General features: G+C 41.1%; 6 protein-coding genes across 10 annotated transcripts; 2 read left to right on the plus strand and 4 right to left on the minus strand.

Annotated features, from left to right (window-relative positions):
* Positions 1 to 2,605: 2,605 nt before the first annotated feature.
* RAB8A (RAB8A, member RAS oncogene family) lies at positions 2,606 to 11,249 on the minus strand. The gene is made up of 8 exons (XM_081331935.1): positions 11,099 to 11,249; positions 9,958 to 10,018; positions 8,549 to 8,609; positions 7,790 to 7,867; positions 6,370 to 6,459; positions 5,183 to 5,248; positions 4,041 to 4,091; positions 2,606 to 3,429 (listed from the first exon to the last, which is right to left on the minus strand). Exons 1-8 carry the CDS (start codon positions 11,220 to 11,222, stop codon positions 3,337 to 3,339), a joined length of 624 nt encoding a protein of 207 aa, XP_081188061.1. The 5' UTR covers positions 11,223 to 11,249; the 3' UTR covers positions 2,606 to 3,336.
* Positions 11,250 to 11,622: 373 nt separating this feature from the next.
* Positions 11,623 to 39,653, plus strand: AP1M1 (adaptor related protein complex 1 subunit mu 1). Of its 2 annotated transcripts, XM_081315183.1 has the most exons (15): positions 11,623 to 11,765; positions 12,485 to 12,641; positions 13,907 to 13,974; positions 14,237 to 14,367; positions 14,542 to 14,689; positions 16,086 to 16,212; positions 17,346 to 17,488; positions 17,902 to 17,973; positions 18,538 to 18,696; positions 19,026 to 19,151; positions 19,328 to 19,403; positions 20,625 to 23,005; positions 27,673 to 27,808; positions 31,175 to 31,389; positions 38,808 to 39,653. In XM_081315183.1, exons 1-12 carry the CDS (start codon positions 11,724 to 11,726, stop codon positions 20,645 to 20,647), a joined length of 1,272 nt encoding a protein of 423 aa, XP_081171309.1. In that variant the 5' UTR covers positions 11,623 to 11,723; the 3' UTR covers positions 20,648 to 23,005; positions 27,673 to 27,808; positions 31,175 to 31,389; positions 38,808 to 39,653. The 2 variants fall into 2 exon arrangements, with proteins under 2 accessions (XP_081171309.1, XP_081171310.1); XM_081315184.1 differs by lacking the exons at positions 27,673 to 27,808; positions 31,175 to 31,389; positions 38,808 to 39,653 and adding an exon at positions 12,080 to 12,127 and having other exon boundaries at positions 11,688 to 11,765; positions 20,625 to 22,883.
* Positions 39,654 to 40,530: 877 nt separating this feature from the next.
* On the minus strand, positions 40,531 to 49,229 carry DNAL4 (dynein axonemal light chain 4). 2 transcript variants are annotated; one of them, XM_081327652.1, is made up of 4 exons: positions 49,195 to 49,229; positions 46,375 to 46,552; positions 44,418 to 44,501; positions 40,531 to 41,456 (listed from the first exon to the last, which is right to left on the minus strand). In XM_081327652.1, the coding sequence occupies exons 2-4, from the start codon at positions 46,444 to 46,446 to the stop codon at positions 41,292 to 41,294; spliced, it is 321 nt and encodes a 106-aa protein (XP_081183778.1). In that variant the 5' UTR covers positions 46,447 to 46,552; positions 49,195 to 49,229; the 3' UTR covers positions 40,531 to 41,291. The 2 variants fall into 2 exon arrangements, with proteins under 2 accessions (XP_081183778.1, XP_081183779.1); XM_081327653.1 differs by lacking the exon at positions 49,195 to 49,229 and adding an exon at positions 48,814 to 48,933.
* A 2,342-nt stretch (positions 49,230 to 51,571) lies between these two features.
* Positions 51,572 to 77,233, minus strand: LOC308670683 (cytochrome P450 2H2-like). 2 transcript variants are annotated; one of them, XM_081332302.1, is made up of 10 exons: positions 76,526 to 77,233; positions 73,639 to 73,861; positions 71,511 to 71,673; positions 64,206 to 64,352; positions 60,384 to 60,544; positions 59,945 to 60,121; positions 56,592 to 56,733; positions 55,703 to 55,890; positions 54,554 to 54,695; positions 51,572 to 54,257 (listed from the first exon to the last, which is right to left on the minus strand). In XM_081332302.1, exons 2-10 carry the CDS (start codon positions 73,807 to 73,809, stop codon positions 54,076 to 54,078), a joined length of 1,473 nt encoding a protein of 490 aa, XP_081188428.1. In that variant the 5' UTR covers positions 73,810 to 73,861; positions 76,526 to 77,233; the 3' UTR covers positions 51,572 to 54,075. The 2 variants fall into 2 exon arrangements, with proteins under 2 accessions (XP_081188428.1, XP_081188427.1); XM_081332301.1 differs by having other exon boundaries at positions 73,639 to 73,986.
* An 85-nt stretch (positions 77,234 to 77,318) lies between these two features.
* On the minus strand, positions 77,319 to 95,434 carry CWF19L1 (CWF19 like cell cycle control factor 1). Of its 2 annotated transcripts, XM_081332279.1 has the most exons (14): positions 95,374 to 95,434; positions 94,686 to 94,770; positions 93,279 to 93,357; positions 92,093 to 92,194; positions 90,403 to 90,617; positions 89,034 to 89,152; positions 87,869 to 87,953; positions 86,885 to 87,025; positions 84,140 to 84,251; positions 82,966 to 83,045; positions 82,212 to 82,421; positions 81,586 to 81,705; positions 80,700 to 80,797; positions 77,319 to 79,923 (listed from the first exon to the last, which is right to left on the minus strand). In XM_081332279.1, exons 1-14 carry the CDS (start codon positions 95,397 to 95,399, stop codon positions 79,779 to 79,781), a joined length of 1,617 nt encoding a protein of 538 aa, XP_081188405.1. In that variant the 5' UTR covers positions 95,400 to 95,434; the 3' UTR covers positions 77,319 to 79,778. The 2 variants fall into 2 exon arrangements, with proteins under 2 accessions (XP_081188405.1, XP_081188406.1); XM_081332280.1 differs by lacking the exon at positions 92,093 to 92,194.
* A 52-nt stretch (positions 95,435 to 95,486) lies between these two features.
* On the plus strand, positions 95,487 to 107,775 carry LOC308669606 (erlin-1-like). The gene is made up of 11 exons (XM_081330399.1): positions 95,487 to 95,750; positions 97,228 to 97,309; positions 98,977 to 99,023; positions 99,452 to 99,513; positions 101,321 to 101,446; positions 102,666 to 102,739; positions 104,383 to 104,441; positions 104,731 to 104,822; positions 105,531 to 105,620; positions 106,138 to 106,217; positions 106,798 to 107,775. The coding sequence occupies exons 1-11, from the start codon at positions 95,602 to 95,604 to the stop codon at positions 107,002 to 107,004; spliced, it is 1,068 nt and encodes a 355-aa protein (XP_081186525.1). The 5' UTR covers positions 95,487 to 95,601; the 3' UTR covers positions 107,005 to 107,775.
* Positions 107,776 to 116,027: the final 8,252 nt, after the last annotated feature.

Raw genomic sequence — 116,027 nt, forward strand, 5'->3', positions numbered from 1 at the left:
TGGTGAGGAAAATTAGACTGATAGAGAGTGACAGGCTCAAAGTCACTTTAGTGAACTTTTTAGCTAAGTGCGGACCTGAATTTGGTCTCCAAATGAAACACTGGAACTGCAATCATGAATGTAAACTCCACCGTTGGTTGCTATTTTCTTTGAAAGAAATGCAAGGTCCAGTAAGAACCACCATTGCTGGGACCTGGTGTAGCTTGTACTTCTTGCTGACAGATATTTGGTCTTCGGTCTTGATCAAGCATTTGTGTTGAATGCTTCCGGAGACCTGAATCTCCTTGTGTTCGGGGAAACAAGACTAAATTAGCAAATGTGCTGCAGGATAGACAGACCTAGCAAATGGAAGGGGAAAGTATAATCTTGGTAACTGAACTGCCTGCTGGACTGAGAGAACTGAGAAAAAAAAGTATAAAGAGATAAAAGAAAAAGATATTATTTTGCATTAAGATTTTTGAGATGGTAACGTGATTTACAATTTGAGGTGTATGGATTTTTAGTTTCAGTTTCCCAAAAGCAGAGATTAAAAATTTACATTTCCAAGTCCTTTTGAGATAAATTTAAATCCAACTTTTGGTATCAACTTTGGTGGAGATGGGAAGGATCTCTAGGTGTGTACAGTATGTGCTTGCTCTGTCAAAGATTTTAGACAATAAGCTGAATCTTTGCTTGTAACCTTTGTCTTTGTTATTATAAGGCAATAGATGGAAATCCTTTCTTTCATCCTATTTTTTGTTTAGGTTGGGCAGCAGAGTGAAGGTTTCAAGTTGACTTGACTCCCCAGCCTGTAACATCTAGACGCTGGGTTCTTGAAGGGGCAGTATCAGCCAATGCAGGTATGATGAATATGTGAGGAGGCTAGTCATATTGTACGTGGTTGTGTCTATTTTGGCTGTATCCTATATTCACATTATATGGAATGTAGTGAACTGTTTCATTTGGCTGAGCTGCTTCAGTTTTGTGACTTAAGCTTGTTTGGCAATTCTAGCAGGGAAGTGCAGCTATCATATACCCTTGACTAAAGATTGGTACACTCCTTCTATCTGAGATGGTTATCCTCTTCCATTAAATGCAGTTTTGGGAAGGATGCAAAGGGAGTGATGAAGGAGGAAGGCAACACCCACCTAGTTAGCCAGATCAGCCAATCAACCCTGGCAAATCAGTGGGGTGACACATGTTGTAGCCAGATCACCCTCATGTCCATTTGTGACTCCCTTTAGTGGAAAGATTGTGGTGAGACAAGTACTTCATGACTTGGTTCTCAAACTACATATAACTAAGTCAGTTAAAAGCCTAATAGTATATTGGTGGCTAAGTATTGTGTGTGTGTATGTGTGTCTATAGGGACGTGGTGGCTCAGTGGGTTAGGACGCTGTGCTTTTGTTGATCAGAAGGTCGGCAGTTTGGCGGGTTGAATCCCGAGTGCTGCATAACAGAGTGAGCACCTGTTACTCGTCCCAGCTTCTGCCAACCTAGCAGTTCGAAAGCACATAAAAATTCAAGTAGAAAAATAGGGACCACTACAGTGGGAAGGTAACAGTGTTCCGTGCGCCTTTGGTGTCTAATCATGCCGGCCACATGACCATTGAGATGTCCTCGGACAAGCGCTGGCTCTTCGGCTTCAAAACGTAGATGAGCACTGGCCCCTAGAGTCGGAAACGACTAGCACGCATGTGCGGGGGAACCTTTACCGTATATATATAAAGGTAAAGGTTCCCCCACACATGTGTGCTATACACACACACACACATGTATATATATGCATGTATGTATATGTATGTGTATACACACACACACACACATTAAAATGGAGCACAGAATAATTTGATATGTTCTAAAACTGGTGTGAAAACTTCTCTTAATCAGAACACAACCAGAATATTATTTAGGACTGCAACTAGAAATACTCGTAGGTAATGGAAATATATCATTTTATTTGATATTTTTTAATCAGAAGTATTGGGAGATAATACTAATTCTTGAGTATAATTCATATCTTCTCCTTCGTAGAAGAAAATGGATTCACTCCTGGCTGTACCTCTCCAAAAAAAGACCTGATCTTTGGACCAGCTTTCCCCACATTTGGGCATTGTCAGAGATCAGGATGCTATTTTCTTAGATAACTTGCTATTCGTTTAAAGGATGGGTTCAAAAAGGTCTGGAAATCTATTCCAGTAATCTGGAAGGGAGTACAATTTCATTAAGTAACTTCAATATCCCCTGCTTTGGTACTGCCACATAGAGTTTCATGGAGAAAAAGCATAGGAAAGCAGCTCTGGCCAGATAAAATAGTTTTAGTCATGGAGCCAAAATAGCCTTTTAATAATCAAAGTCTTGTAAACAGGCTCCAACATATAAGTGAGTCTCCCAGAGATACAGAAGTTATACTGGAATCCTGAATACTCTGGAGAAAAGTTACAAGATCCGGTTTTTATTGTGGCAATATATGTGCAATATATGTGCACAGGGTCAATATTAAGTTTGAACTTGTGCCTGGGAATTTCAGAAAATCTCACAGAAAAAGCTTTCTCAAAGGAGAAAACAGCTACTGTATTTGTAAGTCAGACAAGTGTCTAATGCCAAGAAGAATTGCAAGATTAGCATAGACAGGCCAAGGTGCAGTAAGCAAAGTGAACTGGTGTTGTCTAACCTGCTGGGAACATTTATATGATCACAAGGACTTGAAGCTCACAGCTATCCACTCCAAACTAATCAGTCAAATAATACACACTCTGAATCAATCTCCTATACTGTGAAGGAAGCACAAGAGGAATTTGACTTGTATATGTAAGAATACATGCAGATTTCTCTAAAAAAATAATTTATTTTTATTTTGAGACATTGTGCAATTTCTAACATGGGAGTGTCTAGAATGAATGCCAAGAACAGACTAATTTATTTTTCCTGACTCCAAGAGGGAGGGTGAGTAATCCACTACAAATGTCAGTGCTTCATTCTGTCTTACAGGCTACACCCTATACTCCTTCATAGATTGGAAAGGCAGAGGAAAATCATTTAGAATTATGCTGATCATTACTTTTTCTACTAGCCATGATACAGTTAACAAACCACATCTCCCAAGAAAAAAAAGAAAAGCCTGTTTCAAAATGTCCGGTATCTGATTTCTTGATCTACATGCCCCACATTTGTCAGGTGGAGCAGTGATGGAGTTAACGCTTCTTTATCACAGAAGGGACGATTATGAAAAGGAGCCACTTTGTCCCATTGCATTAGACTAGTGTAGGATCAGATCCAGAGAGGAAAAAAGGCCGTGCAAATGGGCAAGTCCAGAAATATTGAAGAGCACCTCATGTTAAGGCCATACAGTACCCCTCACAGAAGGGCACATCGGAAAAAACTGCTTTTCTTTGGCTGGTCTGGGCTGATCTTCATTCCTGGGCTATTGCCCTGAGGGCTATTGCCTTCCTAGAAAGGTAAAGAATGGTGAGATTCAGTTACTAGGAAATTTAAAAGTCATTCTTAAACTTAAAACCCTCTAGCTGCAGAATAGAGTGGAAGCTCTATTATACTATTGTTATACCAGTTATGCCAGCAGAACTAGCCAAAACCGATGAAGTAATGCTGAAATACTGTTGGAACATGTAAGTAATATTAGGTTGCCAGCAATGCTATGCAACAGAATATCCAGAGCAGCAAAATTATGTATGGCATATAGGATAATTATATACAGTAATTATGAAATCAGTTGAATAAAGAAAAAAGTGAAAGACGCACTGTTTCTGTACCCACTTTGGAATTTTAGACACAGAACTCCAATTATGAGCTCTTGTTTTATATGATCACTATGTACTGTCTGATAATAAAGTTTTTCCCCAGAATTAGTAGTAATAATAAAATTGGAAGGAACCTTGAAGGTCATCTAGTGCCCTAATCTAAACAAAACGAACACTTAGAGTGATGTGTGAACCCAGTCAATGAGTCAAACAATCAGGGAATCTTCACACTCGTGAAAGAGAATATTTGTCACAGTTCGGAGACTTTCCCCAAGGGAATTCTATTATAGTGAAGGTGCTTACCAGTTTCTTGTCAATTTTTGCTTTGATGTCTCTGGCAAGTGTGAAAAATGCCTAAAATGAAAACAAGAAATAGAAAAGTGCAGGACTGAAAAAATGCTTCACTGCTACAAGCTGCATTCCAGGTTGCTTTTGAACTGTTTTCTTTATATAAAGAACACCAAAATTAAACACAAATTATTCAAAATGAGGAAGGACACAGAAAACATTTGGCCATTCATTCATACATCAACAGTTAGCAGAATATGGCCATAAACAATTGGGATGTGTGGCAGCTACAACTGCCAGAATTCCCAACTGGCATAATAAACGCCCATTATACAGTCTCCTACACGGACAGGATTAGCTATATTCTGTTTTTGTTATGAGGCCAAAGAATGTGCAGTAAGATTACTAGATGTTTGAGATTAAAATTATAGAATGCTTAAATGGGGTCAATCAATAGCCTTGGTGGAGCAGTGGGCTAATGCCTCCTTAAGTAACACCAGCTGCCTGCAATTAGTGCAGGTTCGCATCCCACCAGGCTCAAGGTTGACTCAGCCTTCCATCCTTCCGAGGTAGGTAAAATGAGGACCCAGATTGTTGGGGGCAATAAGCTGACTTTGTAATAATGCCGCTTGAGATGGGGCCGAAAGCCCTAATAAGCAGGCATATACATAGAATGAAGGCTATTGCTAAGCACATTGATTTGTGCTTTAAATTGTAAGCCGCTAGTCTTCGGAGAAGGGCGGGATATAAATGGGATTAAAATAAAAATAAAATAAAATAAAAAATAGACTTTGCAAAAGGCTAGTGTGGTGAACAAGAAGGAAAATCTAATGTTCAAAAAGTAAAACTGTTTCAGGTTATGCACTTGGCATTTGAGTGGTTGATGGTTATGCTCTAGAAACTTAGTATGGCCATGGTTAAAGAGGTGAGTTTTAAAAAATAATACCAAATTAAATATAATTGATGCAATTATTCCAAATGATTCCCCTCTTTCTATATTAATGTGATAGTTTGACACCAACCATTGGAAGCCTCTAAGACCCTTTTTAGCACTGGAATCCAAATCAGAGCCAGAATCACACTTGGGATATCACACTAGATCAACCGTTTGCTATTGGGACAACAGTGGTTTTACAAGATGAAGAGTCAATACTTACATTGTCTATATTAATGTTTGCCTTTGCACTGGTCTCCATGAATTTAATTCCAAAGCTAATAGCCAGCTGAAGAAAAAGAGGCCTCAGATTAATTGAAACAGAATTTTAGCATGAAAGCATTGTTACCCAAAAACAAAACATTCTAATATGATAGGAATACAAAGGCTATACAAACAATCTGATGTCGGCATATTAGCTGCCGTACAACAGATGGGTTTCTGGTTTTTTAATTATTTAAAACTGCCTTTCACAAGAGCTAGAAACTGCTTCCCTATTTGCAGCAATAAATACATTTCTAACAACATACAAAGACCAAAGGCCTTTCAGGGCTCAAAGGTTAAGAAAAACAGTCATCCAAGTTGGGCCAACTGCACTAACGTAATGCTCTTTTCTGCCTTACAACATGCCCTATTCGGTTAAATGCTCAAAAGTACTCCAATTAGCTCACCCTTAAGTCATGTTCAGTTCAATGTCCAGACTAAGAACAAAGGGTATCAGAGAGAGGAGCTTTCTCTTTTCACTTTGTGTCGCAGAACAAAGATAGATTAGGATTTTTAACTCAAGCAAATGATATGAAATTTCTTAAGTTTTTTGGAGCCTACTGTAGTCTTCACAAGGGCTGATGATTTATATATGATTAAAAATGAATTGTATTTGAGTTTTTACTGCCAGCATGGCTGTTCTAATATTTTGTTGTTTTCTGTTAGCCTAAAATAACTTCAGAGTAAATACCAAACCTCCTGAATGATATTGTCTATTCTTCCACCTTAACCATTTGTTTAGTGACCATGCAGTTACAAAGTGACTTATGACCATTTTTCACAATTAAGACCGTTGCAACATCCCCATGATCACATATTCAGATGCTTGGCAACTGGCATGTATTTATGATAATTGCAGTGTCCTGAGGCATGCAATCACCTTTTGTGACCTTCTGACAAGCAAAGTCAATGGGAAAGTCGGATTCACTTAACAACCATGTTACTAACTCAACAACTGCTGTGATTCATTTAACTGTAAAAACAGAGGTTGCAAAATGGGGCAAAATTCACTGAACAACTGTCTTGCAATGGAAATTTTGGGATCAACTGTGGTTGTAAGTTAAGGGTTACCTGTACAGAGCTGGGTAATTATCTATTGCTTTTTATGTGATCCTCTGAATTTCTAGATCCTAGGATCAACCTTACCTTTTCACCTTGCTCTCGGGAAACCTGCCGCTTGTGGGTAATGTCACACTTATTTCCAAGGATCATTTTTTCTACATCTGGAGATGCATGCTAAGAGAAAGAAAATACAACTAGTTTATGATATTATCACAACATAATTGGCATTTGTGTATTATTCCTCCCTTGATGCTTAAGGAAAAATTGCTAATGTAGAAAACTTGTCATCAAATTTTATATAATCCTAAAGTTATAACTGATTTTAAAGGCTAACTACTTCATGTACTCATTTTATCCATGCCACCAATTTACAAAAGAAATCTAGTTATAGGGAATGTTGTCACTATCAGACCTAGATTTCTCACAGAATGTGGTGCTGTGCTAAATAAGAATGGAATTTTATTTAGACTGCAAAATATTAATAATGTTCCACAGTGCAATTTTCTGCAGCAATCAAACAGACATCATTAGGTTGAACATTTAGGAAGAAATAGGAAGCTGCCCTATGGAAAGAAAGATTGTATGTCCATCTAGCTTTCAACAACCTTGCGATATTCAGATATCTTAGAATCACATCTCCAAAATTCCAAACCAACTACTGGTTCTAGGGGTTAAGTTTTAGACTTCGTAATCTCAAGACCTTTGAAAGTCATCAGGTCACCAAAATCTATTTAGGAGGATTGTCTACTCAGAGCAATGACTAGCTCTTGAGGGTCTTAGAAAGACACAGACTTTTCCCATTAGCTTTAATCAATCCTCTTATCTGTCAGTGAAAGAAGTAAAGCCTTGAACAATATGCTGTGAAGCATAAACTTTACTTCTTATGTGTTAGTATCTCCCAAATATCAGGAGACAAATACAGGGTTTTCCTCCTACTGTCAATGCTGCAAACATTGGACGTTTTTGCCTTGACAATATAAAAGGCAGCCTTTCCCTTTAAACTGTTTTGCTTTTGAAAAATGAAGCTGGGTGGGGGAGGGAGAATTGATGTCATGGTTCCGACTAATGAGACAGATCAAAGAATATTCAGGCATTTTATTCTAAAAAGTCTATAATAATGAGAACAAAGCATTGGCACTCATGGATGGATGCCAGAATCTGAATTCTCCCCTGAACACATGTATCAAATACAATTCCCTCCCTTAATTTAAATGTCATAAATCACATTCTCCGATTAGTTTAACATGCAAAGCTTCTCTTCCCTTCTATTTCATGCCATTCTTTATCTTATTAAAAAAAACATCCGGGTAGCATTCTCCTCCCCACCCAGCTTCATTTTTCAAAAGCAAAACACTTTAAAGGGAAAGGCTGCCTCTTATATTGTCAAGGCAAAAACGTCCAATGTTTGCAGCGTTGACACCTACACTTTGACCTGTGAGAAATAATCCAAATCTGACACTTAAAAAAACAACAGGTTTTATACATTTTAATAGAGAAAACATACCTCTTCAATATTTCTGACCCAGTTCTGAATATTTTCAAAAGATTTCTCATTGGTAATATCATACACTAGCATGATGCCCTAAAGAATGAGACAGAAAAGTAGCCTGTTGCTTCTTTAATTTTTTACGGACTTGACAATGTAAATGTAAACAAGATAACTGATATAACTTAGCTGATACCATTGAGAAAGGTTTTCCAAGGAACAGTTTGGTGGAAAAAAGCAGGAGACTGATCTGACTAGTGACGATGGGGGAGGGAGGGTAGGCAGATGAGAATTGTGTGGAAAGCATTCAAAACTCTGAGACTTAAATCTGATGTAAAAGAGAATAGGTAATCAGTGTTGAAACATAAAAAAGGAAAGAAATGACACTCTGGTAAGGAAAGAAAGTTAAACACTAAACATTTAGAAAAGATGGAAGAAAAGCATTAAGCAACAAAAAACAGCAAGCTTATATATAAAAGCTTGACTACAGCCAAATTCTTACTGAAGGAACATCTTAACACAGTGGTTCTCAACCTGTGATCTGCAGACACCTGGGGGGCCCGTGATGTCATCACAGGAAGTCCTCTAATCCTTGAAGAAATATTATCATTTAAATCTTGAGTTACATTTTAGGGGTCCATGGCCATGGTCTGTGGCCACAAAAGGTATTTGTGGTGAAGGAAAGGTTGAGAACCACTATCTTAACAGATTGGAAAAGCCTTTTAGGGACCCTATCTAATGTTAACGCTCACCAGTACTTTAGAGAATTGAATTTACCATTGCTCCTCTATAATAAGCAGTTGTAATTGTCCGGAACCGTTCTTGCCCAGCTGTGTCCCTAGAAGAATAAGACAAAATTTTGTTTCAAGGGACTTTATAAATAATACTACTTTTACATTACACCACTATTTAATAAATCTTTAATAGCAATAGCACTTAAACTTATATACCACGTCAGTGCTTTACAGCCCTCTCTAATCGGTTTACAGAGTCAGCATATTGCCCCCAACAATCTGGATCCTCATTTTACTGACCTGGGAAGGATGGAAGGCTGAGTCAACCTTAATGTCAGAAAGTAGAAGAGAGATTTCTGCTCTATCTTTATCAGAGCTTATCATTCAGCTCCAGTGTTCTTAAGATGAAGGGCAAGGTGGAAAAGGGATAGTGTTTGGTCCATTGGATTTTCTGCTTACTTATGATCCCTGTACTATGCAGACCTCTCCACCATAGAAGTGGTATAAGTACAAGGGAACCAGTAAATTAATGGGAAATAGGGCCTCCAGGAATACCACACAAGTAGACTTACATACAAATAATGTACAATGAACTTACATTTCTTTAGTGGCTGTTCAAAATTGTGACAATGCTAGAAAAGTTACTTATGATTGTTCTTTGCACTTATGACTATTGCAGTGTCCTGAAGTCATACGATCAAAATTTGGATGCTTGGCAACTGGCATGTATTTCCAACTGTTTCAGCATCAAAAGATCAGATGTTTGCCATTTGCAATCTTCCCAGCTAGCTTCTGACAACCAAAGTCAAGTGGGAGAAGCTGGATTCACTTATCAACCATGTAACAACCATGGTAATTTGTTTAACAACCATGGCATAAAGGTCATAAATTCAGGCATGACTCACTTAACACCTGGCTTGCTTAGCAATGCAAATTCTGCTCCCAATTGTGGTTGTTAAGTCAAGGACTACCTGTTATGTAAAACAGCTGATTGGCTCATCCAGGACTCCTTTTGACTGTTCAGTTTTGTCTAGATCCATGGTCTTAACAGAAAGTATACAGTAAAATGTTTGTAATATGAGTATTTGATGATAAAGATGAGACAACTATGAAACAATGTCTAGCCAAAAACAACAATCAGAAGGCAAATGGATCAGATTGCTTCAATTCTATGAGGTACCTACTATTTTAATTTGCCTTTCACTTTTTCTTGGCATGTTCAATTCAGTCTACTGCTATTTCTTTTTTTACTTTTTAATAATATATATTGAGCTTATATGAAATCAAAGATATTATATGTAAAATAATGGCTAAAATTTGGCATTTGGTTTGAAGCACTTTTCCCCAGTACTGGTGCTCTTCAACTGTGTTGTAGGCTCACATTTATAAGCTGAGGATGACTATATTAGATTTTGATACAACAAAATTGGTAGCCTCTGAGAGGTCCCCTACCATATTTGCAGCTTAATTTTCTTGCCATCGAGTTCAATTGTCCTGATTTTGAAATCAATACCTACAAAAGAAGATTTAAAAATATATTATGACATTTGTTACTTTTTAAGGAATCAAAGTATCCTATTGTTCTTTTTTTTACAGATGAGGATGATGGACAATGCAGTTTCTTTGGATTTTTAGTTATTCATATAGCTTTGTATATATTACCCTTTCTCAGAATGACTCATTCACCCACTTGTCCACAAAATAACCACAGAAAATTAAGAGAAAAATTGGTGTAGTAGATCACCATCTCATCTGCAAAAAATTAAAAACAGGAGCTCCAGTATTGCTGCTTAATCACTTAAGGGATGCTGCCAAGCCAACAAAAGTAGTACTACTTGACAGCCCTCACATAAATTTTCTTCAGTCATCTGATAAAGCCATAGCCTCATCTGACAGCAGCAAATTCCAGTTTAATTAACTATGTTGTCACCTATTCTGTGATAGGTTGGGATGAGAGATTGATTAGTGAATGAAGATTTGAAAGCAGGCTTTCTCTGATCTAATCCAGCATTATATCTATCACAATCCCACTGCTATTTTGGTTTTTTGTTTTGTTTCGTTTTTCACTGCTATTCTTTTCTCTTTTCTTTTCTCTCCTTCCTCTAAAACCAGCAAAGGTAGATTACAATTTTTCATTCATTTCCTGCCTGGAAAAATTGGCTTCAACTTTTATTAATAAGTCTTTTAAAAATAATTCACTATATTTTTGCTTCCTTCGCCAAATTACCAGGACGGGGGGGGCTTTCTCCCATCTCAGCCACCCTCACAATCACCCTGAAATAGCCGAACTCGAACAATTTGGGCCGTTGCTGTGGGGACTTGAACCCGGATCACCCTGCTAGTTCATTCCACACGACCCGTTCCCTCCTTCATCTCCGCAACGTCTCAGAGGGGACGCTGCTTCTCGCCGCTCCCACGGCCGAACAGCGGCCCGCTTCGCGCCCAGGCCCCATTCTGGAGCTACAGGAGAGGGGAGGGGGCGGTTTCCATAGTAACGCCAACCGGAAGGGGCTGAGGTCGCGAGGGACCAAGGAGTTGTCATAGCGACAGTGGCGGTAGGTGGGAATGCTCCCGTTGCCAGGCGGTGACGCACCGATTGTGGAGATGAAAGTGGCGTTGAAGGCGTCCTCGCTGAAGCGGAAGAGCGCGCACGTCTTGCCCACGCCGGAATCGCCGATCAGCAGCAGCTTGAAGAGGTAGTCGTAGGTCTTCGCCATGTTCTTCGACCCGGCGGCTCTATGGGGTTTGCTACCGGCCAGCAAAGCTGTCCATCTTCATAACGGTGGAATTTCATTGGTTACTGCGACTGAAATGTCATCAGGTGTCCTCCCTTCTTAGTTTATAGCCGGAAAAATTGGACTGAAAATCCCATTGGTCAGTTGACGGTCTTGACGACAGGGGGGTCTGTCATTGGCTAATATGTCCTCACGGGCCGGCGGGCACTAGCATTGGCTGGATGGATCTACGTTCGTTATCATAGAGTTATATCTTGTAAGGAATTTTAGCGGTATAAGCATTCTGAGTCAAATACAGCATTCTTGTAGGCTGGACGCCGCTCTAGGCATAACCCGTTCTCTATCTTCAGGCGTTGTAATTTTACAACGGAAGTGCAAGTGAAGCGGATGTGAGCTCGCGAGGCTTTTGGGCGTACCGAGAAGCGCTGGGTTCGGGGGCGCCGGGGCTTCTCGTGTGCGGGCTGGTGGAGGAGGACCGCCGTCATGTCGGCTAGCGCCGTCTATGTATTGGATCTCAAGGGCAAGGTGTGTAGAGAGGGATGGGCCTTCTGCGAAACTTCCAGCTGCAGGGGCAGTCTACCAGCTATAAAGTGTAAATAAATAAATGTTTTCAGAGAGGTAGCTACTTTATTTTGTTATATAAAAACAGTTAAGGGTATTATAAATAGGAATGGCTAGGTATGGTGTTAAGTTTTTGCTTTGTGAGAAACATGGAAAGATAATTCTGATTTTAAATAGTATATTCAGGGATGGGACTAAAACAGGGAGCGATGCCAGAAAGTCACCATATGTTCACATTTATTTCTTGTTCTATTCTCTCCCTCACTAAATCACTCCAGCATTGAACGTCAGGAATCATTGATTTACGATTGAGAGAAGGAAGAAAGGTGAAATAAGTCACAAGTTGATTCTGTTTAATGTTATTCCTGTTTATGTAATTGTATTTTGCTGTTGAGTAAAAGGGAGTTGCTTGGAGGGTACTGTATCTGTTTCTCCTTCCTTGGGATTAAGTTTAGATTCATATCACTAGTGGCCTAATTAAATAAGCTTCTAGCTCTTACACTTCCTACTTCGCCAGTAGCAAGGAGGCCAGTTAAAAGCTAGTATCAAGAATCAGTGAGGTTCTGGTACTGTAACTTATGACTGAAAAGTGTTTTCTTTTGTAGCACAAAGAAACTTGTTTGAAGCAATGTTCACAAATTTTACTGTTTCAAAAACTGCTAATAGTGTCCTTACTGTTTTAGGTTCTTATCTGTAGAAATTACCGTGGAGATGTGGATATGTCAGAGGTAGAGCATTTTATGCCTATTCTTATGGAGAAGGAAGAAGAAGGGACTCTCTCACCTATTCTGGCTCATGGAGGTGTTCGCTTCATGTGGATTAAACACAACAACTTATACTGTATCTTTTGCCAAAATAAGGGTTATTGAGCTGCAACCTTGATCTAGGACTCCAGATTCTGAAAAAAGCAATTTTTAAGGAATCTCTTTAGCCAAACTTTCCACTTCAAACTTAATTTTAAAAAAAGGCTCAAGTTAATAACTAAGTCAAAAGAAAGGCAACCAGTTTCCCTCTTTATTCACAAGCTAATCTGTACTTTGTTCTCATAAACGTTTTACTTGTTATTTATTATTTATCTCCAAGAAATGCTTTCAGGCTTTCAAAAGTGGCAGTCTAGATCAGGGGTGTCAAACCGCCGGCCCGCATGCCAGATGCATCATCCCAAAACCATGCCCACTCCATTGCTGGCAATGGAAAAAAAGCTCTGATACGTTGCGTGACGTTGTGAGTTTGACAGCAGCTGATCAGGTCTGAATTCACTAAATCTGGTCAGGAAAAAGAAAAATAATTACATCAACCTTTAAATTTTGGAATTGGAAGAAATTTCAAAAATAATCTACTCTAAATCCTACTCAGGCAGAAAAATACCTATTGCTGCATCTTTGATAAATTGCCATCCATTTACTTCTAGTGAAGCAAAGTTAACTGCCTTCTGTTGTTGAATATTTCATGCTGAGAAGAGAACATGAAAAGCAGTTCTAATGATCTGTCTTCAATAAGCTCTGACTTTTCAATGGCCAGTCAAATATAAATGAGAAGCATAGAAGCAGGAAATCCATATTAATGTCAAATTTTCTCTATAATTTGAATTCATTAGCATTGACCCTCTCCTTTAAAAATACATTTTCCTATGTGACAATCTTTTAGATAGTCAAAGACTGCTTTCACATCGTTTTAATTGTCTCCAGGCTAAACATATGCAGCTTCATATGTTTAGCCTGGTATCCATCTGGATCCAGCCTCTTAATATTTTTTTTCCTTTCTTTAGTCTCATTTCAATTTATTAATACCTTAAAATTCAGAGCCTGGAATTGGGCATAGTATTGGTCTGTCCAAAAGAATAGAGTATGCCTCTTTCCCATAATCTAGACACAACACTTTTTTTGATTTTGCTTAGAAAGACATCAGTGAAGTTTTGAATCACTGCATTTCTGATTTTCTAAAGTTAGGAAATGTATTATAATTTTTTTTGATACAAGTTACTTAATAGTTTACAGGAAATTAAGTAGGATGTTCATTGAAAAAGAAGCTAATAAAATCTAAAATATAAAGAGGAATAGCTTGGAAATACGAATATCTATAAGCTCCTGAATATGCTATCCCAGTGGTTGCCACTTCAAAGAAGAATGCCTGTGTTTCTCTTGTGTTCTCATTTCTATACAAGGTAGTTCAGGTGAGTGTGGCATTGATTCTGTTATTCAAATTCTGAGATTTCATTTGGGGTTTATTCTCTAATATTTGACTATTAAATTACTGGAGTAGAAAAATATACATTGAATGCATTCACTTTGCCCCCAACCCTTGTAGTAGTTGAGATTTGAAAATTGAGAAATAATTGTGATTGCATTAGCAACTTTTATTTTAAAAATGATAAGGAAATTGGAATATTACTGTATGGGCATATTGCATTGTTTTCTTTTACCTTTTTATTTCAGGTCTTTTCTGAATATTTCAAGGAACTGGAAGAAGAGAGCATTCGGGATAATTTTGTGATCATTTATGAATTGCTAGATGAGTTGATGGACTTTGGATATCCCCAAACCACAGACAGTAAAATTTTACAAGAGTAAATATGTGGCTTGGAGCTAAAAGACTTGCATTTTCTGTATATTTAATAATCCCAATTCAGGATGGCTAAAACTGTCTTTTATTTAATTGGTGTAATTCTAATTTAAATAAATCTCTAGGGTTAAAATATGCAGATACTTGCATTTTGAACATCTTGCCTGTGTTGCTACAGATACATAACACAAGAAGGCCACAAGCTGGAAACTGGAGCCCCACGCCCTCCTGCCACTGTTACAAATGCCGTGTCTTGGCGTTCTGAAGGGATCAAGTATCGAAAGAATGAAGTCTTCCTGGATGTCATAGAATCTGTTAATCTTTTGGTATGTCTATGATTATATATCATAAAATCATTTACTGAACAATGTATTTTAAGTGCTATTCTAAAGGCAAGACAAATGATGTGTATGTTCGTGTGAATGAGTGAGTGAGTGAGTGAGAGAGAGAAAGAGAACTATCTGAAATTGGGAGCATCTTTAGAAGAGCCACTCTAGATCTTATGGTCCAGACAGATTTATTATTCTACTGTTTTGGCCTGTCAGTAGCTTTTCATGACCTTTGGAATTTCTTTTCCCAGCCCAGAATCACTCAGTGTTTAAACAAGAGCTGATTTCTAATCACTGTCCTGGAATTCAAGTTTCAGAAAGGTCCAGCAAAATCCTTTGAGTCTGTTTAATTTTAATGATTAGGTTAGTGGGATGAAACACTGAAAACTTCTAAAGATTGACAGAGAGAATCTCATTTATATAGAGACTCAAAAATCTATTCAGATTCCTTTTTTTGCTTTTTAACAGATCTTAACAAATAAAAGGAACTTAAATCGGTTTTTGAGTATATAATTAAGGTAGCATTCAGGGCAAATAGTCCACTTGGCCTTGCTTAGATACCTCCAATAAAAATGATTCCATTCCATCCAGGCAATTTGTTCCTCTGTCTAAACCTCTACTGTTTAGGAGTTCAGTGACTCACGTGGTTAGGACCTTGGATTGGAGGTTAGCAAGCCAGTGTTTGACACCTGAGTGCTGGTGTGGGGTGGAGTGAGCTCCAGTCCTTCACTCCAGGTCCTGTGGGCTCATGAAAGGAGTTCCCAACTAGGCATCTCCTGGGGCAATGGTGATGGCACCAGCTAATCCTTTCAACCCAGAAGCATCGCAATGCTTCTTACACAAGTATGATGAGAATCTTTTTTCTATTCCTGCATGGGGATACAGAATACAAACCCATTCCATCTTTTGAGTAAGAGTGCTATAGATTCTGATCCCTTTAGCAGAAGGAGCTGTTTGAAGGAGCACTACAGCGTCTCCAGCAGTGCTGGACTTTTCCTTTGCTAGATGTCTTTAGTTTGAAAACTCACCAGTTATGATCAGCAAAAGCTTTAATTCTATCTCATATGTACTGTTGGAAAACCAGATGCCTTGTATTCTCTGCTTATGGTGCATTTGTTAAAGCAGCCCCCCCCCCCCCCGGTTTCAAACCAGGCCATATGTGCAGCTCCACTTGTGCAAACGGCATGTGTATGAGCGTGCACACCTGCCGCTTGCGCGGAACCGTTCCCCACCCACCACCCACCCCTGCCACGAGCAGTCTGCAAAGCCGGAAAGGTTGGGGTCTGTTGCTATAAAGTATCACTTTACATTGATCACCACCGAATTTCATCTTGTTAGTTTTGCCTTAGTGTTTTGAAATGAGGGCACGCCCCTCCCCACCCTTCAATTTCAGGTTAGTGCCAATGGGAATGTTCTGCGCAGTGAAATTGTTGGATCCATCAAGATGAGGGTTTTCTTATCTGGAATGCCAGAGCTTCGCCTTGGCTTGAATGACAAAGTCCTCTTTGATAATACTGGCCGTGAGTATGTTTGCTTCTTCTGCGTTACCTGCTTGCCTCTTTGCTTCCCTGTCCTTGCAGCCTAATTTTAAAGAATCGTACCTGTGGAAAGGTGGGGGGAGTAGTTTAAAAGACATAGTAAATGCTTGAGGATGTTGCAAGGCTTAAAATACCCATCTTGCCCTTTAAACTTTTTTTTTTTAAAAAAAAGTGCTGAACTGTGGCTGTTCTTGTGCCATGGATTGCTGGGAGAGCGATTGGAAGCTGAAAATTGGGTGCTACGGAGCTGCATGTGAACTGCTAACCCGTCGTATTGAATAGCAATGTCATTACTAGATTCATGTTACTAGAAAGGATCTTATGAAACCATCCCTTTGAACTCCTTGGCACTAATTGGAATGCTTCCAGAAACATTTTGTCTTAACCAATTTAATTCTGTCCTCCTGTCAATTTCTTTGAAATGTAGAGAGACATTCTCAAAATTTGCACTACCATGACCTCTTAAAATGATGAATTAATTTTTGAGTAAAATAAAATAAAACTGCTGTGGTTTTGGTTTTTGATCTACTAGTAAATTAGCCATCTCTCAAAACTAGCCTAGGGCCTTTTCTCTGCCTTGTGTAATCATCTGAGGACATTGCCAAAGACAACAGGAGTGAGTTTTGACACCACTCCTGCTTTGCTTGCTCAACAAAACTGCTGCCATCGTTTTAAGTCGGTCATGACTAAAGAGTGGCTTGATCAATCCCAGTATGAGAATCCCTGGCTTAGAGGGGCAGGCTTAGGAACAGCATGTATAAATTCTGTTTTTTTACTGTGATGTATCTATCTGTCTTCTGCATGGGGTTTGCACAGGAGTACTCCTATGACCTGGGATTCTCTGCACTTGATTTATGCCTGCCTTTATTTTCTCTTCTTATAGCTGAAATTGCTATTCTTTAGGACAGGGGGTCTCCAAACTTGGTTTGGTACCAAGTACAGCTGGCTGAGGAATTCTGGGAGTTGAAGTCCACAAGTCTTAAAAGTTGCCAGGTTTGGAAACCCCTGCTTTAGGAAATTGGCCTAAAGTGATCTCAGCACAGACCTACTTCTATAGCTTCCCTTTGTTGCTGTTACACTTTCCAAGCCGGGGCCTTCTCTTCTATCCCTGACAGGCGGCAAGAGCAAATCTGTGGAACTGGAAGATGTGAAATTCCACCAGTGTGTTCGTCTCTCTCGTTTTGAAAATGATAGGACTATTTCATTTATCCCACCCGATGGGGAATTTGAGCTCATGTCCTATCGCCTTAATACCCATGTACGTGTGTTTTAATCTTGGCTTACAAACAGAATCGTGTCCCCCCCCCTTTTGGGGGGGGGCTCTTTCTTTTTAAGCGTTTCTGGCTTTAGCTCTCCATTTAGACCAGGACTGATGATATCTGTGAAATACCTGGTGGGTGAAATGGGTGGAATCAATCAATTGCTGCATGTTGGATTGCTGCTATGTATGATACTAATGAAGGTGAAGTGATCCCAGATATAAAGTGCTGCAGCATTGGGTTGCTTGGAGACCAGTCAAGAGCCAAGTTGCACTGTGGGATCGGTAGTGATCGGTGTCTTGGATCCTCTCTATGGGGCCTTCCTTTTCTCTAGAAATAAAGGAGAAACTGATGAATCCTCTGGTGCTTGGGGAGCCGGTGATGCAATAACAGTTTATCTTGTCATCTGCAGGTAAAGCCTCTAATCTGGATTGAGTCAGTTATAGAGAAGCATTCCCATAGTCGCATAGAGTACATGATCAAGGTGAGTGGAATCCAGAAAACTCTTTTGGCCCTTTGCGGTCCATTGTGCAAAGCAATTCTGTTCTCAAAGGTTCTAGAGAAAAGGTAGCAGGCTGTTAAAAGCACCTTACTTGATGAAGCTACACAGGCAGTAAAATCTCAAACAACCTCAAAGGGCTCCAGTGTCCATTCCTTGCTGTGTTTTCCTACTGAGCATACCATAAATATTGAAAATACCTGGTTGCTAAGGAAAGATGAGGAAGCACGCGCTGCATGTGGCCTTGGAGCATACTTTGCATCATTAAATTATGATGGTGCATTTTTAAAAAAAAAAATCTAATAAAAATGATTGAAAGAACAGGCCTAACGTTTATAGCCTTGTTTTTTTTTTGTTGAAAGAGGCCAGGAAAAGATTTGATTCTTAAGCCAATAAAATAACAGCCATTTTATTCAAGCTAAGTACAACCTTTTGGAACAGCACTTGTGGAGAAAAAGACACTAGAAAGAAATTAAAAATTACACTTTGCAAATTACTCAAGTTTGTTTGGGATTGTATTTTCTATAGCAATTTTGAAATCTTTTTTAGGCCAAGAGTCAGTTCAAGCGCAGATCTACAGCCAATAACGTGGAGATTCACATTCCTGTTCCCAATGATGCCGATTCACCAAAGTTCAAAACCACAGTTGGGAATGTCAAGTGGGTTCCTGAGAACAGTGCCATTGTTTGGTCCATCAAGTCTTTTCCAGTAAGCTCATTGATTGTGAACATCTCTGGGAGAGAGGCCAACAAAACAAAACAAAAAAAAAAAGCTCTATCCATTTTATTTCCAAAGGAACTTTGTGTAGACAGGTCTTCCCTAACTGTTCAGAGCAAGTTTCATTAGCTCATTTCAAAAGAACCTTGCCCTGTCCAGCAAGGTTTAGTTCACCTCCATTGATCCCATGGAATTCTGTCTTATCACTCTGGATAGAATTGCACAGATTTTGTGGAACGGATGGTTTTCCTTCGTCTCTTTGGTGTGAGAAGCCCTGAGAGGTGGGATAAAATGAAACTCGACTCTCTGCTAACTTACAGGGAGGGAAGGAGTACTTGATGAGGGCCCATTTTGGGCTTCCGAGTGTGGAAGCTGAGGACAAAGAAGGGAAACCTCCCATCAGTGTGAAGTTTGAAATCCCATATTTCACCACATCTGGAATCCAGGTAAGCAGGCTATCATTGTGGGTGCCTTGCCAGCCTAGATGGGATTTCAGTGATCTTGTCCACTCTCCATGCTTCATGCTTCTTCTCCTCCTTTATCTGTCCCACCCCTGTGAATGTGGGAAGCAAATGGGACTTCTTCAGATGGAAGCTGAACGTTTACTTTTGTTCCTTTCTAGGTTCGTTATTTAAAAATAATTGAGAAGAGTGGTTACCAGGCATTGCCTTGGGTCCGCTACATTACCCAGAACGGAGGTATGTGAAAAGACACTTTTTATTATTATTATTATTTATTGAACTTATATACCGCCCTTCTCCCGTAGGACCCAGGGCGGTTCACAAGGCAATTAAAACAACATTACAATACAAAAAGTTAATAACAATTAAAATAGATTAAATTATCCTTGATAGAAAATCTAAAACCCCTATAACTCTGATTAAAAACCCAATTACAATAAGTTAAAAATTAAAAATTCTCAGTCCTGGCTGGAAAGCTCAAAGAGCCAGGTCTTCAGGTCCCAGCGGAATGAACGAAGGTCAGGGGCAGTCCTGAGCTCTACGGTTAACTGGTTCCAAAGGGCAGGCGCACCCACAGAGAAGGCCCTTCCCCTGGGTGTTGCCCGCCGGCAATCCTTTGCCGGCGGCACCCTGAGAAGGCCCTCCCTGCGGGAGTGCACAGGACGAAGGGAACTTGATGCCGGCAGCAGGTGTTCCCTCAGATATCCCGGACCCAAGCCACTTTGCTTATTAGATACCTTCAGGTGGCCTTGCAGCCACAAAATGGTGCTGGTACATCAAGTGCTTTACTTGGTGGGTGTCACAAGGTGTTATGGATGGTTTCCATCTGCTTGCAGTAAGAATTGAGGTCTAGGTGGGGCTGAATTTGGTTAAGTAACCAGAGCTCTTTACCATGTGTTTCTCCTGGGATAAGGAATGGGATTATTTATTTGTGCCAGAAGCATCACAATTAAAATAAGGCACACTATACAGCATAAAATTTAAAATATAAACTACAAGATTAAAATATACGCGTTAGGCAGATCTTACTCCCAAACTAGCAACATTAATTGTGCAATTACTTAATTAAGTGATGGGATGGCTACTATATAGCTGAGCATAGCTTTTAGCATTAGACGATCCTCTGTAAAAAAACAAACATGGGGAAAATGAGTAAGGTCAGGGGTGGAATGGTAATTAGAATCTTGGGAGTATCAATGGGGAGACTTATTTTAAATTTTTTATTTGGATCAAGGAATCCACTGGGGTAGTCCCTTTTTCCCAGTCTACCCTAATAGTTGCTGCTGTAAAGATAAAATGGGAGGCAATTTTTCGCACGCCTGTTTCATTTCCATAGAAAAAAGGTTGGGTGCAATGGTAAGAAACGAACAAGTTAAAAACAGTGGAGTGAAGGGGTTCTCCGTGTATAGCTTCGTAGCTTCCCATCACCGAGTTCATTCAATTTTCTTTTCATCCTAGATTATCAACTTCGAACACAATAACGTCAGCTCATTTCCTGCGGCCAAGAAAGTAATCAATACCCCTGGTCAGACATGTTTGGTGCTTGAAGGTGTGGGCCAAGGTTGTCTTGCCGGCTGGAAGTGGAATCAGGCTGTGTCCCATATCCAGCTGTACTTGGACCAGTGTTTAGTGCAGACGTCATGAATGTTTTTTTTTCTTGTTCGCCCCATTCAGTGTTGTTTTTGTTAGGAGTAGCTGTTGCCCTGAAACAAGGCCAAGAGCCAGTCTTGGGAAAACTTGGCTGGTCTTATTTCTTTGCTTCAGAATTTGGGGACTGTTAGTCCTGCTTTCTGAAGTTTTGTGAGTATTAGCTGAGCTCCTCCTGCCAACCGTTTGCCTGCTGATGCATCTAAATGCTAGTTAAACTCCGTTGGCATCTTGAAATCAATTTTGTGTGCATTGCTGGGTTGTTTTTGGAAGTTAATTATCTACAACGGATTCCCCAAATGCAGAGTTTACAAAATGCAAAGTCATTTGCTTGATGGTGCTCGGTTCGAGAAAAGAGAACGTGCAGTTGGGGTCACGAGGTGTTCTTATGTGATGGCACAGACCTCAAAATGGATGCCTGACCCCATCCACTTCTGAATCATCTAGCCAGGAAGGAACATCCTATCCATATATCTTTTGCAAGCAGCATCTGAGATGACCAACATGCAACTGAAGCCTCTTTGTGGAATTTGTAAGATGATCTGCTTCTCCCTAAACAAAAACCACCTGTATATAGAAAACTTACCTTGCCTCTGAGAAAAGTCCTAGGGTGGTTGTTGTTCTTTTTTCCGTTCCTTGGATGGTTTCTGTGCATAGAGGGTCTTGCTTAGGGATCATTCTGTCAGCCCTTGCTTAGCTTTCAAACGGCACAGTCATATCTAGGTGCTGCAGTGTCTGGTGATGGTGGTTCCTACAAGAACTCCCAAGATGGTAAAATAGATGGAGAGTGTCGTGTGAGTGCCATGACTCCTCTAGTCTAGCCCCTTCTGGGTGTGTTGGGACTGGAATTCCCAGCACTGCCACCTACCTGTCTTGCCCCTTGGGTTCCAACTCAGCCTTTCCCAATTGGTTCCAACACATATCAGGAAAGGCTGTTCTAGCAGAACAAGCAAGCGCCCCCCCCCCAAGGGCTTTAGGTCAAAGATTTTGCTGCCTCCTCACTGCTTCCTTTAGAGCAATCCATCTTTGAGGTCTGCTCAGTGGCACTTGGTCACTTCTGATAGAACACAAACCATTACATATGCTCCTTAGCAACATATCTCTGCTCACAATTTGGCTTTTTCCTTTTTTCTTCTTCTAAAGAGTTGTAGGGTTAAAGTTCATGATACCCTTGCACATTAAGTGCTTGCTTTTTACAAAGTGGATTGGGAGCAGCAATACACATGAAGTAACTTTGCAACAAGACCCATCAGTTCCTGGAAAAACAGCCCTAGTCTGTTACTTGTAACTCTGAAAAATCACTTTGTAGTTGAACAAATGCAACAGTAATGGATTGATGGTACACTGTAATAGGTATATTTTCACCCATAGTTGCACTTAAAAGGGCTATGTTTGCAGTGGGGACCTCCTAGAGTTTGCTAAAGTGCAATTTTCAGCAGTCTTAGCGGCAGTAATCATGAAGAATTGCAACGCTGTTGCTTGTTTTTGTCAGAATGATGAAAGCAGCATCTCAGTGCAGGATCAGGAGTGCCTCCCCTTTGGGACACGTATGTGATGTCATGAAGCTCATGGAAAAGGGGCAGGGATTGCATTGTGATGCCACAGCACTGCTGTCATCAGTCTGACCCCCTTGCAAATGCTACTGCCGAGACGGTTGGAAACTCTAGTTCAGGACTCTGGAAGGTCACAGAATCCCTAGGTCAGACTTGTCTCAGCTTGAACTTCTAAATACGAACGATCCTTAACTCCCATTTGATTGAGAAAGGAATATTTTGCTAGAAATCTAGTGAATTACTGTAGTCTAGTAAACTGTACCTTTCTCAACCAAATGGAGTTAAGAATTGTTCTTGGAGCTTCAGACTGAAACAGGTCTGACACCCTATCCCTGAGAAATATACAACATAATGATTAGTCAGGGACAGATGGGCTCACTTGCCAAAGTTAGATCTAAGACCACTCCTGTTATTCAACGGTTCCCTCCAGCTGCCAGAAATGTCAATATCATGCCTTTAACCAGGGCATTGTATTTGTTGTCTAAAATTCTGTTTAAAATAAATGAAATGACCAGAACTTTAGAGTCTTGGTTTTCTTTTGCACAGATCAAAGCTTGGTGTTTTCTGGTGGGGATGAGAAATTAAGATGAGAAGATGCGTATTAATTCTATCCTTGCTCCAAGGAACTCAGCAACATTGGTGATTTTTTTCACTTTAAACCATTTTGTGTGGTAATGCAAGCCAAGAAAAAGATAGTAGAAAACCACCTGTATTGTCCCTAGGAAAACAAAATAATGTGCTCATATCACCAGGAGTTGAGGTAGTGATCGCTCGTCACCGAGCTGTTTCATACCAGCATGTGGACTGGTTACTTGGTTTCAGCCCTACATTCTAGCCACTTTCAATAAAGTGTATAGGGAGATTCACAATCCCCCAGGCTATGGTTGTCCCAAAGGTGCTTTTTAAAAGGCAACTGGATTTCCCTGTGCTTTTTCCTTGAAAATGTTTCGCTTCTCATCCAAGAATCTCCTTCAGTTTTGAAGAACTGAAGAAGTTTCTTGGATGAGAAGCAAAACATTTTCAAGGAAAAAAATAATCAAAGTCCAGTTGCCTTTGGGCTCAATGCAAGTGATGTTATTTATTATTTGGATTTATATACCGCCCCTCTCCCGAAGGACTCGGGGCAGTGTACAGGGCAATTAAAACACTATATACAACACATAATATACAAAAATTAAAATAAATTAAACCAAGTAGGCCTAAACAATAAAACATGTTCTAAAATTTAAAATCTAAAATCCCAATCCCTCAGTCCAGGCCGGCAAGTTCAAATAGCCAAGTCTTCAGGTCGCGGCGAAAAGAGCGAAGGTCGGGAACCATCCGGAGCTCAACAGGCAGCTGATTTCCAGAGGGCAGGCGCGCCCACAGAGAATGCTCTCCCCCTGGGGGCCGCCAGTCGACATTCCCTGACCGACGGCACCCTGAGGAGGCCCTCTCTGTGGGAGCGCACCGGACGATGGGAGGTTAACGCCGGCAAAAGGTACTCCCGTAAATAATCCGGGCCCATGCCATTTAGGGCTTTATAGGTCATCACCAGCACCTTGAATCTCACCCGGAGGACAACTGGAATATAACAATGACTGATGAGTATCTGCTTAGAAAATGGTCTGGTTTTGGTTGAAGCATTTTTGATGCACACACTTCAAAAAAAATACTAAAAAAACAAAAAAGGGACAAATTAAAGGATATGATGGTTTATAATGAAAGAGTGATAAAACGGATGAAGGATATAAGGGTCATGAGCAGTTCTTAATGTGGGACAGAACATTGTTCAGTGGTGCCATGTGAAGGCCTTGGCAAAAAATAAATGGCTGTGGAAGAAGTGAAAGTGCAGAAATTGTTACAAAAAGGAGAGCAATATTATTTAATGTATTAAAAACAAAAATAAGGTAGCAAGGAATATTTGGAACAGGGAGAGAAAATGTAAAGCAGTTTTGATGGGAAGCGTGATCCTATTAGTGCTGATCTGAAAAATTATATCAATGTGGAAAATAGAATCAGCGATTGCAAATTACACATTAGTAAAAAAACAACGAGCAAACCTCATGCAACAGATTTCTGTTGTGATTTGGGACATATAGTTATCCAAATGGCACAGATGCCTTGTGTTCAGATGAATGCTACAATGTTAGAGAAGGTGCAGCTAATCAAATACAATGTTTCTTTTAAAAAGGAAAATAAAACTGCATATGGAGTTATACCACCAAATTATCCTAGCCTTTTTTTTTCTTTTGCAAAAATTAGTGTTCAGAAACGACAAAATATTTCATCCTTAGTCAGGCCTCTTTGGGATACAGTATTATTAATTAAGATCCCTAGTAAGGCTTTTTTACTTAAATTGTGAAGCATCTTGTGTGGAAGCCATGCAGTTTGGCAGCAGTTGTAACTGTAACTTACAAAAACTACACAACAGTTACAAAGCAATTTGTAAAATTCAAGATACATGTTGGAGTAAAAACTTGTCACTTCTAGTGTTAAATCCTCCTATGAACCACATCAAAGGTTTGTTGTTTCAAAGTTAAAGATCATAGTTGTAAAGGACCTCTGTTCCTTCCTTGAAGGAAAACAACGGAGTCGCAACTTCGTTCCACACAGAATATGTGCATCATGATCCTGGAGAGTTTTTCCCTTCCTTCCTGGAGCAAAACAGTTCAAAGATTATTTTTTTAAGTAAATTACACCCATCCCTCCTCAAAAGAAAAACTGGACCTGAAGAATATTTGCGCGCTTGCTTATATATATATATATATATATATATATATATATATATATATATATATATATATATATATATATATATATATATATATATATATATATATATATATATATATATATATATATATATATATATATATATATATATATATATATATATATATATATATATATATATATATATATATATATATATATATTGGCAAAAATTTCTGTTGTTAAGTGAGTTTGGCCCCATTTTACAATATTTCTTGCCACAGTTGTTAAGTGATAAGTTAGTAACCCAGTTGTTAAATGAACCTCGCTTCCCCATTGACTTTGCTTGTGAGGTCGCAAAAGGGGATCACATGCCCTTGGGGCTGAGCGATGATCATAAATGTGAACCAGTCGCTAAGCATCTGAATTTTGATCACATGTCCATGGGGAATGCAGCAAAGGTCGGAACTGTGAAAAACAGTCATGTCACATTTTTCAGTGCCACTGTAACTTCGAATGGTCACTAAATGTACTGTTGTAAGTTGAGGACTACATCTATCTATCTATCTATCTATCTATCTATCTATCTATCTATCTATCTATCTATCTATCTAAAAACTCAAATCCTTTGGCCACCTAATGAGAAGGAAGGACTCACTGGAGAAGAGCCTAATGCTGGGAAAGATTGAGGGCAAGAGAAGAAGGGGACGACAGAGAATGAGGTGGCTGGATGGAGTCACTGAAGCAGTAGGCGTGAGCTTAAACGAACTCCAGAAGATGATAGAGGACAGGAAGGCCTGGAGGAATGTTGTCCATGGGGTCGCGATGGGTCGGACACGACTTCGCAACTAACAACAATAACAACAAATCTATCTATCTATCTATCTATCTATCTATCATCTATCTATCTATCTATCTATCTATCTATCTATCTATCTATCTATCTATCATCTATCTATCTTAAAACTCAAATCCTTTGGCCACCTAATGAGGAGGAAGGACTCACTGGAGAAGAGCCTCATGCTGGGAAAGATTGAGGGCAAGAGAAGAAGGGGACGACAGAGAATGAGGTGGCTGGATGGAGTCACTGAAGCAGTAGGCGTGAGCTTAAATGGACTCCAGAAGATGGTAGAGGACAGGAAGGCCTGGAGGAATGTTGTCCATGGGGTCGCGATGGGTTGGACACGACTTCGCAACTAACAACAATAACAACAAATCTATCTATCTATCTATCTATCTATCTATCTATCTATCTATCTATCTATCTATCTATCTATCTATCTATCTATCTATCTATCTATCTTAAAACTCAAATCCTTTGACCACCTAATGAGAAGGAAGGACTCACTAGAGAAGAGCCTAATGCTGGGAAAGGTTGAGGGCAAGAGAAGAAGGGGACGACAGAGAATGAGGTGGCTGGATGGAGTCACTGAAGCAGTAGGCGTGAGCTTAAATGGACTCCAGAAGATGGTAGAAGACAGGAAGGCCTGGAGGAATGTTGTCCATGGGGTCGCGATGGGTCGGACACGACTTCGCAACTAACAACAATAACAACAAATCTATCTATCTATCTATCTATCTATCTATCTATCTATCTATCTATCTATCTATCTATCTATCTATCTATCTATCTATCTATCTATCTATCTATCTATCTATCTATCTATCTATCTATCTATCTATCTATCTATCTATCTATCTATCATCTATCGCAGCCATTTCCGCGGCAAATCCGAAATGGGTGTTTTCCACGTCCTTCCCCCCCCCATCCACTTTTTTTTGCTTATTTTATTTTATTTATTTATTTATTTGCTTTCCTCTCGCCCCGCCCTTGCGCCCCCTTCCCAGCCAGTCTCGCGGGATCGTCTTTCTTGGGCTATATATAAACCCGGCGGGCGCTTCCTGCGTTCTTTTTTCGGTCCGCCTGTGGTTGAGGCTCCTTCGTTGGATGCGTCAGTCCACAGCGGGAGACTGGAAGATGGCGGGCGAAGGGAATGAAAGCCCGGCCCTTCTGCCGAAAACACAGCAGCGAAGGGGGCGCGGGGGCCTTGCCCGTGAAGCGCATGATCACCGCGCAGGGTAGGGTAGGGTAGGGGGTTGAAACTCCCGCGTCTTTCCTTCGCCCCTTAAATTTCGCGCCTCCGAAGCGATCTGTGCTTCAGGATGGCCAACACAGGGGGGTAGATCGCTCTCTCACTGAAACCTGGGGCGGGGTTGGGTGTCCGCCTTCGGATCCTGTCGTGAGAAACACGTTTTGGCCTTGGCGGGATATGATAAGGTCAAATCCCGGACCTTGTTACTGGATTGGCAGCGGCAGGCGGGAAGGGTACCATTTTCCTTCGTTAGTCTCAACCTCTGTTGTATTTCTATGTAAAAAAAATTGCGATTTTATGTACTATTGATTAAGAGTTGTTAACTAAATTACCCAGGAAACGAGGTTAAGGTGACAAAATTTATTCTATCTCAACTTGCTCTTTGTTACCACCACGGATAACACACCAGAGGAAAACAAAAAGGTTCAAATAGGCCTGGTGAAGGTCTGTGACTATATTAATTGGCTGCTTTGAGCTCTTCACATCCACATTAATTGGTCTTTTGTCATTCTGTTCCAGGCACAGACCCAAGGAATAGCTTGTCTGCTTACACAAATGGCCTGTAATGAAATGGTTGGCCTTTTGCAGTTCTGCCGCTGGATGAGATGAATGTAATGGCTGAAGCAATAGCTGTTCCTTCTGTTAGAAAATAGTGGTAAGTTTTATTTCATTCTTTATCATGTGGATAGATTACCTCTTTTAATTTAGTTTATATAGGGACACAGTGGCTCAGTGGGTTAGGACGCTGAGCTTGTTGATCAGAAGGTTGGCAGTTTGGAGGGTCGAATCCCGAGTGCCGCGTAGCAGAGTGAGCGCCTGTTACTCGTCCCAGCTTCTGCCAACTTAGCAGTTTGAAAGCACGTAAAAATGCAAGTAGAAAAATAGGGACCATTACGGTGGGAAGGTAACAGCGTTCTGTGCGCCTTTGGCGTCTAGTTATGCCAGCCACATGACCAAAGAGACGTCCTCGGACAAGGCTTTGAAATGGAGATGAGCACCGGCCCCTAGAGACTAGCACGCATGTGCTGGGGAACCTTTACCTTTAATTTAGTTTATATACTTAATCAACCTCTTGGTCACATTCTGGCTATCAGCCACCCCAGAGACCTTTGCTTTTCTGTGATGCATCCAATTTCTCCACTGCCAAAGTAGCTATTTGGGTTAAACTCTGTTGATAAACCCATCCATTGGCTTGTCTTATTTTGGATTCACCAAAAGATTCTAGACTTTACTTAAATCCGTAGTAAGAAAATGGCTTCACTTTGCCTTCAGAAGTTGTGGGTGCTCCATCACTGGAGGCTTTTAAGAAGAGACTGGGCAACCACATGTCTGGAATGGCTCCTGCTTAAGCAGGGGATTAGACTAGAAGACCTCCCAAGGTCCCTTTCCAACTCTTCTATTTATTTCCTTGTAGATTTTCTGATTCTTTTGTTGACTTTCGATCTAGAAGGTGGTGAATGTGTTCTTTTCCTCCACTAGATCTCAAACTATATCTGGAAAGCATGCTTTTAAAAATCCCCACAATGTCAGATTTGAAAAAAAAAACTACCATTTATCCATTGCCACAACATTTCAGAAAAATTATCACTTGCAGAGTTACCAGTCATAATTAGAGATGGACTATGTGTGGAATTCATCTCCCTCTTTTAGCTTTGCCCACTTAAGGCTGTTTGTGCTTTAAGTGGCCAGTACAGAGAGGTAAAGTAAATTCTTTCTTAAACCCAGAGGTGAGAATGAAACTTTTCTCTGGATCCTGTCGGGAGAAACAAAGACGATCCTTACTAAGTATGTGTTATGCTAGAAGACAATATTATTCAAGAATGACCAGTGCTGTTATGAGGAACGACTGTAGCATTTTATTACACATCGTAAACTGAGTTTGGAATTTTAAAGTAGTTAGTTTCATAGGTGGTTTTTGTTTTTTGCAATGCCAATTAACCTTTTCCTGGCAGGTTATTTTTTTTTCTTCTTTTCAACCATTTACCTGGATATTTCATCAGTATCATTAGTAGAATTTTATCTGAAAAGTATATTTCCCTTATTTATATTCTGCTAGAGTCGAAAGATTCCTGAGTACTATGCACCTCTCTTAAGAGCCAGTGTGGTGTATTGGTTAAAATCACTAAGGTAGAAATTGGGAAGCTGAATTGGGTCAGCTAGGGCAGTCATTCTCTCTTAGCTGAACCCACCTCACAGACTGGGTGTTATAGGGAAAAAAGGAATCAGGAGCATTATTTCTGCAGTAATAAATTGTACAAAATAAAGATGGGGTGTGGTTCTAATAATAAAAATTACCTGTTCCCTTGACAAAATAAGTTTAAAGTATGCTAACTAGCTGGTATTACACATCTTAAACCTTGATTTGATTTATTTGTGAAATTTATACAACTGTCCATTTCATAAAAAGTGACTCTCACTAGCAAACAATTGTAAAACAATATAGAAAAAACATTAAAAATGTAGAAGTCATCAAAATATACAAACTACAATATAAAAAAAAGATGTTGGTCACCACAATGTAAAAAAATGTTGAGACTAGAAAAGAGGGTAGAGAAGAGCAATAAAGATAATTAGGGGGCTGGAGGCTAAAACATGAACTGCTGAAGGAATTGGTTATCTAGTTCAGGGGTAGGCAACCTCGGCTCTTTTATGACTCATGGACTTCCACTCCCAGAATTCCTGAGTCAGCTGACTCAGGAATTCTGGGAGTTGAAGTCCATGAGTCATAAATGAGCCGAGGTTGCCTACCCCTGGTCTAGTTTAATGAAAAGGACTGGGGTAACATGATAGCGTTTCAATACCAAAAGGATTGCTACAAAGAAGAGGTGGAGAGGGTCTGCTATTCACCAAAGCAACAGGACAAGAAACAACAAATGGAAACTAATTAAGGAGAGAAGCTACCTAGAACTAAGGAGAAATTTCCTCACAGAACAATTAATAAGTGGAATGACTTTCCTCCAGAAGTTGTGGATGTTCCAACACTGGAGGTTTTTAAGAAGAGACTGGACAACCATTTGTCTGAAATGGTATAGGGTTTCCTGCCTGAGCAGGGGGTTGGACTGGATAACCTCCAATGTCTCTTCCAACTCTGTTATTCTGTTACCACAGGCACAGGGAAAAATGAATATAAACCACAATGATGGAACCATTTTAGAGTGTTACTGGTTCCTCGCGATCCCCAGGCCTGAGGATATAAGCAGGTCTGGTGGCACTTCCAGAACATTAACAGGGATGGAGTTAACCTCACTTTGAAATGAAATGAACCTTTATTGTCAATATGTGTACATTGAGATTAGCTGAGCCTCCCTTTGTGCTCCCACCCCCCCAACACACAGTGACAACAAACCATCTTACTACACCATGTGAACCAACTACACACACACACACCGGCCTCCCAAGTCAATTCTGCATAAAATTCACAAAAAGCCTAACAGCCCATGGATAAAAGCTGTTCTTCAGCCTGTTGGTACGGCTGGCTATACTCCTATATCTCCTACCCGATGGTAGGAGAGTAAAGAGATACTGTCCCGGGTGTGAGTCGTCCCTGAGAAGTTTCCTCACTCTTCCAAGGCAACGCGAGCCCTGGCGATGTCATCCAGTGGTGTCAGGGGGGCTGGTGTGGCAAAAAGTTCCGTAAGGTGGGAATCACAGAAAAGGTCCACCTCTTGGGACAAACCAAGTGTAAATATCTAGCTGATGGGACCCATAGCATACATTCTCTGCCAGAACTAAGACAATGAATGGCTCTCGCCTGAAGACATCATTTTTAACTGTCAAAATTAGATCATGGATGGGAAGGACTTAGGACATGGAAAACTCAAGGAACAGAAATAATTGTTTATCGCTTCATGTTTGGTTTCTGGGTTTTGGATGGCTTTCCCTCTATTCTAAGCTTGGTTCTAGTGTGTAAGGTACCTACATTGGGCAACAACGAAGGGTTATAAGTCTTCCATGTTTACTTCAGATGTAGCATGTACTTGTTGGCACCATGAATAACCTATTTTTCCCCAATTTTTCACAGAAAGGAAAAACTATTGGTAAAGTGACTTGTGGCTGACTTCACCGAAGATTTTTCTTTGATGTCTGATTTAGCCTGGAGAGATCTGGCTTCAAACTGATATTTGACCATGAATTTTCCTGAGTATTGGCCTTGTGCCCTGGAGCTGTGAGAAAAAATACTGGATTTTCTTCATAGATAAAATTGACTTGGATCCATTGTTGGGGCAGATCATATGGGTAAATGGGCAATTTGCTTGTCCTGTTTTGTTTTTTCATCTTGTAGATTTCGGAAATATAGATGTTAAAATAGTTCATCTGTTTCCTTCACCCTTTCCCCTTTTGTCTGATAAAATTGGTCTGGGAGAAATTGCACCTATGAAAACTGTTTCTCTTCTTTGTTTAATAAGAAGTTGATTATAAGACTTTTGTTGAAAATATCCTGTTAACTTAAGATTTAAGTTAACTGTGGAACATCTTTCCCTTGGAAAATCTGGCTCTTTCCTGAGATGGTAGGGATAGAACCTTAGTGGACAGTAGTTATAGTGTATACCTTTTTTTAATGAAAATTATCAGCACTTTTGATCAGTGACGTCATCAAAGTAAATCCACGTGGTGTTGATTACGTCAGCAGATCATGGCCCTATGTGGAAGTAACCGCCCTATTTTCAGATAAGGCGAGCGGAAATAATAATAATAAATGCTTTTTATTTCTAATCATTCTAGCCTAATGATGCTTTTAATTTTGTGGAGTTTTAAAAATCAGCGCCTCAAAAGCAGGGAAAAAAGGAGGCCCTAAAAGGCGGCCAGGACTTGCATTTAACCCCCTTTTTTTCTAAAAGGTATTTATTTCTAGGAGGCCAGTGTGACAATTTGCATCTGATCACAGGGGTTGCTGAATAAAACCAAATATTTGGAATTCAGAGCTATTGTTCTCATTTTCTTACCTTGAAAAAACAGGTTTTGTAGTATGAGAATAATGCTCAGGTTTCTGTGATGAACGTACTGTGTAAAAGCCTTCTCTATTTGGTCGCTCTCACTGGCTGACGCCATGAGATCATCTATCACGGTTAGAGTAATTTGATTTGGCGGAAACAAATCATCTTCAAAAGAAGACAGAAGCCCCTCCATAAACTTAATATAAGGGAATTTATTAAGCAGTTCTTTGTACAGAGGTTGCCAACAGCTATAAAACCATACAGTATTTTGAGGCAATTGAGACAACGCGACATCGCCATGTTCTAACATTTGTTTGATAAAAAAAGATTTGCCAGAATTGGATGGACCGCTTATAATACAGGAGAAGGGGTGTACTTCACCATACAGTAATCTTCACTCTTTAATAATCTTTTATTATACACTACTTTTAGAGTTTTACGGAGGACTCTCGTTTCTAGGGTCCACTATTTCTTAACTAACAATCCCCAACTGTTCTACCCTGATCTTTTTTTCTTCTCTGCACCAGACAATAATCATCTACCAAATCTTTCAAGCTGTCAAAATTAACCTTATTGCTATTACCGCAGTTTAGTGTGATTCCCTTCACCTTTAGCACCGCTTCACCGTTGGACAAAGCATAAGCATATGTTTTGGGACCGGGCGCAACAAACTCTTTTATCATAGTGTTTGGCGGAATCTCACTTGTCAGTTGATCTAAATAATCACCCAAAGGAGGTGTCCACACCCCCTCTCTACTTATAAAAATGACTGAATCGGTGTCATGGTACAGGCATTTATTGCCCAGCCCATCTAGTAGCCTGTATAATTCCAGCCACGCATAAGCTGTTGTAAAGCTGGCAATGAATACATTAGTGCATGTGGTTTTGGTGGGGTGTTTCTTGGCTGTTTTCCACGTCACAACGGCTGTCTCCGTATCCACAAACCTGCATGAGGAAACGTAATGGGTTACAAAAAGATATTTGAATAGTTCCTCAGGATATGTTAACATGGATGTGGTCAGGTGATTGGTGCTCTGCCCAAACTTGCACAACAGCGAGTTTAAGATGAGTTTTCCCAATCTGCCTTTTAGCAGGATTTACTTCAATATGGTCACGTCGTAAGTGGACACCTTCCATCTTTTCATAATCCTGAATATATTGCTCTTTATCCTGTTCTGTTTTGCACCAGTCAGGGTAACCACTGGCTTCCTGTTTCTGTCTGAGGTGTGTGTTCATATAACCTGAAAATAGCCCATTTGATCTTTCAAAATGCCAGATCGCATAGATTTCAACAATTCTGTAATCTTTCTAAAGCTACATTCAATTCAACAGTACACCATGTCCCAGTCAGAGCTCTTTCCTCATCACTGTGTTTACAGGGGGTGGTTTGCAGTTTTTCTGTGCAGGTTGTGCACAAACTAAACATTAATTTGCCCCCTGATTTGTGGGGCAGGACAGGGAAATAGAGATTCCTTGGCAGGTACACTTTGACTTTGGCTAACCCAAAATATTGCTTTATGTTCCCAAAGTTTTGGTAGATGATTTGTGGATGGCCGATGTCTTATTCACAAAAGGGTACAAACTGGTGAAATCGTAGTATAAGATTTGTTCACCAGGTTTTGGTTTGTAGTACAGGCATGTGGCATTTGTTCTGCCACCAAAAAAAAGCATCTTGAGGATTCAAAGGAGTTTTGGGAGCTTATTCTCAACTAGGAACTGCTTCAAAGAGGTGTCAGCCTCCACCAAGACCCTCCGTTCGTGTTCCCAAATGCAGCACACAGCATAACCCCAGCTCCTGAGGTCCTCTTCTTTAATCCTAGTACGGTTGTGCAGGCTACCATATGTTGAATCAAGTAATTAGTTGAAGTCTTTTTCAGAGTAGCAGACAGGGCCCCCATGAAAAAAACAACCGTAAAATTCAAAAGCTGTGGGAGTTCCATTTATAACAGCAAAACCATCCAAAAAATATTTGCCTACTTGCTTTTCACCCCCCTTCAGAGCATGCTGAATACTGAGATTCTCAGTGCACTCTATATGCATCAACCACTGAATCGCTGGAGATGAATACCTTTTCTGTGTCTTGTGATAACTGTCCAAAGGTGCTAACGCAATGGTATCACTCTTCAAATACATGAACCGGTACTGTGCCATGCAGACAGATGCCAATGTGATATATTGGGAAGGGGTCAATGCTTCGAATATCTATCTCCTCAACAATATCCCCCCCACCCCTCTTGAGAAACTCAAGCTCAGTCATTTCCATCACCTGTTCCCTAAATCGAATACAGGCCTTAATATATCTACATCTTGTCTGCAATAGTAAGCCAGAGCCTTCTTTAGTTTAAACACAGTACCTGTATTAGCAGCGTGCCATTTCATGAATTCTTCTCTCTCCCCGGGCATCATGGTTTCAGGGCTATAATACTTGGCTTCAGGGAGTGGTCCCATGTAGTCTTGATTGGCCATTGTATTGAACAAGTGGGGGAAATACCCTTTGCTGCCTTGAAACCCCATAGCTTTGGGTAATTTGCTTAATTTAAGGGGTAAAAATGAAAGACTATCAATAAACCGAATCTTATAATCCGGAAGGGTAATACACAGCAGTTTCCCCCCCTGACTTATAAGTTCAACCTTAACCTTTTCACGGATCAGCTGCCTCAGTACTAGGTACCCGTCATAACCTTTGGAGTTGTGAGCGATAAAAGTACATCCTTTAAAATTAAGATTTATAAACTCCTTTACAAACTCTTCCAGGCATCTAACACCATAACAATCCCAACTCACAACATCTTTATCATACCACTCCTTCAACATATCCCTGGCGTAGACATAATTAGGTATATGGGTTCCTGTCTCTTGACAGCATTCAAAATCATAAATGATGTATCTTTCGCCAATTCACGGTCGGACCAACGGTTTTAGAAAGCATAAATGTCCATCCAAGCTTTCAACCTTCTCAGAGCACTGTCTGCACTTGATTTCCTTGCACTTTTTGTGGGGGGTAAAGACATAAATCCCACACGTTTCACAATATGCTTTATTCTTACAGTCAACCTTCCCCTCCCTAGCGAGTTGTGTGTGTCTTTCAAGACACACCTTAGACCGGCAAAACACTTTGCATCTACAGCAGTGCGTCTTCTCTGACTCCACCTCCTGACATTCTTGCTTGAGGCATGCTCTGCAGATATATTGACAGCCGTGACTAAATTTGTGGTGGTAGGGTGTGTGGCAGAATTTACAGAAATAGCGTTCACCTAGGAAGCCCTTGATATTTTTGATGCCATAGTAATGCTTTTCGTGTAACAATATAAACACTATTTTTTCTTGCTGTGGGCTACCTGTGACAAAAAACCTCCACCCACCCTGCATATAAAACAAGATCTTTATAGTGACCCTTAAATCATCTTCAAAGAGGTGTATCTGAGAAAAGTCAATCCTGTTTTCTGTGGAAACACCCAGCCTGCTATGAAGTTCCCTTGCCCTGGTAATAATTTCTTGATTTCTATCATCCACACCAATCAGATAGAGCAAACAGCTGGCAAAACACGGAAATTCACCTTCCACATTGAAATCTACTAGGTGTTGTCTTTTTTTCTTTAGCACTCTGCTGAGCAGTACAGTGTTTAACTTCCTAAGCCCACCCCCCTCCCTGTTCTTCACAATAGTAACCACTAATAGTAAATTACCCCCCCCCCCACACACACACACACAATATCTCTGCCTTGCTTTGAAGCAGATTTTCAACACTGGTCAGAAAATCATCAGCATTTAAATCATTCACATGCCTCCTAAGAGAAAAGAGAGGATGATTTAGCCCCTCTGCATCAAACCGAAGTTGAACGAAAGTTTGGACCTATGTCCCTGGCAACATTATTCAAAAAGAGTCTGTACCACATTATGGATAGCCTCTATAGCATCTACAAAAGACTGGATTCGGTCAAGATTAGCAAATCTATATCCATGATAGTGTTCCACAGCCCTGAAATTTCAGATAGGCTTCTCCCATGCTTGCACCATATCCAGATAAACATCGTTCATATTCTGAGAGTTTGCAGAGTTAGGGGCTTGTAGCGGGGGAATGGAATGACATATCTCCTCTTCTGGTTGAGATACAGGCATAGATTCACAACTATCGCTGCCTGCTGGGGATGCGGGAAGTTCACCTCCATGCATTTTTGCTTTTTTGCAGGCCGGCTCTGGTGAAACAAACAAAAGGCTACCACCAACATTCCTAATAACATAATACCACCCCTCCTCCCTTTAGTTTCTAAAAAATAATACTAATGGTTTTGTAGTTGGGTAAAATGCTAGTTATTATACCTCCTAACAGCATTCGTGCTGTGTAGCTTGTGGAAGGCTTTTGGCTATCACCTCGGACTCCTTGGCACTCTGTTGGAATTGTGAAATCCACAAATGGCTGGTCGTCCTCCCATTCTGAAGGAAAAGAAAAAAAACCCAACATTCAGAATTGCTGCAGAAATGTTTATAAGAATCTAAATGTATGAAAGTATGAAAGACAAATACCTTCATATACCCTCAAACATTCTGAGTCTGTCAATTCATTCTAGTGAAAGAAAACAAGCAAGCAGACAAGAATGTTACAAACTCCATTTTGCATCTAAGTGTTTCAAAAATTAGGCATAAACTACTTACATTAGTAGGATTCATTCTGAAAAGGTTCTTCTTAGCAGATCAAATGGCTCTGAAGGTATGGCTATGACATAAGCCAGCAGACATGACTGTCCCAGTAAGGGACAGGCTGTTGATGTCACAAATTAATCCCATCAGAGTTAGTGAGTTCTTCTCACCTTTTGCAAAACTGCCCCCCCACCCTCATCAGGAAAACCTGATTGGATAATATCACATGAGCTTTGATTAAATTGTATCTCTGTGTTTAACACCTAACAAGGTTAAACAGGGCCACCAAAAGAAAAAACAATACATCTTTCATGTGATTTGTAAAGCACATTTTATTATAAATTTCATAGCGTTACCAGTTTCTTGTAATCAATTTCTGTTACATTCTGACATATGAACCTCTTCAGAGACAATGGCAATTCGGCTTCAATCTTTGACATAAATGACAGTGGGTTTTTCATAAGCGCTATATGATGTATGAATTTCTTGAACTCACCAAGGGAATCCCTGGTGAAATATAAGTTATTCACTTTGTCAGAAATACTGATGATGACCCAGAGAACATGAGGCATAGAAAGTCTAAAGCATAAGCTGCTAATAAGCTCCGTTTCACTGGTACCATCCGCATGGTCTTCATCTGATTGTAGACACCCCATTAAACAATGGTGTAATATTTTAATGATACATGCTTTCAGAATCTGAGGCATGCTAACATTTTGAGATTCCACTGTTTCTAAAACGGGAAATAAGGTAGAATTAGTCTAGCTGTTTCAACTAATCAAAATACTGTTTTCTTAATTTTTATATTTACTTACCATTTGATGTTTTGCAGAATCTGCAACAACAAGGCTTTATAAGTTTGTTGTCTTCAATGAAGCCATATAGCTCAGGTCCTTTTCAAATTTACATCAAACAAATCTCCATCAGTGTTTGCCATCTTTAAAAGACTGATGGAATTAAATCGCTAGCTGTTCAGACCTGCCTGTACAATCTCCCCCACGCATGCTATGACACGTCCTTGAGTCTTGCGCCTGTCCAGAATCACGGGGTATGACATGCCCAGGCATGTCCCGAACAAGGCCTAACCCCCTTTTTTGCTATCAGGCACAAACACGCATGCCTGGATCCGCAGCCCTAACATGCCCGAACAAGTCTACTTCCCACCTGGCTGGTTGCTCCTTGTGAGCATTTTAATTCCTGTTAATAGTCCTTGTCTTTTTGCTGTAGGGGGTGCAGAATAAATTTTATTAAGGTCGTGCTTTGTACGGTTACATGTACATGTGAATTTGAGGGCTCAGTTGACAAAATATGTGACTTTAGATTTTTACAAAGGTAAAAACCAGCTGCGGGTTTTAAATGGTTTTTTCCTCCCACCCTGCATTCGAGAAAATGATTTTAAAACCACCTAGAAATAAATACCTTTTAGAAAAAAAGGGGGTTAAATGCAAGCCCTGGCCTCCTTTTAGGGCCTCCTTTTTTCCCTGCTTTTGAGGTGCTTATTTTTAAAACTCCACAAAAATTAAAAGCATCATTAGGCTAGAATGATTAGAAATAAAAAGCATTTTTATTATTATTATTATTTCACAGCTCCCCAAAATAGGGCTTGTTTCCCAAAAGCACAGGCCTCTGTTAATTATTTACTTTATTGAGCTTATTCTGTTTGTTTTGAATGTCGATAGAATTAGTCTAGGGTTAAGCTAATCATGTGCCCAGAGGGTCGACTGCCTTGACTTATTGATGGGGTTAGGTTCAAGACGTCTTATCTGAAAATAGGGTTGCTAGGGTTACTCTTGCTTATCCTGATGGGCTTAGGCCAACAGGTCACTTCCGCTGGCCTTATCTGAAAATAGGGCGGTTACTTTCGCATAGGGCCATGATCTGCTGACATAATCAACACCACGTGGGTTTGTTTACTTTGATGACGTCACTGATCAAAAGTGCTGATAATTTTCATTAAAAAAAGGTATACACTATAACTACTGTGGACTACCATAGATTTGTTATATGGAGCCTTTTGAGGAGCCTTTAGTTGCAATATGATTTTAACTGTATTCTTTCTGTATGATAAATGGGTACCTACAGCATTAATTACAAGATTCCTGTGCAACAACACAGGGGAGAGAAAAGAAGAAGGCACAAGACCAACTATATGGCACACCCTGCCATACATCAAAAACATTCCACAAGCAGTAGAAAGCAACTTCTGAGATCTGCAAGTGGGCATTGCACACTGCCCAGAGGCTACCATATGAGGATAGATTATGCATTGCAAAGATCATTTGGAGGTGGGTGATACTTCCTATGTAACCTACCAGATCCCCCATGTGGGTTGTCCCTCTCTGTAGGACAGACGGGGAGGAAGTTAGCCATTACATTGCAAGAACACAAGCAAGTGGTCAGATGAGATCCAAACTCACTGGCAGCCTCACATTGCAATGAACAAGGACATACATTGGATTTTGTGGGTGTTGGCTGAGCAGGTATAAAAATAGCCTGGGAAATGGATCCCTTGTCAGTCAACAGGGGTGCTGATTTACCACCAGCTTATCAAGTACTTGGGAGATGAGGACTTGGCAGCACAAGGAAACGAAATCAACAAGTTAATAACCAGCCATCAACATTCCAATCAACAGCTAAAATGCCACATACAACCAGGCAACACATAAATGCTATGCATAGAATAGCCTAAAGCACACATTCTGGTGAGAGGGAAGTTCCCTGAGGATGGGCTCCAGCAGGAGTTGGAAAGCTTGGAAGACTTATGGTCCTGGTGACCAACCCAGCTTGGATCATGTATTCTGTATAGCTTTACAACACTTTTTATTAAATGTTGCTTTTGCATATTTTTCCACTGCCCAGAGTTGTTTGTTTAAAATGGGCAGCTGTGTAATTTTCTAAAATGAATAATAAACCTCTCTAATTATTCTGCCTAGAGGAATGTTGTCCATGGGGTCGCAATGGGTTGGACACGACTTTGCAGCTAACAACAATTATTCTACTTTCATACATTATATATTTTTGGCGGGGGGGGGGAGGAGATGGTTTTATTTGAAAGATGTTGATTATCTGGGCTCATTTTAATCAGACCATGATACAATAATAAGGCTGCTTTGATAACTCTGATGGATGGGTTGTGTCAGAAATTGGATAAAGGGGGAAGGGAGAAATGCAGCTATTTGGGTTAGTTTGAACTACTTGATATGTTTTAATACCATTATTGTGGTATTCTGAACTGGTAGGATTTGGCCATAGGGACACCATTGCATAGTGGTCCCAATTCAGCTGTGTTCAAAACTTGGTGCTGGGACGTAGTTTTGTTACACTGTGGTATCTAGTTTGCTGGCCAGATACTACGGTAAGGGCAAGAGAAGGAAAAGTATGCATGTTTTTTTCTGAAGGGATAAATCATTTGTCCTGTTAATTTCAGTGGAATAATTCTGTAGCAGTTAACCACCATTTTATGGGATGATGCAACCTGACATTAAGGCTAACTAGAGATTGAAGTTCATGAGTGCACAGCACACCTTTGGGACATGCTAAGCAAGACATGTCTTGGGATTGCCCACCAAGTCTAGAGGGCGATTAAGAAATACGATCCTGCACATGGCTCAGTTCTAGCAAATTGTTGTCCCAAGAAGAAGGCTGGAGGTGAGCCAAGACAGGGTGGCCTAAGCATTAATCAAAGGACAACACTGAATTCAGTCATGTTGTCAGTAGGATCTTTAAATCCTACTGGAAAGCAGGTACATATCGGTCCCTCACCATTCATGGGCACACACAAAATTCTAGGAGAATCTATCAGGCGTGCATTTTAAAAAAGTTTTATTGTAAAAAGTAAATCCCCTTTCCATTCCAAATTCTAACAAGGGATATAGAAAATACAATTAGGATCAATCCGTTAATCAAACACCTCTGTGATGGCATCAGCATACAAAATGGAAGTACAATTGTACTTAGAAGTATAAGAAACTGGCAGGTCAGGTCCGTTCTTTCCATCACCAGTTTCTGAACCTATTGGTATGATACTCCCACCCCATCCCCATGCTAGGCAAAATATTCTCTATTTCTGCACCATATGCTCCACAAATTATATCAGTGCTCTTTAGGTGTAGTGAGGTGGCGAGGCAAATCATTTTAGCAACCATCCGCTGGCTTAGGTTTCTCCAACCATGCAGCTTTCATCCAGACAGAAAGAAAGCTGCTTTTCGGGTCTGCTCTCAGAAAGTGGGAAGGGTAGCAAGGAGAATTAGCAGCAAACTTGGGTTAAAATTCTCACCCACCTCCAATGTATGGCTTCATAAACCCAATCGCTCTTGCACAATCCCACCTCTAAGCAAGAAGACACATTGGTAAAATCAGAATCAAAACACTTATGAGCTGGATTAGGTAGCTCAAACAGATTTACAGATAACACACTAAATATATCTCATAAAACTTGCATATAAATAAGAAAAAGCCCAATATTTGTTATTAAAAATAAAGCTGCCCTTTAAATTGTACAAAAACCAATTAAAAGTCTGGAAAAAAGCATCCTGCTTGCAGTGAGCTTCAATAGTGAAAAATGTGTCAGGAGCACTTCCAAACACAAACTGCTAGACTGCCTCCAAAGAACATGTACAGCAAATTCTTCACTTCGTGGGTGATTTCGAAGCCAAACCCTTCCCCAATCACTACATGCCAGGAAGATCCAAATTTCTTGTCCATTGTCTCTTTGATCATCTTGGCAGCGCTCTGAAGGAAAGGTTTGACAGGGAAGGGAACAGAAACCAAAAGAAAAAAGTAACGTTACTAAATGGAATATACTTTTCATCTCACAAAAAAAACATTACTAGAACAAAAAGTGCAGACTTTTCCAGCATGTAGCAACATTTGGGCAATGCAATGTTAGGCTGCACAGCTAAGCAGGCTAGGGCCTGTTTAATATCTCCAGGAGGTACAGGACTGTAATTTAAATGAAGGAATCCCAAAAACATTCCAGAAAAAGGCAATAAGCCATATCTGTACTGTTGCCGTGAAAGCCACATATCCTTCTCTGATCAGAGAAGGATATGTGTGTGTGTGTGTGTGTGTGTGTGTGTGTGTATATGTAGGTCTTGGCGTACAAAAAACATATATATATATATATATATATATATATATATATATATATATATATATATATATATATATATATATATATATATATATATATATATAATATATGTGTGTGTGTGTGTGTAAATTACTAACAAAGAATTAAGGGAGACTGAAATGCATTTCTAACTTATTAGTTTTCATCAGTCAGCCATACCCTTCTGAGATTCGAACCTGGGCTGATTGCACATTAGGCAGTGTTTTTACCTCTTGAGCCACAGGATCTCTCTCGCTCTGTTAGCTTCTGCAAAGGGAGATATGTGTCAAATGTTAACTATTTAGATTATATATGTGTGTGTGTGTGTGTGTGTAGATCTTTGGTCATTCGGGTTTTTCCCCACGTAGAATTGAAGGTATAAGAGCAACGTTTCGACGAAAATATATATATATATTGAGGAATGCACAAAGATATGCTGTAGGTAAATGTGTCAACATCTGATCACTGATCACAAAATGGTTGATAGTAAATTAGCATACAGGTAGTCCTTGACTTACAACCATTCATTCAAAGTTAAAATGGCACTGAAAAAATGCCACCACTACTGCAGTGTCCCCATGATGGTCACATCATTAAAATTCATGTGCTTGTTAACTGCCATGTATTTATGATAACTGCAGCATCCTGGTGACGTGTGATCATCATTTGACACCTTCCCGGTCTGCTTCTGATAAGCAAAGTCAACGAGGGTGGGGGAAGCTGGATTCACTTAATGAACACAGGATTCACTTAACAGCTGCAGTGATTCAATTAACAACTGTGGCAAAAAAAGGTAAAACTGGGCATGACTGACTTAACATTCACCCTGCTTAGCAAGAGAAATCCTGGTCCCAATTGTGGCCGAGGGCTATCTGTACTTATTGCCAGAAACAAAGTAACAAAGGGTCTTTATCCTGCTAGCTCCATTAGTTGAAATATTAGGAACACAAACTCCCACTTTTTTCCTGACCTTGCTTATGTAGCGGAGTTGGGGTGAGAATGGGGCCAGCTGAAAGGCTTTGCAGGAGCCCTGCCGATTAGGCAGGAAGATGAGGCAGCTGCCATAGGTCTGGCGGCAGGACATGGGTTGGAGGAGGGAAGAAAAAGGAGGAGGAACCCGATAGAAGGGAGGAAGAGGGAAGGCTTGGTGGAGCTTGCCCTTCTGAGCCAGCTGATCAGAGAGAATAAGAAGCTGGGGTTTTCACATTTTCTTTTTTTGCTTTGTTGCAGGCAAGCCAGATGAAAGGGGGAGGGATAGAGAGAGTGAGAGTAGTTGCTGGAGCTGTTGGAGTGGCTGGTTGGAGTTGTTTGCTTGAAGCAGGCCAGGCAGAGGAGAGTGGCTGGTTGGAGCTTTTTGCTTGAAGCAGGGAGAGTTAGGCAGAGGGAGAGTTGGGGAAGAGTATGACATACGTCTTTTAGTGGGAGGTAAGGGTTTTTTTTCTTTATAGGATCAGCTGGGGGAGATAAAAAGGGATTACATGGAATGAGGTCAGAGAGGGGTGAGGAGAGCTGACAAAAGAGGCCTCTGCCAGCACCAGAGATTGGTTGCCATCGTTCTAGGCAAGTTGTTGCCATCAAAGATGGATTAACATTGTCCTGGGCAAGTTGCTGCCATTGTTTTAGGCAAGTTGCTGTCACCAGAGACTGATCACCATTGTTTTAGGCAAGTTGCTGCCACCAGAGACTGGGTACCATTGTTTTAGGCAAGTTGCTCTCACCAGAGGCTGATTAACATTGTTCTGGGCAAGTTGTTGTCATTAGAGATTGACTACCATCTTCCCTGTAAGTTCTTATTGCCTGAGATCAATCACCATCATCCCAAAGTGAGTCGCCGTCGAGAGAGAGACCATCACCGCCCCATGTGCGTGGCTGCCAATCGTGACTGAATACCACTGTGTTACGTGCCCTGTTAGGCAGAGGCACCAACATGAGAGACCTCTTTGGGCTGGTGGGCAGTTGGAGGGGAGGGCGGGAGAGCCCAGACTTAAAGAGGTCCCTACAGGGGTGGTGCTACACTTAAATGGCATCTCCTTGCACAAATGTCTGCAGGGGGAAAGCCTCACATGTACCACTTTGTCCTGGTTACTGAAGAAACTATCGCAGCTTCTTTCCTGCAGCCATTTGTGCTAGATCAGTGACCGCAGGAGTCAATGTCATCTGAGTGACATGGGTTAGGAACACAGCTTGTCTATCACTGAGGGAGATTAGAAATAGGAACTATAGATAAATAAAGGCCTAAGAGCACACAACACTGCTTGTTGAGCTCCAAAAAAAATTTACCATAGTTTACAGTAATCTTATCATGCAATGCTAGGTTTTAAGCATAAAGACATCAATCACGCTGGGGGAAAATGCTCTATTATCATTTAGGTATAGAAAGGGATTTAGCATCAAAGGCAGGAGTAAAGAGGGCATTTATACAAGCTATAATTACTGGTTTTTCATATTTATATTTATGACACCAGAATCTATAAGAATATAGATTTATTCTTCTATTACCTTTCCTTTTAGAAAGAGGTGGTTAAAAAATAATGGAAGCATATCTGGTGTCTCACCAAATAAAGAGGTTTTAGTGTCAGTACCTCATTGTTGGTGGCATATTTCTCACATGCAGTGACACATAATTCCATGGCCTCGACTCGCATTTCTTCCGGCATGTCTGAGTGCTGGGAAAAAATTACAAGCATAGAGGATCTCTGTCAGTTTTAAGCCAGGACTGGTTACTGCATAACATTAAATCATAATCCGATGCCAAGACATGAAGAATGGAAGGATTCAAATCTCTTCCATTTGTTTGTCTTTACTCATTACAGACAATTAACCACCGAGAATGCCAGGCTACAGACTTTCTCCCCAGTAATCCTTTTCTACGCAATATACTCACAAAGGGGAAAAGCTTCACACATGCCACTTTGTCATGGTTAATGAAGAAACTACCACAGCCTCTCTCCTGCAGCCATTTGTGCTAAGACAGGGCCTGCAGAAGTGAACATTCATTTTTGTCTTTAATGCAAAAAGTCTGTAAGAGGTTTCTAATCACCAAATAAATGTAGATATCGTCTTCACTCTAATCAAACAAGTCAATCTAGCCATTTCACCATGCTGCTCATTTTCACCAACCATTCCTCCATTATAGTTACTACCAAATTTTTCCATCTCTGTGCATACAAAATCTTAAGCCTGATTTTTGACCTTACCTAAGGCCCTGGACTACTACCACTACCCTGCCAACAAAAGTACGTATAGTCAAGGCTATGGTCTTCCCAGTTGCAATGTATGGCTGTGAAAGTTGGACCATAAGAAAAGCTGAGTGCCAAGAAATTGCGGCCTTTGAACTATGGTGCTGGAGAAGACTCCTGCAAGTCCCTTGGACTGCAAGGCGATCAAACCAGTCAGTCCTAGAGGAGATCAACCCTGACTGCTCTTTAGAAGGCCAGATCCTGAAGTTGAAACTCAAATACTTTGGCCAACTAATGAGAAGAAAGGACTCACTGGAGAAGAGCCTAATGCTGGGAAAGATTGAGGGCAATAGAAGGAGGGGATGACAGAGAATGAGGTGGCTGGATGAAGTCACTGAAGCAGTAGGCGTGAGCTTAAATGGACTCCAGAAGATGGTAGAGGACAGGAAGGCCTGGAGGAACGTTGTCCATGGGGACGCGATGGGTCGGACATGACTTCGCAACTAACAACAACAACAAAGGCCCTGGAATGAAGCTCTTAGGCTAGATTTAGAGTGATCCACATTTCATCATTTAAACTTGGGAGAGTAGAATCTCCTTGATTAGAAAACTTCACAAGCATTATGTAACACAAACAAAGCAGTATCAGCTTGCTTGGGCCCATAGCAAACATTTCTTCAACACAGATAGCAACAGCAACAGTATTTAGACTTAAACCACTTCATAGTGCTTCACAGCTCTCTCTAAGCCAGAGGTGTCAAAATGTCGGCCCGTGGGCTGGACACATCATTCGGAAGCCAGGCCCACCCCATTGCCGCCAATGGCAAAACTGTCCCGATATGTTGCGCGATGTCACGTGACGTCGCGAGTTTGACATGTCTGATCTAAGCAGTTTTACAGTCAGCCTATTGCCCCCCCAACAATCTGCATCCTCATTTTACTGACCTAAGAAGGATGGAATCAAACTGCCAAACTGCTGACAGTCAGCAGAATTAGCCTACACTACTGTATTTTAACCACAGCTCATATGCTATAAAAAACATGGTATGATAGATACATTATAAAAACATGGTATGATACCATACAAAACAGCCTTGAAAGAAGATGCTTACTAAGCTCTGAGGGACAGGAATGCACATTTTGATCAAGGGTGCTCTGTATACCTTGGGTAATCGGATTTATTATTATTATTTTCGCAGATAAACTAATAACGCTTCAGTCACTATGGCAACTAGTTCTCTCCATCCTTCCCCTCACTCTTCTGTTTAGATTTTGTGACAAATTTAAGATATAAAAATGGCATTAAATTTCAATATCTTCTGATTTGACATATATCATCTCTCTTCACTTGTATTCTTACCCTAATCAGTGGGAAGCTGTGAAGTCTCTTATAATCTGCTTCTTCTTTTTTCCCCTCCCCGGTATCTGCCATTATCTGTCCACTGTGACTTCAAGTGGGGGCAGAATATTTTGAAGGAAACCAGTCACGTGTAGGCTAGCAATGTGAATTCAGGTCAGTTTTGGAAAAATACCTTATGCTATATAGAAAAATAAAGGAAAAAATAATATAGCATAATAGTTAGGATATAATACAGTCAAATCCTTTTAAGAGAATAAAAATAAACAGTCATTTATATGACAGTGACATTTGTCTACAGATTTTTTTTATTCTTGCTAATATTATTAAAATAGACAGGCTTCAAATAGCAACAATAATAAAAAAAATTGAATTATGGTGACTGTGATGATCCCTGTTTATTTGACTCAAGTATTACAATTTGTTTAAATTCCATATTGGGAGCCAGAGTTTCAGAAGTAGCAAGTCTTGTATAGATTTTTTTTTACTCTTTCAGATAAGGAACTAGCTCTTTTTTTCTCCAGTGGAATTAACAGCTAATCAATTAGCTAATCTTGTGTATTCACATGTATTTTTAGGTCTGTGTATTATAAGGAGGAAAAAATATATCTTTCTGGAGACTATGAATCAGCTATCTTTAGAGTAAGAGGCACTGGTCTAGAGGAGACATAAATAAATATATTTCAGGTAAGCTAGTTTCAAATAATGAATTTCCAAATCAAGACATTATTCTGTAGCGTCATAAAAAAAATGGAAGATGTGGATAAATAAGAATTAATCAACCATCTGGGCACAATACAGGATGATATTAGAAGGATGTCAATGTGCTGCATTCCTTCTAAAAATACCACACACTATCATTTAGTATGCTGTTTACAGGTAACATACATACTCAGTACATTTGGCATACCATACATTTGAAAAATTTCTGATCTTTCATTGCAAATTGTAAGAAGCAACTACTAAACAATGAGCAGTAAAATGAAAATACAAAAATGCTTACAATAATTTTGCCTTCTTGGAAAATAAAATTTAAGAGACCTCAAAGACCGGAAGGAAATATTGTTTTGCTATCCAAATGCTGGAATCTTAGGCAAATAATCTTCATCACTAACAAAAATTATGCTAATGTTAAGATTTTTTATGTGTTTTATAGGAAAAGTGATTTTGGAGGTATTAGGGGCTTAGCTTGCTTATCTGTTAGTCTTTTTGAGGACATTTAAATAATGATCTTTTAAATATTGTAACTAAAACTTTGCTGCCATATTTTTGTATAAAAGATACTGCCTTGCATCATTGTATCATTCCTTTCTTACTACCTTGTTTTTGAATTATTCTGTAAACCAACTATTTCAATAATCTTGAGACATTAAAACTGCGTTGCCTCCAAGTAAATTATCCCACTGTGGTTTCACATAAAATTAGTGAAACGTGGTTTCACCAGGTACCAATTGTAGCAAAAACTATACTATGTGTTAATAACTTCCAACCATTCAGCTATTTTGAAACCCATAGCCAAAGGTTAGTTTTGGCTCATTTGTGTATTTAGATATTGTGCAAATACATCTCACAGTAATTTTTGATCTGACTATCACACAGAATCAGAATCAGTCAATTGTCTTATTGAGGCACAATCAAAAGATCCATTCGGGTCACTGATTTTGGATCACTTTTAATTTAGAATGATTTGTCAAGTATTAAGAAAAAAAAATAAGATTCTGTTGTCCACTTCATTGCTAAGGAGAATAGTTCCTTATCAGCTCAAGTAACAAAGCCTGCTGTTTTATTCATTTAAAAAGTACATTTCCAGACCCAGAAAGCTCTCTTATCTATTGCAAGGGCTAGCTCCAGCTGCTCATTTCGTCGGCAAACACACTCTGCACATGCTCCGAAGTTATCACGCTGCTTCCCCCGCGATTCAAGGCCGGCGGGAGAGTAAATTTTATTCATTTTTTAATTCCTTTTTCTATCCCGCCCTTCTCCGAAGACTCAGGGCGGCTTACAAGCTTAGCAGTAGCCTTCATTCTATGTATATGCCTGCTTATTAGGGCTTTCACACACACACACCCAAGCGGCATTATTACAAAGTCAGCTTAATTGCCCCCAACAATCTGGGTCCTCATTTTACCTACCTGGGAAGGATGGAAGGCTGAGTCAACCTTGAGCCTGGGGGGATGCGAACCTGCACTAATTGCAGGCAGCTGGTGTTACTTAAGGAGGCATTAGCCCAGTGTTTCCCAACCGTAGGAACTTGAAGATGCGTGGACTTCAACTCCCAGAATTCCCCAGCCAGCATAGCTGGCTGGGGAATTCTGGGAGTTGAAGTCCACGCATCTTCAAGTTCCTAAGGTTGGGAAACGCTGCATTAGCCCACTGCTCCACCAAGGCTCCTGGAGTACCAGCCCGCTTCAGATTCACACCTAACCGAAGGGACGTCTCTACCTTAAGTGAAAATCCGAATTTCCTCCCACGCACCTCCGAAAGGAGCGGCGAGGAAGAAGCGCAGCCGGCTGAAACAATGATTCGGCTGCCTTCCTTTAGCCCAGGCGAGCCGCTTCATCTTCCTGAGCCCCCCGCTCAGATGCTTCGCCTCGCCCGGATCATACACGGGTTGGAATGTGGGACAGTCCCACCCAGCCGGCTCGGGAGAAAGGAGTACGCTAAGACCCGGCTAAAGGCAGGGACGGACGGCACTATCTGGGGGACCAGACCCGCCAGAGGAAAGGCGTGGGGCCGGTGAGCGCCACCCGGTCCAAGGAGGAAGCGAGAAGCAGCTCCGTCCACGCCGGGAGCCCCGAACGAACACTCGGTGGTACATCTCACCTGCGTCACCTCGACCCCGAGCCCCCCAAAGCCAGCCTCTTGGCCGTTGTTAAGGAAAGAAACGTGCTTGTCTTAGCAACCGGCTCCGGATGTCCCGCCTTCTCGTTTGCCATTGGGCAGCTGTAAAAGGTGGAGAGCACGGATAGGGTCCGAAGTCATGCCTGTTATGCGAAAGGGGGTCCTAAGTCACCTCCACAGTTTAGTTGGGACACGGAGTGATAGGCGTCCATCATCTGCCTGATGAGATTGGCAGAATAAGTTTGAGAGGTGGAGAAGTTTCTCTTCCGTTTCCTAATTTATCCTGTGGAAAACTATAGGAGAGTTTCGTGCGGAAAGTATAATTATTGCATTACATAGATAGCAAACTGGAAGGAGGTATGTGCTTTTCTTCTCCCAAAGTGAGTTAATTGAGTGCTCTCCTTTTAGACCAGGGGTAGGCAACCTCGGCTCTTTTATGACTCATGGACTTCAACTCCCAGAATTCCTGAGCCAGCTAAGCTGGCTCAGGAATTCTGGGAGTTGAAGTCCATGAGTCATAAAAGAGCCGAGGTTGCCTACCCCTGTTTTAGACCCAACCCCAAACTACAGATGATTTTGTTCTGCCTTATTCTTGGAAAGGGAAAAAAATCTCATTAGGGCAGTAACAGAAAGCTAGTTAGCAATATCAGTGAGGTCTGGATCTTTTTAAATTAAATAGATTGATTGAAAATTTTAAAAAATCACCTTCAAGCAAAATAAAAAAAAAAAACTTAAAATTAAAAAGGAATAGAATGATGGGTTAATATGTCATGATCATATAGATGGAAAATGTAAATATACCGGTTTGCCATTTGTAAGATTCAGGAAAATGTGACCAAATATTCTTGCATGTATTTTCTTTGCTTTTATATTAGTGTAATATAATATCAGTGTAATATATATCAGTGGAAGGTTTTGGATAGTAGAATACGGATACTCTGTTAAATACTCCCCCAATACTTTTAAATTTGCACTTTTGGGACAATATAGTACCGTATTTTCCGGCGTATAAGACGACTCGGCGTATAAGACGGCGTATAAGACGACTCGGTATTTTATTCTGCCCTGTGAACCGCCCTGAGTCCTCAGGGAGAAGGGCGGTATATAAATGTTATTAAATTAAATTAAAATTAAATTAAATAAGACGACCCCCGACTTTTGAGAAGATTTTCAAGCTTTTTCGTCTTATACGCCAGAAAATACTTACATGCCAGTTGCCGAGTGTCCGACACAAGCCTGATTCAGCCCCGTCTGATGCAGATGGTGCAAAGCCTCCCTTTTGAAGCCCAAAGGGGCTTTTCCTTCCACCCACCCATTTGAGAGCACATTTGCAGACGGAGCAGCTGCGTGTCTGGAGCCAAGCCCCGCCCAGGAGGCAGTCAGCCAGGTGGGCTCGGAAGACACGCTGGAGAGCTGGGCTTGGGGCGGCCATGCCGAGGCCGGCTGGTGAGGGCCGCTGCATGGTCTGCGGGCGAGAGGGGCGCCAGGCCCGCCAGAAGTCCCTGGAACGGGCTGGCAGCGGGCGGGCACTCCCTTCCTGACCCGCCGGGGAGCGTCTCCCAAAGCGCAGCATCTGGCGGCCGGGAGCCCGTCGGCCTGGTCGCTGGCAAGCTGGCCCGCGGCTGGGGCCGGGGCTCAGGAACCAGTAGCCGGGTGGGGGGAAGGAAAGCCGGGCGCGGGCTTCTGCGGCTGGTTGTGAGGCCAGATGCGGGCGTCTGCCAGATTGCCAGTGAGTGGTCTCGAGGCCCCGCTGAATGTCGGGCCTGCCAGGCCCGACATGCCGCCCCCTCTACCCAGGCTCCTCCTGCAGGGGTAGAAGACAACTGCCGGGAGAGATAGCGGGTAGCAGGGCACGCTCTGCTTATGCTCAGATGCCGCTTGGGTGAGGGGCTTCCTGCCGCTCCCGGGGTCTGGCGTTTGCAAGGAGGAGGGGAAGGGGCTTAGAGGCTCTTGGGGGTGGGAAGGGAGAGTCACGTTGGAGGGGGGACTGGACTAAGGAGGCTTGAAGTTGCTTTGCACGAACGGGGACACTCGATTGATTTATGTACTATTTTCCGGCGTATAAGACGACTGGGCGTATAAGACGACCCCCCCAACTTTTGAGATGATTTTCATGGGTTAAAAAGTCATCTTATACGCTGGAAAATACGGTAGTTAAAATCATTTATACAAATCTTTGGAAAAGTATATGAATTTTGAAAGCTGGAAAACTTACAGGAAATTAAGACAAACGGAGCTGGCGATGCTGGAAATTATATTATAGCACATTGATATAACTATATGGTAAGCAGCAATAATTGTCTACAGAAATAATTCTATTATTGTATAAAAGTGAAGAAGACTGAAACCTGAGAAGCTGTTATTTTAAATGATGCTTTATTTCAATGGAGATCCAGTTCATAAAATAGGAAGATGAATTGAGATCAAAGTCTTAGAGCCAGAATTGGTGGTAGATACAAAAAGTGTGGCATGGTAGGCTTGTTGGTGGAAAGCTGGAAAGTCAGGTTAGAGACCCAAGCACGTGATGGGGTGAGCTCCCATCCCGCCCCAGCTCCTGCCAACCTAGCAGTTTGAAAGTATGCAAATGTGAGTAGGTACCACTTTGGTGGGAAAGTAACAGTGCTCTGTGTTGTCATGCTGGCCACATGGCTGCAGAAGTGTCTTTGGACAGCAGTGGCTCAATTGCCTTGGAAAAGAGATGAGCACCACCCACTATAGTCAGCAATGACTAATGGAGTACAATCCGCAGGGAACTCCTTTACCTTTTTATAATTTTGTCTAACAAAAAATATACTTTGTAGATGTAGCTGCTGCTGCTCCTATGCATTTGGTTGCATTTTCTCAGATAGTTGCACAAAAATAGGACACAACTGAATTTTACTGCAACGGATGGAAACTAGTCAAGGAGAGAAGCAACCTAGAACTAAGGAGAAACTTCCTGACAGTTAGAACAATTAACCAGTGGAACAACCTGCCTCCAGAGGTGGTGAATGCTCCAACACTGGAAGTTTTTAAGAAGAGACTGGACAGCCATTTGCCTGAAATGGTATAAGGTTTCCTGCCTGAGCAGGGGGTTAGACTAGATGACCTCCAAGGTCCCTTCCAACTTGATGATGATGATGATGATGATGATGTCATATATGAGCCTCCAATTGGTCAAGAATTGGAACGTACCATGTGGATTTCTACATGATCATTTTGAAAGGAACAGTTGTTCACCTGGATAAATTTATACACTTAGTGGGCTTCAAATGACAAAAGTCAGGATGCCTTTGATTTCTCTGTATTTTTGTTATGCAAGGCAATAGATTAATGGGGTTTTTTTCCAGTACACCCAAAAACTCTAGTTCATAAATTACCAAGTCTGTGGTGCCATTGGAAGATAGTATAAGTTGTCTTTCACTTATAACCATTTGTTTAGTGACCATTCAAAGTTACAATGGCACCGAAAAAGTGACTTATGACCGTTTTTCACATTTACAACTGTTGCAATATCCTCATGTTCATGTGATCAAAATTTGGATGCTCGGCAACTGGTTCATATTTCTGATGGTTGAAGAGTCCCAGGTTTATGTGATCACCTTTTGCAACCTTCTGACAAGCAAAGTCAGTGGAGAAGCCAGATTCACTTAACAATTGTGCTAATAACTTAACAACTGCAGCAATTCACTTAACAACTGTGGCAAGAAAGGTCATAAAATGGGGTAAAACTCACTTAACTCTTGCTTAGCAACAGAAATGTTGGGCTCAGTTGTAGTCATAACCTGAGGACTACCTATATTGTGGAACCATTTTGGAAGATAGAATATAGCTGATGAAGTCTTGTGATGACTATTTCAACAGGTATGAAGCATATTATCATATCATCTTCACCAGTTGCTGAAGTTGTTGAACAAATTTTGGAATACTTGAAGGCATGTTGATTAATTTTATACGAGGGTAACTGAGGACAGTGTTCCTACTGTCATCTGTGCCTTAGACATCTCTGAGACCCAGCCATTGCCTCAATCTTCTGAATCTAGCTAACAAGTTCTATTGCTTTCTCCATCAAGGCTAAGATTCCCTCTGACACATCCATTTTTTTTGGCAACCATATAAAATGATTTGTCATTTGTTCTTACAAAAAGAAGAGGCAGAAAAAAACCTTATTCTCTGTGCATATGCTTTATTTATTTATTATATGAATTTATATACCCACCCACTTGATATCTAAGAAACTAAGAATATAAGCTGCGCACTGCTTATGGAGCAGAACCCTGGTCTATCTAGTCAAGAAGTCTGAACTCACAATCAATTGTACATGGAAGCCCATAATATCCTGGCAGATAGCCTTCAGAGACAGTCACTCCCCATTATAGTATTACCCTTTTTATGAATTACTCTTCTAAGAAAAAGGAAGGGCTGGCTTCAAAAAAAGGATTATGGACTAGTTTATGGAAATCTTGGTGATGATGATGATGATAATGATGATGATGATGTTGGAAGGGACCTTGAAGGTCATCTAGCCCAACCCCCTGCTCAGGCAGGAAACCCTATACCATTTTGAACAAATGGCTGTCCAGTCTTTTCTTAAAAACTTCCAGTGTTGAAGCATTCACCACTTCTGGAGGCAGGTTGTTCCACTGGTTAATTGTTCTGTCAGGAAGTTTCTCCTTAGTTCTAGGTTGCTTCTCTCCTTGATTAGTTTCCATCCGTTGCTTCTTGTCCTGCCCTCCCTTCTTCATCTAACTTTAACTCTAAAAGTGATACACAAGTAGAAATATAAAATAGCTGTTTCTTCATCTTTTGTCAAAGCAAGAACATCCGATGTTAGCAGCGTTGACAGCAGTATTTGGAGCCATATGGTTGGTTGAGTGATTCTGTTTAACGAGGGGTAACACTGAGCTGGTAGGATTTGGGGGCAACTGTCAGAAATCCAGCTGTTGGTGATGTATCAAGGTCATCAGGACCCCCCAATGGCTTCAGAGTAAAATGCTGCAAAATAGTTGTCAGGACAACAAATATTACGATGTCTGCCAATTTCTTGCCTAGACAAACTCGTTTGCCTGCAAGCAAGAATAAAGAAACAATAATTTATTTGTGACAGCTTGCTTAAAAGAGTAAACTGTCCAACAATGGGGTATCAAATGGAACAAAATTAATATGGGGAAGCCCCAGACATTTACTAGCTATTTTTGACATTTAAGATAATTCTTTCTGCATTCGTTTGGAAATATGTTTGACTGATTTTCTATTTCTGCTTTCCAAAAATGTGACTAAAATATACATTTGATCTTGAAAACCATAAGCATTAACATGATTTCCTCCCTTGATTTCAGCTCTAATATTAGGATATTTTTACCTGTGGAAAAAGGAATGAAGAATTCACTCTTTCTCAGAGTTCCCTTTTTGTCCAAGAAGTGCCCAACATCAAATTGTTGTGGGTTAGGGAATTCTCTACTGTCATACAAACAGGACTTCAGAGCCGGAAATATAGTAGTTCCCTAGTTAGACAATGACAAGTTCAATGTTGAAGAGATTCTTTTTCAAGAAAGAGAGAGAAAAACATTTTGGCAAAATTGCATATACACCAAGATAAGTCCATCTCTGCACTAGAATAGTTGATTTGAGGATTGATACCCCTCTAAAACCAATAATATATGTCACTGATGGTTTGATTTGCATTCTAGAATGATTCTGACTATAACCAGCAGAATTCTTAACCAGCAGAACCAACAGAGAATTGTGGGAGTTTCAGCTCAACCAGCACGGTGTATACCAAGTTGGAATGTTATTATTCTGAGATAATTAAAATTGGCCTGGGTAGAATTGCTCTGATACCTAAGAATGAGTAGGATAATTCCCGGTATGTAATATGAAAGGCATGAGATTCATGTCTCAGGTATCCCATAGAAACAGCTCACTTGCTAGTAGCTACTACCAGCCCTTGTGAAATTACAGCCCTCAAAACTTATTCTGAATCCTTTAACAAGGACTGTGTGGATTTAAACATAGGGGAGCCACAGCCATTCCTAGTGATGGAATGCAGCCGTAGTGATGTATTACACTGATGTGAATAGTTCATGTACCAATATTGTTAAATATTTCTATTACAAGTGCATGGAATGCTTACTGAGAATCAGCCTTCCTTCATCTAAAATCACACATAATTGCTGGGACTGCAACTCCCAGAATTCCTTTGGGCGTGCAGCTACCCCTTTGTGAAACAATACCGGATGGCAGAGTGACACAATTTGTTTTATGCTGTGTTACCTAACTTTTAAATAACATTCCTACAGCATTTTTTTAAAGGTGAAACAAAGGCAAAAGCTAAATTTGTTATATATTTAACGTAATTGCAATTTAAGTTCAAATGGGTATATTTCTCACACATTTGTCTTTTATGTCAAATTAACAATTGTAATGTGCCTGCTGATTAAGAAGAAATGAGAACATGGCAGATTTGTATAAAGCTCTAGTTGCAGGTTTTATATATAGCAGCTAGACTCACCTTGGGAATGAAATACTGCCTGAAGGAAGTATCCTTGATCACAGCACGTGGCACATTCAGTGGCACAAGAGCTAGGCACCGATGAATTTCGTGGATTACAGCATCAGTGTAGGGCATCTTATCAAGATCTGCCATGCAGGGTGTTTGGGATCGGCCAATTGCAGAATCAATTTCTTGAAGAATTTTCTCTGGATAGAAAAATGTGAGTTTGTAACACAAACTTCCCTGAAAAGATGCTCCATAGCTGAGCAAAGACATCTGCATAGTTTTTCATACGAAGAGCACCTGAGAATATTCTGATATAGTGCAATCTAACAGGTAAAATGCCATGGTATTTCTTGGCTTTCAAACAATTTTTATCAGTGTACTGTATGTATTGAGTCCTGTTTATCAGACTGTTTCTGAATTTTGATCTTCATGTCCCTTTCTGTCAATGTATCCAGTTAAAAGTAAGTCAATGTATGCCAGAAATACACATACATAGGAATCTTATTTGATTACTATTTATACAAAATGTAAGTATAATATTTTCTGTCACTAACCGTTGATTACAAAGCTTAAATAAACTGTGACAAAATTTTACCTGTATTTGCTGCAGAATTCTTCAAAACTGAATGCTGACTGAATGAACAACAATAGTGTAATTCTGTTTTAGACCCTCAGGTTTTTACTCTGTTTTTCTTCTTCTTCCTTTTCTTTCTACCATTGGTTTCTTTTTAATTTTGCATTTTTAAAAATATTTGTTATAGTTGTTTTAAAAAATAAAAGAGTGAAGTCCCTTAGCTTGACCATAGAAAAGTAGGCTTTCTGAGTTTACATTTGTTTTCATTATGGATGGTGAAAACTTCTCTGTAAACCTTAAATAGCAAATCCAATATTATTATCTTACCGTGTACTTTTGGGTACTTCATGAGAACCAGAAGTCCATATTTTAGGACAAGGCTGGTTGATTGTGCTCCTGCAGTGAAAAAATCTAAGGTGCTCCTCACCAAACTGGGAAGATCAAAGGCAGAATGACTGTTCCACCTCTCCTGTACGAAGTGTTGTGATAGAAGACAAATATTTAGAAAGACATTGTTGACTTGAACAAAATAACTTTTGCTTTATGAGGTTTCCGTCACACAAAGGCTGAATTCGCGTATCTGCATATATGATTTTTCAATTATTTTTGCTTAGAATATTGTATGAACCCACTGAGATTTTTGAGTCATAATTTAAGGCTTAATGAGTTCTATGAATTAGTTGTGGTTTATTCAGTAAGCCATGCTTAAGCAAAATTGGCTTAATGTGATGTGAATCTCATCTCTATGTTCCTGTGTGTACATCTTATAATCTCTGTCTCCAAGGGCATTGTTATACTTCACAGGTTCGGAATGTTTTAATCAATAGTTGGATAGATGGTATTCCAGCCATGAACAAACTCAGAATAAATTACAATGCAGTGACTTAAGGAGGAAAAGGACCAAAGAAACACATGCAGAATAGTTGTGAGGGTTCCTGTGCGGTAGCAGTCCTCAGAAATCCAAGAACAGTCTCGTTTCTAGAAACCAGTTTTGGAGCCTGTAGTGTATGCTCTTAAAGCATACACGGAAAGGTCAGCACAGCAGGGGGCTGGACAGCTCCAGGCTATAACCGCCTTTGGCGGGAAAGCCTGAATAGAGCGAGTCGTTGACAGCCCCAGGGCATGGTCAGCTCTGGCAGGAAGCCAGGGTTTAAATCCATTGGCCACCTGCACTGGCGGGAAGCCCAGGTTTAAATCTATTGGTCGCCATTCACCTGGGCAGGTATAAAGAGACGCCAGGTAACCCCTTTGCTCCAGCTTCATTTCTGACTCAATAAAGAAATACTACCCAGCTCAAGTGTCCGTCTCTCTGTGCAACCACGCGACATTTCAGAGCCTAAGGACATGGTCTCCTCCACCTGCCTTTGTTAGATCATACCTATAAACTATTAGAGACAGAGGTGAAAGAAGGCCAAAGGTAAATCACCACCATCCTTCCCTGGTCTGCCTGACAGTTTTAAAAAGTTTGAAAACAAATCTTTGAAACATTTGTGCTGACCTCAAGCATTCCTCAACTGATCAGGAAAGAGAGATGGTGAGGAAGGTGATATTTAACCCATTTTCCACCTGAATGGAATTAAATTAAATTAAATTAAATTAAATTAATGCCAATTAAATTCTACCCCAACGTTTTCCTTCCAGTCTACTATTTACTCCCCACATTTAAAAAAAAAAGAATGATAGGAAGGGCATTTAAATTCTTTTTCCCCCCTCTTTTCCTCCGAACTGATTAGGAAAGAGCTGAGCAATGAGAAAAGAGAACAGCTTTGGTGGAAGTTGAGACCACGGGCAATGGGTTTGAGGGAGAACAAAAGGGGCAAGTGACATCATGCACATCTAATTGTTGTGCAATTGGTGTGACAAGTGTAAAGAATTACACAAGCGGTGTCATTTATATCATATGTAATAATGCAAATTGAACAAACTATTGGTTCTAATGGTTGCCCATGGCTTTAGTTAAGAAAGTAGTGTTTACGAAGTCACAGCCTGGTGGAGTCCTTCCCTGCAGCTACCATCTTCACTGAGTCAATCAAACATGATGAAATAGGGCCAGGTATCTTGGCACCTGGGCTTCACCAAGGAGTAGGGAAGACTGTAAGGACAGAAGACAAGCGTTCTCACCAACGAGAATCTGCCCACTCTCTACAGGCAATGTAACCCCTGCAAATCCTTCTTGTAACAATATTCAAAACCTTAAATAATGTACAATAACATTTCCATTTATGCATTTTTTCTACCAAAGACATTTATTTTATTTATTTATTTATTTATTTTATTTTAATCCCATTTATATCCCGCCCTTCTCCGAAGACTCAGGGCGGCTTACAATTTAAGCACAAACCAATGTGCTTAGCAATAGCCTTCATTCTATGTATATGCCTGCTTATTAGGGCTTTCGCCCCCCCCCCAAGCGGCATTATTACAAAGTCAGCTTAATTGCCCCCAACAATTTGGGTCCTCATTTTACCTACCTCGGAAGGATGGAAGGCTGAGTCAACCTTGAGCCTGGTGGGATGCGAACCTGCACTAATTGCAGGCAGCTGGTGTTACTTAAGGAGGCATTAGCCCACTGCTCCACCAAGGCTCACATATAGTGAGATTTTCTTGTGATTATAAAAAAGACATGCAAGGGGTGCAAGGGTTTGCAATGTGGCATATGCAGTACAATGCAGTGAGCCATGTACAGATCTGTACATTGGGGAAACAAAGCAACCACTTCATAAACGCATGGCACAACAAAGGAAAACAAACCCATCAGGACAAGATTCAGCAGCCCATCTGCATTTAAAGGCCACTCTTTTGAAGACAGCAAACTCCACCTTTTGGAGTCTACAACACAGTCCTTTCAGCAGTTCCAAGAAGGCTCCCACCCATTTGCACTATTCAGATGACCCTGAGGACACAGATAACCTCCAGGTGGCCTCAATGTCTCTCTAAAAGGATGCAAATGACCAGCTGTCTGCAAGGAGTATAAATCCTTCCATTCCTCGTCATCCAGTCAGAGTTGAAGTAACTTCTTGGATGAGAAGCAAAATATGTTGAAAGCAAAACAAAAAAGTCCAGTTGCCTCTTGAAAAAGCATCTTTGGGACTCATATTTAAGTAATTGTCCACTAGGACTGAATTGTGCCTGAACATAAATTAATACAAAGGAGATTCTCTTCTGAAATGTAGATATTATTTGTCACTAGTTTTTTTCTGGGATTTTTAATTTTCCTTAGTTTAATCAACAGCTCTGGGCAGTGGTGGGATTCAAATATGTGAACAACCAGTTCTCTGTGTGGATGCCGCTTCCAGAAGTCCATTCTGGGCCTGGGCAACAAAAAAATAACTACCGGTTCTACCGAACCGGTGCGAACAGGCTGAATCCCACCACTGGCTCTGTGCTTTCTCAGTGCTCTCCCATCTAATTCTATTCAGGTCCAATCCTACTTAACCTACTTTATCTTACTTATCTTAAAGATTAGATACTGTGATCTGCTGCCATCATACATTAAAATACACACTATTCACCTCTCCATCATCTACTGTATGGGCTAGAAAATATAAGTTATGAGAATGAAGATCTGTGTTTATGGAGTCTTACCTCCTTCAGGCATCCTGCTACCATGGCTGTTTACTCTAACCATTAAGCAAGATTGATCTGAGGAGTTGCCTCAGAGATTGCTTGAGCCCCATTACCTTTTCCATTTTGATAAGAAAGGCATCAATAAAATCTCCTGGATGCTCGGGCTGCAGAGTCTCCTGATGCATTTTCACCTGCCTTGACACAAACTGTTTTAACTCCTCTGTATTTTTAAATATCTTCTGATGAGATCCAGGAAGATAATCCAAGATTGTTGGAAAAATATTGTACAGCTGTGAAGACAATGGTAAAATGTCACGATGATGCACTAGACTGGTGTTTGTCAACTTCAGCAGCTTTAAGATGTGTAGACTTCAACTCCCAAGAATTCCACAGCCAATCATTTCAGCATTTATTCTTTTGCAATGGGGAGAAATGCCCAAAGCCTGATTCTTTTTCTGTCCATATTCCTGATGTTTGGGTTATCCTGGCCCACCTCACATCACAAATGGAATGGAAATTCCCATTGCATGATTCCCTCCTTCCTATACTTGCCTTAGTCATTGTGCAAGACTGAAGGTAGGCATTTTCATCCAACAAGTGCAGGAATCTCAGGAAATCCTTGTCCTCATAATTAAAGCGTTTCCCAAAGGTAATTGAACATAAGATGTTGGTTGTTGTCTGGCTGAGGAAACTGGTGGGATCAAATGTCCTTCCTGCCAATAGACAAATAGACTGAACATCCTAGATTACAACTCTAATCCAGGGGTATCCACCTCTGGCAACTTTAGGACCTGGGGACTTCAACTCCCAGACCAGGCTGGTTGGGGAATTTTGGGAGTTGAAATCCACAGGTCTTAAAGTGGCACAGTTGGAAACCCCTGCTCTAATCTAAGAAGAAAGGCCCTAACTTTTCACTGGTGGATGAATGAACCATGATACCTTTTGGGATGCTCCAAGTGTTCTTAGCCTTTTCCTTATTTTTCTAACTTTTGCTTCTTGAGGGTAAAGGATGTGAAGGATGTGTGTATATAATGTAAGTTCTTATTTGTGGTTTTTACTTGTGTGTAGTGTGCATTGTGGACAGGACTTAATTTTGTTGTGTTACACAATGAGAATAAAGATATACTATTCTATTCTATTCTATTCTATTCTATTCTATTCTATTCTATTCTATTCTATTCTATTCTATTCTATTCTATTCTATTCTATTCTATTCTATTCTATTCTATTCTATTCTATTCTATTCTATTCTATTCTATTCTATTCTATTCTTCCATTTCAACAGGTTTGCTAAAGAAGTCCACCTTATGTGCAGGATGTGCAGCCTCCTGAGCTCCGGCTGGTGTACCTGAATGCCAGGTCCGTGGTTAACAAAGCTCCCCTCGTTAGGGATTTAGTTGAGGGTGAGCACGCGGACCTGGCTTGCATCACGGAGACTTGGTTGGGCCCAGAGGGTGGGGTCCCTTTGGTTGACCTCTGCCCACCAGGTTTCCGGGTGCTACACCGGCCACGAGCTCAAGGTAGGGGTGGGGGTGTGGCGGTGATTATCAGGGAGACCTTATGTCCGCGGGAGACCACCGTCCCTCAGATAGTCGGGTGTGAGTCTCTCTTTTTGAGATTTGGTTTGGGGGCGCAGTTGGGCTTGCTGCTGGTGTACTTTTCACCTAGTTGCGCAGCGGCAGCCCTGCCCGAGCTGCTCGATATCCTCTCGGGGTTGGTGATTGAGTTCCCCAAACTCATAGTTTTGGGGGACTTCAATCTACCATCCCTGGGAGGCTCATCTGAGCTAGCTCGGGAGTTCATGGCTTCCATGACGGCCATGGACCTGACGCAAGTAATTTCTGAACCAACTCATGAGGGAGGCCACACCCTTGACCTGATTTTCTTATCTGGACGGTGGTTGGATGATCTTGGTGGGGGCTCTCCATTTATTATGCCCCTGTCATGGACCGATCATCACCTCCTGCGGCTGGTCTTCCGTCTTGCCACCCCCCGCCGTGGGGGTATGGAGCCAATTAGATGGTACCGCCCCAGACGCTTAATGGATCCTGATAGATTCCAAGCGGCGCTGGGGTCCCCACCTGCCTCCATTGCTCACAGCTCGGCGGATGCCTTAGTGGAAGCCTGGGAAAGGGCAGCCACTGAGGCACTTGACCGGGTTGTACCCTTGCGGCCCCTGACCCGGTGCAGATCCCAGCGAGCTCCATGGTTCTCCGCGGAGCTCCGGGAGATGAAGCATCGGAAACGGGGCCTAGAGAGCTGCTGGAGGTCCAGCTGATCCGAATCCGACCGGTTGCGGTTAAGAACCTATATTAGGTCTTATCTCGCAGCGATGAGGGCGGCGAGGTGTAATTACTTCTCTACCCTCATCGCGTCCGCAGATAATCGCCCGGCCGCCCTGTTTAGGGTGACTCGCTCCCTTCTTAATCAGGAGGTGAGGGAGGATCCCTTGCAGGGTCGTGCCGAGGAGTTTAGTCAACATCTGTCGGATAAAATCGCTCGGATTCGGACCGGTTTGGACTCCAGCTGGGCAGAGTCAGACGATCAGGACACGAGCGGTCTTGTCAATGTTATCTGGGAGGAGTTTGATTCTGTGACCCCTGATGAAGTGGACAGGATTATGGGGAGGCTGAGCTCCACCACATGTTTATTGAACCCGTGCCATTCTTGGCTGGTTTATGCAGCTAGGGAGAGGACACGAGGCTGGTTCCAGGCGGTTATATCTGCTTCTTTGAGTGAGGGTAATTTCCCCACCGTATTGAAGGAGGCGGTGGTGAGACCTCTCCTCAAGAAGCCTGCCTTGGACCCAGCTGTATTGAACAACTTTCATCCAGTCTCCAACCTTCGCTTTCTTGCGAAGGTTGTTGAGAGTGTGGTGGCGCATCAGCTCCCTCTGGTCCTGGATGAAGCGGATTATTTGGACCCGTACCAATCGGGTTTCAGGCCCGGGTACAGCACGGAGACGGCATTGGTTGCTCTGGTGAATGATCTCTGGAGGGCTCGGGATAGGGGATATTCCTCTGTCCTAGTCCTATTAGACCTCTCGGCGGCTTTCGATACCATCGACCATGGTATCTTGCTGCGGCGTCTCGGGATTGGGAGTGGGAGGCACAGTTCTTCAGTGGTTCTCCTCCTATCTCCTGGGACGCTCGCAGTCGGTGTTGGCAGGGGGGTAGAGATCGGCCCCTAGGTCTCTCGTTTGTTGAGTTCCTCAGGGGTCGGTTCTCTCGCCTCTCCTGTTCAACATCTACATGAAACCGCTGGGTGAGATCATTCGTGGTTTTGGAGTTGGGTATCATCAATACGCCGATGATACCCAACTTTTCATTTCGACCCCAAACCACCCCAGTGATGCCCTCGCTGTGATGTCCCGTTGCCTGGAGGCGGTTTGGGTCTGGATGGGGAGGAACAGACTTCAACTCAACCCTGACAAGACTGAGTGGCTGTACATTCCGGCATCCCGGGACATTCAAAATGTTCCATCGCTTTCTATGGGGGGGGTGAGTCCTTACCCCCCGTGGATAGGGCTCACAACTTGGGAGTCCTCCTAGATTCACGACTTACTCTGGAAGATCATATAGTGGCCGTGACTAGGGGGGCTTTCGCCCAGGTTCGCCTGGTGAGCCAGTTGCGGCCCTATCTGGACCGGGATGCCCTGTGTACGGTCACTCATGCGCTCGTGACCTCTCGCCTGGACTACTGTAATGGTCTCTACATGGGGCTTCCCTTGAGGACCACTCGGAGGCTCCAACTGGTACAGAATGCGGCCGCGAGAGTTGTCTTGGGAGTTTCCCGGTACTCCCATGTTACACCTTTGCTCCGCGAGCTGCATTGGTTACCAGTTGTCTTCCGGGTGAGGTTCAAGGTCTTGGTTATGATCTTTAAGTCCTTACATGGCATGGGTCCGGGATACCTCGAGGACCACCTGCTGCTGGCGTCAACTCCCCTCCGCCCTGTGCGTGCCCACAGAGAGGGCCTCCTCAGGGTGCCTCCGGTCAGGGAATGTCGACTGGTGGCCCCCAGGGGGAGGGCCTTCTCTGTGGGTGCTCCGGCATTATGGAACCAACTGCCGGTTGAGCTCCGGATGGCATCGGACCTTCGATCCTTCCGCCGCGGGCTGAAGACCCACTTATTTGAATTAGCTGGTCTGGCCTGATGGGGGAATATGGGTTTTTTAATTGGTTTTTTATTATTCTATTGTTGTTGTATTTTAATTGGGCATTGGTTTAATTTCTTTTTAATTTTTGTACTGCTATTTATATATGCCCTGTGAACCGCCCTGAGTCCCTTGGGAGAAGGGCGGTATAGAAATCAAATAAAATATAAATATAAATATAAATATGTGGTTTGGAGTGAGGAACTGATTTTTTTTACCATTAGTGCTTTTTAGTCTCTCCACTAAGAAACCAGCTTCCTTCTGGATTTTCTTTTCAATATTCTGGCCCATGCCCAACATGTCCAGTGTGGTCTCTGCAAAATGACGGAGTTGCTTCCATGTTTCTCCATTACTGAAGCCAATTCCTGAGGAGAGCAAAGAAATGAAAATGAATGGGCTTCCAGTTCGCGTGTGTGGCGCTTCCAAATGTGCAGGAACAGTCCACTGCCTGCCGTCCATTTCTTTCTTTTTTGGAGGACCCTGAAAAGGGTCAGAAATCACCCTGGAGGGGCGATTACCGAGAGGAGGACTTCCTTGCGATCACGGAAGGGCGGCAGCCCTCCGCTTGAATCTGGGACAATCTCCTTTGGCCTGAAGAAGAAGAGACCGGCCATAAAGATGGCCGATCACTAAGCCGCTCCCTGCCGAAAGCCAAAAGCACTACCCAGCACTAAGAAGCAATCTGGAGGACCTGGGTGAGCCTTTACCTTTCCTATTCCCTTAACCATCTTCCTGTGGGACTTTCCTGAAAATCTCCTTCCCCATTTTTTGAGAAAACGGCGAATATCTACTCTGGGAACAAATCTTAAAGCCTTAAAGCTTTAAAAGAAATTTAATTAATTCAGCAAAGAAATTAAGCAATTTCATCTGTATTTACTAAAAAGCTTCTATTTTTTTGCTGGGGAGCCACTATCCTATCTTCTCTCTAAGCTGTGAATTAAGGAAAAAAATTGGACTAATGTTACAAAAGTTCTATATTAATTTGGAAAAGAAAAGAAAAGAAAGTTTTTACATTATTGATGACATCTTGTGGCGAAACTTGGTACAGCAAGTAAATTTCTTTTTTCTGTTGTGAGAGTTGACTGAATAACAGAGCTGTCCTTGACATTATTCTTAAAGATAAGTGTGGGAACACCTGGCACTGAAAACAACTCTTTTGGAGGTGGATAATCCTTGATTCTTATTAAAATAGCCTCCATGGAAGACTTAGCTGCAAACAATAACGAAATGGATGAATATATCCCACCACTTGATTATAAATTGATACTGGACATGATTTTGGCAATGACAGAGCAAATTAAAGCCAAACTGCAAGAAAAATCTGACAACTCAAAGCCACCAAATCAAATTCTGACTTTAAATGAGGAAAAGATAAGCCAAAACCAAGTAGAAGAAGTGGAAACTAACACTAAAATAGGAGATTTCAAAGAACAACAAAAGCAACCTATAGAAAACCTTAAAGCCCAAACTTTAATGGCAACTACAAAACTTACAACTCAAAAAGCAACAGCACCTGAAGAAAGCAATACTAAGAGTGAAGACACTAAAGGCCTTCAAATACACTATATTGAGAATTCAACTAATCAAATGACAATCATAATACCAGCTACTACTTTCTTCCTAACCCAGATAGAATTGGAAGAACAAAAAGACTTGACTGATCTAATGACAACTATATTACATCAATCATCAAAAAGTGAACTATCAAAGCAAAACTACAATGGCTACAAAGGTGACATTTTCATTGCAAAATTGACATTTGGATACGTTCCCTGGATTCAAATAAGGGCTATAGGAAGAAAGGAAGATACATTTGAGAATTTAAAGATGCCAAGTGGGAAGCCTGGTTGGCACAAAAGGAAGGCAAGAGTTAGATTTAAAAAACTGAACTTGTTTCTTTTTTGGGATTCCTAAAGATAGAGTATAAAAATACCTTTCGATGGATTAAGGGGAATCTCTAAAAAATATAACTGATTCTATATTTAGCTTTTGATCTGTAAGGGAAAACAGAAGTAAGCTCTTAGAATATAATTTTGAACTATATTATAGAAATTGGAATGATATATCAAAAGATAGTATTTTAACAATTGATGTACGGTTAAGATGACTTATAGAAGATATTAGTTGTTACTTTTGAACTATATTATAGAATCTAGAATTTTATATGTAAAAGATAGTATTTTAATAATTGTTGAATGGTTAAGATAAAAAATATACTTCTAATAATTGGTGATTTGTTAAGATGAAAACTAGACTTTAATGGTAAAACATAAGAATGTTTTGTAATGAACAATGTAAGTTTTGTAGACAAGAGAATTATTCTTTATGGAAATAGGGAAATGTGGGTTACCCAAAAATTAAGCTTTCTTTTGTATACTATAGGCTATTCTAGAATATTTTATTGCAATTAGATAAAATTTAAAAACAGGATATTGATATGTATTAGTGAAAATATATTGAAAAATTTGTTAATTGACTTAAGTGCAACTAGAACTGTATTAACTTGATTATTTTGACTACGTGATAACTAAGGGAATCAGAGGGGGAATCCCTGTTGATGTAACCTGCACTATTTACAACTTGTTATTTGTTATTTTGACTACCCAACCACCATATTACTTCACAAATACATGTATATGTAAATATTAAAAAAAATCAATAAAACTTGTAAAAAAAAGAAATGAAATGAAAATGAATGGAAGAAGAGATTGCTCACAATGGTGAAAAGGTTGTCACTGGATTTCTTAAAATACATTGCACAACAAATGTATTTTTCATAATGCTAGTCAAAAAATTCTTGTGCTGCTTATCCAATTGTCTGTGATGGAGAAAGATGAGGCAATGCAATGTACCATGTTATACTATGGAAATAAATAATCTTTCTGACCCTCTGATTCAACAGTGTTCTCTCTGATTACCAGCAACCAGACAGTCTTGCCTATCCTTTGCTACTTGAGCCTTTTCAAACTGTGTATTGAATTTGAAAGCTTCTTCAGGTCAGCAAATACAGTAACTACCAACCAGTGGTCTTTATTTTGAACTGTGCTTGTTTTTCAAAGAAACAGACAAGGAAACAAAAAGTCAAACATATATCACCTCATCTCTACCCCCACTATTAAATGTCAAAAATGTCAAAAATTCACATAGTGTTCTTACATTTCAACATGACCACAATATTTGATAAAAGTGGTTTCCAGGATGCTTCTCTCTTATGTAAGTAATGAGTTAATTTCTACCACTCCTTCTAAAAGAGGAGTGTCCAACTTTGGCAACTTTAAGACTGGTGGACTTCAACTCCCAGAAGTCTATACCTGGAAGTTCATCTCCCATGTTGCCTGGGGGATTCTGGGAGTTGAGGTGCACCAGTCTTAAAGTTACTAGGGTTGGACATCCCTGTTCTAAAGCAATGATTCAGTACTATGGTTTGTCATATAATAGATTTTACCAGAGGCTTTTTCAAGTAAAGCTATAGACCATATCTTTTCAAGTCATCTATCCAATGAAATTTCCCAGTATTTCTATTTTGGTGGAGATGGGGGTTGGTACCTTTGAGTTAGTGTTGACTCCCAGTGACTGCGAGGATAATTCTCTGTAGTTTTCTTGACAAGATTTCAGAAGTGGTTTGCCATTGCTTACTTCCTATGGCTGAGAGTGTGTGACTGGCCCAAGGTGCACCCAACTGTTTTTGTATCTGAAGCAGGACTAGACCTCACAGTCTTCCAATTTCTACCCTGATGCCCTAACCACTACACCAGACTGACTTCCATTGTCCAGCAATGATTTATGTGTTGCTAAAATAAAAATAATAATGCGGTAATAAGTTTTTATTATGCGGTTTCTGATTCTGGCCATCAAACATATATATCAAATCTAGCTTCAGACAGAATTGACTCTTTTTTGTTGTTATTTATGACATTTCTTCAGACATGTTTCTCTGAAAGTCTGGTACATTATCACATTCCTAATAAAGGTGGAAGAATGTTCCCTTTGGTTTACAGCCTTGCTAGCATCTCACTGAATATTGAAAAGATAGATACATGTGAGATTTCTGTTGGGGTTTGATGCCACCAAAGTACATTTTTACATTTTTCTTGTAAATTAACTCTGACAGATTCATTTGGAAACTTAATTGTAATTACAATGTTTTGATATTTTCACTTTTGTAAGTGTGTGTGTAAGAGTGCGTGAAACGCTATGTGTACGTACTACAGTACTGTATGTCATATTTAAATAAGGAGGAGGAGATCATTGTGTTTTGTTACTACATGATCCACCATGCTTGTGTTCTCAGCTTTTTCACTCATGCCTCTAATATGGAAGTTGTTTTGCCTGTTACAATCTTCAGCATCAGTCAGGAATACGTTCACATTCGTACTATCTTCTTCAATCTTCTTTATGCTAGAGGTACTGGTTTAGTACTTTAATCAGAAACTTGACTAACTGAGCAACATCTAGTATTTTTCTTGATAAGTCTTGTGCAAGTGATGAATTCTTTCAGATATAGAGGTAGTTACAACCATAATTGAGCCCAACATTTCTAAGTGAGACAAATATTTAGTGATTGGCCTCATTTTATAACCTTTCTTGCCATAGTTGTTAAGTGAATCACTCTGTTAGTAACTCAGTTGTTAAGTGAATCTGTCTTTCTCATTAACTTGGCTTGACAGAAGGTTGCAACAGGTCCCGGTACACTGCAACCGTCATAAAATGAGTCAGTTGCCAAGAATCTGAAATAATAATAATAATAATAATAATAATAATAATAATAATAATAATAATAATAATAATAATAAAGTTGGAAGGGACCTTGGAGGTCACCTAGTCCAACCCCCTGCTCAGGCAGGAAACCCTATACCATTTCAGACAAACGGCTGTCCAGTCTCTTCTTAAAAACTTCCAGTGTTGGAGCATCCACAACTTCTGGAGGCAGGTTGTCCCACTGATTCATTGTTCTGACTGTCAGGAAATTTCTCCTTAGTTCTAGGTTGCTTCTCTCTTTGATCAGTTTCCATCCGTTGCTTCTTGTCCTGCTTTCAGGTGCTTTGGAGAATAGCTTGACTCCCTCTTCTTTGTGGCAGCCCCTGAGAGACTGGAACACTGCTATCATGTCACCACTCACCCTTCTTTTCATTAAACTACACATACCCAATTCCAGCAGCTGTTCCTTATATGTTTTAGCCTCCAGTCCCCCAATCATCTTTGTTGCTCTTCTCTGTACTCTTTCCAGAGTCTCAACATCTTTTTTACATCGTGGTGACCAAAACTGGATGCAGTATTCCAAGTGTGGCCTTACCAAGGCATTGTAAAGTGTCATTTTGTCCATGTGATGATGGGGATGCTGCAACAATCATACTGTACGTGTGAAAAACGTTCATAGCTCACTTTTTTCAATGCCATTGTAACTTCAAATGGTCACTAAACGAACTGTTGTAAGTTGAGGACTACCTGTACTTACTTTTTTTTTTACTGAAATAAGGGATTTCTCCCATTCCAGCTTCAGGTCCTGTTTAAATTCTTCAACTAAATGCTTAACAGAGTTAAAATCCTCTGCATTTTGGCCTCATCTCCACTGGAGAAGGACTGCTGGTTGGTTGTTTCCAGCTCTTTCAGGTTACATTTTAATCCCTTTCTTTTGTTGCGAAATGCGCTTCCTGGTTACTGTGTATTTTTTAAAGTCTTTAGAATTCAGTGGAGGAATTCAGCGGAGATAAACAGTTGATAATATCTAGGTAAGACTCTAGGACAAGCATTCAGCTGTTTTCAGCTGAGGCTGAACTATACCCATCACTTCCTCCAGGGTCTTTTTAAGAGCTTGAGAAACCTGGGGCCGAATGTTCACTTGGAGGATTCGCCCCTCCACTCATTTTTCTCCTAACGTCCCACTTAATGTAATTTGTCTCTGTTTCTTTTTACATATCGAAATCAACATCCAAGTAATGGTGAGGACAGAGGGAAGACTTGAAATGATGTTTGCTGATGTAATTTAACTCAGGGTTTTACAGCTTGGACAACTTTGATTGTGTGGTTGAAAAACAATGCTTTAACTGAATAGCTTTGCTGCCTTGAATAAAGGAGATGTGATGGCCTAGCAGTTAAGATGCTGGGCTTATTGACCGGAGGGTTCAAGACCCAACTACCGCATGGAGCTCCCAATACTTCCTCCAGCTCTGCCCCCCTTGCAGTTTGAAAGCATGCAAATGCCAGAAGATAAATAGGTACCACTTCAGTGGGAAGGTAACAACATTCCGCGCAACTCAAGAGTATAATTATGGACAGGGAAAACCTTTACTTTTAATAAAACATCTATCTGAACATTTCAAATACAGAATTATACTTCAGCGAACATCTCCATACAAGAAATCCAGAGCAAGTACTTCCTTTGCCCTCTAAAAAAGTTTGACTGCCTCATCAAAAGAAATTAAATTACTATCCCTTTGGCTTACTATTCTTTAACCTGAACTTTGTATCCTGTCCCATAATTAATGTTTACACACACGCTCATTTAGTCTGGAATAGCTGATCAGCCCATACTGTCTTCGTCCCTTGCTTTCCACTGTCATGGCAATGTGTATGGCTAGTATATCTTTCTCCTTTTCTTTGCTCCTAAGTCTCCTAATAAACTTCATAGATAAAGAATCAGGACCAAGCAATAAATGGGGTTTTGACTGGGCAAATGGTTGGAAAGTAAGACTTGCCTTGCCTCTCTCAAACCAGTTGCTGAGTTAGACAGACAATGGTTTTAACTGATAAAAAGAGAGAAGAATTTTATGGAATGTGTAGTTCCATCGAAATTTAGTTTCCCTTGTTTCTTGCCATCTGTACATTTAGGACAGAGAAACAGTGTAATGTAGTGCCGGAAGTGTCAGACTGGAAAGACGTAAGTTTCACATTCCTACTAGGCAAATTCAGTAAGTGTCTGTGGACCAATCATTCTCTTTCAGCCCAACCTGCCTCACAAGGTTGTGGGGAAAATCTGGAACACTTCTATTTAAGCCATCTGAGATAGAAAGTATGCTGTGACTCTAGAGATCAATCAACTGTCACTATTCCCTATGGAGTCCAGTGGACAAAGCTGGGTTTATGAGACACCAAGTGAGAGTGATCTCTAAAGAAGCAACAGAATGATAGAGTTGGAAGGGACCTTGGAGGTCTTTTAGTCCAACCCCCTGCTCAGGCAGGAAACCCTATGCCTATTTCAGACAAATGAAACCCTATTTCAGACAAATGTTTGTCCAATCTCTTCTTACGTGATGGAGAACCTATAGCATTTTGATAGTTGCTAAACCATAAACCTTAATGGTTCCAGAAAGCATAGCCAATAGTTAGGATTCAAAGTTCAACAATACCTGTGGGGTAAAGGGATTCCCTACTCCTGTTATTGAGGTGGCATGTAATGTGTGGCTGAAAAAGCAGTCACTGAGGCAAGAATGGTTGTTTTCTAAAATCTACTTTTGTTCTGTCTGGAGAGTTGGTCATGCTTGTGTAGGTTTGGCCTTTTTTGTGGTTAAGCCCTTCAAACAAACCTGTTCCATTGGCGGTTTTCATAAGGATGGGTGATGCTCCTCTGCCACCAAACTCATCTCCTTGTGCAACCAAGGCCTCCATCACTACATCATGTCCATACAGCACCACAGCTGGTGTAGAGCCCAAGTAGATAGTGAATACTGGTCCATACTTCTGACTTAGCTATAGAGGAGAAACCATAAGCTATGGTGTGATTTAGTTTCATTTGACAATAGTTTACACAAGGATGTTCTGAAGAACTGAGGGCTATTATGCACATAAAGCTTTTCTATAACTTTCTCAAGTAGCTTTATCTTGTTTGAGAGCTATTCAAACAAGGCTGCTAATAAATTCTTCAGTCACATAGATAAATCAAGACTTCTCATTTTTAGTGGTCCACTGTAGATTGATACTAGATACATGGCAACCTGTTATTTGGCCATGAGCAGAAAGCACATCCTGCTCTTTATTCTGTAGGATTTTTAAAGTTCAAAAAGACCAGGTCGCCATCAGAGTCATTGTCAGTCACAAGTCTTTATTGATCTTTTAAAATCCAGCTCTACAGAGGTAGAATATGCTCTCTGTCCGAGGTACAAAGGATCAGGATCATAAATCTTACAATGATTTGTCCTCTCTGGAGCATTTGATAGGACTGTGATGCACTTTGAACTGGCATCTCCCTAATTTCTACTCAGCTGGAGATGTTCTTCCCTCCTTCATGAGGACCAGCTCTGAGGAAAGACAGCAGGACCATTGCTTGGGGACTATGTGGTGATTTCATTTGGGCCTCATCCTGACCTTATCAGACCTGGCAATTAGAATAGGGATGGGCAACCTTTGGTCCTAACTTTCAATCTTGGTCTACAAGAGATTAATTTAGACTGGCTGAAAAAAGCTCCCGGCAGCTCACTAATTTAGGAAGGATACCAGCAAATAGATACAAACCTATCTATTCCAGCAAGCCGGCCTGGCCTGATAGATTTGGGGTTTATTTGTTTTATTATTGCTTTATTGTATACTTACTTTGCTCTGTACACCGCCCTGAGTCCTCCGGGAGAAGGGCGGTATATAAAACAAATAAATAAATAAATAAATAAAGAGGGAGAGGAGAGATGGGGATCAGGAGAATAACTATATCCAAAAGATAAGATAGTATCCTACATACTTTTGGTTCTGGCCTCCTGCTTTTTTTCCATCACCCACCCAGTGACCCCAAATATGTTACGTCTTGCAGCTTTTGACTGGAAAATTTTCTCCACACCTGTGTTACAGGAAGAATTGTGCCTGAGTTTTCCTCCTCCTCTCATGTCTTTTTAGATTTCAAACCTGTACGAAGGGACCATTAATTTGCTGCAATCATTTAAGATGCTCTGGGAGCTTTCTAAAAGGGCATTCATTTTTTTCTTTTCCAGTCAGACTGCTAGGAGTCAGTCTGTTAGGTGCTACATGTAGGCAATGGACAGGCCTTTATCCAAAGTGAGACTATCGCCCAGTTTTCTTTGCCTCACCCCTTTTCCAACTGTACATGCTCATGAGGCTGAACAGTGAAGATTGCCTCTGTCAGAATGCTGTCTAAGAATTGTTTCCAGAGGCGTTTTCCTTCCACCTCTTCTGTACTGACTTCCTTCTCATTCCTCCCATCTAGGGTTACTTCTCTGGGTTTCACTCAACTGCATGCAAACATCAGAACAACATAGGTTTTTCTTTCTTTCTCTGAAATGATACTCCTGATTAGTCAGGGAGTAAAAGGTATCCGGCCTGAGCTTCTTGCTGCATTGCTGCCTGATCTGAGTTGAGCAGGATTTTCTCCCAGTTAATAATAGGCAGAATTGGTTATGAACCTGACACGATAATCTTACATTCAGCATCTTCTAGTTCCTTTCTGCGGTTATAATGCCTTCTTTCTTGAACTGGAAGAGCTGGAAGAGGCCACACTTGAATTCTAACACCAGAGGATTTAGCCAGTATTCTCTCTTTTAAGTAGCATGCTAATAATATTGCATGTTTTATGCCAGTATCTAGTTTTGTTTAGCAAACTTACAGTTACAAATTTAATATAGTTATACATTTTATAGTTTACATCTACTTTTCTATAGCAAATCAATCAATCAATCATCAGGCAGGCAGGCCTCCACTGTGCTTGTTTACCTTCTCCAAGGATCTGGGGAAATTCTTAGTATCCAGCTGCAGAAAGTTCCCAATCAATGGGAGAGGGAAAGGACCAGGTGGCATCCTTTGAGAAGTCTTTCTCCGGATTGACATAAAAAGAAGGCAGGTCACAAAGAGCAGGACAATACTTGTGAGTCCGAAAGGCTCCATCGTGCAAAGCAGGAGTCAAAAGTCGTAGAATTGACTGAAGATGTTTCACCACCTGATATATACAAAACCAGTAAGATGGAGGGGCTGCAGCTAGCCAAACACGTTCAAGTAAAACAGATCCCGCTGCACGTACAGGTCTTACATCTTTTGCCAGCTCAAGAGTCCTCTGCAAGTTTCCTGTTTTTTGTGAGAGAAGCTTTTAAGTGTGCAGTTTGATCCTACAGCTACAAATACATGGAGTTCCTGCAGAACTTACAACGCTGTATGCATAAAAACGAGGGCACTGAACATATGGAGGCAGAACACTTCATAATCAAACTGGACCAGGCAAAACCTTGCTTCCATTAAAATGAGTGACTTATAGGTTCGCCTTTATGCTTCCTCATTCTGCTCCACCCTTCATTTTGCTTTCACAACCCCCCCCCCCCAAATCTTTTATTTCCTGCAGCTATTAATTGTGTTTCTCTTGGTTTCTGGTCTTTTTTTTCTGTTCAAAAGTTGTTAGTCTTGGAAAGAACTATCTTCTAAATGGGTCATATGATCTAATGGTTAATGTGATTTCATACTTTGGAGTCCAAGTGCTACAAAATGAGAAACACCTTCTTCAAGAAACAAAAAAAATGAAGAGAATTAAGGGTACACTGGAAAAATACACAAGTTTCTTTTTAAGTGTGAGCAGAACCTCCAAGGACCGTAATTTTAAAAAATGGACAAGCCAAGTCAATTTGCAACATGAAATGAAAGGGATATATTGAGAGCATGAAAGCACCAGCCTGGGGGATTCTTCAAAGAATGACACTTTTCCTGTTAATATTGGATCTAGTATATCGTTATTTTTTATTATTATTTTAATTCCATTTATATCCCGCCCTTCTCCGAAGACTCAGGGCGGCTTACAAGCTTAGCAATAGCCTTCATTCTATGTATATGCCTGCTTATTAGGGCTTTCACACACACCCCAAGCGGCATTATTACAAAGTCAGCTTATTGCCCCCAACAATCTGGGTCCTCATTTTACCTACCTCAGAAGGATGGAAGGCTGAGTCAACCTTGAGCCTGGTGGGATGCGAACCTGCACTAATTGCAGGCAGCTGGTGTTATTTAAGGAGGCATTAGCCCACTGCTCCACCAAGGCTCTTGATCATGTTATATACATGATCCTCATTTAGTGATCACAATTGGAACTGGCAACTCAGTTGTTTACTGAAGCAGTCTCTAGCAGTGAAAGTACCGGTATGATTAGAGGTAGTCCTTGACTTATGACTACAATTGAGTTTGGAATTTTGGCTGTCATTGTGGTTGTTAAGCGAGACACCCACGACAGCCTCATTTAATTATCACAATCCAAGCTCGCTGACTGTGCAGGGGGCCTCAGGGAATGGGGGAGACCGCATGCGACCTGATGCCCACTTGCATACCAAAACCTGCAGTCCATTGGGAGGAGGCAGCTGGCCAGGCCCACTGATCCTCTCCCTGCCCCACCACGCCTAAGTTCATTTACCTTTCCATCATCTTGCTCCATGCTGTACGCTGGCCCCATTCTCATAGTGGTTTGGAAGGCTCTTTTCTCCAAATTACATAATAACAATGGTGCTTGCTAATGTTTTCTACTCTGGAGAGGAAACCACTAGCAGTCAGCATTCTGAAAGGCTCTGAGCCTCAGTGTTTCAGAACGTGGAGGCTTAGACCCATTAGCATCTTCTCCTCAGGAACCCACCTCTTTTGCTAGTGTCCTTGAGGCCTGTTCTTCTAGTGCAGGGGTCTGCAACCTTGACAACTTTAAGACTTGTGGACTTCAGCTCCCAGAATTCCACAAGTCTTAAGTTGTCAAGGTTGCAGACCCCTGTTCTAGTAGGATTTCCCCTCCCTGCATAAAGCAGGAGAAAATCTCTCAGCATATTGAGAGAACCTCAGATCTTTTGCCCAGTTTGCAACATTCCCTGCCAGCTTCCCCGCCCCCCCTCAAGCAGGCAGAGAAGTTTGCAAATGATCACATGATCAGAGGGCACTTGGCGATCCATTGTAAATACGAACAGATTGCTAAGTGCCCAAAATGCAGTCATGTGTCTGGCGAGAGATCCACGGTTGATTTATAATACCTGGAAGTACTTTACAAGCTGCAAAGTAACTGTTTTGTGGCTACCGTGAATGGTTATCAAATGACTGGTTGTAAGTCAGGAACTATTTGTGTGCTTATGATCTTATTTCAGCTTTTCTTTGCTTTACAAACAGCAAAGGTTGTAAATGCAAGAATTAGTCACAAAGTTACTTTTTTCACCAGTCATAACTGCAAATGGTTGCTAAATGAGGCAGCTACTAAGGACTAGATCTATCCCACTTTTTAGAAATATGCCTCAATTGTAAACTTGGTGTACCAATGGAAAAGAAAAAGAGGAAAAACTGATAGAAAAAAATAATTCTAGTTTGTTCAAATCTCCTGGGACATACTTTTTTCTGGTACAGAACTTCCCTTCCTTCACAGTTGCTCTGGAAATTACTCTGCCTCAAACTCCTCGTTTGAGCCTTAGCTTCAGGCAGTGTGAATTCTTTTACTGCAAAAATGTAGCTCACTCTGACAAACCAGTTTTACATTTACATTTGCAAGCTATGAAACTCAGATAAGATTAAGAGGCATGTTGAGTACTGGTTTTAAGACCTTCATAACAGAAAACAAGAGTATGATATCCTTAAAGGATTCCTAGACTTCCCAACTAACCTTGTTTACAGAGCTGCCAGATTCATCCTCCAAGGCTTGGAGTCCAAGCTATCAGAAATATTTCCATCCTGCTACACAAATGTCCTTGTGGTATCCGCTTCCTTATCCATTTGAACTGCACGGTGCTCCACCTGGCTGATCAAAATAGTTGAGGGGAAAACTAACCCTAATTAGCAGCTAGCCACCACTTCCTCTCTCCACTTGTTCTTTACAAGGAAGTGGAAAAATACCTATTACTCAATTTAAAGTATATGATGAAATGGTGGCGGGTTGTTGTGTCTTGGTTTCAAAGCAGGGCGGGGAGAATATTGCTCAATTTTAAAAAACCTTGTTATGTATCAGGGGTGTCAAACTGCCAGCCCGTGGGCCAGATGTGTCATGGCAAAACCGTGCCCACCCCATTGCCGGCAATGGAAAAAAAGTTGCCATACATCACGACGCGTCACGTGACGTTGCGTGTTTGACACCCCTGGTATATATGGTTTGATTAATAGTATAGGTGACAGCTTGTCCTTTCACCTTATAACAAAAAATTTTGTGTACCAACATCAGGTGTGTACTGCTATGATTCCAGTACACACACACACACACACACAAAAAGTGTTGCAAAGAACTGAAAGTTTCTCCTTGCATCCACACTATTTTGGACGATCTATTAATCTATTGCAAACAGCGAGGATAGCTTCTACCGTCAGAAGCTTCATACTATCCTGACAGAAAATTGCCAAGAATAAACACTTGTCCACAAACCTAATCTAGGAGGGATTGAATGGAATATAATAATTCCTTTGAATATTGAAAAGATGCAACATGTACAGACTTTATTCTTTTGGTATGACAACATTAACAATGAGCAGACAATTTCCTGGTTTGTGGAATCTGTTCACTCCCTATTAGATCATGTGTGCTGCAGGTATACACATGAGGTTAGATATTAGGCTTTTATAACAATGCCACATTTGACTATTGTTACAACAAACTGTACAGCTATTTTTTTCCTGCTGAAAATAAAGAACAGAAAGTAATACTATTTTATTCTACACTTATCAGATCCCCATCTTTAGCACTGTGTCCAGGTCTAGGCACCACACTGTAAGGATTCCAATAAATTGGAAAAGATACAAAGAAAGGCAGCTAGGATGACTGGGGACTCAAAACAGATTGATAGAATTAAATAGTCTTAGGAAAAGGCAAGGAAGGAAGGAGAGATATTGTAACATTCAAGTTCCTGGAAGGATGTTGTATATTATACTCCACTGAGTTATAGCTGACCCTGGGTGACTCTATGGATAGAAGTTCTCCAAACTGCCGTTTCTTGTTGCATTATGCAATTATTAAAAGCGCAATCCTGAAACTTCCTGTTCTGTACTCCATCTGGTCACCTAATGCTCTCATCCCTCATTCTCCTTCCATCTACTTTGCCCAAAGGCATCAGTATGGATGTGTTCAAAGTACAACAGGTTTTGTTTCAGCCTCCTTGTTTCCAATGGACATTCAGGCTTGTTTTTCTATAGTAATGAATGACTGGGATGCTTGGCTGTCTAAGGAATATGAATACAGACAGTCCTCAACTTATTACAATTGAGTCCAAAATTTCTGTTACTGAGACAGGTGACTTTTGCCCCATTTTATGACTTTGTCAGAGTTATTAAGTGAATCACTGCAGTTGTTAAAGTTAGTAACATGTTTGTTAAGTGAATCTGCATTCTCAACTCACTTTGTCAGGTTGCACTTAGACATGCAACCATCGTATGTCAGTCGCCACCTATCTAAATTTGGATCATGTGACTATGGGGATGCTGCAATGGTGTGAAAAATGGTCATATGTGACATTTTTTAGTGCCATTGTAACTTTGAATGATCACTGAATGAACTGTTATAAGTTGAGGACTACCTATATGCTTCCAGCACAATAGTTCAAAACTTTTACTTTTGTGCAAAGTCTACCTCTTGTAGCCATATATTAAAACGGAGTAGATCATTTTAACTTCTGTCTTAATTGGAATATGAGCATATCACCCCCAATGCCTATAAGCTCATTTTGGCTGAATGCTTTAACATTAGGAACAGTTCAACAGTGAAACCAATTAATTAGAAGCGTTCCTTCACTTGATGCTACAAGACCACATTGCCATTTATTGGAGAAATTTTAATTTGGATTCCTAGGCTGAATAAGGTGTCCAAGGAAATTATTGAAAGAAGTAAAAGGCTGCTTTGTCATATTTGAGAAGTTCTAAGTAAACCATAAGAAACGGACCCCATATGACTCTATTACTGTAATATATGAGATCTTATAATTTCCCCATAAATCACGATCACTTCCTCAAAAGTAACAGATTTGTTGAAAAGTTTAACTGAGCTCATATAGATGACTGTATTCCCGGCTGATAAAGCTAACCAGCAGCTGATGACAAGAAAATATTTTATCTAATTTTCACATATAAAAAAAAATCACATTCTCATTAAAATATTCATTTGACCAAACCATTAAAATATTTTAACCATTCTCCAAGGCTGTTCATGAAGCCAGGAGTTTGCTTGACCTTACGATTCACAATCCCTCTGTCTCCCAGTTAAATTTGGAAATGAACAGAAAACTTGAGTCAGCAGTGATTACTTATCTGCACTGCACATCTGACTTCCCTTATTTTCGTAAAACACAAAATGTTCCTTGCCTGTGCATGTTTTTTCCCCCTTTGCACGATCAGTTTGCAACCAGCATTAGCCTTCTCAACCCCTCCTCCATTTGTACAGGAGAGTGCCGAGGCTTCCACTGCCTTCAAAGATTGTGTTCTTCTGTTTTTGTGCATCACCTGGATAGTAGTGATTTACTGCCAGAGCACAAGAACTTGGGGTACTGTGTGATGCACACTGCAAATCTACCTCCAACATCAGAGGATTTAAACTACCTCCCCAAACTAGGAGGATTCATAGCTCCTAAACTCACTGGCTGGAATAGAGAGGTCAGCTGCAAAAGAAAATCTTTTGCATGTCCTTCTTCTGAAGGCCTTCTGGAAGCCACAGGTCAGTAAGTGCAGACAAAATGAGACCCGAATTGTAGACCAGCAAGACTTCATAAATAATAATAAAGACTTCATAAATAATCTTCAGCGGAAGCACTGGTTCCCGTCATATAAAAGGCCTAGCCAGCAGGAAAGGTGAACTCCAACCCGTGCAAAATTCCTCTGGCTGGACAGGAAGCTTCAAAGGAAAGCTGTTCTCCAAGAGAGCTTTCCCACTTCCATTCAGATACTCAATCCGACTGAGCAAAATCAAAGGGCTCAAAGGCTTGACGGAAGTCTTGGGCTGCAGCAGTTTCTTCGTCCCGTCCTGTCTGGCAGCTTCTCCAGTCTGCCCGCTCAGGCATGCCAAGGATGGCCTCACTGGCCAGCACCTCCCTATGGAAAACGGCAGAATACAAACTAGCGTTACTCTGTCATAGTGTTCCAAGTTCCCAATACGGAAGACTGCTTGGCCATGTATTCCAAAAGCTACTTGATTTTCTGGATATCTATGTCTCCACTTGAGGATCATGAGGAGGGGTAAATGAAACCTAACAAGGAGGAAGAGACGCCAAAGGGAAAAAATGGTGATGTAACCCCAACTGAGAACAAAGATAGGGGTTAGCAACTATAAAGCTACAGCTTGTCTCTACAACACTCTTTCATTCCATTTGATGGGCAAAGTCCAGAACCATTGGCTTCTGAATGGTCCTTCGGGAGAAGGGTGGTATAGAAATCAAATTATTAAATTAAATTATTATGACAGGGGTCCCCAACCCCCAGTCCATGGACTGGTACTGGACCGTGGCATGCCAGCAACCGGTCTGCACAAACAAGCGAAGCCCCAACCATGGGATGCAGGCAGCACACAAATCCACGCACTCTCCAGTCCATGGAAAAACCTTTCTCCACAGAACCGGTCCCCGGTGCCCAAAAGGTCGGGGACCTCTGGTCTATGAAATAGTTGGTCTTGGTTATTCTGTAATCTTTTTGTTATTCTTTTTTCTGCTTCTGGATGTTTATTGTGCTTTGCTTTTATTTCCTATGTTTTTTATGTTTCTATCCAAATGTAAGCTGCCCAGAGTCAATCAGTGACTTGGGTAGCTATTTAAATCACACATTTTTTAAAATTAAAAAGAGAGATTAAATAAGGTTAAGTAGAATAAACTAACCTTCCAAACTGCAAGGGAAAGTTTTTGCCAATACGATGGAAGAGTTTCTCTCCGTTATCAAGTTCAACATAAAAATACGGTGTCCCTGGCTGAATTATCTGAAAGACAAGAAGCATTTCCATGTAGCAATATTTTGACCATTCCCTTCCAAAGAAGAGTCTGTGTGGATGATTAAAAAAATACACGATCTATGAAGCATGTTTACTAGGCTACCAGGAAAAGGAAAGCAAGTGCCAAAATTGTGGTACAGCTGGATTTTTGCACAGTAAGCAATTTTTCATTCCCATCATTCAGGATGCGACAAAACTGGATTAAGGCTGTAATTCTTTTTTGCAAACTCATAGGTGTTTTTAAACGGGCAACTTTTGTCAAGTTACAACAAATACATGCAGGAACTGAAGTTTATGTATGTTTTTAAAAAGTGATGCTGGTAATTTTGCATTGGTTATTCTGGATACATTTAGATATACTGGCACAGATGCTCTTTGTCAGAGAAAAAGGATCGTTAAGTTACAGAAGAACATGTGGCAAGAGGTGTTGTGAAAGGGATATTTTTAATTTGGTTTTCTTTTAAATGTAGGTAGTTTAATTGCAAGAATTACCTGCCAGTGGCAATAGCTAGCTGTGGCTGAACATTTGGAATTGAGGACCATGCTGCTAGAGAGTGCTCAGACTGCAGAAGCCTGCTGCAGGAAACCCTCACTAATAGTATATAACGTAATAAAAACACACACTGAAGTTGCTGACTCAATATCCTGCCATCCGCTTACAAATAAAAGGAAAGGGCACATAAAAGAACATGCTAGGTTGAGATCCAACTCCTGCATTCCCTGAATCCCTTGCAGCAACATTCTGGTATGAACAAAAGCAATGGCTTAACTCTTACTTGTTTGAGAGCTGAATGTTCTGGTATCTCTAATAGCTCAATGTGACGTTCCTCTGCTTGACTTATGAAGGCTTCCTTAATGTCTTCAGTAGTACAATAGGTCTGGGGTACAGGAACAACCTAAAAGAATATTTTCACAGCACTTAGGAATGAAAAAAGGAAGTTTAAAAAAGCAATATATAAGGCAAATTAGGAGCTCCATCATTGGGACCAAAGAGGGCCCTCAGCAAAGATTATCATCATGATGAAAGGCAAATGCCTCTCTTACAGTCTTAAACTTATGAACGTGAAAATTGGCTGTGGGAGATGAAGTACTGAGGACTTGTTTTCCTTCTGGAATCCTCAGTTTTCTTGCCTCACTTATATTCTCTGTGGTAGCCAGATGCTGTTCAGAGACTGTTTCTGGTCAGCCAGATAGAAACTACCACAATATATCACTAGAAAAACACTGTGGTATAAGCACAACACTGTCTATGAAGAGAACGTACAGATAAGGTTTATACTGAAGAAAAGGATATTCCATGGCTCTTAGTGCTGTTAAAACCATCAAATCATATGCAAAACATACAGAAACTTTCACTAAGCATTGTTGTTAAAAACATCCTGCAAAGACAGAAATGCCTCACCTGGAGCTGGAGATGTTGACTCCTATAATTCCTTTCATAAATCACACACCTTTTTCCTTTGGCTTTGAAGAATTTTTTCAGCACAGACTTGTACTGATCAACTTCTTCCACGGCTTCTGAAGCAAGCTCGACCACTGACTGATAGTGTCCAATGGGCAAAATAAGGACATGATCAGGTGACAAGCCCCCTTTGGCAAGGGCAAGGTAGCACTAGGAAAAGAACCCCAGAAACAGCGACGAGAATCATTAGCATTCCCTAGCCTAGCCAATCTCTTCGTGCTCTTAATGTTAAACTGATAGGAACAGTATTGACATTCTGAAATGTTGTCCAAATCTTTCCACTCGCAAAGAAACAAAAATTACAGTCAGAGTTAATTACTAAAAGGTCATTATTAGAAGTTTTTATGCCACTTTGTTGACAAAAGAAGCAGAGAGAAAACTGATTATTGCTAAATGCAATGAAGATTGTGCAGGATATTGCCAAACGATAATAAAAGAATTGCGGAAAAAGAGAGAGCGTCAACATCTGATTAATAGTGACAAGAAACATGTATTATGAATAATTTTTCTGAATGAAAAACAAGTATATTTCACATCAGTTTGATGAATGAACAATATTCGAGAGAGCTGCCACTGATCTTCTCTATACATTTCCAACAAAGTCCAAATCTACTGTATATTTTGAATATCTTCTATTATGTATAATTTAATCCTCTCATCCTTAAAGCATAGATTTTGGAAAATAGATACTTACGTGAGTGCCAATGGTCACCACTAAATGCTTCTCAACATCTGGGCTGGCAAGACAAAACCAGCAGGCAGCTGTCGGCAATGCTTTAAAATCAGAGGAAATAAGATATGAGAAACTCAGTGTCAAGGTTCCGACAGAGACAAATAAAGCAGAACTCCTAGGCTTGGGAATCCCTCCAAGAACATGTTTATTATTTGTTAATGATAATATTGATAATAATGATAATAATAATAGTAGTAGTAATGTTGGAAGGGACCTTGGACGGCCAACGTGACCCCGGGCGAGCTGGATTGCTTCAGCTGGTTTCTATCGCCAAGCCTTCCTGAAGCTGATGGGAACTGCAGCCCACCGCAGCTGAAGAGTTTAGCTGAGCTGCAAAGTTGAACGCACCTGCAAAGCAGTGATGCGCCCCGAGTGAGGAAGTGGCGAGAGCTTTGAGGGTGCCAGTGTCTGTATTTCCGCGGCTCATGCGCAGAATTCACACCGCACCTTCCTACTGGTGATCAAGGAGGCTAATTGTGGTAAATATAAATCATTTTTTTTGAAAAATAAAGGGACAGAGTACAATATTGATGAGGAATGTAAATGAAAAGGCAGTTTCCAAAGCTTTCCTTCCCCCACCGAGGGAAACCCGAGTTGACTAGTGGGGCGGGGGCACCGGTCATGCTGGGCCTTGTGGTGAAAAAAATAAGACACCCTCCAAAAAGAAGCCCTAATGGGTCTTTTTAGACCAAAAATAAATATAAGACCCGGGCTTATTTTCAGGGAAACACAGTATGTTCCGTAATATATTCATTTGGTGGGCTTTTTTATACAATGCCCAATCCTTGGTCACGGGAGCAGTAGATGACCATTAAGGAAAATGCTTAAATTGTTCTCCTAGATAGTATCTCTCAATGTACAGCCAAGAGTTTGTCTCAGTTTGTTCGGATCAATAATAATATCAAAAGAATCAAAGTCTTTTATCAATACATTGAGGTGAGTCATTTTGGACCTTTCCAAGTACCTCAGTTGTTTTGTGCAAATGTATTAAATCTGATGGTCCCCCTGAACAGTTTTCAAATAAATACAAATGAAACAAATGAAAACTACGTAGCCAACCTTGGTTTGGGCCAATTTGTAGCCCTGTCCTCTTTCTTGCTCCAATATTTAAGAGAGAAATGAGTCTGGTACTCACGGGGCTTGAAAGGTGACCGCTTAGGTGGCTGTCTTTCTTCTCCTTTCATAGGTCGTTTCTTTCCTTTAGGCTTGTTGCTTAAATCGAAAAAAAATTGGCTAGCAGGCTCCTCCTTTGGAAGCAAAGCAAAATTGGCTGTTAGAGCAAAGGAGAAATCCAGAAAAAAAATGTTTTCATGTGTATTTTAGCTTGACATGTTACGCATCGAGATTAAAGCTCTTTTTAAGAAGCAGCTGGAACATGAGGAGTCCCAAATACAAAAGAAGCGTATGTATGTGCGTGAAATAAAAAGAATAAGCGTAGCGTTTATTTCTAAGGAATGTTATAAACCCAGAATTTTTAAGGAAATTTGGAAAATTGCCTAGGATCAACTAACTAACCAAAAAAAAAAAGGAGGGAAAATCAGTGCCGTGTAGAAGAAAGGAAATGGGTATGCGTGTCTGGTTTGTGGTGATGCATCCAGCCATAGATCTACTCCAAATGTTACACGGTCCTACCAACGTCCAGCAGAAGAGATCTGACTCATTAAAGAAAGTTGTACACTTCTATCTAAGACAGGGGTGTCAAACTCCATTTCATTGAGGGCTGCATCAGGGTTGTAGTTGACCTTGGGGGGGCGGGGTAGGCGTGGCCAGCTCAACGTCACTCGTGTCCGGGGGTGCCTGTGGTGGCCTGGGCAGGGGTTGGGGGGGGATCCGTGGTCTCCAGGCGAGGAAGGTGAGCACTGTACCCTTGTCCACCAGAGGAGCCTTGCTGTCCCTCTCAAGCCATGGGGAGGACCCCCAGTGATGCAGGCTGCCCAGAGCCCTGGACAGTGGAGGGCAAGCGCCCAGTCCAGCCTTTCCCAAGGAGGTGCCCGGCTATGCTTACCTCCACCTCAAGGCTGCTGCTGATTGGCTCACTCTCCTTGGCCAAGCTGCTCAGGGTGTGTGCGGGAGGGCAAAATGTCTGGGTCAGAGGGAGGCCCACTCCCTCTCCCTGCGAGGAGACCCGGCTTTGTAACCAAAGCATCCTCTGTGATAGGATGGGAGACCACCAGGCGGTCAGGAGGAGGGGACAAGGGGATGGCAAAAGGGCAGCAGGGCTGCTTGGGGCCAAGTGCTAAGGCAGGACTTCCCTCAGACCCTTCCTTTCTCTCATTATAATCCTTCCTTCCTTCCTTCCTTCCTTCCTTCCTTTTCCTTCCCTCTTGATTCTCATTTCCTTCTTCTTCCTTCCCCTCTTTCCTTCTTTTTGTTTGTCTTTCCTCTTTCCCTTTCTCCTTTCCTGTCCCTTCTTGGATGCTCAAATGCAAAAGGGGAAACATTTCTTGATGCCTCCTTGCCTTGTGATCCAATGCCACTTTTGCTAGTAGTCTGTGGCCACTTAAAAGACTGAGAACAAACCAGGCTGAGTTTATCCCATGCTTGCATTTAGACAACAGTATAGTACAGACAACAGTACGGCAAAAGTGTCAAAATGGTGGCTGTGATAGTTGATCAGAGCTCCTCTGTTTTTTTATGTGCAAGAGCTTTAGCCTTTAGGAACAGAGATTAGTTAGTTGCCTTTATATTAATACATAATCCTTAAAAGGGCTCTCCTCTGGGGATCCTTCCTTGGTCTAATTCAAACTAGAAATATAGCAAAGGAAAATATTTTACCCCACTCTGCTTTGTCCTGTTTTCCCCACCGGAAATGGCTGTTTGCAACAAACAAGGAGAGGATACTTTCCTAAGAGTTCACAATTCAAGAATACCAATGTTAACTTAGATTGCTAATAAAGTTCTGTCTGTGACAAAAGAGAACACAAAATTGCTTTCTCCTTTGAGCCCAACTCAATGGATCCAGGACTGAAGCAGAACTGCATGAATTGGGGCATCTCCAAACAAGTTGCCTCTCTTTCCTTCCTTCCTCCCTTTGTTCCCTCCCTCTCTTCCTTCCATCCATTCTTTCCTTCCTCCGTTCCTCCCTCCCTTTTTTCCCTCCCTCCCTTCCTTCTCATCTCTTTCCTTCTTTTGTGCTCAGGAAGGGGTGATGGGACAGGGAGAGATTGCGAGCACTGCCAGTGTCCATGCTGCCACCGGCCGTCGCTATCCCACACAGGTGAAAAGGAAGTCTTGTGGCTATGAGGCTAGGCCAGCCAACAGGCCATGGAGGTGCTGGTGGGAGTGGGGTGGCGCTGATCTACAACTTGGTTGCGTCCATCAAAGCCAGAACGTGCTCAACCTTACATTCAAGGGCTGTCCTGGAACCAATGAGGAGCTGCCTTGCTATCTCTGCCCCACTCCCTGGGTATGTGCACAGGAAATGACCAGCGCCGGCGTCCTGGATAAAATCAGCCTGCGGGTTAAGACAGCCAGCAGGGATACTGAATTCTGCTGGCCTGTGTGCCCAGAGGGTGGGGCGGGGGCGCCCGTCGCTGGTTCCAGGGCTGTCCCCTGGATCTAAGGCTGAGCATGTTCTGGCTTTGATGGCTGGCACCAGGTGGTAGATCAGTGCCTGGTTGGCCTGGGCCGGGTCGAAGTACTGCAGGCTGATCCTTCACTATTTCCTGAGCAGGTCCCTGGGCCACACGGAACCACATGGTGGGCCGGATGTGGCCCGCAGCCTTGTGTTTGACATGTCTGATCCAAGAGGATGATACCAGAACTGGAATCCCTTCATCAGAGGCAGTGGCAGGGTGTAGCTATTCCAGACCATCCAAAACTGTATTACAAGTTCAGCAGGCCTAAGAGAATGGAAAATATAAATGCTGAATCCTTCTACCTTTGTATCTGGTAACTGATAAGCAAAACCTTCTCCATCCCCAGTCTTTCGGTATGGGTTCTCAGTGGTATCTTGGGGCTGTTTGATGAGTTCTGCAGGATCCATTGAATTCATTGGAAGAATGCTGAACGCATAGAGATACTGAAAGGAATCACAAGACAGGAATAGAGCTACAGCAAAAAAAACTGCAGGGTTCTGTTTAATGGTTAACCACTTTCTAAGAATAGAAGATCGAAGTATGCATTTTCTCATCCAATGGAAAATTGTGCGTTATACACAACATGGCAGTTATAACAAAGTTGCAGATGTAGACACACATACACGGACATCAAAAAGGTAGGGCCAGCCCATATGCAGCAGATTGTACTAACTGAAATAGCGGTATTTATTTGCACATTGCCTTGAGGCATATATAGTCAATTTGGTTTTGGCTTACCAGATTTCATGAGTCAAGCCATTGCAATTGACAAACCACATCACACAAAAATGAGTGAAGTAGCAAAGCAGCAGAGGCAGTTGACAGTTCATAAGGGACACTAGGAAAGACTGTAGGGACCTGAAAGAGAGGCCTAAAGGAAGGCTGGCCATACCAAGGGAGAGATTGGTAGGAATGTGCCTAATGGCCATGCCAAGCATATAATTTTTTGTGAGATTGCCTATATTTCCAATATGCTCAGAAGCCCTTATCTATTGGATACTCCTGCATAAACCTGTGGGCTTTGTGATCTGTGAGACAAAATATATGAAAGCCAATAAAGCAGTTTAAAAAAAAGAAATTAACAAAGAATTATCTCATCCTTCAATGCAAAACATCAAATGTAAAGCAACTTATGGGCTTGCTTTAACGGAAGTATTATTGTAGTCAAATTTCTTGACCAAAATTAAGCCGTGCTGTTTAGGTCAAGAAATTTATCAGCTTGTATACAACTTGATTACTCCTCTGTTCAGTTCATGTATGAAAAGGCAAAAAAAGTCTTTGTTCACCTTTCTCTTGTCAGTGTTGCCAACATTGGCCAGAGCGATGAATCTGCTGACATGTTGTGCGGTTTCTTGAAGAACAGCATGGTTCCTGTAGAAAGAATTTTACAGATTTTAGAAAACATCGCCTGATCTGGAAGATATTCAGTTGCCTCGAAGAAAAGAGATGCCACAACTTTTCCACAAAAATTCTGTTTGATTCTAGAAGCTTGTCTATATAACATGTTCATGTGCAACATGAACATGTTAAAATTGTCCATGTAGTTTAACCAATTCCATAAAAAGTTGTTTATGAGAAGAATGGAGGGCAAAACTATAAAAAGTTACTATTTATAACTATATATTATCTCCAATATCAGAGGCATGTTTTCACATGGCAGATTCCTGGGTTATGACAAAGGTTTGGCATGTTCTGGTCTTGCTTATGGGTTTTCTATAAGTAATTACAGCACTTCTTGACTTACAAGCGTTCATTTAGCAACCATGTGAAATATGTATGCCACGTCCTTGCACTGTTGTAGCATTCCCACAGCTACGTGATCTAAATTCAGGCACTTGGAATTGGCATGTATTTATGACAGTTGTATTAACTTGGGGTCATGTGATAACCATTTGTGAACTTGCCAGCTAGATAACGATGAGCAAAGCCAACGTGGTGGAAAAGAGGGGGGGGGGGGGAGAAGAAAGCCAGATTCATTTATTGACTGCATGATTCACATAACAATTCACTTGCAAGTAATTCACTTCAAAATCATGGCAAACACAGTCACAAAACCAGGTGCAACTCACTTAACAACTGCCTTGCTTACCAAGGGAAATCCTGGTTGCAATTGCAGTTGTAAGTCGGGGCTACTTGCAGTTAGTCACTGTGGGAACAGAATATATGATGGGATTTGATTTGATCTATCTCAGACATGTCAAACCCGCGACGTCACGTAACATCATGCAATGTATCGGGATGGTTTTGCCATTGCTGGCAATGGATTGGGTGCAGCTTCTGGATGACGTGTCTGGCCTGCGGGTCGGCAGTTTGACACCCCTGACCTAGCTTATCTTTTTTCATGCTCTATTTATGCAAATAACTTCATTAACATTGTACTGAGATAACTTGGCTGCAGTTTTAAAAATGGGTTTAATGGGTACAGCAGTTATTACTCAAGGATTCACATACCTATAAGGAAGCCTTTCATAATTGATTTTCTGAAGACCAGCAAAATGGTATCTGGGCTTTAAACTTGCAGCTAGTAAAGATACTAACCCTGAACCACATTTCTTAGAGTTCACATCTCCCTGTAAAAAAACAAACCCACACACAAATATTTACCTTTTATTTACAGTGGATTTATATATAGACAATATATCAATGATGCTTGGTCTAAATCAAAAAACAATTTATTAAACTGGTGTCCTGCCTGACTCTGGGTGGCTCACAACAATCAAAGAAATTATATTCAGATCAACAACACATAAAAGATAAAGCCAGTTTGGTGTAGAGATTAAGGTGTTAGCCTAGAAACCAGGAGACTGTGAGTTCTACATTCACCTGCTGCCGGCGTCAACTTCCCTCCGCCCTGTGCGTTCCCACAGAGAGGGCCTCCTCAGTGTGCCACCGGTCAGAGAATGTCGTCTGGTGGCCCCCAGGGGGAGGGCCTTCTCTGTGGGCGCCCCGGACTTATGGAATCAGTTGCCGGTTGAGCTCCGGACGGCGCCTGACCTTCGCTCCTTCCGACGCGATCTGAAGACCTATTTATTTGAAGAAGCCGGCCTGGCCTGATGGGGGATGTGTTGGGGTTTTTATTGCGGTTTTTTAATACTATTATTTATTGTTTTAGCTCGGGCTTATATTTAATTCGCTTTTAACTTTTGTACTTTGTATTTTATATGTGCCCTGTTCACCGCCCTGAGTCCTTCGGGAGAAGGGCGGTATACAAATATAATAAACTTAAACTTAGGCAAGAAAGCCAGTTGGGTGCCTTTCAGTCAGTCACTTTCTCTTAATTCAACCCAGTTCACAGGGTTGTTGTGAGGAAAAGAGGAGGCAAGAGAATTTGGAATGCTGGCTGCCTTTTTATTTTTACACACGCATACAGGGAGTGGGGGAGAAAGAAGTAGATAGGTGGAATAAAAATCTAAAAGTAAGAAGAATGCAAGCACAATATACTGAGTGATCTCACTCTTCCTTGCCAAACCCTGAAGAGCCAGGTCTTCCCAGCTCTTCTAAATAAACAACATCAGAGTGGGTACTGGACTTTTCAAAAAGGAAAACATTTCTTTAAAAGTTCCTGTGAGAACAGCAATAGTTTTCCTATATTCTTGTCCTGATTTGCATTTAGTATTCTTACATTTTACCATGGGTTATTATTAATACATTTTATTGTTTCATTCTTTAGTTTAGAGTCAGCTTTTTCTACTGGGTTTATGCTAAAGATCAGAGTTACTTTCACTGCCAATCTGGTACATTCCAGCTGCAGAGGATGAGTCTTTATGGAAGACCTAAATCCTATCATACAATTCCTTTTCATTTTCAATATACTACTTACTGGGCTGTTGCCAAAGGTCTCTACCCCTTTGGGCCAACAAGAGGTGAGCAAGATGTCTACACCTTTGAATTCTGAGGTGGATTGCAAGGAAGTCTTGAGATCAATCACATCCTTAGCACGAAAACAATGTGCAGGAGCTGGATCTTCTGTGGATTCAGCTCCACTGAGATAAGCAATCTGAAGTCCTGAAGCTCCGCTGAAGACACCTTTGCGCCCTATGCATATAATGGAATATAATTCAGGCCAGAGAATTTGTAGGAAACATGCTTCAAAAATGGCTCCAGATCTTACATATTGCACACTCAAATGCAAAGAATACACGGTTCCAAACTATGTATTTTAATTGATAGAGGAACATCTCTGTTTTGTGCTGAAAGATATGAACTGCCCCTTGCCCAGTCTTTACAGAAGACGCATGTGAATGTCTCAGTGGCTAGATTCACACATCTTTCAACTAACTGTCTTGTGCTCTGGACTAGCATAACATGTAAATTCAGTGGCAGTCTGTCATACTTAAAAAAGTCAAATGGAGAAAAGATTGAAGAAATGTCACATTTTTTCTTCTTAACAATGAATTGGAATTGCAAGATTAGATGAACCTAAGCCTTACGTCCATCTCCATCCTGAGCTCAAGAAAGGGGAGCCAGTCAAGGAAGCACACAAAAATGTTACACCTCAATTCTGTGAGCTGCATTTTCCACACTGAATTAAAGGCAGTGGTTACAATCTTTAAAATCCTACATGGCATGGGACTGAAACACTAGAAGCATACCTCTCTCAGATTACATCTGATAAGGCCGGTTGTGGGCCCCATTGACTAGGGTTAGGGTGTTTCATTTGGTGGGTCTTTATTCGCTGTGGCTCCCACTTTATGGAACATCTCTTACCCTGAAGTAAGGCTGGCCTCATTCCTTTTAGCTTTCTGGAGATCCCTCAAGACCTGGCTGTGTCAGCAGGCTTGGGGACACTAGGGGACTGGCAAAATGTTTAGGTGGCTCCTACATAATTAACAGCTCCCCTCTGCCTAATCTTGTTATTCTATTTGTGCCTTTTATAATTTTAATTTTTTTAGTATTAACAAATTAATTTGCATATTTTGTTTTTCACTGACCAGTGTAAAAATATGAATAAATAAATAAAACAAAATGTCTTTTGTTCCTTGCAATTTCCAAGGCATGAACAGATGCTAGCAGTTTTCCAAACGGCAAATAAAAGCTAGACAAAACTACAATGAATAGATGTCTCACGCTGTTTGGGGGAAATGAGGAAATAATTGTGTACATCTCAGAAAATTCACATTCTCATGTTTAAAAAAGGACATTATTTAAGCAAAGAGGAAGTTAGCCAAGGAACAATCGGCATTTTCTTACCTCCTAAGGCAGGGCTGTCAAACTGTCGGACCGTGGGCCAGATGCATCATGGCGAAACCGTGTCCACCCCATTGCCAGCAATGGAAAAAAAGTCGTGATACATCACGTGGCAAGTTTGACACCCCTGTCCTAGGGACTTAAGAAGACCTTTAACATTGGGAATCATATGAGCCAGTGCTCAACTATGCCTAGCAAATGTCTTATCACGTTACCACAAGAAGCTTATATGAGAATACTGGAGAAGGCAGAAATTCCAACTTCAGTGGTTTCACATTTATACCCCCAAACTTAAGTCATTAAAAAAAACCCTTTCAGGTTACCTAGATAAGTGATGTTCTCAGCTAGTTCACATCCGCTGATATCAGGAAAATAATGCACGGTTTCATCATTATTGGCACCCAACACATATGTCTGTATAGGAGCTAAAAAAGAATTTCCCCCAAAAGTACAATTAAAGAAAAAAATAACAACAGAAATGTATTATATTTAGTATGAGCAAAATGTTTTAAGTCAAAGTTTTATTTTACATGACATTATTTTTTATTTAAGAAATTCCTTGCCATTCCAGTATACGCTGTAGAGCAATGAAGAAGAATTTTTGTGCTTCATGCAAATGATAGTGAGGATTTCCCATTATCTGCTATTTAAAAGCATCCTCTCTGTATTTTTGAACAGCAACACAACACAAATATATAACTACTATATAATTCTGTTCACTACAAACATATAAGGCTTCTATTTTAAATGGTTTTTCTCTATTTTTCCTGGGGCACAGAAGACAACTGATGTTTCATTTCCAGTGGGTGCAGCAATATGCTGTTCTATTTCTCTGTGTATCTGATATAGTCATAATTTGGCCTGAATCAAATTGAAACATTTCTACTTTTGAGATTGTATATACTCTGTGAGCTTCTGAGTAAGTAGCTTAATAACAAAATTGTAGGTAAACATGTAGAACAGACATGTCAAACTCGTGACGTCGCGAGACGTATCGGGACTGTTTTGCCTTTGCCAGCAATGGGGTGAGTGCGGCTTCCGGATAACGCGTCCGGCCCATGGGCCAGCAGTTTGACACTCCTGATGTAGAATGTTATGCAATACATATTAAAGTAATAAGATGTTTATTTTGATAAGAAAACCAGCAGTATGCACATTTAATTTGTGATCAAAGTATCTATCAGTGGGAGTAGGGAATAGAAGAGAAATATTTTGGTTCAAAAACGTAGGATAAAGTACCTTATAGAAATGTTAAGAAAATTTATCTGAATTGATTTTGGTATACAAATGTATCTCTCCTTGTCAAACTTTCTATGATAAAGAATTTTCACTTGTTATAGAAGAGTCAGCAAGCCAATTTCCTCAAGTGATACAGTCCAGACATAGGCTGATTATGTAAGTAAAAATGAGGTCTAAGCTGCAGTGACAGATTTGTGCAAAAGATTCTACTACATGACCAACTGTCAGTTGCAAAGGCCACAGATCCTATTGGACAGTCATTTTCCTTACCTTTTTTTGCTCCTGTTTGGTAATCTTTCCATTCTGAATCTTGAGCAGAGCCAAAGAAGTTTCCCACACACAAAAGAAACTGTAAAAACATTTCATACAATTTTATAACACTGATTGGAATAAACCAAAGAGATGCATCAAGGTGAAAACATTTCATCTTTAAAGGGCTCCCTGATTTATACATTTGACTGCTCAATCTGGGATACCACAATGGCCTTCCTAGTTATTTCAGCAAGGCCGTTTGAATATAATAGTTGTTTATCAGTACTATGTGGTTGAATTTTAAAAAAGAAAAGAGCTAAGGTGCACATTTACTTATTTAAATATTCTCCCTTTCAGGTAAGATATAAAAATTTCACTTCTTAGCAATTTCAGTCATAAAAAGCTAATTTTAAGATCAAGTGTTCAGCTAAGGAAATAACTTGAAATATGGACAAAATGCTGACAAATGTTTGGGTTAAAATAGTGTAAAAGTATAAAAATAAACACAATCTTGAGACGACATAGTGAAATATTCTTTGAAAGCAGAAACAAAGATGATGAATTCAACAAGGGTAGCTTTAATATACTTTTATTTGTGTATTTTCTCCATAATTCATTCTGCTGGTATCTTTTAAAGTGGTGCACTATTTTCATTGTTTTATCATAATGCTTTAAATCAGACATGTCAAACACAAGGCCCGGGGGCCAGATCCGGCCCGCGAAGTGGTTTCATGCGGCCCGCGAAGCCATCCTGGAAACAGTGAGGGAACGGCTCCCACTGCCTTGGCCCTGGCCCAGAGACCCTCCTTCTGCCAGAGACCCTCAGATCTGTCCCACTCCTGCCCAGGCCCCCATAGGCACCCTTGATGCGAACGATGTAGAGCTGGCCACACCCACCCAGTAGGCCACGCCCACCCTGGCCATACCCACCCGGCCCCTTGAGGGCAACCGCAATGCTGATGCGACCCTCAATGAAATTGAGTTTGACACCCCTGCTTTAAATCAACTGTAATTTGCCTAGAGAACCTGGGCTACTAAAAATAATTTAATCTATTGAAGTGATACAAATAGTCCTGTGCAGTATCAAAAAACTATCATTATCATGACATATTGTAGCAAGGGGTTTTGATCAGCTACATGAAATGCCAGTTTTGGAACTGTATCCCATCATATCATTCCATTAGTGGAATTGCCACTGCTGGTCTGCCAGGTTCCACCTTCTCTATGAAGCGTCTCAGATTTTTTAGAAGGAGGAATAAACGAAGTGGTGATTGGAAAAAGAAGAGAATCCAGTGCTGACATAAAAAATGAATTGATTCTTCATTTGGCAGGTACTGAGGCAGATTGGGGGTTATATAAGATAGAGGCATTTTGCATTCTGAAGCTTCTGTGCTTGAGGATATTATCCTACGGAGGCAAACTTACATCAAATGCTCCACTTTTCTTCTGAACAGCTTGAACTCTGGAATATAAAGCTCCCAATTTTCCTTCTACATCTCCACAGGCCAACCTAAGGAAAGAAACAAGCAAGTCTCAAGCAGAGAAAGAGTCCCTGAATCAACTAACTATGGCAGGGAAGCCTGGGGGGGGGGTGTTATAAAATAATCTACAAAACTACTGATCAAAGGGTTGTTGAGTGGCTGTTTTGAAGAATGCGCTGATGTGAGCCAGGCAACTCAGGAAATATCTCCATTCCCAAGGTAGCCAGAGCCCAAGAAAAGCGTGAGCTCCTCCATCTTGTAATATCTTCAAATGAAGAGATAGGCCAGGTGTGGCTACTATGCTCCAGAATCACATCATTCGCCTCCCAGCTGGCTTGTTTTTTTGCAGCAGCTGCCAAGATTTTTAAGTCAATTTTCGAGCACCAAATGGAGACCAAACCTGGGCTCTTTTGATCCTCAAATCAGAAACGCTGCTATTAAAACTGCCACCTTCCAAACGACCAGTGGATTCTGGAGAAAGGAAGTAAAGCTCAGTCCTTTGCGGCCTTTTTTGCATTCCCATTAAGACCAGGACCTTGATTTTTAATCCTGCCGAGACCCTCCCCCATTTTAATAAAGTACAGGGACTTCCTGACCAGCCCTCTTCCCTTCTCGCCCTTTTTTTTCCTCACAGGCGCAAAGGCTTCTCCGGCGCCATCACAACCGCGGCGCCTCGCTTCCGCCCGCCTTCTCGGGCGCTTGTGTCACAAGCAAACTGCTCCGCCGGAAGCGCGAAGGACGCGAGTGGAGGCGGGAGAGTCCGTTCCGTTTTGGTAGATGCAGCGGCGGGAGAGGCGGCGGCGACGACGTCGTGGTGGCGGTGGCAGCGGGGCCGCTTGCGGGGTGTGAGCGGCGGGAGGATGCCTGGAAGCGGCGGCGAGATCCCGACCAGGAGCCGGAGGCGCGGACCGGCGGTTTCAGTAGCAGTGACGGCCGGCCTGTTGCTGTCGTTGGTGCTCTGGGCCTCGGTCCACAAGGTGGAGGAGGGACACCTGGCTGTCTACTACAGGTGAGTCCTGGCGAAGGGATCCCTCGTGTGGCTTGGGTCGCTCTCAATGCTGAGAAGCCTCCTTCCTTCCCCGGGCAGATGATAGAAACGCTTGAGTAGAGAGCCTGGTGCCAGCCTCGCTCTGGATCTGACAATACAGGTGGTCCTTAGCTTACGACCACAATTGACCCCAAAATTTATGTTGTTAAGTGAGAAATTAGTTAAATGAGTTGTGCCCGCATTTTACGACTTCTCTTGCCACAGTTGTTAAGTGAATCACTGAAGTTTTTAAATTAGTAACGCTGTTGTTAAGTGAATCTGGCTTCTCCATTGTTTTTTCTTGTTAGTAGGTTGCAAAAGGGGATCACATAACCTCAGGACAGTTATCAAGCATCCAAAATCATATGACTATGGGGATGTTGCCAGGGATATAAGTGTGAAAAATGGTCATAAGTCACCTTTTTCAGTGCTGTTGTAACTTTGAATGGTCACTAAATGAACTATTGTAAGTCGAGGACTAGTTGTACTTGACCATCTGCCCTGATCTGAGCCTTTCTTCGGAGCAAGCAGAAGCCCGCCCGACTTTAGTTCTCTGGGTAGTGTTAGGACTACAACTTATAATACCAACCTTGCTGTTGTGATTCAGAGGCAATGTGTGTAGTGGTGCTTGGTCCTGGTTTACTTAATTGTACTTTTTAAGCAACTTCAATTGGTTGGGTTCAGAGCATTGTTGATCCATGGTTAACAAAATACATGGTGACTTGGCATGACGCATGAACCCAAAACACACTGTTGTGATCCAAAACACCTGTGCATGGTCCCAGATGGAAAAATGTTGTCCTAGATAAGTGTTTCCCAATCTTAATCATTTTAAGATGTCTGGATTTCAACTCTCAAAATAGGAAGTGTTTTGGGAGTTGAAGTTCACACATCTTAAAATGGCTAAGATTGAGAAACACTGTCTTGGAACAAACAGGACTCCATCCAGCAATACTTATATTAGAAATAAAGGGCAGCTTGTCCTGTTTTGTTCCTGAAAAGCTGTGAAACAACATTGGCACTCATCTTTTGTTTTGCTCTACTCCCGAAGAGGCCTAGAGCCAGACTATATTGGCTGCATGCAGAAGGCAACTTGTAAATATTGTGTGCCTGTAAATTTGTCTTTACCTCTAACCTTCAGCTATCTGCCAGTAAACCAGTGGAATTGCTTGCATTCAGAAGTTGTGGGTGCTCCACCAGAGGAGGCTTTTAGAAAGAAACTGGACAGTCTGAAATGGTATAGAGTCTCCCGCTTGAGTAGTGGGTTGGACTAGAAGACCTCCAAGGTTCCTTCCAATTCTGTTATTCTGTTCTGAACCACTGGAGTATAGTATTAGGAAAATGAGTTGGACAGGTGAAATAAATGCAATAAATGTGGCTGTTGTTTTATAAGAAAGTTGTCCTCTCTGACTTTAGTTCATGCTTATTTGCTTTCTTTTTTGTATATGATTTATTGTAGAGGAGGTGCACTGCTCTCTTCCCTGAGTGGACCAGGCTATCACATCATGCTCCCAATTCTCACATCTTACAGAACAGTACAGGTTTGTGTAACTGCCTTGGGTGGAAAACAATAGAGGGAGGGAAAAGAGGTTTGATGATAAAAGGACTGCCTTTGTCTTTCGTACAGCATACAGATGGTGTCAGGGGAGAATATGATTCATGTTTTCATATTTGCTGTGGCATCCTGCCACTATTAAAAATCCACCACAGGTTAATATGTTACTAGAAGTAGGTAATGGCTAATGCTGCATACAGATTAATACTTATAATTAAGCTTATACCTCTCATTTGCATGTTTGATCTTGCTAGTTGCTTGAAGATAAAAAAGAAGCATTGAAGAAAAGGAAGAAAAAATACCAATTTAGCTAGTTCCTTATTAGCAATTCCCCTGTTTCCCTGGATTAAATGATAGGTTATATAACATCTAAGGGGGGGAGTTATCTGAGTTTATGATCAGTTGCTTAGTGACTATTTGAAGTTATAGCTGACCCAAAGTAAAGGACTTTTGACCCTGATTCAAAGTTCTGTCAAGAGTTTGCCTACGCAGCCTCATTTACGGCCTTATGCAATGTCCTGCAGTCACATGACCATGTTTTGCAATGGTTTTCTAAAAAACTGACTGCCAGTTTTCAGCAAAATCATAGACTTAGGGAACCATTGGCTGATTTAATGACTGGGGAACTCATCAAATTTGCAGACGACCCCAAGCTTGCAGGAATAGCCAATACTCCAGAAGATAGGCTTAAGATACAGGAGGATCTGGACAGACTCGAACACTGGGCACTATCTAACAAAATGAAATTCAATGGTGAAAAAAGTAAGGTTCTACATTTAGGCAGGAAAAATCAAATTCACAGGTATAGTATAGGTGGTACCTTGTTCAATAGTAGTAATTGTGAGAGAGATCTCGGAGTCCTAGTGGACAATCACTTAAATATGAGCCAGCAGTGTGCTGCAGCTGCCAAAAAAGCCAACACAGTGCTAGGCTGCATTAACAGAGGGATAGAATCAAGATCACGTGAAGTACTAATACCACTTTACAATGCCTTGGTAAGGCCACACCTGGAATACTGCATCCAGTTTTGGTCACCATGATGTAAAAAAGATGTCGAGACTCTAGAAAGAGTACAGAGAAGAGCAACAAAGATGATCAGGGGACCGGAGGCTAAAACATACAAGGAACAGTTGCGGGAATTGGGTATGTCTAGTTTAATGAAGAGAAGGGTGAGGGGTGACATGATAGCAGTGTTCCAATATCTCAGGGGCTACCACAAAGAAGAGGGAGTCAAGCTATTCTCCAAAGCACCTGAAAGCAGGACAAGAAGCAACGGATGGAAACTAGTCAAGGAGAGAAGCAACCTAGAACTAAGGAGAAACTTCCTGACAGTTAGAACAACTAACCAGTGGAACAACCTGCCTCCAGAAGTGGTGAATGCTCCAACACTGGAAGTTTTTAAGAAGAGACTGGCCAGCCATTTGTCTGAAATGGTATAGGGTTTCCTGCTTGAGCAGGGGGTTGGACTAGATGACCTCCAAGGTCCCTTCCTCCTCCTCCTCCTCCTCCTCCTTATTATTATTATTAAGTTGTTTCTCAGAAAAAGAGCAGAATGTTCCTGAAATTTAGTTTGTTTCCAAAATAATTGTTAAGTTAGTAAATGTTACATCGTGCAATGTTTTTGCTGATCAATGGCTGTTTTTTTTCCCCCAGACAACATTGCAGACAGATGAAATAAAAAATGTGCCTTGTGGGACAAGGTATGTGGTTTTTTTTTAAGTTTGTATTGTGTTTCTGGCCTAGTTGGGAAATATACCACTAAGATGTGTAGTAGAATGGTTGAGCCACAGGATGGAAGAACAGAAGGTATTAAATCTTCTTTTTGTTAAAAATGGAAAAAAGGAAGTAATTTTTATAATGCAGCTTTCTTACTGAACAGTTCTGAGGTGTATGATTAGGGGTTTCAGCCTTCCTTCCGAAGACTAATCTCACAAAGACAAACAAAAATTTTGCAAAAGTTGGAGGAACATAGTTTATAGCCCTGGAGGGACGTAGTTTATAATCCTGATCTTGTGGACTGAGTGTACCAGAGACGTTGTCTTGTTACAAAAGCACAAACTGGATAGTTTTTAACCATGCAAATATGTATGTGCAATGAAGGAAGAGCTTTCTTCTTATCTTCTTGCAGTGGTGGTGTCATGATCTATATTGACCGAATTGAGGTGATGAACATGCTGGCACCGTATGCAGGTATTTTCCTTTTTTTTTCTTCAACAGAAAACAAACACTTGGAGGAAAGAGAACCAGAACTCAAGTTTGGGAGGGGAGCTTTAAAGCAGGATCAGTGGTGGGAAGATAGAAGGTAGGCAAGTACATGGTAGAAATAGGAAAGGAAGGTATTGCTTCCAAAAGGAGATACATTCACTATAGTTGGCTTGTTATTGTTTGATATGACGTTGGTTCATAAAGATTTCTGGATTGCTAGTAATTTGGGAAGTGCTGGATGCCATAGTATCAACTAAATCAATATTGTCTGAACAAATGTCCAAAATCTGTTTTGCGTTGGGGTGGACTTATAAATAAAAAGTATAAACAAATCTGGAGGACACCAGATTGAATTGAGGCATTTCACTGTAGAAACCTGCGTGTATTGTGTGTTTGTGGGAATTACAGGAGTATTTTGATGGAGTTGTGCAGAGGGAGATGTGTTGGGAGAGGGAATGGACCATTTCTAAGAAGGAGAGGTTTTGTTTCTTATTTTGAGCCCCACTTCCCCAAATCTGCATCCTAGTTTTGAGCCCAAGTTTCAGGTCACCAGATTCTTAGTGCCTCTGGGCTTTTGGTGATCTCTGCTTAATGTCAGGTTGGCCTATAATAAGTCCTTCCTCATCCACGAGAGAGCAGTAATTACCAAATCTGGTTGGGCACAATGTTCCTTTCTTGGAAATATAAAGTTGGATGCAGTATAAGGGAGCAGGTGAGATTGCTGCTGGAGCACCAGACTCTCTTGCTGCTTAGCAGATTCTTTGCCTGAACGGTTTAATGTCGTTGCCAGGATGTTGATTAAATCTTCCCTAGACTGATAGTTCTGGAGAATTTCAACCTAAAGTAGCTTGGGAATTTGTGGCCTGTTCCAGATTACTTAGGACCTGACTCACATAGGTTGTTACATATTTGATCTTGGAGCAGAGGTGACATGATCTGAAGTGGGTGACAAGGCATTTGTTCCTTGTCATGGTTCCCCCCACCCCTTTCTGCAAAAGGGATTATTAGATTGCATTGTCCGCATTGCCTGATAATGTCTGTTTTCCAGAAAGCATTTGAGGAATTTCATGAGTGTCTAGTAGACAGTTTGGACTGGATCTTAATTGCTCTCTGAAAGGAAAGTTACATCAGTGCCTTGGATAGAATGGCACTTGAGTGATGTTATACTGTTCCTTGGTTTTCTGAGGAGGCAAAGCATCAGAACAGATGTTTAGAGTGTGGGAGAATGAAGAATGAGTCCTACCAAATATGTGTACAAGCTTCGGTCTATACCTCAAAAATAAAGGCATGATTATTTTTCTGCCCTCGGTGCATATGCAGAATCCTACCCACCAACCTTTTTTAAAGGAAACCCAAACTCTTGTGAAATTTGAGAGACAGGAAGAATATCTCAAAGGTCGTTGTGAGGAGTATTTCGTGGCCCAGGACATATTTACCTAAGGAAACATTTTGGTGTATTGGATTCTGAACGACTTGGTTCACGCCAGGTCTTGGCTTCCTCTTCTTGTGGAATCTAGGTGACATTCAGCACACCCCCTGAAATTATATGCCCCTTCTACAAAACCTGGCTCTCACGACAGGTCCCAGGGTGCAGTAGAATGATTTACTCCCTGATGGTAGTTGTTGGATAATACGTTATCCTCCTTGATGTGTGCCAGATGTTCCTTTCCTGGTCACCTTTTATTATTTTAGTTGTTATTTTGATTTGGATGTTGTTAAATAAGCTGCATAGAATCACTTTGTCATTGAGGTGGCATATAATAGACAAGTAAATTGGTATTCCTTTTCCTAGTTTATGACGTTGTGAGGAATTTTACTGCCGATTATGACAAGGCACTTATCTTCAATAAGATCCATCATGAACTCAACCAGTTTTGCAGCGTCCATACCTTGCAGGAGGTGTACATTGAGCTCTTTGGTAAGTGTCACAATGTTTTGGCTACACTCCTTTCCACAGAGAGTCTTGGGGACATTTTGTTGTTTCCAAGCAATCCTCATTATTGATGGTTCCATTCATTACCTGCAGTTGCACGTATTTGTGATTGGTAAATACAAACAAGGCCTTGCTATACATGTTAAGAGGCTTTGCATATTTGGTTTTGGGCACCTAGTTCTGTTGCAGGATGCCTTCTGGAGTGATTTTGTCTTATTTTATGTGTTTTCACAATGGAGGATGGGCTTTTCCACATATAAGTAGCCCTTGTCCTATGATAGCAATTAGGACTGGGATTTCCATTGCTAAACAATGCACTTGTACATTAATTAGTTAATTAAATTTATTTGCCACTTATCTTGCCATGGGGCTATTCTAGCGACTTACAACAGCAACAATAGTAATAAGTCTTAAGCAAAAAATCGTTTAGTCATGGCAATCTTGACTGCCCTCATTAACTGAATCCCATAGTTATTAAGCAAGGAAACTTCCTGTCAGCTTCTTACAACCAGTGGAGATGCTGGAAGGAAGTTATAAGTTCAGGCCAGTAGGCAGGTGAGTGGTTGCTGCTGGATAGGGGAGGAAATGAACAATGGATTGGGGCGGGGGGGGGGTTGGGAAGGGGATGCATGAGATACATAGGTCAAGAAAGATTTGCGAGGATTTGCAGCAGTGCACAAGTGGCCAGTGCGATGGAGCACAGAGAGGCTGGGTGTGTGTGTAGCTGGGGGGAGACTGGCCCCAGCAAGTTGTCATTAAACCTATGCAAAACATGTTTTGGACGCTTTTGTCATTTACAATTTTATTATTACAATATAAGAGAAGATTCTACCTTTAGCCCACTGTATAGTGCTCCTTCCTTAAATATCTTTGGTAATATTTATTGTTTTAATGTTTTATATTCCCATTTTTAGCTGGATGAAAGCCACTTAGAGTCTCTTGATGGAGGGATGGGCGGCATATTAATTTAATAAATAAAATATCTGCAATAGTTAGCCTGAAATGGAGCCACCTAGATAAGCCCTACATTCTTCTTTTGTGTACTTTGGCTAAAAGCAGATTAGTAGCTATATAGTCACAGTTCCCTCTCTAGCTGAATAGATGGCATGGCCATGAGCAGTGCTGACAGAAAAAACTTTGAGCTCTGGCATAAGCGTTTCTGTTTGGTTAATTTATCTCTTTAATTTGTGTTTCCTTCTACCAGATCAGATTGATGAAAACCTGAAGCTAGCACTACAACAGGATCTGAATAGCATGGCACCAGGCCTTACCATTCAGGTACTACTTATCACAGCAATGGCAAACCTTTTAGAAACTGAGTGCCCAAACCACAACCCAAAACCCACTTATTTATCGCAAAGTGCCAAGGCCACATAAGCATTGTGGTGCCCTCAGGGGGAGCATGGGGGCGTGGCCCACTGGGTGGGTGTCGCTGCGGTTGTCACGGCAGACTGGGTGGGCATGGCTGGGATGGGCATGGCCACCTCGATGTTGCTCATGGGGATGCCTGTGAGGGCCGGGCAGGGTTGTGGAAGATCCAGGGGGTCTCTGTGGGTGTGGCGGTGGGCAGGAGGCCCAGCATAGATGGGGGAGAGGCACGCAATCCTAGCCGGGACTGGGGGGCCATGGCGCTGATGGGGATCTGGCCTTCCCTGCTCGGGCTGGCCTTTGGCTTGCTGGGTGTGGGGGTGCTCTACCACCTCTACTCGGGCTTGCTAGCCGGCCGCTTCTTCTCCTTTGTGCTGGGTGGGGCTGCCGCTCCGGGCGGCAGCCCAATGGACCTGCGCAAGCTGCTGGCAGCAGCGGCGCATGCCCACAGAGAGGGCTCTGAGTGCCACCTCTGGCACGTGTTCCATAGGTTCGCCACCACTGACTTATCACATGCCCGCTGCGTATCTGTGTGAGTGATGGAAAGAGATTGAAACAGAACACTGGCTGGGAAGGTCGCAGATGGTGATCATGTGACCATGAGATGCTGCAACCATTGTAAATTTGTGATGATTGCCAAATGCTCAAATCATGCGACTGCAGGATGTTGGTGACAGTTGTAAGTGCGAGAACGTGTTGTAGGTGACTTGAGTGCTGCTGTAACTCTGCTGCCACCACGTGGCTGTGTGGAGAAATCACAATGTGGGCAGTTAGACCCTCCTACCCTATGATGTATTTCCTTTCCCCTCCCCTTTTTGGGATGGACTTCCTCCTCCTTTGTCCCTAGACAGTCCATTCTCCATTAGCCAGAAGACATGGGGTAACGTGCAGACTCAATATGCAGATCCTGGGAATATCACCATTTTCTAACCTTAGAGATACCTTGGAAATATCTTGGAAATGCTGTACAAAGGTCATCTGAATGCATCCACATACTGTATTCAACTTTACCTGCAATAAAGGTATTTCTATATGATAAAAGGTGTCTCTACGAGTTCAAAACTATCTGGAGAGATCTGTTAATGTTAATGATATCTGTTTATATAGACCATAGAGGTCTTATCAAGAGATTAATTAAAGTACAACAGCTTTGATCCAGAATAGTTAGAAAATGGTAGTATTCCCAGGATCTGCATATTGAGTCTGCAAGTTACCCCATGTCTTCTGGCTAATGGAGAATGGACTCTCTAGGGACAAAGCAGGAGGAAGTCCATCCCAGAAAGGGGAGGGGAAAGGAAATACATCATAGGGTAGGAGGGTCTAACTGCCCACATTGTGATTTCTCCACACAGCCACATGGTGGCAGCACAGTAACTTTGAACCCTCGCTAAACGAATGGTCGTAAGTTGCACGGCTGGCTGGGGAATCCTGAAAGTTGAAGTTCACCCATATGAAAGCTGCCGAGTTTGAGAAACACTGGTATAGAACTTCTGCTTGGGAAAGGCTACATGAATATTGTTTAATCAAGACATTTGATTGTTGTTTGTGTATAGGCAGTGCGTGTGACAAAGCCTAAAATCCCTGAAGCAATCAGAAGAAATTTTGAACTTGTGTGAGTATAAGAGCACCCTCCTGGATCAGTTCAGAGGCACGTTCAGCATTCTGCTTCTCGTGAGGTTTAGCTGGAAGCCTTTGGAGCACTTATAAAGCAGGACATGGATGAAATAGCTTAGTAGACTCCATTTCTGACTTCCAAGTCTTCATTTGATTTCTCATGAGTTCAAAACGGAGACTTTTGGAAAGATGTACTCTTGTGCTGAGGATGCTTAAGGGAGATAATTTCATAGAGATTACCTTCCAGGTAGGTAGCTCAAGAAACTAATTTGTTTTTTGCTTTGCAGGGAAGCAGAGAAGACTAAACTCTTGATAGCTACACAGAAGCAGAAAGTGGTGGAAAAGGAGGCTGAAACGGAAAGAAGGAAGGCAGTTATAGGTAATGAGCTTTGCCTTCAGTTTGGCAACAGCACCCTTCGTCCTCCCCCCCTCCCCTCCCCCCGAGCTAAGTAGCTTCTTTTGGTTTAAAAAAATCTGAGTAGGGAAACTGGCAAGCACAATGGTTGAGCCATAGATTTCCTGTGTGGTAGTTAGGTATTGAAGGTAGTAGCTAAATGGCCAGAATTGTGTGGCATAATTTTGAGGAGACTTAAATGTGTGCCAATAGCCCTCCAGGGTACCTTGTGTGCAGCCATACTCTAAATCAGGGGTAGGCAACCTTGGCTCTTTTATGACTCATGGACTTCAATTCCCAGAATTCCTGAGCCAGCTGTGCTGGCTCAGGAATTCTGGGAGCTAAAGTCCATGAGTCATAAAAGAGCCAAGGTTGCCTACCCCTGCTCTAAATGAACAAATGTTTAGGTGACCTACTTTGGCTATTGGTTAGCTTCAGGCATTGGCTAGTGTACCTTTCCTATAGTTCACTATAGCAGGAAAGGAAAGCATAGAAGGAAAGTAAGCTACAAGCAAGGATGTGCCAGATGTTACTCTCCTGGACTTGTAGGGGTTTAACGGTGCTTACGCTATACCACAGAGTGTTTGTTGTGAGCTTCAGGATGTTGAATAAATTTGGGCATTGCCACGCTTGACTGTTGTCACAGCCGATACACAGTTCTTGTACTTAACTCTGAATGCTTTTCAATTGCAGAAGCAGAGAAAATTGCTGAAGTGGCAAAGATACAGTACCGACAGAAGGTCATGGAGACTTTGACAGAGAAGCGAATTTCTGAGCTTGAAGGTAGCTATGTGCTCCACCCTACTATCTCTTGCTAATTGGAGGTTCTGAGCAAAGATCCACAGTGTCTGGGAACTAGGGTGCAAGGATGGTTGTCTCGATTTCCAAAGATTGAGTCAAGCTGCTTAGAAGGATTTGTAGGAATGATTAATGTTGTTTACAGATTCCTTTGGGGAAATAAGTCATTCTTCTATTCTCTCCCTGATCTTTCTCTTCCGCATCCCCAGATTTTGGAACTGGAATAGAACTTAATGGAATCTCCTTCTGCCATTACATTCCATCCCCTTCTCCACCCCCCCCCCAAAAAAAAAAACCCCTTCAGCCTTCCTCAAAAATCTTCCCTGATTTTTTTTTCGTCTTCTATTCTGAACTTGTTCTTTGAGGCCAAAAAGGAAACATGCTAGACTTCATGAATTTTGCAGTGGGCCATGCTGCAGAGATTTAGAAAGGTTTATTTTGGTAGCAAATGTCCTGGTGGCTTAAAACTGGCTGAAAGAAGTTTTTGCTGCTCCCTTCTCAGATGCTGCTTATTTAGCAAGACAGAAAGCAAAGGCTGATGCAGGATACTACACTGCCCAAAAAGCAGCTGACTCAAACAAGGTGAGTTTCCCTTGCTTGCACCAGCAATCTGATGAAAGGTTGGGGGTTGGGGGAAAGGAAAGGAGACACATGTAAACCAAGCCTACTTCTTGGGGGAGAAAACAAGTCTTGGCTATAAAAGCATTCCTTACTAGTGGTTTAAAGGGACGCCGGTGGCTCAGTGGGTTAGGATGCTGAGCCTGTCGATCAGAAGGTTGGCAGTTTGGCGGGTCGAATCCCGAGTGCCGCGTAGCAGAGTGAGCGCCTGTTACTCGTCCCAGCTTCTGCCAACCTAGCAGTTCGAAAGCACGTAAAAATGCAAGTAGAAAAATAGGGACCACTACGGTGGGAAGGTAACAGCGTTCCGTGCGCCTTTGGCGTCTAGTCATGCCGGCCACATGACCACGGAGACGTACTCGGACAAGCGCTGGCTCTTCGGCTTTGAAACGGAGATGAGCACCGGCCCCTAGAGTTAGAAACAACTAGCACGCATGTGCGGGGGAACCTTTACCTTACTAGTGGTTTGCTATGTTTGCACTTAATTCTTGTAATGCGAATACCTTCCCGGGTGTATTTATTTATTTTTTCTTCTCCTTGACAGCTGAAACTCACACCAGCCTACCTGGAGCTGATGAAATACCAAGCAATTGCTACTAACAGCAAGCTATACTTTGGCAGTAGCCTGCCCTCTCACTTGTTTCTAGGTTCCTGGGCGATTGAGCACATAATTGCAAGGACTGCTAAAGAAAGTCATCTTGTCTCAGAAACAAGGAAACACCACCTCAGGGCTCAAGAAACTGCTACTTGATGCTCACACCATGTAGCCTCGTTGATCTGAACATTAAAGGAACCAACTGCTCAAAATCAGGGCAGTTAATTGTTTTCAAACTGCCTTATTGATAAACAGAGGAAAGGAATTACAGTTGCTTTTTTTTGCAGTATAAAACAGTTCTGCACCAAGTTTGTGTCATTCTCCAGAGCCTGCTAGAAAGAGAATCCAAAGGCTTTTTAGACTGTTCCACACCAGAAGCTGGCTCCTGGAAATTTCAAGAAGTAAAGCGATCCGAGTGCTAACGTTTATCATTAGAAAAGAATCGGCAATTAAAATAATTGAACCTGGCTACTCGGCTCTTGTGGGGAAGTACTTGTTCCTACGTTGAAGGCAATTGTAACATAGGGGCTCTGATGTACTAAATCTTAATAACCTCAATCATACATTTTACTACTGGAATTTGGAAGTTGATGCTACTAACTAAGAGCTGATGCAGTTTAGTCCCATGACTCAATAAGATAAACGTATGACTCCAGGGGAGTATGTACCCAGATTATTTTTGGTCCCACTTGTTGGTAAGATAAAAACTATTGAGACAACTTCTTAGGCTTTGGCTCCAAATCAATTGTGTTCTTGCTGTGAAAACTTTGTTTGGAATTTATAAATGTGTCTGAAGAAGATGCATCTCATGACTGGAAAGTATCATTTCAGACTTTTTTTTTTTAAAAAAAGGCTTGTATTTCAAGTATATATATGCAAAATGTTGGTATTTGGAATAGGGAAAATAAAGCTATTTTCATAACCTTTTCTAAGAATGTGTATGGTGGATTCAGGTGTTTATCCTGTGTTATCACAGACAAGTTGTTGCATAAAAAAAACAGAAATCTACTAAAATGGGCTAGTATTTGTTGGGAGCTGTAGACTGAAACAGCAACTCAGTAACATTAGAATGTTCTGCCTTCTGATCTTAATTATTTAAAAAAAACTAAAATAGAAATCCTTTTAAAATTCAGAAATCAAGACAACTTTATTAAAATGATTATGTTGACATCAAGTTAGTGTTGACTCTTAGTGAATACTCAGATCAACATTCTCAAGGATGATCTGTCCCCAACTTTTATCTCTTCAGCTCCTCCATCAGTGCCAAGTACATCACACTAATTGAAGTCATACACCTTGCTGATAGTTGTTTTATTTTTTTCCCCTTCCATTATTCCCAGCATTATAGACTGCAAGAGAGGCCTTCATAGAATGTGTCCAGCAAATGATAATTTCAACCTGATATTTGTGCCTTCGGTCAAAACTTCAGATTGATTTGTTCTGTGGTTCATCTATTTAGTTTCTAGACTATTCATGGCATTGTTAGGCTCTTGTCCAACACCAAAGTTCAAAAGTGTTGATATTCTTTCTCTACTGCTTCTTCAAACTTGCAACTTTTGATTCTATAAAGTATCAGGGAAAATTACTGCATGCACAATTCTGATTTGTATAGGAATACACACATTACAGCATCTGAGTATCTTCTTTGGGGCTTTCACTGTTACCAAGGGCTAATCTATGGAATGTTCCCTTGCTGCTGTTTCCTTTAATTGTTACAGTAATAGATCCAAAAAGGCAGATACTACCCACCACTTCAGTATCTTGTTAATTCTAAAACTCATTGCTTAATCTGCTGTTATTAGGTCACCTTTATATTTGATCTTAATCCATTTTTTCATTTTGCTGCTTGACTTGTGAGTTTGCAGATCCTTGGCATTATCTGATTAGTATCATCAGCATAATGTTAAGTTTTTCCAGTTTTAAAACTAGGCACATAATTTTTCCAGCCAAGCTTGTGTCTTGATTCATATTAAAGATGTAGGTTGAATAAATAGGAGAGTAAACAGCTAGCTTCAGTCTATTCCTGCCCAGGACCTATTCTGTTTTGAAAAATTCTCTCCAAATTGTCATTTCCAGGTAGTCTGTATATTTTTGTACGAGATATTCTGGGATTTTCATTTTCATCAGGACATTGGACAGCTTCACACTATTGAAAGACTTTCTATAAACTGAAGCAGATATTGACTTGTTTTGGTATTCTTTGGTTTTCTTAATTATTCAATATGTGCCAGCAATGATGTATCATTATCTTTTTTTTCTTTCCTAAACTGTCTGGCATTTTCCTTTCCATGCAGTTTTAATCCGGACTGAATGATCATAAGCATTATTTTGCTTGTATGTGAGATATTTTATGAGTTTGCATATTGTTTAGTATTGAACTCTTCCAAACTACTGGCCATGGTATCATTCCCCAGATTTTCTGGGATAATTTGGTTAGAATTTTTATAATTCGGTGGTTTGCCATGTTTCTGTAGATAGTCTATCAGTTCTTATAGCCTTGACTGGAGCGCCAATCTGATTTCATCTTCTAATTCTACAGTTTCCTGAAAGTATGGAATGTGTTCTAAGGTGTCTTGGATAATGATATTTCTATGGTACAAATTCGCATTATTTCTTCCATCTTTGTTCCATCTTATTGGAAAATACATCTTACTATCTGTCCATGGGCGACTTGTAGCATATCAATTCAAGATTGCAACCTTCTCAGTTCAAAGATCTTTTGAAATTCCTCATTTTTCTATAACTATTTCTATGTCTCATGCTTTTACAGATACTACTTATACTACCCCCTTCATGGATTACTGCCTTGTCGTGGCGAAGGGGCTTGCGTAATTCAATGAAGCTATGAGCTATGCCGTGCAGGGCCACCCAAGACGGAAAGGTCATAGCAGAGAGTTCTGACAAAACGTGATCCACTGGAGAAGGAAATGGCAAACCACTCCAGTATCTTTGCCATGAAAACCCTATGGACAGTACCAAAAGGCAAAACGATATGACGCTGGAAGATGAGCCCCTCAGGTCGGAAGGCGTCCAATATGCTACTGGGGAAGAGCAGAGGGCTAGTACTAGTAGCGCCAGAAAGAATGAAGCGACTGGGCCAAAGCCGAAAGGACGCTCAGCTGTGGATATGTCTGGTGGTGAAAGGAAAGTCCGATGCTGTAAAGATTTTTTCTCCATAGGAACCTGGAATGTAAGATCCATGAATCAAGGAAAGCTGGACGTGGTCAAACAAGAGATGGCAAGACTAAACATCGACATCTTAGGTATCAGCGAACTAAAATGGACAGGAATGGGTGAATTTAATTCAGATGACCATCAGGTATACTACTGCGGGCAAGAATCCCTCAGAAGAAATGGAGTAGCCTTCATAGTCAATAAAAAAATAGGAAAAGCAATACTGGGATACAATCCTCAAAATGACAGAATGATCTCAGTTCGAATCCAAGGCAAACTGTTATGAAATTTGTTTGTGCAGAGGTCTCCTTGTGCTACCAAAGAGTTGCACAGACAAGGAAGGGCACTGAGAGCAGTAAAAATCACACACAGAAATACACTGAGTTCTAAAAGCAAAAAGTATTTTACTTTGAGGTGGTGTAAAAACAAAAATGCACAGTCAAAAATAAACAGTTCAAGTAGCAATCCAAAATACAAAGTCTTCTTACCGGTCCAGAGGTCAAATACACAGTTCAAGTTTACAACAGTAGTAAACCAACAGCAGAGCAAAAACAGTAATAGTAGAGATCAGTGAATTCAGAGAGAGAGAGAAGCTACGTTCCTAGCTTCCTCTTATGGCCATGAGAACACTTACACACCCATTGGCCAATTAACAACTTAAAGCCATAGCATTATGGTTAATATATTTTCAACCCAACATTGTAGGCTAGCACCATATGCCTAACATTCTCCCCTTTGGGTAGAATAATATATAACTCTTACAATCTTATGCACATTCTTTCACAATTAGCATTGTGTTTCACAGCACTTTGTACCTTCGTAAAATGATCTGCAATATTTACATCAGATGAACAATACTCTAACTGTATTAATTTATCTTTGACACATTGTCTGACATTTAAATAACGAAGATCAGTATGTTTAGATCTTGTTCTTACTGCAGCATTATTAGCCATCTTTATTGCAGCTTGATTGTCCTCATACACAATAAATGGATCATTTACATTTAAACCCATATCTAACAATAATTGTTTGTACACTAGCAGTTCTGTACATAACACTGATAGACATGAAAATTCAGCCTCCATTGTAGACAAGCTTATGTGTTTCTGTCTAAGACTTCAACTCCCTGTTCATTGCAGCTTTCCATGATGCCTGTTCCTTTTCAGGATACATCCTGATCTCATCATAGTTAGAAGGTACTACACTAACTTGACATACTATACTTGCTTCATAGCGATCAGGTGGATGTCTGATGCGCGTTGAACGCCAAGGAATTACAGGGCTTTGAATTTCTGTCTCCTTTCCTTCCTCTGATTCCTCTTTTATTTCCCCTATCTCCTCTTCATCTTTTATATTTACAGGAGATGCATTATCATTACTAGTTACGTTATCAGAGGAGTCCTCAAACACTAGAGGATCAGTATTAACAGTTACTTGCTCTAACCTATCCCAACCAATGTGCTCAAGGAACTTTGCACTAGCACTGTTATATACATTAGTTGTGCCTCGTTCCCAGAAACGATAGGATCTGTGATTAGCTTCATAACCTACGAAGTATAATTGCCTAGCCCTATGTTGGCCTTTACTCCTGAGTTGTGCAGGAATGTGGACCCAAGCTGGGGTGCCAAATGTGTGCAGGTAATCAAGGTTTGGTCTTCTACCATGCCATATAGTATATGGTATTTTACCAGTAGAAGTATTAACAACTATATTCAGAACATGGTTTGCACATTTTGCTGCCTCCCCCCACAGTCTATCTGTTAAGCCAGAATCTCTTAACATAGTTCTAATCATGGCTTGTAACGTTTGCCCACGTCTCTCAACAAAAGCATTATGTTGAGGTCTATAAGGGGCTGAACGTTTATGCTCAATGCCAGCTGATTGTAGCATATCAACAAAACACTTATTTGTAAATTCAGTACCATTATCAGTAATTATGCACTGAACCTTTCTCTTTGTTTTTCTCTCCACGAACTTCAGCCAGTTTGCAAATTGTTGGAAAGTATCTGCCTTTGACTTAAGCAGATAACAAAAACCATATCTAGAGTAGTGGTCCAATATACTTAAAATATAACATGACCCTCCTAAACTTGGTTTCATGGGTCCAATTAAATCAGCAAACACAACTTCCAAAGGTACAGTTGTTTTGAAGCTGTTTATCCTGTTTGCAGGAGTTGCCTTACTCTTTTCCTGATTATAGGCATTGCAATTCAAATACTTACTACATGGCTTCAGTTTAATTCCTTCTACTAACTCAACTGTTTTACGTAGTGAGTTAAAGTTTACATGCCCTAACCGCCTATGCAATAAATGTATACACTCATCATGTGGCTTCTTGTTCTCACATATCGAGTTAGCTTTAACTGTACTAACCTGGTTACTTGTGAGAACGAATAAACCATTTTTCAAATTAGCAGTTACACAGGTTCCATTCCTCTCAATAGTGCATTGCTCCCCTCTGAATGTTACCACAAACCCAACTTTAACCAATTCCCTTACAGATAACAGGTTGAATCTTAGCTTAGGTATATATAACATAGGTAACTGTTCATTAATGCATGGACAATAGGAATTACCTTCACCAGAGGCCTTCATCCTCCAACCGTTGGCCAGTGAAACATATTGGTTGCTGTTTTTCATATTAATAAACCTCTTTTTCACTTTAGTAATGCATTGTGAAGCCCCACTATCAACAACCCACAATTCATTATTTCTGGATGTTGATTCACCAGAAATAGCCAAACCAATGCCCTTCTTAGCCTTCCCACTGCTATTCACATTCTGTTTTTTACCCTTTCTACAGAATTTGGCTATATGCCCTGTAGCCCCACAAGAATAACATTTCTTGACATTGTAAGCAGTGGTAAATGGCTGCTCCTCTCGTGGCTGTGTCTCTCTCAGCTGGTCTCTGTCACGCCTTCTTCTGGACTCTTCCAGCAGTCTCCCAGTAATGTTAGTCAATGTCAGTTCCTCTCTGGTCAGGACTTCCAAAGAAGAAACATACTCATCATAACTCTCATCCAAAGATGACAGAATAATGTAGACCTGATGCAACTCTGAAAAATCAGCTCCTTTTCATGAAGCTCTTGAAAAGTTGCCTTCATGTAATTTAAATGGGTCAGCATATCTCCATTCTTCTGCAGACGAGCCCTAAACAGCTTACGTGTAAGGTGTATATGTGCACCCACACTGTCTCGAACATAAAGCCTTCGCAAAACATCCCAACACCTAGCAGCAGACTCCTCACCACGAATATGGACAAGCTGCTGGTCATTCAGTGTTAGTCCAATAATGCAAAGAGCTTTCTCGTTGCTTCGTTTAAAGTTGTCTAACTTCTTTGCATCCTCTTCGTCATCTGGATTCCAAGCAGTAGTATCTGGTGGGTTATTTACAACAGCCCATAGTCCTTCCTTGCGCAAAAGCAAGCAGCATTTTGTGGACCAGGAAACATAGTTTGTCCCATCCAACCGGGTTATCCAGGAGATGCCTGACAACAGTTCCTGTGCCATTTTACACCAAATACAAACTCAGCTAGGAATATTGTGTGTACTTACTCTCAGTACAGGCCTGGGCCCATAACCAGTGTTATGAAATTTGTTTGTGCAGAGGTCTCCTTGTGCTACCAAAGAGTTGCACAGACAAGGAAGGGCACTGAGAGCAGTAAAAATCACACACAGAAATACACTGAGTTCTAAAAGCAAAAAGTATTTTACTTTGAGGTGGTGTAAAAACAAAAATGCACAGTCAAAAATAAACAGTTCAAGTAGCAATCCAAAATACAAAGTCTTCTTACCGGTCCAGAGGTCAAATACACAGTTCAAGTTTACAACAGTAGTAAACCAACAGCAGAGCAAAAACAGTAATAGTAGAGATCAGTGAATTCAGAGAGAGAGAGAAGCTACGTTCCTAGCTTCCTCTTATGGCCATGAGAACACTTACACACCCATTGGCCAATTAACAACTTAAAGCCATAGCATTATGGTTAATATATTTTCAACCCAACATTGTAGGCTAGCACCATATGCCTAACATTCAATATCACAGTAGTCCAAGTCTATGCCCCAACCACCGGTGCTGAAGAGGATGAAATTGACCGGTTCTATGAAGCCCTACAGCACCTTATAGAACTAACACCCAAAAATGATGTCCTTATCGTCATGGGGGATTGGAATGCTAAAGTAGGAAGCCAAAAGATAACTGGAATAACAGGCAAGTTTGGCCTTGGAGTACAAAATGAAGCAGGGCACAGGCTGATAGAATTTTGTCAAGAGAATACGATGGTCATAGCAAACACTCTTTTCCAACAACCCAAGAGACGGCTCTACACATGGACATCACCAGACGGTCAACACAGAAATCAGATTGACTATATGCTCTGCAGCCAAAGATGGAGAAGCTCTATACAGTCAGTAAAAACAAGACCAGGAGCTGACTGTGGCTCAGACCATGAGCTTCTTGTTGCAAAGTTTAGGCTTAAATTAAAGAAAGTAGGGAAAAGTGCTAGGCCAGTCAGGTATGAATTAAATCATATCCCTGTTCAATATACAGTAGAGGTGACAAATAGATTTAAGGAATTAGATCTGATAGACAGAGTGCCTGAAGAACTATGGACAGAGGTTCGCAACATTGTACAACAGGTAGCAACCAAAACCATCCCAAAGAAAAAGAAATGCAAGAAAGCAAAATGGCTGTCTGAGGAAGCTTTGCAAATAGCTGAGGAAAGGAGGGAAGCGAAAGGCAAGGGAGAAAAAGAAAGATATGCCCAATTAAATGCAGAATTCCAAAGAATAGCTAGAAGAGATAAGAATGCCTTCTTAAATGAACAATGCAAAGAAATAGAAGAAAACAATAGAATAGGGAGGACCAGAGATCTTTTCAAGAAAATTGGAGAGATGAAAGGAACGTTTCATGCAAAAATGGGCATGATAAAGGACCAAAATGGCAGGGACCTAACAGAGGCAGAAGAGATTAAGAAGAGGTGGCAAAATTACACAGAAGAACTATACAGGAATGAGCTTAACATCCCTGACAATCACAATGAGGTGGTCACTGACCTCGAGCCAGACATCCTAGAATGTGAAGTGAAGTGGGCCTTAGAAAAGCTGAGCAACAACAAAGCTAGTGGAGGTGACAGTATTCCAGCTGAGCTATTCAAAATCTTAAAAGACGATGCAGTAAAAGTGCTACACTCAATTTGCCAGCAAATTTGGAAAACTCAACAGTGGCCACAGGATTGGAAAAGATCAGTTTACATTCCAATTCCAAAGAAAGGCAGTGCCAAAGAATGTTCAAACTATCGCACCATTGCACTCATTTCTCATGCTAGTAAAGTTATGCTTAAAATTCTACAAGCTAGACTCCAGCAGTATGTGGATCGAGAACTACCAGAAGTACAGGCAGGATTTCGAAGAGGCAGAGGAACTAGAGATCAAATTGCTAACATACGCTGGATCATGGAGAAAGCTAGAGAGTTCCAGAAAAACATCTACTTCTGCTTCATTGACTATGCTAAAGCCTTTGATTGTGTGGATCATAACAAACTGTGGCAAGTCCTTAAAGAGATGGGCATACCAGACCATCTTATTTGTCTTTTGAGAAACCTATATGCGGGCCAAGAAGCAACAGTGAGAACTGGACACGGAACCACTGATTGGTTCAAAATTGGGAAAGGAGTCCGGCAAGGCTGTATACTGTCGCCTTGCCTATTTAATTTATATGCAGAGCACATCATGAGAAAGGCAGGGCTAGATGAATCAAAAGTTGGAATTAAGATTGCCGGAAGAAACATCAACAACCTAAGATATGCAGATGACACCACTCTAATGGCAGAAAGTGAAGAGGAACTAAAGAGCCTCTTGTTGCGAGTGAAGAAGGAGAGTGCAAAACTTGGGTTGAAACTAAACATTAAGAAAACCAAGATCATGGCATCTGGCCCTCTCAATTCCTGGCAAATAGATGGGGAAGAAATGGAGGTAGTGACAGATTTTATTTTCCTGGGCTCC

The sequence above is a fragment of the Vipera berus genome, assembly GCF_964194415.1.
Source record: "Vipera berus genome assembly, chromosome: 1".
Lineage (NCBI taxonomy): Eukaryota > Metazoa > Chordata > Lepidosauria > Squamata > Viperidae > Vipera > Vipera berus.

What these genes read in the sequence shown, in the direction of transcription:
- DNAL4 (XM_081327652.1), bottom strand. Translation starts at nt 46,446, where the DNA reads ATGGCAGATACCGGGGAGGGGAAAAAAGAAGAAGCAGATTATAAGAGA. An exon ending in ACAGCTTCCCACTGATTAGG is followed by an intron (nt 44,502 to 46,374) that starts GTAAGAATACAA and finishes ATTTTTTCCCAG; the next exon opens with CACTCAGACATGCCGGAAGA. An exon ending in AATATGCCACCAACAATGAG is followed by an intron (nt 41,457 to 44,417) that starts GTACTGACACTA and finishes CCTTTCCTTCAG; the next exon opens with AGCGCTGCCAAGATGATCAA.
- LOC308669606 (XM_081330399.1), top strand. Translation starts at nt 95,602, where the DNA reads ATGCCTGGAAGCGGCGGCGAGATCCCGACCAGGAGCCGGAGGCGCGGA. An exon ending in AATGTGCCTTGTGGGACAAG is followed by an intron (nt 99,024 to 99,451) that starts GTATGTGGTTTT and finishes ATCTTCTTGCAG; the next exon opens with TGGTGGTGTCATGATCTATA. An exon ending in AAGAAGGAAGGCAGTTATAG is followed by an intron (nt 104,823 to 105,530) that starts GTAATGAGCTTT and finishes TTTCAATTGCAG; the next exon opens with AAGCAGAGAAAATTGCTGAA.
- CWF19L1 (XM_081332279.1), bottom strand. Translation starts at nt 95,399, where the DNA reads ATGGCGCCGGAGAAGCCTTTGCGCCT. An exon ending in TGAGAACATCACTTATCTAG is followed by an intron (nt 90,618 to 92,092) that starts GTAACCTGAAAG and finishes TTATATGCATAG; the next exon opens with GGCGCAAAGGTGTCTTCAGC. An exon ending in GTCAACATCTCCAGCTCCAG is followed by an intron (nt 81,706 to 82,211) that starts GTGAGGCATTTC and finishes ATATTCTTTTAG; the next exon opens with GTTGTTCCTGTACCCCAGAC.
- AP1M1 (XM_081315183.1), top strand. Translation starts at nt 11,724, where the DNA reads ATGTCGGCTAGCGCCGTCTATGTATTGGATCTCAAGGGCAAG. An exon ending in TTCTATACAAGGTAGTTCAG is followed by an intron (nt 13,975 to 14,236) that starts GTGAGTGTGGCA and finishes TTTTTATTTCAG; the next exon opens with GTCTTTTCTGAATATTTCAA. An exon ending in GCATAGAGTACATGATCAAG is followed by an intron (nt 17,974 to 18,537) that starts GTGAGTGGAATC and finishes AATCTTTTTTAG; the next exon opens with GCCAAGAGTCAGTTCAAGCG.
- LOC308670683 (XM_081332302.1), bottom strand. Translation starts at nt 73,809, where the DNA reads ATGGAGCCTTTCGGACTCACAAGTATTGTCCTGCTCTTTGTGACCTGC. An exon ending in TCCCCAGATCCTTGGAGAAG is followed by an intron (nt 71,674 to 73,638) that starts GTAAACAAGCAC and finishes TCTCCTCTATAG; the next exon opens with CTAAGTCAGAAGTATGGACC. An exon ending in GAGACTAAAAAGCACTAATG is followed by an intron (nt 60,545 to 64,205) that starts GTAAAAAAAATC and finishes GTCTATTGGCAG; the next exon opens with GAAGGACATTTGATCCCACC.
- RAB8A (XM_081331935.1), bottom strand. Translation starts at nt 11,222, where the DNA reads ATGGCGAAGACCTACGACTACCTCTTCAAGCTGCTGCTGATCGGCGAT. An exon ending in CACTTTCATCTCCACAATCG is followed by an intron (nt 10,019 to 11,098) that starts GTGCGTCACCGC and finishes CTTCTTTTGTAG; the next exon opens with GTATTGATTTCAAAATCAGG. An exon ending in GGGTCAGAAATATTGAAGAG is followed by an intron (nt 6,460 to 7,789) that starts GTATGTTTTCTC and finishes TCTTTCTCTTAG; the next exon opens with CATGCATCTCCAGATGTAGA.